Below are 141,898 nucleotides of genomic sequence, written 5' to 3' on the forward strand. Positions count from 1 at the left end.
GTTTGTGGCGCTGAGGAGTTGACAAGCTCTTCAGATCTCTGTAGAATCCGCCAACAGACCGTGCTTTCCTTTACAACTGCCTTACTGAAAATAATATGAGGCACAGAGAAATGTTGGCAGGCAATTAAAGACATTTACATTGTGGATTACTATTGTTGTGCATGTTAATAAATATATAAGATGCTGAATATGATTATGTTTTAATAATGCTATTATGCGGTGATCTGTGCACACTGAACTATGTATTATATGTATTTTTATTGTCAGATTGTACTTCACTAATCCCAACAGTGTCCTTGGAGTAATGTCTCTTCTCTTGCAAAATGTCAATTTCTTTTTTTTTTCCCCCCAAGATATACCACAGACAGTTCATATTTGATCATTGTATGTGTTCTGTGTTTTACTGTATGAAGACAATAAAATTTCATTTTCACTAAATCAACACTCTAATTGCTCTGCTTTCACAAGAAACCTGAAAGATTACGTTCCTCGTATGTTCATATAGATGAAGATGACGACGATGAGGATGATGATGATGATTGGGCTTTTGCCTGCGTGTCAAGGATAAAAAGTACCGCACACACTCGTTTGGCTGAATATCTTTCCCCTTGTGATGAATTAATTCAAAATTTGTATGGTGACACAAGGAAACTGTCTCTTGTTCTCAGTAGCTTGTTGACAGAGTGTACAAGGATTATGATCGTGCGAGCGTGCACAGAAAACTGGAACAAATGTGTGGATGATTACTCAGCTGTATATACAATTGTGATTTTTATATACACACATTATAAATGCATTCAGTTTGAGAACGCCTGAACATGAAAAATCTGATGAATAGGAATTTGTATATTTTTACATAGTTTTGTGTATATATTGTATATATTTTGTGTGCTGTGTGAAACATACATTATCTCAAGGCACTTATTAATATTTTCACTATTAATATTCATGTAAATTATTTATATTTATCATTCTTATTCTCTATATTTTTGCTGTATATATTGTGTATATATTGTATATATTTTGTGTTACTACTGCTTCTGCTTTTACAACGGAATTTCCCAGCTTGGGATAAATAATGTAACTATTTATCTATCTATCTATCTATCTATTACATTATCCCAAGGAACTCAAAGGTTTCCCACAATGAGCTGGCGCTCGCAGCTTTTTAACAGGAAAACATCTCTATCAGTTGTGGGCTGCCGTCCTCTGCCTCGACCGGTTGGGCCGAGAGGAGAGGTGAGACAATAATACTGACACTTATAGATGAAATTATGTTAATGATAGCAACTTATAGCAAATTAATAATACTGAGGAATGTCACTGCACTTGTTGGTCGCGTGCTTCCCTCACAATATCAAAATATGGAATATACTTATGTGCGCGCGCATTATAAAAAGCCTTTCGGTTCACGTGCGCAGGCTGCGGAGGGGTGGGGAGGAAGAAGTGACTTGTGGGATGCGAAGTAGCCGGCGGCAGGAGAGGCAGAGGGAGAGAGAGTGAGGGAGAGGGAGAGAGAGTGAGGGAGAGAGAGACAGACAGACAGAGAGAGAGAGAGAGAGAGAGAGAGAGAGAGAGAGAGAGAGGAACAGAAAGGCTAAAGGAGGGGGGGTCATCAAATAACCAGTGTTTTGCGGTGAATTCAGCGGCCCGACATCCAGGTTTTTGCGGAGATCCGGCGGAAGCTGAAAGTTCAGATCCCGCGAGCCAGCGCGTGGGAGTAGGGGGAGCAGCCGGATCGTGACCGACTGAGGCGAGCTCCACTGTCCGTCTTGTCTGTCTCGTCATGGCAGGTAATTCATTGCACACACACGGACACTTCCGAATAATACAACCAGGCCCGGCGTCTCTCTCGGCTCGGCGCCGGCAGCCTCCCCGCACTGGCGGGCCGGGGGCTGCAGTGTTTTCAGCTAACACAGCCGTGTCAAGTGTTGCTACCTATGCTAACAAAGCTAAGCTAATGCTAACGTTAGCTTTAAAAAAACGGCAGTTAACGGTAGCCGGCTAGCACAACTAAGCTAGTGCTAATGTTAGCTTGAAAAAGTGGTAGTTAACGGTAGTCGGCTAACAAAACTAAGCTAGTGCTAACTTTAGCCAGCGAACTGCAGTGTCGGTGCCCACCTGCGGCATCTTTTTGGAGACGACTAAAGCTAGCTAGCTAGCTTAGCTTAGCCAGTCGGCTGCTGCTAGCTAGCTAGCGAACGGTATCTGTTTACCACGGCCGACCGGCCCGGGGCCAGTCTCGCAAGCTAACTGTGCCCACCGCGTTAGCCAAACACACGGGCGACCCGTGACACTCCCGCTTGCTAACTTCTTCGTAGCCGTACCGGCTGATGTTCGGACGTGTGCACGGATCTTTTAAACTCTGCAAATCCAACGCGTCCGGTCTGCTGTTAGGATTGATCAAATGAAAGGGTCCATAGAGGCGAGGCTAACGTTAGCTCAAACTTTGACATTGCCCCACATGCACTAGCTAGCACTGCGGGCCTGCTGCAGGCTGCTCCCAGCTGCATGTAAATATTATGTCATTTCTTTTTTGCTTAGTGGACCGAGAAGTCAGAGAGCGAGTGTTAGGGACGTAAATATTCTCCCCTCCACCCCTTCTCAGATTACACCCGAGTACCCATCAGGGATGGTGTGTAGCCCAATGTAGCATTTCACATTTCATTCATCAGCTGATGGGCGAGATGCGGACGTAGAAGATTATTGTTCATTAGGAAATCATCTGCGACTTGTGTCTCTTGTAGTAGACTTGGAATGATGGCTGTGTAACATAACAAATACAAATGGGGTCACTAGTATTATATTTAGTCCACGCCTTGTGTCCATTTGGGCGGGGGGACATGTCACTGATCTTCAGGCTCTTGCAGAAACTGAATTGTGACATGAATTATACGTAAAAATACAACAACACCTGTTTTGCTTTGTGCATTTTGTCTTCTTGCGGAGGGGACGACGGTAATCAATGAGAGTGCCACAGTCCGTCCTTCTGAGCAGCATCAACCAACCCACCAACCCTGTCCTTCCACTTTCAAATAAATCATGATTCATTTCATCTTGTGTGGTGACTCATAAATGTCCTTGATTATTCAGCAGACCTGCCCCACCAGTGTGTGTGTGTGTGCGCGCGTGTGTGTGCAGACATTGGTATCAACAAATCGCACCACTTTTGCAATTGTGTAATAACAGAAATGAAATGTGTGGAATTCCGCTCGGTTGTGCAACGAGAGATGTCGATGCAGAGAAACCTGTTGGGGCGAGTGATGGAGTTCGTTGTCGTGACGTCGACATACCGTAATATTTGAGGAGGATTAAAAGAATGATGCGTCAAGCCTGGATTTACCTTTTGTCGCTATGATCTGGTGATAAATCTGAATTTATATACGCTGTCTGCAATCAACTTCTTATGTCAAACTACAGTATTGATTAGGTGGATGCATTTAGACAGTTGACAGTCGATTGGTAAATATTTTGGAATCCACATTGACTGCGTGTTGTTGGTTGCTTAATGTACCTGCGCTTTAAGTGAGGTTGCAGGTGTCGTGGCTGGAACAATTCAGGTCATGTCTAAAGCTTGAATTTAGTTTAAATGGGGGGATTTGTGTATGACAACAACAAAAAATTCTCAACCAGTCTGCAATCTATATCTGTAGTTCCAACCTTTCATTCATCCCTCGAGGGGCTTCTCTTCAAATTACTTGTGTGTACATGCAGGGGAAGTCCAAACACACCCTCAAGTGTGTAATGTTTTGGATGCACCACTTCAATATTTGCAGAGGCACGTGAATTTTAAATGTCGCCATCTTCATTAATGAGAATCATGCTCACCCGCAAAAGAGTCTCAAGCTAAGAAACATTGGAAGGCTTCAAGTTGGAGGTTCAATTTTAATTTTAATGTTGTTTTTTTCCTTTTTTGTCCTCTGCAGGACCTGGAGGTGACATGCAGTGGTGCTTCTCTCAGGTGAAAGGAGCCATCGATGACGACGTAGCTGAGGGTATGTCACAAAAAATGTAGGATTTAAAAAATCCGGGTGGGAGAGTGGGGAAAACGTTGCATGTAATTACAAATCAGCTTGCAGAGAGTGAGCAGGTAGCGGCTGAGCGTCTCTCTCATTTGTCCATTTTCACTGCTTTCACTAGATTATTTATCTGTGGTGGGGTGTACTGCAAACTCTCCGCAGTTGGTCAATAATATAATGGGTCTCGACCCAAACTGTCAATCTCTCTACCCTTAAACCAGACCCCCGTCATTGCACTACACGTGTGGGCGTCATGCAGTTGAACAGAGATAGAGCTCTATTTTTAAACAGGGTCACTATGTGAATCTTTCATCAATTTTGCAGCGCCTGTGTGATATACAAGTCTCCCTGGCTTCCACTCCTTTTATTCTGCTCTTATTTTTTATGGGACAGCAATTGTTTCCTGAAGCCTGGGCTGCGTTGGAGGTGTAACTCCTGTGTTGAAGGAATGCTAATACAAACCAAACACTTCCTGCTGCTGCTGCTGATTCATATTTAGAAAGATTTCCCTTGCAAAGCTTTTGTTCTTGCAAAAAGAGTTTAGCGACTGTCCTTGCAAAATACAATATGGACTTGAGAGGAACAGCAGCCGCCACGTCGAGCTGGTTGGTTGAAGAGCTGCAGAGAACAGTCACTGCATGTGCTGTATCCACATCATGGAGTCTGATCTCGGCTGCTCGTGGTGCAGTGCAGGTTTCCCAACTACGGGGACATTTGGCAGTAGAGTCTCAAGAAGTAGCTTGAGACGGAGAATGTTATCTGCAGTGGTTTCCCCCCTCTGCCCTAATTATTGCACGATGAACGGTAGAATTAGCAGAATGCTTTAAGGCTCATGACACAAGGCGTTTTACCTTGAATATGCGACTTGTACGCGCTTGACAGGCCGGTGTGCAGTGTATCAACGGTTGAATTAATTCTGTCTGGTACACCCCCCCCCCCCCGTGTCCCAGGGCAGTTGACTCATTGAAGTGGATGAGGAAGTGTGTCTGCGTTTGTGTGTGCTCGCTTCGGGCACAGTGCTATTTTGGGTCTTTTTCGTCAAATTGTGGTCGGATTGCTGTACCGCAGACATTCATTTAGCCTGAATCCAAATATTCTATTATTTAGCCCTTTTTTTGGTACTATCATTTTGTCTTGAAACAATAATGTGAAAGTCCTGGAAATCCAAAAGCAAAACCGCTCCGTTCCCTGCAGCCTCCGCTCTCCCTGCTATCCAGCTGTTCACCCACATCCTCATCATGTTCACCGTCTCCGCTAAAATGCAGGAAATCGGGAGCTTTCACTGTCTGTGAGTCAGACACTGTGACGTCAACCAGCAACGAATACACCCGGCCTCGGTGCCACAGGAGTAGACGACCAGAAGTGCATTCACGTATTGATTCATTGACAGCACAGTGAGCCACCGCCATCACTGACTTGGGCCTTCTCTGATTGGTTAGAAAGGCGAGGGTTGATCAGAAACTTCAGAAGGAAAAAACGGCACTGCTGTCGGTCTGGTGTCACAGAAGACACATTAACGTCTGAGCATAAATCAAATAAAAATACCAGAGAAAAAAAAAACAGTTTTCTTTCCTCAAATAATTGAGATAAACTCCTGTTGATCACGTCTGTTGTGAACATGCTAAATAAAGCCGCTGGAGTCTGAAGAATGAAAACACATCTATTACTGTAAGACAGTGATGTTGATCATGATGTTGTGCAGCAGTCTGGTATGTCTCAGCTCTGAACACAGTCCTACATCCTAGTGATGTAACAGAAAAATTGTTCATCATCCCCGCCCCTCTGTTCCTATTCTCCCTGTTTTGAATGCTGATACTGACGCCACTACCTTAGACCGTATGTAAAAATGGACGTAGTCACTGTGTCTGGAAAATTAACTTAATTTATATTATTATAACCTGTTTCCCACAGAATTAGATTAACGAGCTTTTTAATTGTGCAGCGAGCTCACACGCAACAGATCCTGAATGACAGGTCCCCCCCCCATATGGGAAACGTGCAAAACAACTGAAAGTGTTAGTGTTCAGACGAGGTCTGAATGCCTGCAGGAAGGGTGACTGAGTTTATGGATGTTTTGTTTTGTCCACACACCAAAGATATTCAGTTCACTCTCACAGAGGAGCAAAGAAGCCAGAAAACACATTCACATTTAAGAAGCTGAAATCTGAGAATTTTGACAATTTTTCTCTCGCAAAAAAACTACTCAAAACGTTTTGATTAATTTAGCAGTCGATTGCTAATCGATCCATTAACTGCTGCAGCTCTAAATGCAGCATGCCGAAGCCAAACAAATTCTTCCATACACCCTGCTGATAAAGGGAAAATATGAAGTGCACGGTCCCCTCGCTTGTTGACGCTGCTGCTTTGTAATCGGGAGGCTCAGAGTTCAATCCCTGCTGTGGGACGTCGGCACGTAGCAGAGGTCACGGGTCTCGGAACCCACTGGCAGTTTCTTGAGCTTTATCTTGTTGTTTTTGGTCTGTTTAAAGGGTAAACTGTTGTGCTAATGGAACAATTTGATGAAGTCTTATGATGGTAGAATAGTATATATTTACTAGGTCACGTCGTGTTAGCCGCAGGGAGCACCGTGCTCACAGCGACCTCCTGCTCCAACCTAACTCCTGCAGCATTGTCTTTCTGCTCCACTGGGCAACAAAGAGTTAAGAGTGTATGTGAGGGAGGACAACATACTGCTGCTGGGGAGATGTACAGTTGCAGTATAATGGTTTCTGGGTGATGGGGGGAAAAGAAGAGAAAAGAGAAACTAGGTTACTGATCATTTTCCATCTGCATCTCCGGCCGAATCGCTCGTCCGTCTAACTTTTGACTGACCTACATCCTGGACAGTCGAATAACGGGGCTAGTTAGGATTGTGTTTTGTTCTATTCCTGGTCATCCAATTTAAACACGACATTTCTACGAATGTAATCTTCTTACATGTTTTGTTTTTTCCTTTCATTTTGCAGCGGACATCATATCCACCGTTGAGTTCAACCACACAGGGGAGCTGCTGGCCACAGGAGACAAGGGAGGGCGCGTCGTCATCTTCCAGCAGGAAATCGAGGTACAGCTCCGCGGGGAGTTATTACCATACAATCTCAAATTTAAAAAGAAGTCAATTATTAAGAAACCCTCAAACAAAGCCTGATGTTATTCTGGAAACTATTGTAAAAACCATACCAGGTTTATTGCTTAGTAAAAGTAGCTGTTTGCGTTTGTCAAAATATCAAATCTTTGAAATTAAACTCATCGAACTGCCCTGTTCTCGTTTTTACGTCTCCCTGCAGAATAAGAATCTGCCTCAGTTCCGGAGCGAGTACAACGTTTACAGCACTTTCCAGAGCCACGAGCCCGAGTTTGACTACTTGAAGAGTTTGGAAATAGAAGAGAAGATCAACAAGATCCGCTGGCTCCCTCAGAAGAATGCTGCCCAGTTCCTGTTATCCACCAACGGTGAGTTTGTTATTTTCACATCTGCACATTAACTAGACATTTGACAACAAATGAGAAAAAAGAAAATATGATCTGAACAATTTCCTCTTCTTTATCTCGGGGCAGATAAAACAATTAAGTTATGGAAAATCAGTGAACGAGACAAGAGACCAGAGGGTTATAATCTCAAAGAGGAGGATGGACGCTATAAAGACCCAAACACTATCACGGCGCTGCGGGTAAGTTCCACCCAACAAGCTCTGCAAAAACTGTTCCACATCTAGTGTCATGTTGTGTCTGCTGCAGACGAGTGTATTGATTTAAAAAGGCAAATCGGTTTGTCCGACTCGCATGAGGCTGAAAGTGGCCGACATGAATCCTGTATAGATGGAGCGCTGGTGCTTCCTGTTTCAACAAGCTCATTGGATACCGAGAGTATTGTGTCTGGCTCCACGCTCTGATGTGTAAAGTGAACGGACATTCTGTGACACAAAACAGCCTGGAGAGTTTGAGAATTTCATTCCTGCGTTTCAGATTGTAATATCTTGTTTGCTCTCCTTTCAGGTACCGGTATTAATACCCATGGACCTCATGGTGGAGGCCAGTCCGCGGAGGGTGTTTGCCAACGCCCACACCTACCACATCAACTCCATCTCGGTCAACAGTGACAACGAGACGTACCTGTCGGCGGACGACCTCCGCGTCAACCTCTGGAACCTGGAGATCACCGACCGCAGCTTCAGTATCCTTACATACGTGTGGTACATCCACGAAACTCTTACCTGGACAGGAGATTATCTAATTCCAGACAATATTGTCAGGTGTGAGCAAAAATGTTAGAATTGGTAATAATTAATGCATAGGTGCCATAATACTGTCACATAAGACAAAGAGTTCTCTCTAGTCTTGCTAACAAACTGTCATCCCGGATTCTTTTCTCTCCAGACGCCATTAATCTTCTAGACTGGGTCATTATAGTTTCATATTTTTTATGCTTTTGTTTCCTGTGGATTTCTGTAATTCTGCACGCTTATACCAGACAAGTCGTGGTCCTAATTCTTCCAAGTGTGTATTCGTCTTGACCCTGGTGCCCTTCAGACATTGTCGACATTAAGCCGGCCAACATGGAGGAGCTGACGGAGGTGATCACAGCCGCTGAGTTCCACCCTCATCAGTGCAACACCTTTGTCTACAGCAGCAGCAAAGGAACCATCCGCCTCTGTGACATGAGGGCGTCGGCACTATGTGACAAGCACTCCAAACGTGAGTAGTCAGGCGGATTAAACACGACAGTAGATGCGCACTACACCTTCCCTCACACCACACCTCTTTGGTTTGTGCCGCAGTGTTCGAGGAGCCGGAGGATCCCAGCAATCGTTCCTTCTTCTCTGAGATCATATCGTCCATCTCGGACGTGAAGTTCAGCCACAACGGACGCTACATGATGACCAGAGACTACCTGTCCGTGAAGATCTGGGACCTGAACATGGAGAACAGGCCGGTGGAAACCTATCAGGTGAGAGAAGGCCTTCTCAAATCGTAAACTCTGAACTAACGGCATGTTGTCACAGACGTCAGAAAGTGTAGAGCTGCAGATGGACGTTCCCCGTCTGTATTTTAAGTCTTTCGGCCACACCTTTTTTTCTCCCCCTTAGCTATTCCTTGTAACTTTACATAATGTCCACCAGGGGGAACCCTGAACTATGAATGTTAGCTGTGCACTGGACAGCAGTTTGTTCTGTTGTGATAGATGTGACACACACGGTGAATCTGATGAATCTACAGGATCAGGTCAGATCTTGATGCGAGTCTTTGTCCTCTGATGGTTTCAGGTTCACGAGTACTTGAGGAGCAAGCTGTGCTCGCTCTACGAGAACGACTGCATCTTTGACAAGTTCGAATGCTGCTGGAATGGCAACGACAGGTGAAGATGTGCAGACGAAATAACACATTCAGGAGTTTGTTGCTGGAGTTTATATGTTTGAACCCATGCCTGTATATAACATTTTGTGTTTTATGTTTGTTATAATATGTAGAGTTATGAGATTTATGTTCTGGTTGCAACTGTTTCATTGCTTTGAAATTCTACTTTTGGGTTTCAGTCGAATGTTGAGGGGATAAGTCTTTTTTTCATCATTAAGTTATTTGAAAAACCCTTCAATATTACCAATAAATCAATCAAACTTTATTGATATAGCACCTTTCAATCAAATCAGATGCAAATCAAAGTCCTTTACAGGTGATTGACTAAACTCAGGATGTTAAAAAGGAATTAAAGACTAATCCACCAAAACTATCAATAATTCAAAAATGTAATTTAGTCAACATTTTCAGCTGCTCTGTTTCCTCACAGAATGTTTTCATTCTGTCAGTGTAACAGCTAAAAGAGGAGAACCAGAGGATCTGAGTGGCCATAAGCATGTCTATTGCCTTATATACTTATAACATCATTTTTAAATCAATATGAAAAGTAACAGGTGACAGTGTAGTTGTGATGGTTTATTCAGTTTAAGCCTCTCACCCTGTTTTTTTACCTGAAAATACAGATGTTCCTCACCTGTAGACAACTTGTGTAAATGCTCACACACCTTTCCCATATACCTCCCTCCATCAGTGTGGTGATGACCGGCTCATACAACAACTTCTTCCGGATGTTCGACCGCGGCCATCGGCGGGACGTGACCCTGGAGGCGTCCCGGGAGAACAGCAAGCCCATGCAGGTGCTGAAGCCGCGCAAGGTGTGCGCGGGCGGCAAGCGCAAGAAGGACGAGATCAGCGTGGACAGTTTGGACTTCAACAAGAAGATCCTGCACACGGCCTGGCACCCCCAGGACAACATCATCGCCGTGGCCACGACCAACAACCTCTACATATTCCAGGACAAAGTGAACTAACCACAGGGGCTGAGCTCGGCGGTTGCGATCCGGCGGGCGGGTGACGTCACGTTCGTTGTACCACCCCGCAAAGCCTCGCGGTCCTCGTCCTCCAGAGGGACCTGTGTGGGTGTAACGCCGGTGACCTGCACCCCTGTCCGTCGCCACTGGGTCGACCAGACTGCCACTTTGTTCTAGATGTGGACAGAGGAAGCCTCTCGCTCTCGCCCATCATCCGCCTCTTTGCGGGCAGACCTGCCTTGTTGTTTAAGTGATGTTGTGCCAATTTTTTTTAATTTTTTTTTTTTTGCCAGCCTACCCGCCCCCTTTCTTCTTCCCCCGGTGGGTTTCATGGGTAAACCAGTTTAATTTACTTAAAGTTCTGAACACAGACACACTTATTTTTATAACTTTCTTCCCCCTCCCCCCCAAATGGTTCTGTGATAGAAAGTCAGAAACACTTATTTAGTATGTTCCCCCTTTATTGTCCTGTGCCATTGTAAGTGTTTATTTTTCTAAAGAGAAATTTTGCCAGTCTTTTCTTTCTTTATTTTTTTGTGTCAATACACCTTTTTATTCTTTCATCTGTTATACTGTCATAGTATTTTTTCTTTCTTTCAGTCTCTTCTCAACAGTCACAAAAACGCTTGCTCACACTTTTCTTCCCACACTGGACACAGCAGCGTCACCTCAGCAGTTTTCTTCCTCCAGGAGTTTTGAGAGAAGACCAGTGTGTTCTCGCAGATTCGAAGCCCCCTGGTGCAGCGAGGCGTCATCCCACTCACGGTCACTGTGCTTCAGGCTCTGGCTGGCCAGAGACAGGTCTAGTCTCTGGTAGAGAGGAGGGTCTTCCTTTTTTTTTTTTTTTCTTTTTGATTGACTCTGTGTCTTGACATCTTTGTGCATCGGTTCCTCTTCCTCCTTTTTTTGTTTTGTCTTCAACAGTAGTCGGGTATAAGAGATTAAAAAAACAAAAAACTATTCAAAGATAAATATTATGACTGTCATATTTATATTTAAAAAAAGGAAGTCAAAACTGTCACTAGATTTGTTCCGTCCTATTTTGTGAAATGAAGCCGGACCTCACGTCTATTTTTTTTTTTTTTGTATTTCTTTTTTATTTTATTTTTTTTGAGTGATCTTAAAAAAAAAGTCTTGTCCTTCCACGACGTACACCACAGCTCTGAAACTATTCTTCACCACAGGGACAGAAAACCTTTTTTGATTTTTGACACTGGACTTTAATCACTGCACCAACTAAAGTACTTGTCTCGTGTTGTCAGACTTGCAGTCTAAAGGAAAAAAAAACATTATTTTGAGGCATTGCGTCACTTAAAAAGTGTTTAAAAACTACTGCAGGCATTATTTACTGCTACTGTACTGTATTGTGATGGTACAATAAGTTGCACAAAGGATTTCGCAGCAGTTGATGTCTCCACACCGGTATTTAAAAAAAGAAAAGGAAAAAAAAGAAAGTGGAACCGTTCAGACTATATCGATGCCTCTGGTAATGTATAACTATGATTTTAATCAATGACGGTTGAAGATAATAAACTACTTTTTGCATTCTTGTGATCGCCTCCATCGGTTGCTGGGGATTTTTTAAATCAGTTTTTATGTTTTGTCACATCCCATGTTGATGCTTCTCGTAGCCGTGACAACCCTGTGATCCTCAAGGCGAGTCACTTATGAGATAGGACATGATGTGACACAACAAAAAAACCAGCTTATTTTCACAAGATTGCGACACTTTCAGATGCAGGAGTGTTTCAATGGCAGAGATTCCATGATTCAAATACCAGCTTGGTTTAAAACATTTTTTTTATATATATATAAATATCAAGTCCACCTGGGATTCCAGGTGTGAATCCAGCTGTGTGATGCACATTAATTGAAATCAGCTGACGTGTGAAGTGACACATCTTCCTCACGTCTGGACTGACGTGGTGCTTGTGTACGTGTGCCCACGCACGCACGCACGTCTCCTCCCTCTGCATGAGCCAACGCTCGTCTATCTCCAATATATGTTTCCGTTCTGTCAGTCGATGATCGATCCCGTCGGCACGTGCACGCGGCGTCGCCTGCGCACGCCTCGTTGTTTCGTGTTGTTCTTTTAAAGCTCATTACGTAATTCGGCTCGCTTTCCCTCCTTTGTTATCAAAGGGGCGGCGTGACGTCATCAGCCAGCTCCGCGCAGGAAGGAGGTCCGAGGGGGCTCGCGCCAGCTGCCGCTGCACAACCGCGCTAACGGACGCAAGGAAAACAAACAGAAACAAACCGCGTCGGCGGCGGCGCGATTAGCTTCTGTAGCTGTTAGCTTGTTTTCTCTTTCCTTTTTTTTTTGCCGCTCGGCGAAGAAGAAGAAGAAACGCGGCGAGAGAAGAGAGAGCGACCGACGGACAGAGAAAGTGCGACGCGGCGGTTCTGCCCGAGCTGAATGTGTGCAGGTCAGACGGTGCTGCGCAGTTTCTCCCCACCGACTCGAGCCGCTCACCAGGCGCAACCATGTCCGACGCCGCTAACGCTGCTTCCGCAGACAACAACGGAGACCTCGGGCTAAACGGTAAGCTAACGCGTTTACACCCCACCAGCGTGTCAGTGTCTCACATCTCTAGCTAAGTCGCTTTTATGTTCACCGTGAGTTAATCTGAGGGATTTTAAAATGATGTAAAGGCAGTTGGTTTGGGGGGTTTTTTTGGCCGAGAATGTTACATTGAAGCGGGGGAGAGGCGAGGACGCTATGATCCGTGTTTATTGACAGCGGGCGCACCAATCGCGTTCCCGACACGCCTGACTGACAGATGTGTGGGCCAATCAGCGACTTACGCGGAGGGGGTGGGGGTTGGAGGGAGGGTGTAAGGATCGTCAACAAGGCGAGATGGGAAAGAAGTCAGAAGTGGAAAAAGAAATGGGGACAAAAATAAAAAAAAATGATAATTTCATTTTTAGTTAGCAGTTGCAGTCCTTTACAGATGATGAGATCTTTGTAAACAACGTAGACATTTAGAGTTTAAACAACCATTCAGGCTTTTATTATATATTTCAGATTTCATTCTTAAATAATATATATAAAAGGGTTCATTGTAAAAAAATGATTGTCCATTTTTAAATAGATGACGAATCAAATTGGCATTTGGCAAATAGCATTTTACAAAATATACTTTCACAAGCCCCACCTAGTGTGTGGAAATATGTGATCATGTTATATAGAGGAGACAGGCAACAACACCTGAGAGACCTGGGCTGACACACGGGCCATAGAGACGAAAACAAAGGCATGTTTATCACCGTGCTGCCCAGTGCCCTGGCTCGGGTTCTGCTCGGGGCGCTGGGTGGTTTAACTTTACCACACTATGGGGGCGACCATGACTAGGCGTGCTATTTATGGCCCCCGGTATCAAGGGGACAGACGTTTAGGACGTGCTGAGGGTATCTGAGGGCAGGAAGCGAACACTTGTCCAGACACTTGTAGGTATGTAAGAGACCCAGTTTTCCTTTTATCCATAATGTTGAATACATGTTGGGCCGTATCTTCCATCTGCTGTGTGTGTTGCTTTCATGACACGCACAGTTTTGTCATTGTGCCTAAGTCTAGTTGTCCTGTTGTGTGACTTAGAACAGTATAATCTTTAATATAAATACTAGATCTTGAAAAACCTGAGGTAACTTGAGATTTAACTCTATATGTCAGCACTTTTTTTTACGTCATCTCCATGGTAACATATTCTGCACATCTTCAGAAGATCAAAACCCGCCAGTAGCCCCGCCACGGACCAATCAGATCACTCGAACATCAAAGTAATAATAGTAATAAAAAGTGACAAATATCAGTAATATTAGGGCAACAAATATATTTTATATAGGTCAGTTCAATCGATTTGCTGGTGCAGACTTTCCATGTGTCATCTCTCGTCTTAAAACAGAGCTTCTAACAAATAACAAATAATACAAAATAAAAACACGAACATTGTTAGATATTTTGATGATGATAAAATTATAAACATTTAAATCAGATTGACCTCATCAGATGTTAACCAACTCTCTTCTCTCAGCATTGGCTGCAGAAACAGTCTGACATGAATCAAACTTTAAAAAAATATACATATTTTTTTTTATCTGCATCAAAAAAATGTCCAAAAAAGTTTGTTCGACATCAGAAAAAAAGTTTTTCCGTCATCATATTTAGTATATTATTCTTGTTTAAGACGACGTGACTACACTCTGACAGATGGAAGAACAGTAACTTGCGTCATGACGCTGGTTGAGCTCAGTGAAGCCAGATAAACAATAGTTATCCCGAGCTTCCGGTTGGGGATGACAGTTTGTAAACACTGCAGAAGGGTTGGCCTGTAAAACTTGTCAGGGACCCGATAAAACCTTGTTACCATGTAAATCCAACAGCCTTTTACTTGAACTTAACTTTTGCTGATAAACTACTGGTGGTATTACACCGGAATGAGCCAGAATAATTTATAAACTATGCAAATCACAGCAGAGTAGGTTATTGACATCGCTGCACCAGAAGCAGATAAAGCACTGCAGCAGTTCTTGCTGAGGGGACAATAGGAGCTTGTCCTTATCTGATGGAGAGTCACTGTACAGAGTATAGATGCACTGTACTCTTGTTATCTGTGACCCGTGTTATTTTTGGCGTTTCCCCGAGCCCTCGGCCATGTCGTAAATATTTTTTTAATCTTAATACCTGGGATCTTAGGGCGGGAGGCGGCTGGAGCCTCGGCATCAGCGGGATCAGAGAGGGTCACGCCCTAAAACCCACCCAGCCAGCTGATACCGGCTCTGTGGCCAGAATGTTCACAAGCGTCGGCTCCATGGCAACGCAGTTTTTTATTCTTTTTTTTATTATAAAAGTCCACGGAGCGGAGACAATGGGCTCGTCGACAGCGGCTTGGCTCGCAGTCCGACTGTGTAATCCGCAGGATGAGTGTAAGTGCTGAGTCGAGGCCTGTTTATGGGGAGGAGAGGGGGGAAGGGAGGGTATAGACGACCCGGGGCTTGTGAAATACAGTCCTGGTGAAAGCTGTTTACTTACAGTTATGGGTTCACTTGACCTGCTCAGAAGGTCCTTCCTCGTTTTTTTCCATTGAGGGCGAAGACAGAATGAGAAAGTGTTGCATGATGACTGAACTTTCCCCGTCACTCATTCTCCAAATTCTTGCCCCGGGCTAATCAGCCCCCTCCTTTATATTTATATATATGTATATGTGTTTAACCCGACGCTGACCCGCGGCTCCTCCTCCTCTGCCAGAGCTCATGTACGAACAGGGAGACGGAGCGTCACATATCACAGTCGGGGCCAAAGCACGTACTGTACACGGGCAGGCATGTGTACCTTTCATCTTCTTTGACCGACAGTCCATCCTGTATGTTCCCTCCCAGCTCAGGATCAGAAAATTATTTTGACATGGCGTCTTTCTTTTCAAATCCCCATTTTAGTTTTTCCTTTGGCCCTTTGGCTGCAGTTGCTGCTCCTCCCGTGACTCAAAAGACAAGACACGCTTTGACATGTCATGGCTTGAAAGGTTCACATTCAATGCTGTAAATTCGTCGAGGCGAGTCAGTTCCCACGCCCCTGTTGCCTCACCAGGACGCTACCAATGTAATGTCAAAGAGCCAATATTAATCTTACACCTATACTTGTCCTGCTATGACAAATCAACCACCTGCTGTGAAACAGATAATCTTTATTAACCCCACGCCGGGGAAATTAACGTTGTTACGGCAGCAGCAAGAGTCAAGGCAAGTGGCTCGGACACGTTTGAACTGAGACACTCAAAAGTTCTGGGATGTCTAACCTTTATGTTGTAACATTACTCGCACAGTCCAGCTGTTTTTACATGAGTCTATAATAAGAATTAAGGCGACTGTCGTGCTATAAATCTTATATTTGTATGAATCAAGCGGATAAAAACAATCGTATAAAATCTAGATGGATTTAAAAATTATATCACTTGGATTGGAAAGTATATTTTAGTTGTTTTTTCCTTTTAACATTTTTTTTTATTCTATAGAGGAATGCTGTTGCATAGTTTTAAGCTCATTTTTTTCTTGGAGCAGGAAAAAATTGTTTAAATTAAACTTTTTGTTTGGAAATGTGATTATAATATAATAACAAGGAAGCTGTTTGTGTTCTTCTGTCTCGCCCCGACACCAGGGTCCTGGGTGGAGTTGGAGATGAACAGAGGTGCAGCCAGCTCCTCCAGCCAGTCGTCCTCCGTGGTCGGCACGGCCTCGGTCCTGCTGCCGCTGCCCCAGGTGGAGGAAGACGAAGCCATGGTGGGGGGGCTGGAGCACGTCCCGTCCTCGTCCTCCATCCACAACGGGGACATGGAGAAGATCCTGCTGGACGCCCAGCACGAGTCGAGCCGCAGCAACTCCTCCTGCGACAGGTAACTGTTGTGGAGCGGTGGCCCCCAGGCCTCCACATCAATCTACTGGAAAATTGGTTTGACGTCTATATGTCTGAACTTCATCATAACATCAACCTTTTCCTTCATACTTTTCACATAAATCAGAGCTTATTATAATTTGTTTTAAACAAAACAGATCCAGTTAAAGGAAAAACACTGTTCTAATGCAAACCGTTTTTTTAGAAACCTTTTCTGTATCATGAGCTCAGTTACTTTGTCTTCTCGTTGTTCTACTACAAACTGTTTTTTCTTGTAGCAGGAACCACAACATCAGTGTTTGTTTTTGTGAGACTCAGTATAATCCAGAAACACTAATCCTTCAAAATGCAGAGAAAAACCGGAATGTTGTGTCTCTAAGCCCAGACGCTCATCTGCTAATAATCCATCAACAGGAGCTCAGGAAACCTTTCTTTAGACGAGGTGTTTCGTGTTGGGCTTTTCAAAATCCTAAACTTTCCTCTGTAATGCGGTGGAAAAATGAAATCACCTCATGAACCATAATTACTCCCTCAACATGTCGAGTCAGCTCCCGAAAATAGGATGACGTCTTTTGTCGACGCACGGCTCCCGTCTCACTGAGCACAGTAGAAAAAACTCCCGTCACATCATGTGCTCGTGTGTGTGTGTGTGTGTGTGTGTGTGTGTGTGTGTGTGTGTGTGTGTGTGTGTGTGTGTGTGTGTGTGTGTGTGTGTGTGTGTGTGTGTGTGTGTGTGTGTGTGTGTGTGTGTGTGTGTGTGTGTGTGTGTGTGTGTGTGTGTGTGTGTGTGTGTGTGTGTGTGTAAAAGGCCACGGATGCGATAAAGTGTGGCGCTTATCAGAGAGCAGTGGTCAGCTGTCAGTGAGTCACCAGGATGTTTTCAAGCCTTTTGCTCCATAAAACACTGAATCAACGAGCAGGAGCACAAACACCGACTCGGATCTGAGTTTCGACACAAGGTGTCAGGTGGCAGTTAGGACTAAATAAGGCAAATGTTTTTTTTACTTATCACTGTACGACATACACGCACACACACACCTCAGTACACATTTCATCAGAGAGGTCAGAGTACACAAGCATCAGGACTTTACTTCCTGTTTTTGTTTGAACAACCACTAAAAACCATAAACATTTATGATATAGAAACATCTAACAACTAACGGGAAAGTTTATATGTTTGTTTTTTGTTCTCTGATATTTTTAAATACATTACTAACGTAAAATGTCCGAAGTTAATACTGTAGTCAGGAATATAAAGTAAAGATTTTATTGTCTAATTTTAAGGTTACATGTTTTCGGTTCCTTTTTATAATATCATGCTGTAAAACGAGTTTTTTTGTTTTTTCCCCCCTGTGGTGTCTCGGATTCAGTTTGTTTATGCATAAGTAAATCAAATGAAAATTCAAACAAAATAAGGTGCATATGAACATATCAGACCCATATCAAAGGGTCTGAATATTTACAGTACGTCAATGTGATTATTTCAGTTTTCCCCTTCGAATGAATCTGCAGAAATTTCTATAATTCAGTTCTCACCTTGTCTTTTTGGGGTCTGAGTAACTGTTTTTTTTAGTTCTCAATTAAATTGACGCGCCCCATCCAGGATCCTGTACCAAAGTCACTATGCTGTGGATACCAGTTATTAAATATCCCCTTGTGTACTGATTTGGAGTAATTTTTTAAGAACCCTGGGTCTGAACTAACGTACGTTTCAGATGTGACATCTATCGGCAACAAATATTTTCCGTGGTGTGAAGCCTCCTTAACTCACTCATGAGAATTTTTTCATCAGCAAAGTTTGGAGCCATGACATTTTTTATATTTTGACCTTCGCCCCGCAGCCCTCCGCGACCTCACAGTCCCCAGGACGACGGACAGATCATCTTCGACGTGGACGTGACCGGCAGGAGAGACAGCCAAGTAAGAGCCTGTGTGTTTCCTCTCGGGGTCCTCCCATCAGTCTGTTGCCAGGGCAACCTTGACTACTGGCGCTGAAGTGATGTGCAATTTGTGTTTATACACCTTGAATGGCAGCTGCTGCCGGCCTTTTAGTTTCTATGGCAATGGCGGTAACTCTTCTTCACTTTCTTTTTTTCTTCTCCTCTCTGTAGGTATATTTTACTGTGGTCGAAACATAAACATAAAAATACGTGTCTCATCTTTCCTAAAAATAATATTTTTCTTGTGTGTGTGTTTGTGTCTTCAGTCAGAAGACGAAGTCTTGGACAAAGAGCGGGACATGGACATCCTGATGAAGGACTCAGACTGGGTCGCTGATTGGTCCAGTCGACCGGAAAACATTCCCCCCAAGTGAGTCTGAGCTCGGTAAACATCGGCGTTGTCTCCAGGGCAACCGAACACACACACACACACACACACACACACACACACACACACACACACACACACACACACACACACACACACACACACACACACACACACAGCTGCTTGTTTGTTTAGAGAAAAGCGGTCGGTCATTACGGTAATAAAGTTAGTCTGATGCATGAAGGAAAAAACATGTCTATGAGACTGATGCTGATGTGACGAGTTGAAGGTTTAAATGACTCACAAAAATCTGGAAGGATAATATCCATATTTAATCTTGTATAGAGATAAGAGCCCCCCTTCAATAAGTGACTTTACCGGCAAGATGTCGGCCGACAGGTGTGTGTGTGGTCATCAGTAAGCTTGTGTCTGTGATGTGTGCAGGGAGTTCCACTTCCGTCACCCCCGACGCTCAGTCACGCTCAGCATGAGGAAGACCGGGGCCATGAAGAAAGGAGGCATCTTCTCTGCCGAGTTCCTCAAAGTCTTCATCCCCTCGCTGCTACTATCACACATCCTCGCCCTGGGCCTGGGGTAAGACACACAACACGCCCGCCGCAGATTCAAATCTTTCCATCAGTTTGTTTTTTCAACATGACAATATATCGCATATATTCTTTCTCACAAAGTGTAAAGCATCTTGTATCGTATCTAACATCCAGTGACCAAAACACAAACATGAGGGAAATATTGACATACTTCCCCAGTAGTTGATTAAACCCAGCAGGGGGAGCCGTAGAGCTGCAGACACAATGTTTAACCATGTCCTCGTCTGTCTGAGCAGCTGCTTGTCTGAACGGCCGCACACCACCTGCTGTCTCGCAGCGAGCCCCCGACGCTCCCAGCAGCTCCCTCCCTCCCGCTAGACACATTTTTACAATAATCCTGGCTCCTCAAGTCAGATACTGTCGCGGCGGTGACACCCCAGGCGACGACCGGTCTTTTCCCGGACGTGGTGCAGCGTCTTTAACAGACCTGTCAAAACATCCCTGTCTCGGGTTCACATGGTTACACAGCTAGTGATGGTTTAGTTGTCACAGAACTGTTAGTGAAAAATATTTTAACCTCTAATGTATTTTACTTTTTCTTACTAATGGTGTTTTGCGTCTCTATATTGAGGGACACTGGCCCTTGTTTCTGCTGATATCAGCTATCAATAGTTATATCGATAATTATCCAATATGAGTTGACACCATCTATGTAAGTCTCCTCATACTAATGATAGAAACACACTAATGAAACTATCCTTGATATATGATAAAAAATGTGTGATGTCATGAACATGATGTGTGATGAGGAGGAAAAAAAAGCACTTTTAGACGTCTGAGAAATTCGGATCTGAACAAAGAAAATCACTATTGTGTGATACAAAAGACATATCTTCTGTATTCATGTATGCTTGTCAAACTGCTTTATGTAAGACACAAAAAATATACTTTTTCAGACATGAACTCAGAGGTTGCTGTTCACATATGAAGTATTAGATTGTACGGCAGGAAAAATTTCCACATATCCTCACGCACAGCCCCTCCAGAAAATATCATGAAAAAGGTCCAGACCTCATTGCATGTCTGACCCCATCTCCTGATATTTACAGTCGTGGAGGGAAGTGCCGACTTCTGCTGCCTGTCGATGTTTGAGTACGACAAGTCAAAATTACCGCAGTATGAAAAAAATTTCCCCCTGCGTAGCAGTTTGAAAACCACCAGGCCCGATCCAGTTATTTTTCCTGGAATCTATTGAAAGTTGACGACAGAATAATGTGATGTAACAGGAAATTCCTCACATGCCTCGGTGACAAACCGCCACAGACTCTTTTTCTCCACAGCAGATTCTTTTTCATATTTCACATGCTGAGTTCTGACTGCTCCTCTCTGTCGACCTTCCCTCTCAGAGTCTTCATCGGGAAGAGGCTGACCACGCCACCGACCAGCTCCTTCTGAAGCTGCAAACTGGAGACAAAGTGCCTGAGAAGTGGCCACAAGGTTTTTTTTTGGGGGGAGAAAAGCTTTGCTGTCGTGACAAGAACGAACGCCCGTCTCTCTCCTTCCTCTGTCCCGCCTGCTTCCCCCTTCCACGTCCCTGAGATATGACTTGTTCTCAGGAGAAATAAATCTGTCTCTTCTTCTTCTCTCCTCTCCTTCTTCTTCTTTTATATCCTTTAACCATTTGTATAAGCTTTTCAGATAAGGAATAAGGTCATATTTCCCCTTTCCTCAGCGATTGTTTATAGCGGGTGGGTTTTCCAAGCGAGGGTCGCAGCATTAAACCAAATGTTTCTTCTTCTTTTACGACACAGTATCCTGTTGCCCTTTGACCTTCTGACAACCAGGGAGAACTGTCCCGTTGTAGAAGTGACCACAGATTGTGCCACGAAGTATCCCAACGAAATTCAGAGTCTGCTACGCAAAACTGAAAATAATGTGATCATGCCTTCTTTCTTTTTTTTTTAAAGTAGCATTGCCTAATTTTTTTTTTATTTATTTCACAACAGTGGTGGTTTTATTGAGAGTTACTATAGTGGCCATCACAAACCACGAGCACTCATGAATTGCACCGGAAGGGGGCAAGGATCTGTGGAGAGATTGATGTGCCGCTTTTCTTTTGTGTGACAGATATTGAAATGGATTCAATTCTGCAGCCAACGTGACAATAACTGGAAGCCGGCAGGCGGCGCGTCCTGCTCAGTTTTGCACACTAACAGTATTTCGTGTTTGGGTTCTTGAGTAACGGAGAAAGATTCGGTCGCCTCGTCTCAAACTGTCCCGTGTCCTCGTCCCTCTTCAGGGGAGTCCTCTCTGCTCGGTCCGCAACACACAGGAGAGCTGGTTTGAGCCCGACGGGTCGGTTCTGTTTTACCTTGACTCCACGTTGTGGCTGGATATTATTACTGTGCGGATTGTTTCCTTTTCCTGCAAATTTTTAAGGGAGACATTTTGCTTTTCTTTCAGTTTTTCCACTTTCCTCTAGTGTGTTATAGGTTTGTTGTGTATGTGAAAGGTCTGAAAGTAAAAAAAGCTCCTGAACTTCCTACACGCGCTGGAAGCGGTTGACCAATCACAACAGAGTGGAGCCAGCAGGCCAATCAGAGCAGACTGGGCTTCATCGAGAGGGAGGGGCCTTAAAGAGACAGGAGCTAAAAACCAAGTGTGTCAGACGGGCTGAAAAGAGGAGCTGCAGGAATGTGACAGTCTGAGGAAACTGATGTGTTTCATTAGAGCATGTGAACCTTCTCAAGTATTAACCCAAATCAAAATGATCAACCTGAGCAGGATATGTCTCTTTAAGTTACCAGAATGGATGCGGTACAGAAAAGCTTGGTTCGGATTTGTTTTTGACGAGGTTTGCATGATTAACTAGAAAAACTAGAAGTTGAACATCGAACTTGAAAGAATTGACTATTGTACTTTCAACATTTGTCCAATTGTCCATTAATATCCAGCCCAGCATCCTCACACTCCCGTCACGTTTGCCAAAATTGCAAAACAGGCATGAAATACTTCATCAGTCTGTCTGAACCGACTCCGCGGTCGGTCTGAGTTTTGGACAGACGGACTGGTCGTCCTCGAGCGGGAGGGAGGGAGGGAGGGTTGTCTGAGCGCATAGGTACTCGGCTATCGAATGAGCAGTAAGGTCGCAGCATGATTGAAAAGCTTTGATATCAGACGTCGTCGACTTCACTGCAGTATCTCTGAGGTTGGACTGCTGTTGCTTTTGTACCGGTGGGCCTTGCGTAGACGTGGTTCCGATATTATTTGATTTCCACCAGCACCCTATGAAATGCACAAATGAGGAGTTTTGACATAAGAGTCGTCGAAGATAAACAAAATGGACTTTTTGCCTTGTTACCTTTTCAAAAAAAAAAAAACGAGAAAACATTTCAGTGTTGTTTCATTGATTCAAGTAAAAAAAGAAAATCTCAGTGAAACAAACACCTCAGACTTTTGGACTTTGTGCTAAAAGAGAAATTAAGAGCGTCGTAAGAACGTCGTCTGGAAGCTGAAGATCGTCGACAGCTGCCTGACGTGTCACAGTAAACACTTTGTTGACCGGAGGCCTCCTGCCTTCTCTTTTTTTAAACTTCTTATTACAGACTCATTATCTACCAGCAGTGAATGTGTTGCGGTGGTTGACTTTGCTCTCACTGTTCCCGTTTCAGCCACAGAGATACTGCACTTTTTATTTTGCGACATCCATGTGTACGTCTGTCTTGTGTGTTTTGTACGTGCAGCATTTGTAGCGGTGGATTGTTTTTTAGTTTTTTTGTTGTTGGAGGAACGATGCTGAACGCACTGAGCGGGAGTCGAGTGGAGACACATTTGAAAGAAATCGATGGCAATCGATGTGAATAGGAAAGACAGTAGTTATTTGAAATGATGCATTTGCTTTAATTTTCTTTTTTTCCCTACGACAATGAGAAAAAAATAATTGATAAACATTTTGTCATTAAATATAACCTGAAGCTATTCTGAGTTGTGTTGTTTTTCCCCGTCCACTCTTTCACACACACGCACGCACGCACGCACACACACACTCTGTCGCCCTCAGCAGCTGGCACAGTCCACAGCCTGTTGTTTTGGATCTGACTCCAGCTTTACATGCCTGGTCAGTTTGCACACGCATTTGATTGAGCAACAACTGGGTTTGAGATTATCATTTGTCCTGCTCTAACAAACAAGCAACAACCTGTGTGTGTGTATATTTATATATATAAATATAGAGTTTCCAGAAGTTGTTCTTCGTAGAACCGTCATCCATCAATCACTGACTGAGTGACCTGGATGTTCTAGAAGCTTGAAACCAGAGCAGAAAGATCCCATGTCACGACTTATTTCAACCATTTGAACCTGCTTCTTTCTTTGTCTTTCAGGTATTCTGGGGAAATACTGCCCCCCAGTGGCAGAAAGTCATCAGTGCTGAATTGTGGTTATTTTTTCAATTTAAGGCCCCATATTGTACCAAGTAAGATTTGACATGTTGCTCTTTTGATTATAAAGCTGCTATGTAAAAACTGCGATGGTATACAAATGCTCAACCTACGGAGAATCGTAAACAACCTACGGTCAGAATCTGTGCTTTGAAACGAGCAGTCAGAGCTTCCATAACTTTGTGATGTCACAACTATACAGTCCCCGCCCTCTGCCACGCCCCCTAGCATGGCCGACGTTTTTTGTTGTTGTTGTTCTAATGAGGCCACATGTATGTCTTTGCTACACAGCCAACGTTAAGATTAACAACTTGTTTTGCTTCTTTTTCTAGCGCTGCTTTGTTCGTACTGACGTTAGCATGCTAACCAGCTCATTCCAGCCCTGCAGGCCTGTCTCTGTAGCATCTAGCCTAGCCTGAAGAATTAGCGCTGCCCAGAAGATGTGTCTTCTCTTGTCCTGTCAACCAAACTATGGCTGAGCATGTTGGCAAAGCTACAAGACAGAAAAACATCATGCTACATGCGGCGTCATGCTAAAAGCCTCCGTGAGGGGGATTTGAAGATGAAGTGAGATGGTCTTCGGTAGATGAAACGCGTATATCTTCTCATGTTTGCTCACGGACAGTTAGGGTCCTTTTTAAATGTTCATTCAATTCATATACAAGTTTTTTCTCTTCAACACTGGGACCAAGACTATATTTTTTTTCAAAACTGTCGCTGCAGCTTTTTTGTTTTGAATTGTGTTTTTGTGAGCCATGTTTTGTAAAACGCCCTTAAAGATATTCAGATGTTTCCAATTATTTTTCTCTCTCGCTAAAAGAAATGTTTTTTTTAAAAATCTTTTTCAGATTGTGGATCAGTAGTTCTCATGAATCATATCTACATGGTTTGTCTATAGCTCAGTTATCATGCAGGGATTCTACATGGATCTGCAGGTTTTTCCTGATCATACCGGTTGAACGTTAATCAAATCACTTGCATAACATCGCTGTGCTGTTGTTGCAGTCTCTGCTGTCGGCTCTAAAATAAAAGCATTATTTGGATTTAATTTGCCCTACTCCAAAGTCAAACATACTCCTGCTGCTGCACATTTTAGACCAATGTTATACGACACAACATTTCTTCCATTTCCATGACTCTTGTTGCTTCACGCAACAATTGCATGGAAAACATACACTGAATGGATGAACTGTTCATGTGAGGTACCCTCATTAATATGAAGTAGTCCATCCTGTGACACACAGCGAGCGACGTCCAATCCCGCGTCCTCCTCGACGATGGCCCCTCCCGTCCTCCCCCTACGTGGAACCTCAGAACACCTGTTCCCGGCCAATCCGGACACAGTGAGGAACGGCGGCTCCTCCCACTGCAGCTGATGGCGTTTCCATGGGTTACTAGGGTGTTGGCCGGCTCCTGCTCCATCCCTCTGGTGAGGAGACGTTCTTCTTCTTCCTCGTCATCTCCTTGGTATTCGGCAGCAGCGCTGTGCCACACTGCAGCAGCTTCCACATATTGACATATTTACATATTGACACATTGACAGAAACGGTAATAATTCATGGTACTTCGATTGGTCAGGGGCCAATTCACTTTTTTAGTGTCTGCAAATCAACAAAAACAACAAATGACCAAACAACTTGAATTTCTGATGTGAAATAAATACATTCTAGACATAGTTATATAGCAATAAAATACAGAGGAAGCAGCTTGTAGGTATTTGACAAAAATATCTACTCACCTGAGTAGATTGATGAGTTGATATCCAACTCAAATTATTTCACGGTTTCAGTCAAACATCAGTGTCAAAGTCATTATTTGACATTTGACATTGATGCTATATTAATGTCAAATGTCAAATCACAGCTGTAAGAGGTCAGCCATGTACATGTTTGATTGACAGCCGAGCAAGCGGGCACACCAGGAAGTGATGTAAACGAACCCGCCTGCTGGTAATCGTAGTTTACGAGTGAAGTTAAAGTGTACGTTTTGTTTTACTGTGAAGACGCAACAACTTTTGGTTTTGCTATTCTATCAGATATTTACTTTTCCTGGTTTGGGCTTCCTGGTTGATTTTAGTTTCTCACATTTTGGATCTATTTTTTTTCTGAAAAGTCCATAAAAAAAAGGATTTGACTGGTGTTATATAATCAGATCGGCCCCTGACAGGCCGCTTTGTAAAGTGTCCTGCACATAAATGTGATGAATATAATCCCATTGACGGTTGCAGTATGTTTTTTCAAGAGGAGCGGCCCGATTAGAGAATCCACTGCTGATCTCACTCCTTGTCCTACATCTGTTCCTGGATGCCAGGGCCGTGCCCTCTTCCTGTCCAGAGACACGCACGCACGCACGCACACACGCACGCACGCACACACACACACACACACCCTCCGCCTCTTCCAACTGTTTATCGGGCACCCGGCCAACTTTCCCCTCTAATTATCCAACACTCCTCGTCTCTGCTCCCAGCGGGAGGTGTTTGTTTTGTTTTTCTGTCTAACGACAGTTCAGCAAGAAGCCGAGGTGTGTGTGTGTGTGTGTGTGTGTGTGTGTGTGTGTGTGTGTGTGTGTGTGTGTGTGTGTGTGTGTGTGTGTGTGTGTGTGTGTGTGTGTGTGTGTGTGTGTGTGTGTGTGTGTGTGTGTGTGTGTGTGTGTGTGTGTGTGTGTGTGTGTGTGTGTGTGTGTGGGGGGGGGGGGGGGGGGGCCTTTGGGCGTGGCTGCACCTTTGACATTTTCACATTTCAGAGTCCACCACCTTTGACATTCAGACAACTCACTTTGTCGGCCTCTCCTGCAGACATGACCACCCACCCACACACACACACACACACACACACACACACACACACACACACACACACACTCAGCAGACCCTCTGGGAGAGGAACTAGTAGCAGCGAAGCCATTTGCTGCCCACCACGTTGTTATGGAAACTGGACCGACGTGCCCTCAGTGTTCGAGTGTGTTCCACGGCCACTCTGTGCAACAGAGGCTTTTGTCTGTAACAGTGTGCGTCAGGAAATGAATAATGTGTGTGAGACTCTTACTGATGGCCGTGCAGGCACTGATTTATTTATTTATACCTCACGGGCATCTGATTCTAAATCAGAATGGAATGTCCAGTACAGAATGTAGATGATGATCCATAACTTTATGGTGAGTTTTACTGATCTGCCGCCTGTGACTTTACACTGTGAGGTGATTTATTATTATTCTACGATAAAATTCCTCGTATGATCATGTTAGGTCATGGTCTATAATATGACCTTTGTGTAGGAGGATTTTTGATCCTGGCTCTTGTGTATATTGTGCTATTTTTATGTCGCCCTCTTGGCCAGGAAACCATTTTATTTTTTAGTTGATAAAAAAGTTAAATGAAAAGATGCATTACAGCTCATTAGATTTCTATAATCTAATATCATAGAGCCAATTTCCAATGATGAATGAGGATGTTTAATCAGCTAATAAATACAGTAACACAAGTTTCACATCAGATTCATGAAGCTTGTCGATGATATTTGATATTTTCTGATTTGAAAACTATATACACTAAATATACTGAATATATATTTTAGTATGCGTGTGGTAGAAGAGTGGGGCTGCAGACGTGCACACGTACATTATTTGGTTTTTCGACCATAATTGTGCAAAATGCCTCAAATAAATTATAATCTTGTGGGTGAAAAGACAATCTGCAGCTGTAATAGTGTCAAGTTTGCAAAGCCGCTGGTCTAAACAGACGTTTGCAGTGCAGGATTTTTTATTTTTTTCCAGAGGAAGCAAATCAATAGTAGGTTAAAAGTGGCTGCAGTGTTTAATTGATTAATTTAGACTCCATGTTTTCTGTTTTTCCAGTTCCACAATCTCACATATATTTGATAAACTTTCTGCTCTTTACCATTTTACACACACTTTCCTGTCCATTACGCTCATGTAATATTGCCCAGAGATCATTTATATATATATATATATATACATTTGTTTATGATTCCACATTTTTTTTATATCCGTCCTCTGTTTGTGAATATGATTGCCGGGACGTTAAAAGTTTCCCAGTAGGGAGTGATTATGGAATCATCTCATATACTGAACAGTAAACTGCACATATCAACTTACTGTGTACATTCTGAGTCTCAGCACTTAGCAGAAGGTCCTTTAAAATTAAAATAACAACACTGTTACAACTTAAAAAGAGTTTATTAGTTTTAACTAGTGGTTTTATTATCATTAATTTTTATGTCTTGTAACTATAAAAACAAGTTATGAGTTGCTTTATATTCTCCTCCTGCATAACAGATCATAATTTGGTTAATTTTTTTTCATGAGATATTTTCTTCTTTTCTTATTTAAACCCCTGTGCTCTCATACCTCAAGTGGGCGGGGCTGCGTTGGAAAAAACGTGATGTCACACAGCGGATGGATGAAACCACGCCCACACAGCCCTGATCAAGATGAGTGGACTTCTTAAACTCTCCCTGAATATGTTTTCTCCATGAACTTTGACCATGTCTCATTTAAACATGGATGTTGAGTGTTATTGCTCCATAATTAAATGTTGAAGACAAGTTATAAAGACTTAACTAAATCCCTGCAGTCACAGTGGCTTTGATTCTAAAAAGTGGTTGAAATATAGCAAAAATTAAAAAAGAATAAATAAACAAATTTTCCACACGAACAATTCAGTGTAAGACCTGAGAGCAGAAACATGTCCCCTTGTCATAACTCATTGAACCCTGGGATGTCGCCTCCTGGTATAGTTATGAAGCCATACAGCTGCAACTGGACATACAACTCTGTGTATTGTCAGTGTCTCCATGTCTAAAACTTGAATAAGGTGTGGTGCTGAAGGGGACAGCTCCCCTCCTCATTGTCGGGGCTTGGGTGTGACTTTTTTTAATTTGGAGGGAGGGGGGGGCTCTCCGTGGTGCTGATCGCCTCTTGACCCCGAACTCGTGCCAGAGACGCCCCGCGGAGACTCTCAGCCTCCAGGTCCAAGTGATTAGGTCTGACACACACACACACACACACACACACACACACACACCAACACACACACACACACACACACACACACACACACCAACACACACACACACACACACACGCTGCTCCTGCTTTTTTAAAGTCGCAGGCAGGGGAGCGGGTCTTCACTTTGGGCACACACACACACACACACACACACACACACACACACACACACACGAGTAAAAGGGAAAAAGGGGACCGATCGTTTCCTGACCGTCAGATCACGATGCACCGCCTGTGACCGGGTTCACGCAGGCTCCAGGTAATCCCTCATCGGGGAACATCCTCCTCCCAAAGCGCATTGGATCTCTCTCTTTTTGCTGCACAAAGCTGCTCCTCTTGACTTGTGACTGGCACAGGGGCATTTTGGCTGGGGGCTAATTTACACTCATGAGTAAGCAAATCCATATCTGCTGCTCGTAGACGACAGGAGAGGATCTTCTTCTCGCACACATTTCTCGCGCGTCCTTACAGTGGGAGTGTTTTCATGCAGCGTTAGCCTCTGAGGGTTTTTTTTTTTCTTCCTTTCTCTCCTCCGCTCTTTGTCACTGTGCGACCACCTGCGCTTGGAAAACCCGGCAACGAGGCGGTGGCTGTCCAGGAGTGCGGAGCTGAAGAAGAAGAAGAAGAAATACAAAATACAAGAAGCTGCAGACAGCGGCGCATCCGTGCAGCTCCGCACTACCCCGAGAAAAGCGCACTGCCTCTCCTCTCCCCCCCCAACCTGCCATAGGCTACAGGCATGTCGACCACCGGGGATGTGCCAGCCTTCTTCAGGAGCATGGGCTCCGACAGCCCCGCCAGGCCCAGGCAGCAGTTCTGCGGCATGTTCTGCCCCGTGGAGGGCTCCGCCACGGACGGCAAGACGCTGGACTTTGGCGCGCTGTCGGCGTGCGCCAGGGGCCGCGGCGAGCGGCCGGTCATCGACCGGCAGACCGACATCTCGCAGCCGAGGAAGGTGGAGATCAGGCAGAGCACCGGGAAGGAAGCCCTGCAGAACCTGGATGATAAACGGGTAATTCATTTTTTTTTTTTTAATTTTTTGGGTTGTATCTTGCATCTTTTTCTGTCTTTCTCTCCATCTCTCATTTCTCACATCTGTGCGTAAAACCCCCTCGCCATTTTCATCCAAGACCAAAAATGCTTCACTTTGAGTTTGTCAAAGCTCGCGCAGCCTGCGTGCATGACAGACAACTTGCCCTGACTACATTTCCCAGAAAGCACTGCGTTGTAAAAAAAAAAAAGAAAGAAAGAAAAAGTCGATGATGGAGGGCCCACCACCACCATGCAGAGCTTCCAGAGGGAGTGGCTCCTGTTGGTTCGATCTTATTAATGTTGATTTTCTCTCTGCTCTGCTGCACAAGCACAGTGTGGTACTGTACTGTGCATGTACATGTACGTGCTGCAGGTTTGTCCATGAATCTGCTGAAGTGTCCTTGAGCAACACACTAAACACCTGCTGACTCAGCGTTCACAGGTCTGAATGTGTCATCCTCTCCTGCTATGGTGCCACGCGTGGCTGCGGCGTTACTGTCCTGGGCCTTCATGGTTTTTTTCCCCCAACAGCAGGACTGAGGGTCACGTGGAGCTAATGGACAAGAGATGACTTGCAGGAAGAAAAAAAAATCCTTCCAACTTTCCAGGTTTTACACAGTTTGGGATTGTGAATCGTGACAGTGGCCCGTATCAGTGCTTCCTTCACTTAATATTCAAGCACTCGTGATGCTTTCCAAGAGTTGGGGCGTTGGCGTTGAGCCGTTGGTATATCGTGTTACGTATTGATCCGGAAGCATTAGCAACACAATCCACTCCTCACTCTCTTACCTCATATACCTCTGTACGTGTATTGTAGTTGCCGCTTCTATAGCTGAAACAAGTATGTACACGTGGCATTTGCTGGTTGGTTCCACACATGTCAATAATAAAAGAGACATTATGAAATGTTATTTGATATCTTAGGACCATGCTAGATTAAAAAAGAAACAATAGACTGCAACGGTGGAAAGTAACTGAGTACATTTACTCAATTACTGTACTTGAGTATAATTTTGAGGTATTTTTTTTCCGAGTACGTCCATTTTCTGCTACTTTGTATTTCTGCTTAGAGGAAAATATCGGTGGCTGTACCTCTTCTGCCACTTCTTTAATTCCACAACTTTACTTTGCAGGTTCTCAGGAAAAAAATCAATGTCCGACACTGACAGGAGCAGCAACCCAGACAAACATTTCAATGTTAAAGACCCCCTCCAGTCACGTTTTAAAGTATATAAATATAATCTGCTATGTCTAATATTTTGTTTCACATTGTTTACCCCCAAAAAAGTAAAAAAAAAAAAACAATTCTGAAATGGGGCTGGCCACCATCCACTCCCTCTCCCTCTGGGATTCTGAGACTATGAATATTCATGATATATACATAGTCCTGCTGTAAATGAAAAAAAAAAGAAAACACGACAGATCGTAAACAGTCAGATTTCGTTTCAGATTTCGTTCAGATTTAATCCTGTCTCTTCTCAGGAGAGCGTTACCGTTACTCGAAAACAAACCAAATATCACACCGGCCTCTGACATCAAAAGTATTTTTCAGTTTTATTTGATATTCATATCTTCAAACAGCAGAAAAAGTCTCCTTATATTTTCCTCCCTGATCCCATCAACACGTGTCACTCGTCTTAAACGACCTCTGCAGTTTTGATCCACTGGAGACAAGTTGACCAGAGATGGGAGACAAATTAAAATCCTCTCACTCTCTTTAATAATAATAATAATAATAATAATAATAATAATAATAATAATAATAATAATAATAATTATGTCTGGGTTTTTTGTGTGTGTGTGACTTTGCTCTGGTGCAAAGTGAAGTGACCAGAGTTAAGATGGCTGCCTCCTGCACACTAATCCCAAAGAGAGCAACTGATGGCATTAGTGGCTCCTCTCCCTCCCTGTCGATGGGAGCATGGGCGAGGCTCTGCGCATGCTCCGTGGGGCTCTTTTTTTTTTCCTTTTTTTTATGCACGGGGAAAGAGGCTCGCGACCAGTGGACCCTCCCCTCCTCCCTCCCTCCCTCCCTCCCTCTCTTGTCTGACTCCGTCTGGGTGGGAAAGGTTTGGTGCATCGGCGGAGACCGGGAGGCTGCCAAGAGGACGCGACCGGGAGTTGTCGAGAGAGTTCCGATCCCCTTCACAGTTCTTGTGGCCCTGCGACCCAACACGTCTCCGGCCCCCCTGTCCTTCATCCTCGCCGGCATCCTCCTCACCCTGTTCGTTTCAACCGGCAGTAATCCGCACATCCCGTGCGCATTGATTAGCGGTCCTACGGCGCGGCGTGTGCAAAGAAACAAAAACAACAACCGGCGAAGATGTCTGGCTACCAGGGCAAGAAGAACATCCCCCGCATCACAGTGAGTGTCACCGGGGGGGGGGGGGGGGGGGGGGGGGGGGGGGGGGGGTTATGTTGGAAGGGTGGAATCCCTCCGGTCCGGCCCGGTGTCCCGTGTCAGTCGGGTGGTGTGGGCCGGGCCTGCGGGTGTGGGTGCGGGATGTGCCCGGCGCGCTCCGTGCGCCGCTGCGCTGCGCGACGCGTCGGACCTCGCGAGCTTCCTTCTTCCTTTTGTAAATGCATCTTTTGCAGATGCATCTCGGTTCATCTTCTTTTTTTTTATTGTTTAATCTGTTTCTCGCGGACACCGGTCGGGATCGATAAATCACCGAGGCCCTGATTTATGTGCTATATTTTTTTTTATTTTTGTTGCAGCATCTTTGCGACAAGTGCCCATTTTCCAAACGAGCTGCCGCTGTTTAACCCCCCCCCCCCCCCCCCGCAACATGCATATTTATCGTTCATGCATGTGTTCACGCTCGGCCCCCCCGTCGACATTTCACGCCGGTGGGTCTTTTGTTAGGCGGTGTGGTGTCTGCTGGAGCCGGGGTATCACCGCGCACACACCAGCTGGTGGGGCAAATGCTTCCCGTCGGCCCCTCTGACGCTCAGCTCCTCCCGGGTTGTTCTCTCTCTCTCCCCCCTCCTCTCCTCTCCCCTCCCCTCTCTTCAATCTCCCCTTTCACTTCAATATTAGTCCTATTTTTTTCTCCAGAGGTGCAGTAGGACACCTGAACTGTGTCACCCACGGAACTGTTTCCCCCCGGAGCTCGTACTGTGGCTGAGCTGCAGGGAGGAGGAGGAGGAGGAGGAGGAGGATGGTGGCTCAGTGGAAAGTGGAGGAACAGGGAGGGGAAGGGAGGGGAGGGGACAGCGGTTCCCTTTTCCTTTTTCTCTCTCTCTCTCTCTCTCTCAGATGTGTAATGATGAAGGAGTGGAAGAGGCACATGCAGGCAGGAGGATTTCACTGTGCATGAGGAATAAGGTGGACATGTTTGGGCCTTGACATCAGATGTTGTTGTTGTCGTTGTTGTCATTTCCATCTTCCAATGGGCCATTAGTGAATGATTTGTGCAGATTACAAAGATGCATGGATAAATCAACCGTTGGATTATGTTTGTTGTGTAACAGGCCAACAGGTCCCAGGGGGCCAGAGGGGTCGACCAGGGCCTCATGTGTGCTCACTCATTATTACCTCTTGATTAGCTGCCGGTGGTTATTGGACGAGGGGCCCTTCCGGGCATCTGTACCCAGCGGGGACGGGGGGGGGGTGTAGGCCTCCATTAGCAGAGGCCTACACCTCCATCCATCCATCCATCCATCCTGCTGCTTGTGGTTCAAAGTGAAGGCCACAGCTGCGGTGACCTTACAGGTCGACCAGCAACTTCTCCCAGATCAGACAGGACACACCTCCTCTGGAAGGATCGGCCGGTTAATCGATCGATCGATTACAAACGGAAATCTCAACGATTTAAAGCGTCTCAAACGGGACCATTTGCTGCTTCTCTCTGTTTTATACCTTTGCAAGTGATTTATCCATAGGTTTTTGACACAACAAGTCATTTGCAGTCGTCAGAATTGGGCTCTGGGAACTTGTAATGAGCATTTTTTTTTTACACTTCACGGACCAAACAACTCATCAATTATTCAGAGGATGTAATGAACAAGTGAATCCATGGTGGGGGGGAAAAGTCACCACTTGCAGCCACGTTGTGGACACAGAGAGGAAAAGTGATGCTGAAACACGAAGTGAGATCGATTCCCAGCGATGATGCAAACGGAAAAATACTAATCATAATGCTTTATATAAGACAATGTGGTGTCGCTGGTGAAAACATGTTCCTACCCCCCCTTGACTCTCTCTCTGCTGGAGATGCAGCAGCCAGTTGGTGGACAGATCAGAGGATTAGTCAGAGTTGTAGTCCCAACAGTGATTAAGTCAGACCTAAATGGATTCGACCGCCTATTCTTGAACAGTGCGTGGAAAGAAAAGCAGGTCAGAGCAAATTGTCTCCGTAAAAACAGATGTTTCTTCTTTAAGAGAAGTTCCGATCTACACGCTGTGTGTGTGTGCGTGTGTGTGCGTGTGCGTGTGTGTGTGTGCGTGTGTGTGTGTGCGTGTGTGTTCGTGTGTGTGTGTGTGTGTGTGTGTGTGTGTGTGCGTGTGTGTGTGCGTGTGTGTGTGTGTGTGCGTGTGTGTGTGTGTGCATGTGTGTGCGTGTGTGTGTGTGTGTGTGCGTGCGTCAACTCGCTGCCGCATCACGGAGGAGTAATGTAATGTGTCTTTTAGGTTCCCCCTCCGTGGGGTTTAATGTGTCCAGAGTGTCAGGTGATAAACCCTCCGCGGAGACAGTGAGTCAGTTCAGGATGTGTTTGTTATAAACCAAACAGAAGCTGCCGAGGAAATGAATCGGCTCGAATCGAATCACAACCCAATAACAGGGAAAAGCTTCAGCACCGACTAACCGACAACTCAAGTCGTGAGTTGAGGGGAATCGACGGCGGCGTCCACGCGACGTGAGGGGGCCTGACCGCGGGGTCCCGTCTTGGGCCAGATGGAGTCGGGTCGGGGGACAGCAGCTCTCATCAAATATGAATGAAACCCAGCGAACTCACCACCTGGCGTCAGAGCTTCTCTGTGACTCAGGGAGTTTCTGATTCATTCAGTGAAAAACCAGAGCAGAGTTTCAAAGAGGTGAGCGAGCAGGCCCGCTGCAAATATTGATTTTGTTTTTATTAATCGTTCATTCTTTAAAATATCCCAAAAGGAGAACTCAATCTATCCAGAACTGTTTTGTTCAAGGTGTTCAAGTTAAAAAAAAAAAAAAATATTCAAAATATTCCTTTTGCAACTGCAGTGCTGGAACGATAACTGAAATAATTGTTTAGGTGATTTACAATTTGATCACTAGTTAGTCAGTTAAGCCATTTATTAAATCATAAAGAGCCAAAAACATGATGACAATGTGCATATTTGCTATTTTTGCTTGTTTGTTTTTTTTATCAAGAGAAATAATAAGTAAATTATGAATGAACTATCGTTAGTTTGACAAAATAAGCAAATTGAAGACATCACGTTGGACGCTAAATAATGAATGAGTAAGAAATTATAACTGCGGCAGTAAATTGTGTAAAAACCGAAAAAAACATATGAGAAGCTGGAACCGCTCGTGCTCTATTGTATTGTCGATATTGTAAAATCAATTTCTCTCCATCAGGGAAACGGCGGGTTACGTTTTATTTCTCGGCGACAAGATTAAAGTTGAATGTTTTGGCGAAACACAAGCGAGATAATGGGAAGGTAAAAAATAGACGGAGGCTATAATTGGACTGTCCTGGATTAAAGTCTCTGTGACCGCGGTCCTCCGAGGATGAGAGATCGTTAGGCAGTCGGCTGCTGGACCTGGAGTACAGTCGTTGTCCCCGGGGGCAGCTCTGTGTGTGTGTGTGTGTGTGTGTGTGTGTGTGTGTGTGTGTGTGTGTGTGTGTGTGTGTGTGTGTGTGTGTGTGTGTGTGTGTGTGTGTGTGTGTGTGTGTGTGTGTGTGTGTGTGTGTGTGTGTGTGTGTGTGTGTGTGTGTGTGTGTGTGTGTGTGTGAGAAGGTCACTTCAGCGGACCATGCTGTTATCTCACATCAGCCTGAGGCGCTGTCCGTTCACACAGCGAGCTGGTGTCCCAGACCGGTCAACCCTCCCGCCGCTTCGGTCTCGTCCAGGCGCCACATCGATCGCATATCCTGAATTCACCCCAAATTCAGGGCGGCGGAAGTCAGAGGGAATGTGCCGAGTGTGCACGCGTGTGTGTTTGTGCAGAAAGTGAGCCTGTTTTTCACGAATCAGCACCTGGACACGGGAGAAAAGGTGTTGAGTTCAAAATCTGTAACGGGATGGCGGAGCCTCCGGCTGCACCGTGTCCTTGACAGGCGGCAGGGAGAGGTCACGGAGTCTGGACAGGATTTAAATCAGTGTTAAAGAGTGAGGGAGAGAATTCAAGTGATGTTTCTTTTATCCTCAAAGTCAGAGAAGTTTTTTTTTAAAGTCAAAGACAGAATTTAAAGTAAAATAGTCAAATCTACACGGAATTTAACTGAATTTTAACACTCAAACACCAAATTTAGTTTGAAATTATCAAATACACATCTGATTTAAGAGAGATGAAGACAATTTTAAGTTGCCATATTCAAAAATGCGTAAAGATTATTGAATTTTCAAAGTCAAAGACAGAATCTAAGGGAATTTTTTGAGTAAAAGTCAGAATATAAGGGGATTTTCCGTCAGCCACAGCATTTAAGTTAATGTTGTCAAAGAGAGAAATATCAATGATTGGAAAAAACAGTTAACAGTTAAGATGATTTTCCTGACAGTATTTATATAACTTCACAGGCAGAAATCAGAAAACACAAGGGGATTTTTCAATGACCAAAAGATCTTTTGGATTTTTCCTCAGTATTTGAGTCAAAGGGAGATTGTAAGGTAAATGTTTTCATTGCTGAATTATCGATCGAGGTGAATAATCCATAGTCAACGAAATATAAAGTTGATTTAGTAAAATCCAGACTCAACAGGGAATCAATTGCCAGAAAGTCATATCCATCCAAATCTCCCACTACTTCTTTAATAAACATACACAAAAACATACAAACTCTGTTCAGATATATATTTTGTAACGTATTTTTCCGACCAGGGTGTTACAGTTGGATCTCTTCTCTTCAGTTCTGTTTCGTCAGGGAACACGTGTGCCTCAACATGTTTTTGAATAATCCAGAACACCACATAAATCACAGCGCTGAAGGTCCGACCTGGCAGCGTTCTCCACCTGACTTCATAAATGTTCCCCAGGATATTTTCCATTTGGACGACGGCAACACACCTCGTTGCCGGGGTTACGTCTAACACTTGCAGACGTTTTCATAGCGTTGTTTCTTTTTTCCTGATTTCACTATAAACCTCAGTCACCAGGCGACGTCTCTTTTCTTTTATTGGCTGCTTGAGTTTCCACCTGTGCTTCTGTAGCTTTGTCCATACATGCTTTTAATGACAGACCTAAGTTTAATGGCAGCTTGCAGGAGTCATGTGATGCCACGGATGGATCTGATTGGCTGTGATCGAGTATTCTGTGGTTGTAGCCTTCAGCATCTGCACTAGTATGTTTGTTGAAAGCTGCTGGTTTTATACTCACAATGGTTGAACCTTAATCTGCATAGACTGTAAATAAAGATGGATGACACGTCTCCACCATCTTGTGCCGGTGGCGTTTTGATAGCATCAATTAAACTGATTCAAACGAAACTCAACAGGGGAACATGATCATTTGAACGTCAGTGTGATAAGAGCTTCCCTGAAGTGACAGAATCCATCTTTTACCAAATTTACTCGACGTGTTCTTGTCTTCCGTTTGGTCCACGTCCCCCACCCACTGGCACGGGAGGAGGCGGGGTTTGTGAGCTATACTGCCGCCAGCCACCAGGAGGCGACGGAGATGTCCGTAGATCTTTGGGCCATTTTAGCGTTTTTGAGCGCGCTGTTTTGACTCGTATTCTTTTGGTTTGTACAGCCCACAGCTTCTCCCGTCTTGCGGACCGCCGCTGCACAACGTACGCAGCCGGGAAACTTTTAAGACGCTGTCAAAATGGAAGTTAACCAGAGTTGGCTTGCTGACCTCGCTAGAATCTGAGCATGTCTAGCACTTCCTCTACACCCCCTCCCCATGTTGGGCTTCCCCCTCCAGTTCCAGAGCGACCAGGATGTTTTTCTTTCAGGAGACTGAGATAATGGAGGCTGAGCTCGAGGGGGTTAAGGACAATTATTTTTTTTCAACGGAATAATCAGTGAAGGGGTCCGTGGCGCTAATTGTTTGAAAGCTGTGGCTTCTTCTTACTCACCAGACTGCTGCGTTCTGCTGCCACGGCATATACATTGGTGGTGGGGGGGGGGGGGGGGGGGGGGGGGGGGGGGGGGGGGGGGGGTTGTGTTGTTGGAGTCTGGAAGAAAACAAAGCTCACATAGCAACAGTGAGCCCATTGAGCTTTGTCCACATCCTGTTTTTGCGAGGCTTGGCGAGATGGTTCCCATGATGAAAAAGGTCACTGTCATGTTTGGCAGAGATCCAGTACAGTCAGACACACGTTCCAACCCCCAGTGAGCTCCGGCACGATTAGATAAGACTGGTTTCACTGCAGATTAAACTAGGAAACTGAAGCTTTTTAAGACAAACACAACTTTTCCGTGGGATTTTTTCACCCCCCTAGAAAATGACCTGCCTCTCTTTAGGGATCAACAATGACTAATTGTTTTTTTATTTGCCTTCAGTCTTGGCCCGCATGACTTTTGAGTTTATGCGACCGTTGACTCCGAGAGCCGCTGGCAAACTCCAGCGGCATACGTAATGTGATAATGACAGTCATGACGAGGCGCATGATGTAACGCCGTCGTTCCGGAGCAGTTGCAGCGGTGGGATGAACGCGGGCCAGCAGCAGTGGCCTGGAGCGAGGCCAGCCGCTCCACCGCCGCAGTCTCGCTCCGCATAGATTGAAGATTACCACATGATCTATGTGCATTAGTTCCACGAGCGCTGACGGAGCATCGCCGCACCTTTCAGATGACAGCTGCACTGCATTTTCCAGGCCGGCCCGCCCGCCCGCCTGCCTGCCTGCAGTCAGCTGAGCTGCTCAAGTGTGCATCTACTGGAGGATTGTCTCACATGCACACTGAAGAGGTTTCCAAAATATATCTAGTGTACATTTTTGTGGAACGATTTGACCTTTTCATGTTCCGTAGTGTGAGGCTTTAAATTGCAATTCCTCAAAGCCTCAGGGTGTAATTTTCTGGCGGCACCTGGTGGTAAAGTTGCAAACCGCAACCACCTGAGCACCCGACAGGGGACACTTTATGTCGGCGCACCGCTGATTCCATTTTCGGTTTTCCGGCTGAAAATTCCATGCTAACGCAACGTAGTCTGGTACGTTTTGTGGAACAACTGTATTGAACACGACGTAGCAAACATGGAGACTCACACGGAGGTGGGGTCCACCTCATGTAAATATATATAAAACATTTAAAGTTGATGAAAAAACATCGTGATTATACATTTATGAACACATAGTTATGGACAACATATTCAATAACTGTGAATCAGTTCATCTAAATATTACACACCATTTTCCGTGAAGAAGGACCAAGACGGACGTCGCGGGGAGCTGCACAAAGTCGGATAATCTGCCTCAAGTGATGTCACTCGAGTCACCGTTGGTCGGGTCTGAGGACTACAAGTTGGAAAGTGTGGTTTTGTGTTGTGCTGTTAGAGAGAAGTGAGCTCACCAGACCTCTGCGGGCTGCTCCTCACCGCTGGTTGAAGCTAGCTGCGTGTTAGCCACTGCTGGCATAACGCACCTGAGTCGCCGACTGGACTGCAGGTGGTTGAGTTGGATTGTGGGTAATGTAGGCGCCAGATTTTGAGCAGGAAGAAGAATAGAAGTGACATTATCTCAACATTTTTCACCGATGCATCCATTATGGGTTGTTGCAGAAACGTTCCGCTCGGTCCGGTGGAGTTCAGCAACTCGAGGTTGTTCTACTTTATTGGAATCGCAATCAGCTCCTCGTTTGTTCAGCAATGAAATGTTGAAGCGGGGAGTGTTGGAAAAGGAAATGTCACGGAGCTGAGTCCTGCAGTGCAGAGTTGTTGTATATGTGCTGGATCAGATGCGGGGCGGGGCCCCCCGACCGGGAGACTTCTGCGAGGGCGGCAGTTGTGCCCGGGGGCCGTGCAGAGCTGCTGGCCAGGCAGCAGCAGCAGCAGCAGCAGCAGCAGCAGCAGCGAGCGGCAGAAACAGTGCGGCCTTTGTTAGCCGGGGGATGCTGGAGTCCCTGTGACCAGAGCCGCCTCTCCCCTCTTTGGAACCGAGGGCCCGAGCTGCCGGGGTGACTCGAGGGGAGGGCCGGGGGCTGAGGGGATCAGGGCGGGGGGGCCCATTCTCTCCCTCATTCTCTCTGTCAGCGATGATTGATCACGATGAGATCCTCTCTCACTTTTTACGATCATCATAATTGTCTTTGTTTTGTTGATTGTGTTTTGGTTTTCCTAAAGAGTAATCCCTCTCATTCTCTATTTCCCTCCTGACATTAAAAACAAGAGTCTTTGTTTATCACATCCACACAAAAACCAGGAACTGATCCAAACGTCACGTGCCAAGAGTGTGTGTGTGTGTGTGTGTGTGTGTGTGTGTGTGTGTGTGTGTGTGTGTGTGTGTGTGTGTGTGTGTGTGTGTGTGTGTGTGTGTGTGTGTGTGTGTGTGTGTGTGTGTGTGTGTGTGTGTGTGTGTGTGTGTGTGTGTGTGTGTGTGCCTGCGTGTGTGGAAGAAAGTCAGTTGAAAGATATTGCACAGCCGTGTGTTTCCTTATCTGAGTGCATCCTAAAAAGGCCACGCAGGGAGTGTGTGTTGGTCTGGAGTATTAATGTTTTGCCGGGAACGCCACTCCACTCCTTTTTATGTGACATTTCCCCAAAATGTCTTCCATCAAATGCACTTAATCCAACAACCGGATCGAGCCAAACCGGATACTCGCCCTGGCGAGCGTTATATTTTTTTTATAGGCATCTATAAAAATCCCAGCGCGGTCCGCTCTGTACAGTGTGTGTTCAGCGTCTGGTTTCCAACTGCGTGTTCCAAAGTGGTTATACGCGCGGCGACCAATCATCTTTGTTGTCTTCCAGAGTGACCGTCTCCTGATCAAAGGGGCGAAGATCGTGAACGATGACCAGTCCTTCTGCGCTGACATCTACATGGAGGATGGAGTCATCAAGTGAGTTTACTCCAAGCTGCTGACGACTGCATAGAAAAAAAAACAGAGTCATGATGTGTCCACGTCATGTGTCTTGTGTACACCGATATAACCTGCAAACCGAAAAGAATGTATAAGTCTGCACCTTCAAGACACTGCATTGCAGCCCCGTGACCTCCTCTAGGTCTATTGAGTAGCTCTCCTGGCGCTTTTAGTCAAATCACACAGTGTCTTCCTCGGCAGAATAGGTTTGTCCACTCAAATGGGTGAATTTGCGTTTTCTGGGCACATCTCGCTCACAAAATACACTTCAAAATGAGATTATTGTTAGAGATGGGCGAGTCTGTGCATCTTTTCATCAGTGTGCATCTGAATCAGGAGCTTCCGAGTTCAAACTTGCAAGTCATAAAAATAGGGACACTTGATTTGCAGCCTTTAATGACTAAACACTACTGTCCAAATCAAAATGGACATAAACATACAGCAATACGCACCAATTGGTTGAACAGGATTTCCGATTTTTTGGGATAACGGACTCAAGATTGGGAGTTGTCTGACTCCAGTGCCGCCCCGCATGCACTGTCATCACAACAGAAACAGAACAACACAGATTTGTCATTCATAACTAAAACGAGAAAAAACAAGGACACCTCCTTATGGGACATTGACTCAAAACACATCTATATTCATGCTAATATTCCAACTAAATAATCGATAAAACATTCTTTTTCTCAGACAAATCGGGGAAAACCTCATCGTGCCCGGCGGCGTGAAAACCATCGACGCCCACGGCCGCATGTTGATGCCGGGCGGCATCGACGTGCACACGCGCTTCCAGATGCCCGACCGAGGCATGACGTCCGCGGACGACTTCTACCAGGGGACCAAGGCGGCGCTGGCCGGAGGCACCACCATGATCAGTAAGTCTCCAGCTACTGTCATGCGATTCACATCAAAAGTCCCGCACTGATCCCTTCGCTCGCTGATCGGCTTTGAACATATCTCGACCAGGGCAGGGACGGATGCCAGGCATGTTCACGTCCGAGCCAAAATATCGGATCTCCCATCTGCTCTGTGGACTCGGAGCCGCCAGATGCTGACCGCCGCTCAGGACTTGAGCCAGGAAGCGAATTACTTTTCCCCTTCGGACGCACGCTTACTGCAGATTGGTGTCTGGGTGTTGATCGTATATTTGAAGCGTCTTATTATTATAGCGTAATGTTTAATACACTTCTACTTTGGACTGTGAACGTGCAAGGCCCTGGTCGTCCGGTTCCAACCGTCTTGCTGTGAGGGGACGTCCTTCAATGTCGGGACGCAGTTGCCGCTGAGTTCCGATGCGAAACGATAACAAAGATAACAAAGACAATTTTCCATGTGATTTTCACACTGGCGCTCCCTCTGACTCAGCAGCTACGCCCTCCCCTCCCTCGCAGCAGAACAAACACCCCCGAGACTGCAGCGTCCGCCCTGTCACCTCGGGCCGACTGCCGCCCGCCCGCCCGCCCGCTGCTAGACGCGTGTCAGCAAGTACACGTCACAAGAGGGCAGCTGTGATTGCACCAGAAATGGAAAGTGACAAACACGGGGGACAGCTCGCAATGTGATGTGAGAAGCCGGAGCTCTGATTTCAAACCACAGTCCACTGATCCAGACTCGATGAACTGCATCTGACGAGACACTTGCGACCGGACGTACAGAAGTACGACCAGAAATAGCTCCGGAATTATAAGTTGATTTGCCAATCAATAAAAAATAAATACATACATAAAATCAAATCTATTATCTGTCATTTTACAGACTTAAATGACAGTTTATGCGGCGACTGGCTCCTCTGCTTTTGTCGATATTGAGCCATTATGTTCAGTCATCGCAGTGTCTGAAAACATCTGCAACGTCTTGAGCTCGTATAAATTTGTCTTGGGTGGTGGAAAAACCATAAGCAGATGATGTTTGTGCTCGGAGTGCCGGCTCTGGTTTGAACGGAGACCAGGAGTCATGTTTCTGGTTACTCTCGAGTAGATGAAACACGTTTCACAAGTGACTGGAGACGCACGCTGGGCTTCCAGATGTAAACCGAATCAGTCCAGCAACTGGTCCACAGTCTCAACATCGGTGGATCTGGATAACGGTCGGAGTCACTGTGCCTGTGTTTGACAGTCCATGTCGTGAGCCTGTGTTTGTGTGTTCTCCCCCCAGTTGACCATGTCGTACCTGAGCCGGGCATCAGCCTCATCGCAGCCTTCGAGCAGTGGCGCGAGTGGGCCGACAGCAAGTCCTGCTGCGACTACTCGCTGCACGTCGACATCACCGAGTGGCACCGGGGCATCCAGGAGGAGATGGAGGCTCTGGTGAAGGATCACGGTGAAGGCCGCACCCACTGCACAGCCACATCACAGTTTCTCAGATTGATACGTTTAATATGTTTGATTGATTATGATTTTTTTTTTTTTAATATAACTTTAATATATGTATGAGCCATGTAACCTGTTTGCACCTGGCAGACTTATGTTTAGGATCCTGTTTTGATATTAAATAAATTCAGCAGACAAATCAAGATAAAAAAAAACCTCACTAGTGGCCTCTTGAGGCCGCAATGTTCACTACACCCACAAAACAAAGATCAGCAAGCAGCAAATGTTTTACCAAGTAATTTGTTGCACCAAAAGAAAAGTGGCACATTTACAGTATTTTACTCGGTGGAGATTGGAATCTTCCAAACCTGGAGATTTGTGGTTTGTAGCTTTAAAAAAAACATTTGCAGCACATTTTGAGATCATCATATAACCACGCCTCACAACAAAATTGATGCAATATATATATATATTATAATATTGTCCCCTAAAAAAATCACCTCCTGCTTTTGACTGACCTTTTCCCTGTAAATGTAACATTGACTTCTAGGTGTCAACTCTTTCCTGGTCTACTTGGCTTATAAAGATGTTTTCCAGCTCACCGACGCTCAGGTGAGTTCGTCCCCTCGTTTCGTGGACATTTTATTCTGTCGCGCAATTTCTTATTGACAAACAACTGGAATGAAGCTCAATTGCATCAAATAATAACAGTAATGATAATTATGTTTTTTTACCAGATATAAAGGAGGACTTGAAGACAAACAATAGGAACCAAGACCGCACGGCATTAGACAACAATAGAGCAGAAATATGAGTAAAATAGAATAAAATAAAAAAAACATTCTAAAATGAGTCAAAGTCGAGACGAGTGGTTTTGCTGATGATTTTCAGTCGGTGTCCGACATTGTGTTGCGATCAAAGAAGACTTTGGATTACCGACAAAGGAAGACATAGTCAACATGTCCAGTATTGTAATGAGAAATCTGCATTTGCGCATCTGAAATCACACCGTCGTCTCTCTGCTGCAGGTGTACGAGGTGTTCAGTGTGATCCGTGATCTGGGAGCCGTCGCTCAGGTGCACGCGGAGAATGGAGACATAGTAGCTGAGGTACGACTCTTTAACCCGCAATGAGCCACGGTCGACGTTTCTGCTCCATGTCGGAACATAGAGCCCCCGGGCCCTCAGGGGTCGAGGCGGCGCTCAACACCCAGCACATAAAGGCCGACGTCGGCCTGCTCTGTGCTTTTATAAAAAAAACAACAGTTCCAGCCGTCACACATCTTCTCTCCGCAGTCATGATGACATGTTCAATGCTGAGCTCTTAATAGCCAACAGATGAGGATCAATATTCATGGAGGCGATGGCCATGCTGCCTGTTCTTTTCACTGCCAAGGCTAGTTATGAAGAACATGCGCGCACCTGCACATGACTCGACAACCCCGCATTTGGGTCGTGTGTGTACATTCCTGTGTGTGTGTGTGTGTGTGTGTGTGTGTGTGTGTGTGTGTGTGTGTGTGTGTGTGTGTGTGTGTGTGTGTGTGTGTGTGTGTGTGTGTGTGTGTGTGTGTGCGTGTGCGTGTGTGTTCTGTAGGAGCAGCGCAGGATCCTGGAGCAGGGCATCACCGGGCCTGAAGGACACGTGCTGAGCCACCCTGAGGAGGTGAGCCAGAGTTTCAGCTCTGTGGAGGCTAACTGACCTGACTGCACTTAAATTTGAGATATGACACATTGCATCTGTGTGTTTTTTTCCCCCTAAGATTTTCCTTCTTCTTCTTACAATTATCTTCATTGTAGTCTAATGTAAGGCAAACTGAATGACTTCTCACGACGGAACCCTGAAATGACAGAATCTCCTGTCCTTCTCTGCTGTTGTTGTCAGCACACACAACTTCTTCACACGGACACATGATATCTAACAATCAGGATTATTGCCAGAGGGCCGATGGATGAGGACAGTGCAGTGTGTAACTGCCGTGTGTTTCCGTCGCTTCCCTCTGCTTCAGGTGGAGGCGGAGGCCGTCAACCGCTCGGTGACCGTGGCCAATCAGACCAACTGCCCCCTGTACGTCACCAAGGTGATGAGCAAAAGCGCTGCCGATGTCATCGCTCAGGCCAGGAAGAAGGGTGAGACTCTCTCCTGTTGGCATTATCATTATTAGATCAGCCTTTTAACCCAAACCTCAATGGACATAAAATGTGTGGATTGAATTTGGAATTGGACTAGAAAACGCCCGCTTGGTTTAAACTACATTTGCTGCTCATTTCCAGCCAAGTGTATTCGCACAGTAGATTTAACAGACCACAGACATAAACAGTAGCTGGAGCCTGCATGTATAGAGATGTGTGTGTGTGTGTGTGTGTGTGTGTGTGTGTGTGTGTGTGTGTGTGTGTGTGTGTGTGTGTGTGTGTGTGTGTGTGTGTGTGTGTGTGTGTGTGTGTGTGTGTGTGTGTGTGTGTGTGTGTGTGTGTGTGTGTGTGTGTGTGTGTGTGTGTGTGTGTGTGTGTCCAGCACTGGAACCATTCAACAGTCCACATGACATGCATGCAACAATGTAAAAGAGCGTAGCGTCTGGACTTATAGTGGGACTGCTCTTCCAGGCACCGTGGTGTACGGCGAGCCAATCACAGCGAGCCTGGGGACGGACGGCTCGCACTATTGGAGCAAGAACTGGGCCAAGGCGGCCGCCTACGTCACCTCCCCTCCGCTGAGCCCCGACCCGACCACGCCGGACTATCTCAACTCTCTGCTCTCCTGGTAAGACGGACGCGCCAGACACTTCACAAACTGGAGCTACGGTTGAAAGTGTCACGGTGGCAGCGCGTCAACTTTACATTTTTCCCTCCCGTTTCTATTAAAAAACCGCATTCCTTCTCTGTTCTCTTTCTGCTCCTTGACCTGTCTGCGTAGCGGCGACCTGCAGGTGACAGGAAGTGCCCACTGTCCCTTCAACACCGCGCAGCGCGCCGTGGGCAAAGACGACTTCAGCCTGATTCCCGAGGGCGTCAACGGCACCGAGGAGAGGATGTCCATCATCTGGGACAAGTGTGTGGTGCGTATCTTTTCGACAAATGAGTCACACTGTGAGCTGGGGTGCGCGTGACATCTACTGTACATGATGTGTTGTACCAGAAGTCCACTCTGTGCAAGGGCGACTCGAGTAATCACGGCCTGTACCACTCTCACCCTCAGCTCTCGATTCATTCTTAGGTGACAGGTAAGATGGACGAGAACCAGTTTGTGGCCGTGACCAGCACCAACGCCGCCAAGATCTTCAACCTGTACCCCCGCAAGGGCCGCATCGCCGTGGGCTCGGACGCCGACCTGGTGCTGTGGGACCCGGACGTCACGAAGATCATCTCCGCCAAGAGCCACAACTCGGTACGACGCGGCCGCCACTCGTGAACACGCGGCCGAAAGTAACGTCAAACACCTCGACACGCGAGCGGCCTCTTGTCTTCAAATGTTAGAGCTACTATTTTATTTTTGTGGGGGTAGTGATTCTACTTAAAAATAGACCCTAGATTAAAGGTAACGGGTCCGTCAATGTAATGCAGGGCAGCATGAGCAGCTGGTTTATTAGTCCACCTATTTTTTTCTTTTCTTGTAAGGGACGACTCTGCCTGCTGAAGGGTGTGGGCCTCACACGGCGTCAAGGGAGTGAGGTCATCCCTAAAAATTTGCCAGAGAACTGGAACACATCATTTCTGATTGTTAGCAGGCAGATCGCATTGCGTATCCCTGTGCGTGTGTGTGCGTGCGTGTATGTGTGTGTGTGCGTGTGTGTGTGTGTGTGTGTGTGTGTGTGTGCGTGTGTGTGCGTGCGCGTGTGCGTGTGCGTGCGCTCTGTATGTCCTCCTTATCCCGTTATGTTCTTTGGTTTCTTTTTATTCCGCTTGGTCAGAAAATAATGACTAATGGTCATGGGAGTGTGTGTGTGTGTGTGTGTGTGTGTGTGTGTGTGTGTGTGTGTGTGTGTGTGTGTGTGTGTGTGTGTGTGTGTGTGTGTGTGTGTGTGTGTGTGTGTGTGTGTGTGTGTGTGTGTGTGTGTGTGTGTGTGTGTGTGTGTGGCCTTCTGGTGATTTAATTTCAGACTCCCATATTGCCATGACTTCAGCTTTAGCGCCAGTAGCTTTTTGTAGAGAGCGCTGCTCATACAGTTCCAGCTTCCAAATTGGTCACACACCAACCGCCCCAACTTCCCGGTCAACGCACACACAGACACACACACACACACCCAAACACCCAGACCACTAAAACGAACCCACTTCATCTTCTTCTTCTTCTGTCTCTGGCCTGACAACTGAAGCCTCTGTGCCACTCAGTGTGCAAGTGAAATCAGTTAAGCTCCTTTTCACAAGTGCACTTTAATCCATGATTAAGATGGTGGCAATTTTTCACGGTGGCATCGTGTGTGAACACAAGCCGCAGTCCATCAACCGCTTCTCTGGCAACATTTCTCAGATGCAAAGACTGAGTGAGACGCTCATAAATCTGTTGGACTGAGGCGGCAGCATTCCCAGGTACTGCGCTGGGCTGCGGGGCGGTTACGTCATCCCTCTGGTAGGGGGGAGAAAGAAAATTCATCTGGAGACGGTGAATCATCGTATCGCTGCTATGAAGTTATTCCTGTGATGAATTAAAGTACTGATTAATCAATAAAGCATGGGCCATCACAGGAACACAGCTGTCGCAAAACCCAAAAGAGAGAAAGAGGCTGCTTTTTGAATTGTTAGTTGTTTTTTTTAGACTTCAAAATATTCCTCCTTTTGTTTTGTCCTAAATTTCCACCTCGCTGCCGGCGCCCCGGCGCTGTTGCCACCCTTTTCTGTAGTGTGAACTCAGACCTACGACCTGACACGTGGGTCGACCTCTCCAGTGATGAATGGGCGCCAAGAGGGTCTTGAGTCGGCCTCCTCATCATCACATAGCTCAAATATCATGTGACCTGAGCATGTGTGACCTCAGAGAGTGAAGAATAAACTCAGGAAAACTGAATGTTCCCACTTTTTCCCGATGCACTATAAAAAAAAAAAACCTCGTAAAATGTACTGAAAAAAGAGAAAAGATGGATTGATTAATCCGATCATATGGGGGGGGGGGGGTTTTCTTGGCGTATACTGTATTCATGTTTTTGTGACGTGTATTTGTGGTCGTTTCACCCGCAGGCTGTGGAGTACAACATCTTCGAGGGCACAGAGGTGCGCGGCGGGCCGCTGGTGGTGATCAGCCAGGGCAAGATCGTCTTGGAGGAGGGCAACCTCCACACCACCGAGGGCTCGGGACGCTTTGTGGCCCGCAAACCCTTCCCGGACTACGTCTACAAGAGGATAAAGGCCCGCAGCAGGGTACGGTGCTCTTTTCGCCCTTCTAGAATCTGTGTTGGGGCTTTCTTTCAATGATATACTGATATTGCCACTAGTGAACTTGGAGCGAATCCTGTCTCGTGAGGATGTGGTTGTTAGGAGGACATTGTGTCCACGTTTTCTAAGCGCCGTTAAAGATCAGATTTTCCAATTGTTTGGGGGCCATGTTGACATCAGTGTTGTTCCGTGCAACCAGACCTTTTTTACGACTGTTCTGTGGCACGCCGGAGGGGATGATGCAGCTCGTTTTTTGGGGTTCGGCCGTAAAATGTGCTCTGCACCCTTCTCGGAATGGATGATGGAATATTTCCTCGTTGGGGTTTTCACTGCCATGACTGTTGTGTCTCGTGTGTGTTCCCCCCCCCCCCACCAACGTGCAGCTGGCGGAGCTGAGGGGTGTTCCCCGAGGACTGTACGACGGTCCGGTGTGCGAGGTGTCGGTCACCCCCAAAGCCATGACCCCCGCCTCCTCTGCCAAGACCTCACCTGCCAAGCAGGCCAGCCAGCCCGTCCGTAACCTGCACCAGTCCGGATTCAGTCTATCTGGTCAGTGACACGTTGAACGACAAGTTCATTTTTTTGGGACCTGTTATTTTGTTCTGCATGCGGTTTGAAAGTCGGCTAGCTTTATTATTGATATTTGATTAATTCCATGAAGCTTATGGGATCAAGTAGAAGTTCCACTCAAAGATAGAACAATACCCCTTTACATATCTGTAGATAAATTGATGATAAATTAAATGAAAAGGTTTTAATGTATGGATTTATAAAGTCGTAGTCAGTAATTGTGTGTGGTGTATTTCCCTATTTTCAAGTGGTGCTTCTACTTGATGCCATACATATTGGTAATATGAGCTAAGTTATGCTAAGGATACCAATGAGCATAAAGTCCAAGGGCCTAGTGATTCTTTCATGGACATGAAATCCACGCACAGTGTTGATCGCAGAGAGCTTGTCACCACGGATCGCATAGCAACCTTTCTCGATTTGATCCCACAGGTGCCCAGTTCGACGACAACATTCCTCGCCGCAACACCCAGCGCATCGTGGCGCCGCCGGGCGGCAGGGCCAACATCACCAGCCTGGGTTAGAGCTCCGACCCGGGGGGCCGCCGAGGAGGAAATGGAAGAATCGGGGGAGAGAGAGAGAGCGGCCGACGGGAGCTGCAGGGCCGAGAACACCACGTCACGATACCGGCGGGGCGGGGCGGGGCAGGGGGGGGGGGGGGGGGGGCCTCGCCCCTTTGCTGCACCTGACCGGGCCCCTCCGTCGGCCTCCATCTTTGACTTCCTCCTCTGCCGCTTGTTCACTCGCCTCCTCTTGCCCCAGCACCCGATCCTAGAGGACACTGCTAGAAACAAATAAAAAAGCAAAAAACGGACAAAAAAAATCTGCCTCATAATGAAAAAAAAGAAGAGAAAACACTCCTTGTTTGAGCACTTTTGACAGCATTATTTAGTTGTTGTTGTTTGTTTTTTTGTTTTTTTATACTGTACTTTCTCCCTGCAATGTACCCTTTGGATGTTTGTTTCATTGTTGTTTTTAATAGAGGGGTCGAGACTAAACTGAATTAACATAGGTAAGAAAAGAGGAATCATTCTCATCCGAGATCGTGCGTAATATTTCCCTCCTTTATTTTCCGTGTGGAAGTAGTTGAAATGGAGCTACGGGTCCAAAAAAACCCCCAACAATGTTGCTATTTACTTCATTTCTGGTTTTTCAAATAGGGCCAAACGGTAAAGTTGCTTGAAATGGAATAGTCTTACAGTTTGTCCGGCTGACGAGGATCTCGTACTTCCTTCGAGCTGTTCGACTGATCTGCGATTTTGGTGTCATGTCGCATTTCAATCTCTTCGCTTTCCCAGGGCATAGCCACCTGTCACCGAGTGCCCGTGTCTTGTCCTCCCGCCCCGTGGCTTCTGGCACAGGTACGTAAGCGGAAGAGAATTCTTCCATATCTGGCAGCTGCGTTAAGAGCTCGCGAGTCGGCGGGGAGGATGAAAAAGTCCTGCCTTTGGCAGGTAGGAAAAACAGAGCTGTCGTGCCTCGTCGCCGCGCGTCAGGGGGCGAAGGGAGGATGTGAGGCAGGGGAAGGGAGTCAGACAACATTTCCTTGGCCTTATTTGCTTCTCAACCTCGCGGGGGAAAGTTGCCGTCCACCGCGCAGCTGCACGTGTTTCCCAGTTTTGTGAATCTTAAAAAGGGTACAAAAGAATTTCAAATCCACAGCTGCTGACGCATCCTAAAAGGCCGTCCATCACCAACCAGTGCATTTACACACAGAATGTCATTCCCGCCTCCAGATGTGACGAGACAGACCGTTTCTTTTTCCTTTTTTACTCATCGGAATCCCTCTGTCCTCTCCACTCTTTACGTGCCTGAACCCACACAAGTTGTACTGATAGTTTGATTCTTTCTTTGTTTTTGGGGGGGGGTGGTTAGTTCTTCTTGTTTTGGTTATTCTTATTGAGGTCAGTGAAGGATGTAAGATATAAGAAAAAAAGAAAAAAAAAAAGGAGATGTAAAATAGCCGGGATTAACCGATTCAAAGGTGCCAGATTTTTGCGCTTTCTTCCGTCGGGCCTGTGTCCCGCCGATAGCGCCCCGTGCAAAGACGACCAACGCTCGATATGTTGAATTGTTCGAATGTTTTAAGAGTTTTTAACTTGTTGTCAAACTGCTCTTTAGCGCCATCCTGTATCCAGCCGCCCGACGGGGCCGAGCACCATTGATTTACGCTTGAAAGTAGACCTGAGCTAATGTACTTTCTGACTAGTGTTGGATGTGTGAGGGACGGGACACGCGCCGCGGCCTCCTGTACAGTGCAGTCCTCTTTGCTGTTGTGGAATATACAGTCTGTGACGAGCGCTCGTATGTTCCCCATCATTTTTTTTTCTCTCTCTCCCTTTTTTTTGTTGTTGCATGATCTGGTTTTCATTAAGCCGAGCAACTGGTTTCCTGTGTTCCCTCTTATGTCAACACGGGTCTTGGCCACCGGTCACCAACGTTCTGCAGCCTCTTTTCTTCTTCTTCTTCTTCTTCTTCTTCTTCTTCTTCTTCTTCTCCTCTTTCTCCGCATGAGTCAACACGGAGCAAGGAGCTCCGCCTGACACGGACGCAAACCGGGGGCCCAGTTACATAAATGTCGGTTAAGACTCGTCCAAAGCTTTTGCGCGGCGCTTAGCAATCCTCAGTTAAGGTGTGGTGTGGTGTGACCATCTTAATTGATGGGTTTGGTCTTTAAACATTACATTATCAGAACCTTTAGGGAACTTTTAAGAAAAGGACGTGTCCACAACACACTGTGGACTGTGCAAGTCTGACTCCCAAACGAGATTCAAAGCTGTCTTTATGCAACTGGCCCCCGACTCACACTCATACCTGCATTTACTCAAACTTACACCATCTCTTCCCCGTGTGTGTGTGTGTGTGTGTGTGTGTGTGTGTGTGTGTGCGTGTGTGCGCGTGCGTGCGTGTGTGTGTGTGTTATCCAAGCGTCCCCCCCCCCCCCCCCCCCCCCCCCCCCCCCCCCATCTGAATGGACGCCTATAGAAGGCAAAGTCCGTCAAAATTACGAATGGTATATGCATGTGAAGAATCCAAAAGCGCGGGGGAGTGGGTGACGAATGCTTGTGTCTCTGAGGTATTTTAAAGATGAGACGAGATAGGAACAGGAAAAGGGAAAACTCAAATCACACAGCAAGGTGAGTCAGGATGAGGGAATTTCCCTCGCTCTGGCTTGACTTTTCCTTCCATTCACTGTGGTCCACACTTCCCCCCTCTGCAGATGCTACTGTATATCACTACTACTGCTTCACTTGCTACTCGAGGCCGAAGTGTGAAAGTCCTCAAACACCAACTTTGGCGGCAAACACCGCTCGGCCGACAGAGAGAGAGTCTTGTATTTATGTATTTTCCATGTCACTCCTTCCCCTCAGTTCGTCTTTCTCTTCCTTTCATACTCCCTCGCCCTCCCTCCCTCCCTCCCTCTCTCTCTCTTGGCTCGTTCGTTGTTTCTGGCTGTTGCCGTGGCGACAGACCCCTCCACACATGGGGTTCTGCTTTTTTTTTTGTTTGTCATGGCAACGCTTGTCGGGATTTGGAGGTTGCCATTAGCAACCCTTTCTGACCTGGTGCTATTAGTGCAGCTTTGTGCACACACAAACACACCCCCACACACACACACACACACACACATTTTTATAATTAGTCAACGCTGCACCAGTTCTACATAATCCTGTGCTGAGTTGAGTGGAATCCAGAATCCTCTTCTGCTTGAAAAGAATCTATTAGTGTTGAAAGCACACTGCAGACTGTGGTGGACACACACACACACACACACACACGAACATTAACCCCTCACACTTTGTACTCCTATAATGCTCTTGTCCGCTTGGATGCTTCTTCTACGCCATATTATGCTAATGATATATGAGTGATATGTATGTACACTACGTGACTGAGAGGAGCCTCCGGCCACTCCGAGGTTGTTGGTGCTGTTGATCACCTTCTCTTGCCCTCACCCCTGAACGCATCCCCCCCCCCCTCCTCTTCCCCCCTTCGTGAAAGTGAAACCGTGTGATGGTATTTCGTCTTGGTGGCCGTGGGATTTCTCGGGGACGCTTGCTCATTGTGGGGGACAGTGTCAAAATCCCACGGATTGGTGATGTCATAAAAACTCAAAATAAACAAAACAAAAAAAAAAAAGAAGGACTTCAAAGATTAAAAGAAATAAGAAAAAAAACACACGAATCCAATCTGTCGTTTCTTTTCTTTCTGACTTATATAGAAATGTAGAGCACATGCGAGACAGCAGGGCCTCAGATACCTGGTTTGGACCACTTCCTTCTCGCAGGTATTGCAACATCATTTAGGGGTGTTGTAGTACACACACTGTACATGTTATACCTGTTAGTATCACGAACCACATCAGTGGCTTTCTGCACTTTCTGCCCACTCACCGGCGACCGTCAAAGATCATCACCTGCTCGGGTCAGCTCGCCGAGGGGCCGCGAGGGCCATGGAAACAGGAGCGCTGCTTTTACCTCTGCGGCGGCTAAAGCGGCGTGTTCTGGACTGTTAAACCTCACAAACAGTTCTGCTCCCACTGGCTTGTGGGCTTTCGTGGGCCGGCATCTGAACACGTTTGAAAGTGGCTTCTGGTTAATGGACCCAATGTGTTCCTGGTTATTATTAATTATTCAGCATTTCAAAACACATTGGTTTATTATTAATATTAATATTATTATTATTATTATTATTTGTATTATCTGCCTGGTCCGGGACGGGTGAGAAGGTCCTGCCCGCAGACTGAGACCTGTCTGTGCGCCTCGTGTTTGAGTTGCGTCGCCCTCCACGGCCTGAAACATGCAAGTTGGGTGAAAGGCTGAGTGGCACGCAGGTGTGGATGTGTTTGCCTTTCTTGTCTGTTAGGCCTGTGTGAAAAGAGGTCTTACCATGTACCCCCCTCTACCCCTGGGGTAGTCCCTTTCTGGCCGCCATGCAAAACAGAAAACAGAAATCAGAACACTTTCTTCATCTACCTTAAAGGACAGGGTGGTAATGTCTTTGCAACGTCATTAAATCCACAAAGTTGCATTATATGTTTTGACACTAGGTGGCAGTGCTGCCTTCCTTTTTTGTTCACCCCTTCCTGTGTCACTGTCTTGTGTCATGAGTGAAACACTGAGAAAATCTGCCTGGCGATAAATGATCTTTATTTATTTTTTTATACAATATTGAGATTCCCCTCAGGTTCTCACTGCAGATATGAACTTATCCACCACACGTAAGATGATGAATATTCCATATCTGTAACCATCTTGACTTGTGTGGTTGCTACTTCTGAATCATGACTGCAATTGGTCGACCACTGAAGAACAGATTTCTGTCGTGGAGATCGTCTGTGGCCCTTTTTGATTGGTGCAAAATTAGCCGGGATTCAAAATGTGCAATAATACGCATTAAGCCACAATCAACTTGCTGAGGCTTTTCCCAGAGAGCATTTAAGTGAAAATCCACCAAATTGATCTTTTTTTTTTCCTGCATTGCAATGAGTTCTTTGACTTCAGAGGCTCTTTCATGTGCCATCCTCAGAGACACATGAAACTAAAATTTTGAGAAGAGTTGACACACAAAATAAATAAATATATATATACAGGATGAATAAGCCTTTTGAGATTTAACTGAAAAGCATCATTATTTTTTTTTCTTCCTCATTCAATGTGGATTTTCTCTTCAGGTTTAATCCACGCAGGCATTTTTTAAAGGAACATGTTAAAGGCAAAACTCAAGATGGACCTGGATTTTCATTAGGATGGATCATCTTTATTGCTCTTACGTGACATGGTTAAATGTACAGTCACAATATGATGATATTGACTCACCTCCGTGTGTGCTATGCTATATGGAGATGACGGTCCTTCTTGTGTGAAACACATTGCCCCCTAGTGGCTGCTTCGAGTCACGTCAGGAGCTCCATGACTGGGTTGGCAAGTCTGCAAATCAAAGCTATTTTTCATCTGACCATCAGAGTAATGGCTTCCATATATTCTGTCAATCGTTCACGCTGACATTCAAAACTGTGCAAATGAAAATCCTCCATTTCATCTGATCCTCACAGACTGAGAGCAGATCCATGTCCCCCGCGAGGACCCCCTGGCCAATCATACATCTCCCATGAACTAGATGAGAAATTCTACGCAGAAGACATTTATGAGGAAAGGTATGAGAGCTAATGTTACTGGGTGAAGGTCATGGGCAGATCGTGGACGTGTTTAAAATGATAATAACGATTATTACAAGTATCAGTGGTGGGTGGAGGATGTGCTCAGATCCTATACTAGAGTAAAAGTATGTATAAGTACTCAGATCCTGCCTTCAGAATAACCCAGCTTAAGTAAAAGCACATAGGTTACAAAGTACGTTCTGTAAATATGTATTTGTCCCACGCCTGTCAGATGGAACGACTTTTTTTTTGTTGCATTTCAGGAGTCATTGTCGTACATGTTTTGCCATATTTCAGTTATCGCTATCGAGCTGCTGTACAAGTTGGTAGATTCAAATATGCTAATGAGCAGTGGAACCGTACAACAATGTTGTCCAGTAATCCTCTGACGCCAGGAGCTGCAGTTCGCAAAGTGGGTTGCTCCGTTTGAACAGATTTGCTCCAACGTCAGAACAAGACATTCTGCAGCATTGTGACGTTATACACGGGAAAAGCATTTGGTAAACAAACTGTGAGGAACCGGAGGATAATTTTTTCCCCCCCATTGCAAATAATGAGGCCTCTCTCCCTCCGACTTCCCGATGCAGTTGGCTTGTCGTCCGCTTAACTCGCTGCTCGACATCCTTATTAGTCACGACTGCCACGTGCAACGGAACGTCACTTTGCTGGAAGTCAACTGATTAGGTCAAACAGTACACGCTTGTTGTTTTTCCCCCCGGGAACGGGGAGCCTGGATCCATTCATCACGACAGCGTCTGCGCTAATGTGACAGCTGCTGCGACAATGTTGGAATGCCGGTGCTGCTTTGTTGGGTGGCAAAAATGACAGGCAGCGCGTCAAACAACAAATACAGGTGTACACACACACACACACACACACACACACACGGAAATCAAGCAGTGCTCTGTTGACTCTGCCTTGACTCGGCTGACATTGTGTTGTGATTTATTAGCTTTAAAGATTTTCCTTTTCTTTATTATTATTATTATTCTCTATTATATTCATATATATATATATATTTGCATTCAGTCAGGCCCCCTTAATGAAGCATCTCCTTCTTGCTGTTGCCTAATGCAGCATGACATTGAGACCTTGGCTGCGCGTAATCTCCAAATATGAATGCTGCATGTTCATCCGTTACCCCGAGACAAGAAGTGTAGTCGCCACGCAGTCGTGAACCGCGGGAGCTTACAGGGGTTCAAACGGAGACGTCGTCCTCGTAGCAGTCGCTGTGCAAAGTGGCACTTTTTGAAAAGTGCAAATTCCAACTTCTCATTGTGCCCCTTAAAACCTTGGGTGACTGGAAAAATCCTTTTGTCTCCGGAGAAAAAGCCATGGACATCCTGCGTTCCCCTGATAAGCGTTCTCAGGTATTCATCACAGGTCTGTTGTCTGCAGGCTAGAACAATAAAGTCTTCAATCCAAAACCCGGCAAAGGAAAAACAACTCTGTTCGTGACGGAGGGGGAGCGGAGGATTAAGAGCGAAGGAGAAGGAACGTGTGTGTGACAACTTTTTTGGAAGGACGCGTGAATCGTCATTTTTAATGTTATTAATCAGGGTTCATGACATGTTTTTTAATGAATCACATTATTTCAATGTATTTTTTTGGATAGATTATGTGCAACAAGCATTGTTTTGCTAATTTCAATAAAGACAAGAGTGGCTTGACACAACATAGACATCCATAGGATGTGACATCACACAATACAATATAATACAACCTGCATTAAAACCCTCTGTAAATCTTTTATGATTGGCTTGTCGGAGAGATTTTGATTCATCGTCTCTCCCGGCCGTTATTCGTGAGGGTCAACGCTAACTCTCTGTCGGGCATATGCTATGATAATCGTTCGCCCTTTTTCAAAGGTTGCAAGTCATATATTTTTATAGCTTCCTTCGCCGTCTTTTAGTTTCTTGGAAATTAATATTCCTTTTACGTAATGTCACCTATTTATATACCGGTCGCGCTGTGATTTCGTGAGCTGAATTCCAAACCTTGGAGTCATCCTGCCCCCTAGTGGCCAACAATCAGCAAACGCAGCCGTAAAAGACAGAATACAGTACAGACGCATGATACAGAAAAACGAGAGACATCGGAAAGTTGCTGATTGAATTGTCCATGCATCAGTTTCAACCAACCAGACAATGACGACATTTTGTTCCGGACCGAGCTGCCGACGCAGACGGTCCATCGCAGACAATAGCGGTGCGATCACACCCAACGCGAATTTTTCCAGCCATGGGATCACATGCAAAGACACAAATAGCGCCACGACACGAAATTGGTTGCTTCAACTCGAGGTGAACTATTCATGCGACGTGTTGTCAATCAGCACTCGTCGGACGTCGTATCGGCGTCGTAGCAGAAATGCAGGACGAAACTGTTGTGGCTGAGCTTTTTTGACACGAGTTGCAATTTGTAACGTGAGCGGGCGAAGGAGGAGAAGGGCTCGGCAAGAAAGTGAGCGAGGAAGTTGGACACCTCGTGCTCCGTGCGAACACAGCAACACCTTTTCGCGGTTGACGCCACGTCACAAGCGGTGAACAACTACAAGCTGAACTGTACTACGCCGCAGAGTCATCGCTCTCCGGGGACACTGTAAAGACAAACACTCGGGCGCCACTTTCACAGTCGGCGAACGATGATGCATTAGTCTCACGCGCGAGCATCTCGCCCTACGGGGATTTTAGCCGAGCTGCAAAACCAATCCGCCAATATCCAAAGAAAGAAAATGTCTCTGGGGTTCTTTCACAATGTCATTTCAGTAAGATTGATTCACCTCTTTTGGTCCTCGCCAAACACAGATGGTTGTATCTCCACTGACCTTGCCAAGAAATTGGTTGACGTCATCAACAAGTCTCTTGAGCGCGTTCGTACTTCACAGTCGTCTACTTGATTAGTTCGTCCTGATCATTTCGACTCTTAGGGGCCCCGTTGTGAGCAGCTTAGTCGCGGCTGTTGACCGTATTAAAACAAATATTATTCAGTCACCTTCCAAAGTCATGTAGTGTCTGTCACGCCGGGCGTTTAAGCTGGCACGCCGCTCGAAGTTCAACAGAGCTGCCGTCTGCTTTCTCCGTGGGAACATCTCTCTTTTGGCCCGGCCCCGCGCTCCCGACGCGAGGAACTAAAGCAGCAGATGGCTCGGCAGCTCCTCCGCGTGACAGTCACACGGCTTCTCCTTTGGTCCCGAGGGAAAGACACAAGACCTTCGTCGATCGGCGGGAGGAGGAGGAGGAGGAGGACGGGGAGGAGGCGCTCCGTGGGACTGGCGTCCGGCTCGCGGAGAACCACCACGCCTTCAGCAGACTCCTCCTCTGGATTTGCGCGCTCTGAGCCGGACCGCCGGCGGCGGGCGGCGAGGCGGTTGGCGGGGCCCCGCAGCGGCGGCGGCAGCAGCAGCAGCAGCAGCACCGAGCGGAAGCGGTGGCGCCGCCGCTTCGGGCCGAGGGATCGGAGGCTTTGGTCGCGAGGCCTGAGCTGGAGGCCTGGGTGACGGCGGGGTGTCCCGGGGGCTTGGCGCTTCTCAGGCAGCGGCCGCGCAGCACGTTGACGAAGGCCTTCTTGAACTCCTGGCTGAAGCAGGGGTAGATAACAGGGTTAATGCAGCTGTTGAGGTAACCCAGCCAGAAGGTTATTTTAAAGATGGCTTCTGAGGGCTTACAGGCGGGGAAGATGGACCCTGGGGGGAACACACACATGGACATAACACAAATCAAAACAGGAATCAAGAGAGACACTAATACAGCACTAATACTTTATGTCCCACTAGATGTACAGCACTCCAATAAATTAGCAGTAATAAAACATGTTTAATGGAGAATGTCTTTAGATGAAATGTACAAAATGCCCCAAACTATATAGACTTCCCTGTCTGAATACTTGTATGTACTTTTGGTCTGTGTCTTGTATTTCCTGGTTTGGGCTTATTAGTTCCAAAATGGAGGGGAGCTCTTTAGATATTCTAGACGACAGTGTGCTTCCAACAGTTTGGGGAAAGCCTCTTTTCTCTTTTTTTATTGCGACAGTGCTCCCATGCACAAAGCCAGATCCTTGAAGAAATGTTTTATCCCAGTTTGGTACGGAGGTACTTGACTGGCACTGACCTCAACCCCATCCAACACCTTTAGGATGAACTGGAAGGTTTAATATTTGCAAAACCGTTCCACTAGATAAAGGCTCCAAGTCGATACCGAAACACAAAAGAATAAGGTTCCTGTAAAAAGTGTTTTGAAAATGAATCAATGGCAGAAAATCAATTCGAAACAAGTCTCATGGTTCAGGATTCCAGGAGTTAATGACTGCTGTCACAAAGCTGCGAAAACCTAGAAATATCCTTTTTGACAACCTTAATAATTTCGCACAAAATAATCTACATCAAATCGTGTTTTCAGATACTGTGCGGGTTTATACTACGATATTATGCAAGCACATAGCACTAGATCAAAACCACCTGCCGCCTAAGTGGAGGGAATAAAGGCTGTTATGTTTCAGACACAGGTCTGATTTACATATGCCTTCGTAGCAGCGTTATATATATTGCATGGTCCTGCTGATGAGCCGCGGCCACCTCGTTTAGTGTGTGTGTGTGTGTGTGTGTGTGTGTGTGAGACGCCAGCAGATGCAGTTAAAGGTGGCGCAAGTCGCTCCGTGCCTCGGCACAAATCAAGCCTTTTCATCTGAAGGAGCTGAGGGAAAAAAATACATTTCGAGGAGAAGAAAAGAAATATTCAGAGGTTATTCAAACCCTCAGGCTGGGAATCTCAGACACTCATTGCCTGGGAGGTTGAAAGAGCACGGCGCCATGAGCCGTGAAGGCCCGTCTCCATCGAAATGCATAATTGCGCCCCCGACGACCGGCCGCCTTGGGAGGCTACGGGGGTGACGGAGGACGCCTCGGAGCATTACAGCCCATTAAGGCCTCATGCTTCTTATCTATAACGGCTTTCGTAGGAGGGCGCGATGCTGCCGGCTCAGTCAATTTCATCTCACAGTGGAAGCCCCATTCTGCACCGGTGTGGTGTTTTATTTGGTGGCTGGTAATTGAATTCCTTCATGTCCCCCGCAGAGCGGCGCGAGAGGGGGCAGAGTCGAGGCCCAGTAGGGGGAGGAGGAGGAGGAGGAGGAGGAGGAGGTGGAAGGTCCTGCCTGGCGCCTGATGCAGAGCATTCCGTGTGAGACATCATCAGGCCGCATTGTGCAAATGATTCGGGCTTTTGTTAGTGACAGTAGTGTTGCTCTTACATCTACTTTCTCAATAACGCCGTGATATTTTGGTACAAGTATCAATGGTTCCCCAGTGGGTTGAATCATATCTACTTTGGTGATCCCCCTGACCTTTCCTGTCACGCCACCAGGAGGTCAAGGTTTCCATTTAGTGAGCGGAATATTCTCGGTATCCACTGGATGGACTGGTACAGAATTTTGAAAACATTCATGGCGCCTAGACGCACCTGAACCCTGATGACCCCTGTCCCCCGACTGTTCTGAGTGAAGTAACCTGACAACTGCTAAATGGGCTGCCATAGCATTTGGCATGAAATTCCCTACTCAACGTCCATTTGCTGGATCTCTTTAAAAGCTATAATGATGTCGGATGAAATCATAACTTCTGTTAATCCATTACCACGTCAACAAATCCCGCTCCCTGACAACAGAGCAAGCTGCATCAGCTGATTACGACTGTGTGACATACAGAGGCACGACTGAGGCCGACGCCGCGATAAGAATGAGGTCGTTCATTGGTTCGCCGCTTGCTAATGCGTATTGTCACGTTTCTCCTTGAATTCTACAGATGGAGGACAATCGCCGTAACATGCCGTGCATTTTATATGATTTTAACGCTGATGTCAGCATCAGTCGGGTCAGGGTTGGTTGTCTATGCCTATCAAAATGAAGAATATACTGCTTTCCAAAACAAATCATCACTAAATCTTTATCACGTCAACGTAGCTACCTCTTAGGCTTTTCCGCCACATCTTAATATCCGCCACTGCCAAAGGAAACGGAAGTATACGAATCTACTGTACAACCAATCACGTTGCGATCTCTTCGTTTACATTGAGCTTGTATCGTTTTGTCAAACCACAGTCCATTCATTTAGATTTGCTTATTGCGTCGTGTTAATCCCTGCATCAAAAGCCCCGTTAATCCGTGTGTTACCACAGACCTTTTGTGTGGATTCGGATTACACATCGGGGGCTTCTGATACGGCCGCTTCCTCCTCCGTCTTGTGTGATATACTGTATATAGCCCCCCCGTTCCTTCGGCGGGATTAAGAATTTGTAACCGAATCCACGTCTCAGCAGTAATCTCACCATCTGTGACCTGGGAGGTCGCCGCTGACAGACTATTACCCTTGATTACACACCGGCCACTTATCTCGGTCAACGCCGCGAGAGTTCGCCTCAGAAGCAATTAAGATTTCAGATCGGCCCGCTGTTCTCGCTTACATCTGCGATAACATCCCTCTCATCACTCTTCAATGTTGGTATAATTTATTGAAAGGTGAAGTTTTGCCCGTTTGCTTTTCTGCGGAGCTCCTGATGTTGTTCATATCTACAGTGACATTTTTTACTGCGACAGCAGAATCAACCTTAATCAGCCATCATCTTTATTCAGTTTTGCATTTGATAAATATTTAATTAAAGTTAATTAAAATTTCTTTTTTTTCAGAGCAAAGTCGGCCTCTTTAAAATATGGATTACGGTAATGATTAAAGCTCTCGCCATGACATTAATTAATTTCTTTAATCATTTAAATCCTCATTGTATATATAGAGATTCTGGTATTTCTTCAGAAATTTCAACAGCCACCGAATCATTTTAAAGCGTTATCTTAAAGATAAATCCTTCACGAACCCACATTGTTTTACAATCAAACAATCCACTCCGCTGTCTCCTTGCTCAATATGTCCGATCAGGAAATTTAATAATTTGTTATTATGAACATGTATACTGTATTCACCAAGTCTGCAGTGTTTCACCGTACTGCAACAAGGTTAAATCAACTGGTTGATCTTCAGTTATTTTCCATAATTTTATATTTTCATACACAAAAATGCATTTGTAGTTTTCTTTTTATTTGTGTAAGACAACATAAAATGGTGGAAAGCAACAGTTAAACCAAACATTTAAATTTTTCATAAAATGTTTTCTTTTTATTAATTCAAAATTTTATATATTTGGTTGCATTATTTATTCACAGTAATTTATGATAAGGTTTATGGTTCAACTGTAAAATGTCACGCCTCATAACATCTCTTTGTCATAGAGGTTTGATGAAAAACATCCTGGTATTCATGTCAGGAAACATATCGGTATCGGAAACTCCCGAACAACGGTATCGGCATTGGAAAAATCCATATCTGTGGGGATCGATTTAAAACAGCATCAATTGTTGTTTGACAAACTTTCAAGGCTTTAGAAAGATTGCGAGGGAATTATCTTTCAGAAACACAGACACTTTGCTCGAGGCTTGAATGTAAAACAGAAAACATGAGAGGTGCAAGCCGAGGCTGAGTCAGGGTCGGAGCGGAGGAGGTCGGGTTGGTACTTTACCGATGGGTAAAACCAGGAAAAAGGGAAGCCAGCACAGAATGAAGCACCCGACCACGATGCCGAGCGTCTTGGCCGCCTTCTCTTCCCTCGTGAACTTCAGCAGCCTCGGCAGGGGGAAGGTGGAGCGCTTATGCCTCTTGAGCCCCTCGTCGTCCTCCTGTTTCCCCGTCTGAGCGGCGTGCCCTCTGTGTATCCTCAGCACCACCCCCTCCGTCTCGACCCCTTCTCCCTCGCTGCCCTTCCTGATGGTGTTCGTCTCTCTCTTCACCACGGTGTACACGCGGCAGTACATGGCCAGGATGATGACCAGAGGTACGTAGAAAGACCCCAATGCCGAGAACAGGGCGTAGCCGGGCTCCTCCGTAATTCGGCACACCGTCTCGTCCTCCGGGTCGGGCTCCTTCCAGCCGAACAGCGGGCCCACGGATATGGCTGCGGAGAGTCCCCAGAGGGCGGCCACCGCAGTCAGGCCCCGCCGCCCCGTAGCTATGGCAGGGTAGCGGAGCGGGTAGCTGACGGCCAGGTAGCGGTCGATGGAGATCACGCACAGGCTCAGGATGGAGGCGGTGCAGCAGAGCACGTCCAGGGCGGCCCAGACGCCGCAGAAGGTCCGGCCGAACACCCATCGGCCCAGGGCCTCCGAGGTGGCGGAGAAGGGCAGGACGGCGGAGCTGAGCAGCAGGTCGGCCGCCGCCAGGTTGGCGATGAAGTAGTGCGTCACCGAGCGCCAGTGGTGGTGGAACAGCACGGACAGGATGACCAGGATGTTGCCGAGCACCCCGAACACGGCGAACACCACCAGCACCACGCCCAGCACCACCACCTTGGTCACATCCACCTCGGGGCCGGCGGGGGAGCTGCAGTTGGGACAGCGCTCCGCGGCGGAGAGAACACTCGCGTTCTCAGCAGGAACCATTGGAAATCTGTTGGGTGTGTTCTGGGTTTGTTAAGGGTCCGGCAGGCTGACAACACTCATGTCTCATCGCTTCCCCCGACCAGCGGAACTCTCGGCCGTTTCCCGCTGCTCCCAGAGCAGGAGATCAATGCTCCTCCAGTTCATTGGTAGATGAGGTGGTTTTTCTTGCCAGCGCTCAACTGATCACGTTGCCTGGGCAAGGGGCTCCCTGGCAGAATGTCATATTCCCGAGGAAACGCTGCCACAGTTTGTCATATTTAGTCCAGAAGCAGCTGAGCAGAGATGGCAAAATGGTCATGTTTTCAGTGGCACTGATGGATTAGGGATTTCATGCTGGGATTCCGTGTTCGCCGTTGCTGAAAAGCGTTAGTGCGGGACACCTGTCAAAACAAGAGTAGAGGGAAAAAGTATAAAACACGTTCATAATCCAAGGTTTTTACAAATACACAAAACAGGCTCGTAAACCTCTAAAGTGCCTTTTGTTTCCTTGGTACAAACGTAGGAACAAATCAAAATGTCACAAATAAAACTAGAAACCTCCGCCAAGGCCCAACAGTCCCTTTATGAAGCCACATTTAAATCTGGGGATTGTTGGATTGGACCTGCACCAAGTTGCACATACACTCACAGATATCAGAGCGCTCAACGTGCCCGATCAAGATCCATGGAGCGACAAACGGGCAGGGGTGAAAAACATGACCACCTCGGCGGCGGTTACCAGACACACGCACACACACCCCAAGGGGAATAAAACATTAACGGGCCCCCGGGTATGATTCAAGGATAGAACTTATTCTCCCTTCATTTCATCTGTGGTAGAAAAAGATGGGTTTTTGCGCGAGCGAATTAAGTCGCGATCACAATTTCCTTTTCATCGGAAAACAGCCTTTTCCCCTGCTCGTCTTTTTTTTGCATCTGCACGAAAAACAACTGCCGACCACATAACAACCCGTCATTAATAATAATTGTTACTTAAGCTTTACCGAACCAGACAGATCAATTTAAAGGGGGGAAAACACGTCAGGTTGCCTTGGGGGGAAGTGAGCATCGCTCTGGAAAAGATTGGAACTTGTTCTCATCAAAAACAAAGTTGGTAGAGACAAGGACGTAGCAGAGGCACTGATGATCCTTCAGGGCAAAAAAAGAAAATCATCCGTGGCGTTCTGAAAAAAACAAAACAAGCTGACAGCCAGCCACGCAGGAAGTGCAGCGATAAACAAAACATCAAGCACTTTGAAAAGAGCAGTTCTTCAGCGGGAGCCCGTGATGATGACCTGTCCCTCTGAAGGCCTCGCGTCTGCAAACTGGGCCCTGACTCAGCCGCTGCATGGCAGGCCGGGAGCCGGGCCCCCGGAGGAGGGCGGCACTACGTCACCGCGGCAGAGGCTCAGTTGGGCTGCCGACAGACGCGCTCAGTGCCACGCTCGGTGTCGGAGATCCGAGGCGGTCGGCGCCGTCGGGCGAGATGACGCCGGGCGAGAGCCTTCGGCGGGCGCGGTCAGGGCTCGTCGTGCGCTGTGCACGTGCCGCCGCGAGGCCCGAAACGAAATCTCTACAGCCTACAGCACGAGTTGGTGTGAGTCATGGGACCTGCAAATATAGAGTAAGAGTTTGAAAATTGTATGAAGAATTAAGAGAGAAATCGCACCGATACATAGATCTGTTTCCTGTAAGGGTGTCAGGAGCATTCGTCATCAAACTTAATGGAAAACAATAACGTGTGATAAGAACTGCGTAAAATGGCGGAAACCATCTTTGGGTAAAAAGTGTATTTGACGTGTACTTTTACTTTTGAGTTTGTCCCATGTGCCCACCAGGGGGCGATCACAATGTTTTGGCCTCACTTTTGGGGACGTTGTCAAGTCGTCCATCTTTCTGTACAGCCAATATGGTTTGGGGGTATTGGTCAGACAAAACAAGTTGAACATGTCAACTTGTGATGGATTTAACTATTTTAAAAACTAAAAGAAATATAACCTCTATGCATTATGCAGCCACCAGGGCATTTTTTCTTTCAGCCGACCCAGCGGTGAGTCAACGTACATCCCTCATTCTCTGAGGACATTTGATTAAAAGCTTTCAGTAAACATCATTACACCCCCATATGCATCCGAGAACCAAAGGTGCACCGCCGCGCTTATTGCATTAGCGGAATCTCGCGGAAACTCTCGTCCCCGTTTTTTTAGTCTGAAGCCATTAGAAGCGTATTAAACGGCCTAATGTAGCCTGACCATTGGGGATATTCAATTAGAACGAGCAGTTCAGAGACATAGCATTGCATTATTATTACCACTACAAGGGTTTAACATTCACAATATTAACACCAGGAGGGCGCTCGGAGGGCAAATCCATCCGCCAAGGCTGATGCCCTGTCTCGCAATTTTGAAGGGAAGTGAAAATGGAAGTTCCTGGATCTGCTCCAAAACATAGCAGGATCTTCCTCGGGTCGTGACCCACCGCTTCACTAAAATCGGTTCGGTGGTATTGGAGAAATCCTGCCATGAAAACACAACCTCCTTGGTGTGAGGTTGTTTTTATTTCTTCCCGTCCGTGCGGCGCGTTCCTGTTCCTCCTCAGGCATGTGCTTGCTATCGCTCTGCAATATATATGGACGCGTCTCTGGCGTTGGATCAAACAGATTCCCATGTACGTTCATCATCTTCTGTGACACATTCATTATCGAGGTGGCAGAAGAAGAAGAGAGAGATACGAGCTGGAGCGTCTCGTCAACAGGCTCGAGGTGGAGCGGTGTTTTTATTCTCTCTTTATCTACCACTGACTTGTGAAATGTATTGATTCATCATTTGATTAATGGGGAGGAAAAGACATCTCACCAGAGCCCATGGAGACATATTTTAGTTCTAACACTGGTATTAGACATTTTTAAGTATTCGGTATGGGACATAAATCCCCTCAAACCCCTTCAAGAGTTATGCCGGTTTCAAATACCAAGCATATCCCGGGGTCCATTTTCTGTTATTATTATTATGGTGGGTATTTAATAACCCGTCTGTCGGGTTATTTTTGAGACACTGGAAGGCAACAAAGGCTCCAGAAGAGAAATATATGACTTATGAATGTGCGCTCAGCAGAATAAGTGAGCGGGAGGAAGGATTTTTTAAATTTATTTTACGTCTGTCTAACCCCAGAATATAAAAAAATGTGCCTTGTGTTCCTCTTCTCTGAAAACAAATGATGTAAGCCTATCAAAAACCAGATTAAATTCCAAAAAATGATGTCAAAACATACGGAAAAGCAGCAAGTCCTCACATTGTTGAAGCTAAACCAGTGGCACAATGAAACATTTGCTGAAAATACTCAAAAAATACTCAAAACACCCGCCAAGGTCGATTTTTCTGGATTTCAGGTATCGACCGGATCAAGTTGACATCACTTCAGGTCACAAAGATCTGACCCTTCGCCTTCTTCAAGTGCACACATTAATCTCCACAACATTTCGCACTGCGTGCACGCCGCCGCTCAGTTCAGGCCACTGGCGGAGGAGTTCATCCATCATGTGTTTCTACCAAACACTGTAATATAACAGTTTGTGGCAGGTCCTCCGGAGCACTGCACTATGCCGTGATGAAGTGGGAGTCCATTAAAAAAAAAGAAAAGAAAGAAAATGCTGCTGCACACTCTCTCGGAAGGAGCTGGCCGTTGTGCCCGAGGTTCGTAATTCAAAGGGCTTTGACGGCATTAATCATTATGTGTTATCAACCCTGAAGAACACGCTGCCCTTCAGACGGGAGGACAGGAAGTCGTGTCTTGTTCCATCCATGTGGAAGAGGTTGTGGTGTTTGTTCCCAAATGGCAGATATATTGCTACAGGACGACATTTTATTTTCCTATACGCCTTAAAAAAACAACACACATCCGAAACTACGGTATCACCAGCGAATCTTCTTCTTCACATCTATGAAACAGCCTGTTTAGATTTTTCTGGATTAACACGTCAAGCTACCTGTTGAGATGGAGACATTCAGAACATGAATGCAAATGAAGCGGAGAAGGACGACAGCCTGTTGATTATAAATATGGAACACTGCTCTTTACTTTTATCGAGTTTGAAGGCTTAAAAATATTCAACAAACAGAAAGAGACAATGAACATTAAGGTGCATGAATATATGATTAGAAACAGATGGTGAAAGAAAAGCAATTTCCAGTGGTCTATTGTGGGGGGAAAAAAAAGGAGAAGAAAAAAACCCAAACAATCATTGTGATTATGATCCATGAAGGAAATTAGAAATCACAGCCTGTGAAATGAGCTGCAGCAGGAGGATGAGGAGAAGGAAGAGGAGTCTTACCTTCTGCAGAGAGCTCATGTTTCCCACTGCACCGCATTTCAAAATAAAAGGGGTGTGTACAGGGGCAGTCAGCTCATTTTTTTCCACAGAGTAGTGAAGTGATGCGTTATCGGTCACACACACACACACCCACACACACACACACACACACACACACTGAGGGAGAGGTGAGACACGCTCCCTCCCTCCTCCTGCCTCCTTCTCTCTGGCGAGGATTGAAAGTCGCATTGGAAAACCCCACCTGATCCACAGGCCACGCCCCCTCCACACACACACAGACACACACACACACACACACACACACACACAGACACACACACACACACACACACACACACACACACACACACACACACACACACACACACACAGACAGACACAGACAGATACACACACACACACACACACACACACACACACACAGAGTTTACTCTGTACTGTGCGTGTGACCCTGTAACCTCAGAGCCATCTGCTCTTATACTGGTCCTGCATGAATAAACAAGCCAGATTTACATATTTCTACGCGTTTATTACAAATCATGTGGAAGGGTAGTGATTTTACATAAAAGCATAGGACATTAGAGAGAAGCCTGATAAAACACATGAGTCGAACTTGCGAGTTACTGGGATTAAAATATACACACAGCTTCACATCCCATGATCATCAGACAGGTCTGCTAAATGCTGACGTATCTCAAGCTGCATTTCTACTGAAGTAATAATAATAATAATAATAATAATAATAATAATGATGATGATGATGATAATAATAATGACAATGTTTAATCACATGAAACTAAAGAAATGCCACATTTCCATCATATCAATCATATATCTTTCTTGGTACATTAATTTGCTAAATTTTCTATTAAAACATGTTACCTTTATTGGATCATGACCCCCCAAAATTCATCATTTATTCTGGAGAACACGTCGGCCAAGAGGACATGAAAAACCTATGATGGCTGAACTTCCATGAATTTTGGATCGTATTGTCATAGTCCCCAGAGGACTCGTCCGGACATTGTCCTGAACTTCTCCAGAATGCCTTCTTGCATGTGAAAACGCAAATGTCCGCAGGTGTTTCTCTTGCCAGCCCCCTGGTATACTGTAATCTCTGGACAATGTCCGAGTGAGCCCGTGCGTGAGAACGCAGCAGGAGAATCTCGGTGTAAGAGTCACAGCGAGCGAGTTACATTAAAATATTTGCTGACTCTTTTGTCCAAAGCAATGTTCAATTGTCATCACATGTCAGGGGTCGGCAGGTAGCATTGAGGGCCCCCATATAGACCCCACACTGGATTTTTGTTTTTAGTCATGCCCTGAATGGGAATCAAACCATGACCCTTCTGACCTATACCAGCTGAGATGGCATGTGGACGCCAACACGCTGACATGTTTTCCACAGAGGGAATTAACGGCGCCTCCTGCATGCTCCGCCCAGACGCCACAGGTCTGATCCGGAGATCATATCCTGCTGGTGTGAACGCGTCCGACTCGGGTGTCCCCCCCCGCGTTCGTCACATGTGAACGGCAAATTCCGGAGAAAGTCCGGAAGCAGTCCAGTGTGTTCACGTCTGAAAACAGCTACGATGTTCCTGGTGACCCCTGACCTCTTCGGTATGGTGCAGACGTATCCAAAAACTAACTGGCAGGAATGCAGGCAACCAAACTGCTTGTCTACATGCATGGCTTTAAAATGTAATGGGCTGATTGTAACGAAAGAGCACATTCATCCTTCCACAGCGACAATACACAGTCCCTGGAATTTTGATGCACTCATGACTATACCTCTTGTGCAGCTCTGCAGATTCGACTTACGGCTCAAACACGCGCACACGCGCGCTCGCGCACACACACACGCGCACACACGCGCGCTACGCTGTCGCTGATGAAGCTGTTTGGGATGGTTAAGTTTTCTAGGTGTTCTGGAGGACACTTTGTACGACTGGGACCTTAAATCAGATAGAGTGGGATGTATAGGGGCTGAAGGCGGCCAGCCGCCATCCTCAGTCCCGGCGGTGGCTGTCTTTTTTAATTGAGGGATGCCAGTATACTGCGGCAGAACCCGCAACAGGGATGGGAGGGGTCCAGGACATCAATAAAAGCTGAAGGATGACAAATAGGCTTTTCTTCCCCCCCCCCCAGGTTATTGTTTCACGTTGTGTTTATTTATGGCTGCCGAGACGGCTCACTGACCCGACCACAGCTGTCACTGAGCAGCTCTTCTCTCTCGAATGCCCGGCTGATGTGTTCATATTTAAATGACCGACTTGTCTCATAAGTCTGCCGCTGCCTCTGCTGCTGCTGCTGGGCGTATCGATCGAGCGTATGGATCTTTCTCGTCCGCAACTTTCGGTGTTCGTTTTGGGGCCATCCTTCAATTAGACGGGGCCTCCCGTCAATTCTCGTCCCCGTCTCCGTGACAAAGAGGTGAAGAATAAATACAAATTCCAAATGAACGGCCGAGACTTTGGCGGGACTGTCCAGAAGTTTTCTCGAGCACTTAAAACTTTGAAAACTCAGAGGCTGCGTTGTGGCGACGCAGTCCACGACTAGGCCTGCGACTAACGATTATTTTCATTAGCGATTAATCCGTCGATCATTTTATCCATTGATCGATTAGTCGGTTGGTCCGTGAAATCGTCACAGAATGGTGAAAAATGTCAACCCTGAGGCCAGGTTTTGTTTTTGTCTGTCACACCAAAGATATTGCGTCTACGGTCGTAGAGGAGCAAAGGAACCAGAAAAATATGCAATTAAATATCCACAAGTAGCTGAAATCATAGAAATGTGACATTTCTCATCGATTAACTGTTGCAGCTCTGTGCACAACCATAACTTCACATTTATTATGGCAGCAAAGGTCCACTAACATTGATCAAAAAGTGGTTATTTAAAATCAAATCACAATCTTTTCCTATGTTCAAGTTGTTTTTGTGCCGTTGGGCAGTTCCACAAGCATAGCCATATGATTTATTACTGTTACCGTGACAACAGGGGAACTATATTTCAGGAGACGCTCCAGAGGGGGTATAGGAACAAATGAACAGTATATGGTCACTGAGGTTAAATGACTTGTTTCCACATTTTCCATTCAGCCACTCCACACAGGACTGACGGAACAGATTCCTGCTCTTTATGTCTTTTTTGTCGTTTTGATGATTTTGTTATGAATAAATGATTTCGTTACTTAGTCAATCACGAGTCTGCCAAATTATGTTGTCGTCCACGACCCCGGTCGGAAGTTTAACAGCATCATCACGCATCAACAACTCCTTAATGAACACTGAACTTTATTTTCATTAAGGGAGGATTTATTAAAAGGGCAATTATATATTAGACTGTATTCATTTTAGATGATGGCAATGAAATTCAGCCCGGCATGTTTTATATTTATTATTATATTTGAATTATCTTCCCTTGTTTAAAAGTCACACAACAGGCAGATTAGCTGAAAATGTCCAGACATTAAATCGAGGCATATTGGGGAGGAGGGGTACATTTGACTTCCCACTCTTGCTTTAATAATTAAATAGCCGTAATTGAAGCCTTTGAACGGCAAAAAACAAAATGTCACAAAGTCGTCAATATTTGCCTGAATTTTCGTGCCTCTAAGCATAAAAAAGAAAAACTGTCCCAGGACACATAATGTATCTTCACCGTCTGTGTCAAGTTGCTCTGAGTCAAGATCTAAGAGGTGTAAACACTTTTTTAAATCCATCCTCCTGAACGCGGCTCCTCATTTGCATAGGTCACGAACTCGTATTAGCTGCAGACTGTGTGATGAGTTGAAAAAAATCCCCCCCGGCGCTCCTGCACCGAAACGACAGCTTGACAGCTTTTTTTTTTTTTTCTTTCTCCCCTCCCAACAAAGTTCAGTGAAGGACTCAGGTCCTCAAACTGCACTTTAGACTTCAAAAAAAAGAAAAGTGTCTCTTTTTCCTCCTCTTGAGTTTTCGGCCTCTCCCTCTTCTTCCCCTCGATGTGAGGGAGGCGAGCCAACCTGTCATTTGCGAAAAGGAAACTCACTCTTGGGCTCTTCAGCTGCTGTGTGCAATTTTGTCATCTATATATATATATATATATATATATATATATATATATATATATATATATATATATATACAGTATATATAGTCTGTCTTCCAAGTTCCCTTTGCTGGGCAGGCAGCCATCTTTAAGAGAGCCATTACTGCACCGCATCGCTCACGCCCCCCCCGCCCCCCCCCTCCCATAACTGATGTTGTCTCACATTCTCCGACTGCAGACATTAAACTGATTACCGTCTTTGGGAAAAACCCACTCTCTCCTCTCACTGCCGGGGGATGAAAAGCAAACGCGGCCGCTTGCCTCTGTTTTGGCAGAGAGGGGGAAAATACATTTCGTTGTTATCGGCTCCAGTCTGTTTATAAATTGCTTAAATTATTCACGGGGAGGTAAAGGCTTGGCCCCCTCCCCGCCGAGAGATCAGTTGATCCTAATTGTTCATCCTGTTTCGCCGCTCGAATGCAGAGGAGCGCGGCTGGCTGGACGACCGGCATCCGGGGGATGATTTCTCTTTGTGGGACAAAGGAGACTTGACATTCCGAGTCTATTTACAGAGCTCCTTTAAACTTTTTTTTTTTTTTTTCTTACGTACACTGAGCAGTAATTGCCACTTCCAACTCCGCAGCTCGGTGAAGTAAGAAGGGAAGTTACGGACGTCTAGTTTGGGAGAAGGCCGTTGGTGTTCACCTTAATCTGTTCGCATTCAATTGGCGTCCAGGAAAACTTTATTGTAAATCTGGTTTTCAGTGCACAGCCCACAGGACACATGAAAAGATTTCACAGCTCTTTAAATCTAATAAAGTCTTCCTGCATATTCAATCAGTGTTTGATGCGACGTTCAAAAACCATAACATCTAAATCACTTTACGCCTTTTATTCAGTTGCGTTGTGCTGCATATTGGACTGTTCTCAAGCTCCAGCAGAAACGGATTGTTTCTGTTTTTCTCCTCTATTCAGTCTGCGAATTTGTCTGCAGCCTCTTTCAACCCACTAAGTCAGCAACTTGCTCGTGAGGAAAGAGGAACATTTAGCAGTTGAAGAGACAGTTATTGTTCTCAGGAGTTGATGGAAACCTAAGGAGAAATAAAACAAGGTGATAATATTTCAAGATAGTGTGTCTAGTCAGCTCATTTTGAAGTTCTTCTGCCCCCTAGTGGCCAAAACTCGACCCAAGCAGCTTTAATATATCCTTCAAACACCAAACACCTGTTGTCTCTCAGAGGCATCTACCTTTTCCCAGCATGCTCTGCTGCATGTGTGACAACAGGCCCGTGACACTCAGCAGTAATTGTTTTTCTCTGATACCTGAGCAGAGGAATCCAGCCTCCTTTTTACATCACAGTTAATCTTTGAAGCGAGCCACTTCATCCATCAAACGCACGACACACTGTTTTCCTTCCCTGCACATCAAGGTAGGCGTTTCAAAAAGAAAAAGCGATGTCAATGTTAATTTAATTTCCTGCGACCGTGTACATAGGGCTCTGCGGACGTTGCCGGGAGGAGGCCCGTGATACCAGGGGGCTTGTTCGGGGATGAAAGACGCGGCGGCTCGACTTAATCAGGGAGTGCACTCAAGAGAGAGAGAGACGGGAATTGTGGAATTTGAAATGAGCACTTTTGATTCATTAGCTTATAAAGGGCCTCTGGGGGGTCGACAGAAAACCGGCATGGCTCACATCACATCAAGTCGAGAAGAGGAAGAAGAAGAAAGAAAAAAGAAAAACACCAATAGAAATGAAAAAGAAAGTTAATGACTGAGGAAACTGAGGAATGTCGTATTGATTGTTGCAAATTCTGGGGGTTTCGCTGCGTTTATCTGAATGAGCAAACAGGTACAGTCACTGCTTGTTGCAGTTTGTACACGTCGACTTTGGACCATCAAATACAACTTTTTGCCGAGAGTAAATATAAATTTACTTTGTGACTTCCTAAGCGACATCATGATGACGGTATCCCTAACAAATAAATTATATATTTATTTTTTTTATCTATATATGCTTCAGGTCGTGTCTTTAGACATGTAGGAGGCAGAGATACCTGGAAAAATATAGTTGAACGTTTGAACCATGCATGACGTCGATTTCTAACTTCTTTCGTGACATCACTCACTATATCATATCAAATGGTGGGGAATATTTTTATGATCGATATAAGCTGAAGATTGTACCTCTAGCTCTATCATTTGTGTTTTTCCGATCATATTTTTGTTGACCTTTGACCTTTTTGTCAACCATCTGGAAAAACACTCCCAAGTAATATTCTCGCCTTGTTTGGTGAGAAGCCCTCCAAGCATTGTTGAATCATTTTGCACGCACACACACACACACACACACACACACACACGCACACACACACGCACATGCACACGCACAAACACCCTGCAACAGTTGATCCATTACGGCCCTGTCAAGGTGAACAGGATGTCCTGCCAGCTCTGCCACAACAGGTGAAGCACCGTATTCATCTCAGGAGTTGTTGTTTTTTTCTCTTCTTCTTTCTTTATGACTCGCTGGAGTAGCACCAGCAGGAGCGGAGCGGCGCTAACACCTATAGTGAAGATAAAGAATAGGATGCTGCGGGCCGTGAAACACTCTCCATTTTAGTGGGAGCATCTTGGCATCCGTTCCGGTATTTTCGGCCTCAACTTTTCAGCACTTTCTGACGACCGGGGGACCGAGAAGAGGGTTTTTTGTGTTATTAAAGTGCCACGAGGTTCTTTGATAGATGGCTCGCCGCATGTGGATTTTTTTTTGTTCATCTGATCACATCTGTTTTATTAAGTGCATCAGTCTGGCCCCTAAATAACGGAGAGAGGTTTGGGGGGGGGGGCTGTCCGATATTTATCCTAAGTACTGGCAGAAGCAGTTTGACCACAGGAGTTTTCAAAACTCTGGATGACCTATGAGTTCTAGTAAGTTTTTGTTGCACTTTAATACCGTTCATACATTTCCATGTTGTCAAGTGTTTGATTTAATATAGACAGAAAGGTGAGTTGCTGATATGTCATCCGGAGTGTGCACTGTATTCTGCTCCATTGCTAATGAAGCTTTTTCCAGCAGTTTTCCTACATCACTTGACAAGTTCTATCTGAATTTATAATATTTCAAGTAGAGCAGTAAATGTGTTGGGTTATTCAGTGTGCAGAGATATATATCATATTAGAACACAGCCGAGGTCTCCTGCCGCCAGTAAAAACATTTGCTTCCATTTCAGTTGTAATTTTTTTTTAGAACTTAATACGACCAGAGGCTTCCCCAAATGCCGTGACTGGGGTTATTAAAGAGTCTTGTTGTTATGATTAAAATGTATTTTCCTAAGCACCATCAACATAAGCACACAACAGATGAGGCTGCCCCCGCAGCTCTTCGTCTCGAGCTGCAGCTTTTTGATTTTGCCTGTAGGATGAATTTTTAATGAAATGTATCAGACATTCCTGAACTGTGTGAACTGTGTGAACTCTGTTTCCGTCTCCCTCCGGTAGAGGAAAACCTGCCCGGAGGAGGGTAAATACTGAAAGTCTGCACGAGCCGTTGTGACTATTTTAGCAGTGAATCATCATTAGTGACATTTGTCTGTTAATTGGAAAACACACCACATTTTTCTACAAAACCATTTGAGAAGTGCGTGCAGCACTTTCCATGTTAATGTCTGAGTCTAAGAAAGCTGATTGACTCTTTATTAATATACAGAAATGACACGTCAGAAAACAGCCAATTCAAATGGAGATTATTGCTTAATGGAAATTTCACACATACATTAGTGACACACTGATGAACTACAGGGAGAGGAAGTAGTTTACATAAGATGATTTTAAACTTTTGATTTAAGGCTGCTTTCTATGTTCAGTGACAAACAAAACTCAATGACAACAAATCAATCTCATATAAACCATTACTTTTTCCCAATAGTTCATCACCCGTTGGTTCAGGGAACATTGGTTGTTGTGGGGGAACATTACAAATCCAAAATCCTCACAAGCAATAACAATGCTAAAGTAAGTTGGATTGGACTTACATTATTAATGCATCCACGCTTATGGCATTGCACATTTTCTCCCAATTATCACGGTTAAACTCAGGAATCTAACATAATCAAACACAAAACAATGTTCAACATTCAAACAAGATTTTAAAGGTGAAAAATCCAAACTCACGTCCGACGATTCCTTTGTTCTGAACGAATTTGGAGGTAAAAAAAATAATAAAATAGGGGCCGGCATTTGTAGACCTAGGGGTGTGGTCAAATTAGGAGTGACTGGCTGCAGGTAGGGTGGAGACTTAGGATTCTACCAGGTGCAATGTGCAATGCAATAATTCACAATCATCCTAACATTATGATAGTGAATTCAGTATTCAACCTTTCTTGTGTCCTCATGCCGAGTATTCTTATTATGTTATTGCTTATCTTATTTTGTTAATACACATTTTATTCTCTTACTGTCTATTTAATCTTCTTCTTCTTTTTTAATATGTGCCATAAAAAAAGTTGCGTTAAAAGTGAAAAGTCTTCTTCTTCTTCTTCTTCTCCTTGTGTCTTTATTACTTAAGTCCTTTATCATTTACTTTATTGAATAAGGCATCTCAGCATGTGTCTTTTTGTACATGTTGAAAACTTTTTTCCCCTTCACACTTTGAATGCAGGTCACTTTTATTATGCACTGCTTGTTCCTCCACCTCCGAACATCAGCTAAACCGGACGCGACCGGACAACACGGACGTGAATCAGCAGGACACTGGACCGGAAGCAGGACGCCGTGGACCGGAACCAGGACGCCGTGTTTTTTTCCCCAATGCATGAAAACAACACAGTGGATGCGCAGAGCAGCTTCCTGCTCCGGATAACGACACGCTGCTGTTTCCACTTCACCCCACGCTCAGGTAAGAAACGAGACGAGAAGGAGAAACGAGTTATTTTCAAACGAGCTGTGTTATTACTTGACGCGAGCGAGCGTCTGTTAGCGCAGCAACTTCTGGGAAGCTAACGCTGCAGCTAATTAGCTTAGCGTATGAGTTCACGTGAGACGTTCACTGTCTCTAAAATAAACCAGTTATAAACACGAAGAGGCGACTTATTTATATGTTGCCAATAATTAGCCACAGCCCATGTCGTGACTTTATAAAAAATGTACAAAAACATTTCTGAGGATTTCTAAGTGTTTTTTCTTGTACTGTCTTTCCCAAAGGTTATTGTTTCGACAGTGTACAACTGTATTCATACTCAGTAAGATATATTACAGTTATCGTACAGCACTTTAAATACCTGGAATTGGATCAGAATTATATGCTTACACATTAAATATGTCATTCAGACAATCTATAGCGGCGAATTAAGACCTTTAAACAACTGTCCTAAAACTAGCAAAACTAGCTCATACAGTGTATTTTTTAAGGGAACAAAGTAGCCATGGTTTTAATAATACTCCACCTTATTTTCTAATCTCTCACTGTTTATTTGTTTTTTATTAATTGTGTCTTGCTCCATTATGCACTAAAATGCTGTTTTTCAAATCTGCCCCAACACTTCCAGCATATGAATCTGGTGTAGAAATAATATCTATTTTTTATGTCAATTTCTGAACAATTATTTTTGTGTGCATTTTTATTTGAAGTTGTCAAAACCCTCTGAGAAACTATATATAAAGGGATGGCCAGTGTCCTCAAGGTTAGGTGGACGGTAACCTGAATAATAATAATAATAATAGTAATAAAGCGATAATAATTACAAAGCATGTACGTCCACAAATTTCCAACAGGTGGCAAATTAAAGGCAATAAAAACTAAAGTAAAAAAATAGTTACGGAAAATAATGCTAGAAACAGAAGTAAAACGAAAAGGATTGTACAAAATTTATATAATCAAAACAATATTATGGAAAAGCCTTTGCACAAAATAATCTAAAATAACCAATCCACATGAATTATAATCTAATGGATACTCCCACGTGTAGTGCATGTTTGCTCTCTTGCATAACTTTTCTCTCACATCACTGTTTCAGATAATACAAGGACAATCCTAAACAATTGTCTCCTGAACACGTTTCCACCTATTTCCTTTTTTATTTCTTATCTTTGTTAAATCCACAGTATTCCCCTGGAGCGGTCGGAGCTGCTACTGCACGTCAACTGAAAACCCGGAGCTCTCGTCATCACAGACGCCCGGTGGTGAGTTGATGTGACAGCTGCCAGCAAAATAACACAGTGTTTCTGAAATCTCCCCCGTACTTTGTCTCGAGCGGGAACAACAGTTTGTATTTCATGGATTTAGTCGGGGGCTTAAGTGCAAGGATGCACACGGCCCAAACCTGCCAATGTAAACAAAATCTGAGTCCTCGCGTCCCTCTGGGGCAGATCAGCTGTTTGTTTGTGTGTGTGTGTGTGTGTGTGTGTGTGTGTGTGTGTGTGTGTGTGTGTGTGTGTGTGTGTGTGTGTGTGTGTGTGTATTTCTCTTTTTATTTATTTATTTATTTAGTTTCCCTTTTCTCTGTTTGTGTGTGGATGCTGAATGCAAAGGAGGCCTATGGCAATCTGTCCTGTTTGTGATAAAAATTGTCTAGAATAACGCTGCGCGGCTCGCGTGGAACGAACACAAGGAACGTGGTTTGTATAATGAGAAGCATCATGGCTGCAAAAAAGGAAGAAAAGCATTAGTACCAATTTTCTCTCTTCAGATGATATTCCTGTAATGTGTGAAAAGGATATTTTAAGGATTTTTTGGATACCTACATACAGTTTCTGCTCTCGCCAGAACAAAACAAAAACAGAAAGATCAAAAGTTCCCCAAACATCTCATTTCACTGCTACAATACTTCTTAACGGAGGCAGTCGGTGACCTCGCCTTTGTCTCAACTGGGGAAGTGAAAGTTGAATCAGACTGTGACTATAAAAAATATATGATTTCATTATAATAATAATAATAATAATAATAATAACAATATTCATGTAGCACCTTTCAAAACAAAGTCCTTCACCAAGAAAAATTAAAAGAAAGAAAAAATAAGGAAACAAAACATCAAAGACATTTTTAAACAACACAAATGTGGTTTAAAATCAAAAGCAACAAAAATATTTATTTTAAAACAAGGACAGCAAGTGATTTACCACATAAAACAGTTAAAAATAATGGTGAGAGAAAATGTCAGAAGTATTTAGAAAGTGAGATTTAAGAGATGATTTGAAAATTATTCCAGAGGTTGGTGTTTACGTACTCAAACAGTCCTGACATAGTAGAATGAATGAAAAAAGAAGGGCCACCAACTTCACGGTCTCTCTAAAATTTAAACCTGGGTGCTATAGATTTTTAAATTTTTTAAATCAATGTTGTAAAAGAAATATTCTTTTCACGGAAAAGCTCACCCAAGGGTTTGATCGATATGAGAATGATGTGAATCATCTGCTGTGGCCTTCGCAGTCCCAAGACACAGATAGATCAATAAAAACAAGATAAACACCGTGGTCATTATAAAAAAGTGTCTCTGTAAAAGAGTAATTTAAAAGATTTGTGTGTGTGTGTGTGTGTGTGTGTGTGTGTGTGTGTGTGTGTGTGTGTGTGTGTGTGTGTGTGTGTGTGTGTGTGTGTGTGTGTGTGTGTGTGTGTGTGTGTGTGTGTGTGTGTGTGTGTGTGTGTGTGTGTGTGTGTGTGTGTGTGTGTTGGGAAATATGTTATAAATCCGTGAGCAGCATTGTTAGAGTTAAGTTAATGTACAATAGAGACAGAAATCCTGAATGACTGGTGTGATCATGGGTGATTAATGTCTCTGCATCTCTCTTTCCAACAGCTCCGATGACACGATGAAGGCAGCGAGAAACAACATGTTGGGCGCTGGAATAACCAACGCCAAGGTCAAGTATTCACGTCTGGCTGCCGACGAGGACGGTTACATCGACCTACAGGTGAGAGACGTGACATCACCGGCTCTGATGTTGTGTCGCGCTGCTCTGTGGTTTGTTGTACAGTGATTGTTGTAATTGTTAGATCGCTCAGCCGCCTGGTAATTCCCTAAACAATTCACTGCCACGAGCAATGGATTTTTCAAATGAATGACTTCCTGATAATGTGTCAAATATCAGACGACATTTGACTCAACAGCTCAGATTAAAAGTTTGTTTCTGTTATAACACGGGCTCATTTTAATATCTATAATAAAAGTGATGTGTGATATTTGCCTTTCCACGCAGTTATGAACCGTAGTAAAAAAAACAAAACTCCTGAAAAAAATTGTCCTATGTTTTGTCCCCAAACAAATTATTTAAATCCCAGTTCAAGAAGAGTCCGCCGAAGGTCCCGTACAAGGCGATCGCACTGGCGATATTCCTGTTTCTGATCGGCTCCTTGCTGATCGTCTTCGGGGCCCTTCTTCTGTCGGGAACCATCAAGGTCGAGGTGAGTTTGGTCCCAAAAAAAATCTGTTCAAGTGACAAACTTACTGATGTTTGATATCGAAGGACTGTAGTTTGAAATGTGTCTCCAGCATAATAATAGACAATTTCTTGTTGCCAAAAACTCCCACAATGTCTGGATTCCTGAAAACTGATCGTTGTTAAGGAAACAAGTCTCCTGAAAATCCTTTTGTGATTAAAATACTGCCGTTTGGAAGATATTTATATTTATGTTCCTCCTCCAATAATATTAATAATAATAAAAATATTCACATTTAAGAAACTGAAATCAGAGAATTTTGACTTTCATAAAAACTACTTGAACCGATTAAACAATTATCAAAATAGACGGCGATTAATTTAGCAGTCGATTACTGTTGCAGCTCTGCGTATAAGGGTTCATTTTACGGTAACGAAAACAACGATTCTTCGTTTCGTAGATGATTAGACACTAATTAAAACATCATTACGAATATTATTCCTCATTTCCTCCAGTGGATCCGCACTGGACCTTTAAAATCAGGAACCATTTGATCAAAGAAAAGTAAAAACACGTGTGAATCTGACCACGCGTTTGATGTCAGCTTCTGCTATTTGACAATTTTCATACTCATTTTCTTCTGTTCCAAATATCACAGTAGTCTGATATTCCAGACTCGGGGAAGCAAACACAACTCGCCTACATTTCAGCTCGAGCATTAATTAAGACGCCCGCACTGCAGTTAATCATGTTTTTCAAATTGCCGTAATTAAGTCGTAATGCTAGTCGTCCTGACATTTCGTAGCCTCGCTCGCACTTTTTAATGGTTTGTGTGCGTTTGATTGTAATGACTTTGATTTTTTTTACACCTCGGAGAGTCAACTCTCTGCGGATCCCACGAACGTTTTTTTTTTTGACCCCCTCAGTCTGCGACAATTGTGTTTGCAGAAAATTTGATTTGACATGAAGGCAGCAGCAGCAGCAGCAGCAGCAGCAGCAGCAGCGTCGAGGAAGTTGCCAGTCAGCCCACATGGGTTTGAAGACGCATATCTAATACCTCAGATTACACAAGCTCCTCCGAGCAGTGGATGATGAAGAAATCGGAGACATGCGGGTTCTATTACAAAAACGAATCCTCATGATGAAACAACCGATGCCCTTCATGACTTCATTAACAAAGCTAATAGCAATTTTGGATATTAGATAATCGGATTTTAGAATTGGGACAGTTTTCCCCAAATCGTAAAAAGACATTCATAGATCTTCTTTACTGATGAAGACCATGTGCATTGCTCCTTTAAGTAGCACCTCTTGTACGAAAGAAATACAGAAACACCTCCTTTTTTTCCAGGCACTGAAGCGTAATGTCTGCAATTTTCTGAAATGAAAGCAAACAACAACAACATATTGATAACAAAGACTTTTTTTTTAAAAAACAAACAGAAATCATGGTATCTTAGAGAGTAAGACACATACAGCAGGTGAACACAGTTCTTTCTACGACGGAAATCAAATGTTGTCTGCAAAGTTTCGTCTCTGCGCTGCAGCCGAAGTTCCCACGAACGTCCAGTTCTTCCCAAACCAGCTCGTCTCTTTGTCTCTTTTCTTTTCTTCTAATATTTAGACTCGGCATCTTGCGGTAGGATGAATCCCTGATCCCCTCACTTTGTTACTTGAAATACACCGTCCTACTTCCCTGCAGTACGGTGTTGTCCTCATACTGCGTCAGATGGTTTTGTGAAACAGACAGAAAGTTTGTAAGTCATCAACAAATGTCAGGCCTGTGCGAATATTTTGGGAATAACTTTTAAGGTTTAATTCACAGTCCAACGTGTACATGGCACAAGAAAAACATTGAAACGACTAATGCAGCATCTTTGAAGAAAAAAGATTGAGAGAGAGAGAGAAAGTAACTCAGTGCACAAGACTGCCATCTGCTGGTGAAATCAAACACATGCCTTTGCGTTCTGGTGGGTCGCTTTTGTGTGTGTGTGTGTGTGTGTGTGTGTGTGTGTGTGTGTGTGTGTGTGTGTGTGTGTGTGTGTGTGTGTGTGTGTGTGTGTGTGTGTGTGTGTGTGTGTGTGTGTGTGTGTGTGTGTGTGTGTGTGTGTGTGTGTGTGTGTGTGTGTGTCTGTGTGTGTGAGTCTGTGTGTGTGTGAGTCTGTGTGAGTGAGAGAAATGAAATGACTCAATGATTTACATGAAACCAGACCTCAGACAGATGAAGTCATCGTGTCCGAGGGAGTCTTGCGAACCCTTTTCATGCAAAGGATTTATTATACGTCGCGCTAGCGGGCGATGTGGAGATAAGTATGTTTAAACGTCTGCTGAGTACATCGAGACACCGCCTCCGGCATCTCATTACCATGTCACACTGCTCCAGTGTGGGATGCTTTTTTTATTCATTTACACATGGTGAAGAAGTGTAGTAGTGAGTTAACAAGGAGCACATGACAGAAATGTCTAATCCCCTCTGTTCTTCCTCCGTCTTCAGCATCCGGACCGCACCATTCCCGTCATCATCATCGGGATGCTCGTCTTCCTCCCTGGATTCTACCACTTAAGAATCGCCTACTACGCCGCCAAGGGTTACCGGGGTTACTCCTACGACGACATCCCAGATTTCGGCGACTGAATGTAAAAAAAAATTATCAAAAATGACTGATTGGTGGAGAGTTCCCCCTTCGTCTGCCACACTGTATTTCCTGAGACGGTCGCCTGCTGTTTACTTTGATTTTTCTGAATGTCTGTAGCAAAAAAAAAAATGATTATAGCTGTTTTGTAGATTTTCTATAACCGTCTCATTCATTGTCGTACAGGCGTTGAGAGTTCCCGCGTCACTGACGCGTGGTGAGTGGAGGACGCCGCGACGGCTCGGCTGCATTTCGCTGCTATCAAAAACCTGCCACTTCATCCGGGACATGATAGAAAACCTGGGATGAGTGACGAGACCGTCCACACAGGTGCCTTTAGCTTTACTACTGCTAGACTGAGAATCATATTGCACAGTTGCACAGTGTATCTTTAAAACAAAATATTTATTTATTTTATGAATTTATTCTGTATTTAAATCATATGAAGCTCGGGGGAGGGCTGTATTATTTCCCCCGATAGATTGTATATTTGCTGTTCTATATCCAAAGAAGGTCGCGTTGTTTAAAAAATGTCAGAACGTGTTTATTTTTGTTTTTGTTTTTTACATCCATTTGCTTTCATTAGAAAAATAAAGAAAAAAATGAAATCTGAACTTGGGTCTGATTTGTTACAGTGTCATTTTTGAAGATTGATGAACGTGGACATAAAGTGTGACACAAAAAAATTTCTTCACAAAAAGACAAATCAATAATCAATGGGTGTACATTCCTCCACTTTGATTGGGAGCCTCCTTGTAATATTCTCTTGTCAGGGATGAAAAAGTATCACGAGATGAAAAATGAGAGTGAGAAGAGCAAAAATATACAAATATATAATTTCTTTATATTGTTAATACAAACAGAAAGTTATGTTTTACTTTTGGTGGAATTTCTTCAGGAATGAACAAAGTAAAGAAAAATAAAAAATACAGACAAATGGAAAAAAAAAGGCATAATTTGACAAAAAAGTTAGAGATACAAAGCAGCATAAAATAACAAAAATATACTTGTGCAGGTGAGTTTAGAAAACATCTATGGGCGTATGAAAGCGATCTCACCTAGATATGGATTACAAGAAAATACAAAAGTCATATCCTCCCCTTTTGTTAGTGAGGATATGCGTACATGAATACATTATTTGGAGTGAACATGAATACATTATTTGGAGTGAACATGAATACATTATTTGGAGTGAACAACCCCTGCGTGACCTTTCCTCCCTGCCCGGTCGAACATCAGGTGTAGGACACCCTCTTGTGGTTACCACTGAGCCGGGTCAGGGGGATTAAAGGCTAAAAAACAACCCATCATTTTCATCCTCTGCCTGCATAAACAAAGCTGTTTTTTGTTTTTTTTATTAAATCTGCATTTGGTCTAAAAACATTAAAGGAACTCACGGGCAACTCGAAGCTTTTTGAAGCAACAAGGAAACAGGAGCAGGGAGGGGAGGGGAGGGAGGGAGTGGAGGGAGGATCCTCAGGAGCTGCGCCGTCGACGCACCACTGTCACCTGGACGTGAAATGAACACCTGTTGCCTGCGGGTTCTCTCCTCCTCCTCCTCCTCCTTCTTCTTCTTCTTCTTCTAGAGAGGAACCCTCTCGTGTGTCAGGCGGGGGGAAGGGGAACAAGGCCCCGCTGCTGCAGCCGTTGCTGTAGTTTTCGCCAAACGTGGTGACCTGGTCCAAACTTTACGCACGGGATGGATGAAGGGAGGACCGTGCGCAGGACGGGTCCGTAACAAAAAAAAAAAAAGGGGGCAATTCACAGAAACTGCGCTACAGGTAGGAAAAGGGTATTTTTGTATTATATTTGTTCATAGTTAAAGTCAGGAGTTAATGATTCTGCACGTTTCCGACTTCCAGCAGCTTCTGGACGGATGAGAAACGAATGTGCTGAGCTCACACACTGCGCATTATTATCTCCTTCCTCTTCCTCCCAATCCTCTGAACTGTGTCATGCATTTAAACGCCGGTAATGAAGTCGTGTACGCGGAGCCTCGTCGTTACAATGAGGAAAAATGGGAACCTAACCATTGAAAAGCCTCCACATGTTAATTCTAGGCCCGTGTTCACGTTTTACATGTCTGCATGTTGTTGTTTTATTGCCCCCCCCCCCCCCCCCCCCCCCTGGCATTTATCGTTTTAATTGGTTTTATTGTGCTTTTATTTGAGCTATTTGAACTAAAACTGTTGTTATATATAATAATCTGCCACCTCAACTACAATAGAGCAGGAACAGTTAAGCCATTAATCCATTAATAATAATCGAGTGCTAAATTAATCGCCGACTGTTCTGATAATCGATTAATCGGTTCAAGGTGTTTTTATGAAGTCAAACTTCTCAGATTTCAGCTTCTTAAATGTGAATATATTATCATCCTCATCTCGTGCTTTTGGGAAACACATGGAGGGTTTTCACCCTTTTACGACACGTTATGGACAAAACAATCTAATCAAGTTTAGTCGAGAAAGTAATCTGCAGATTAACCGCTAATGGAAATAATCTTCAGATGCAGCTGTTAACCACAATCGGGGCTTTTGGAAATCCAGGGTTATAAACAGATTCATTGTATTTGATATTGTCTTTTCCTTTTTCACTCGTCAAAACAACATCTTCGGTCAGACGAATGTTCCTCCTTCAACGGTTTGCAGGTTCAAAGGGGAGCGAGAGGAGTCTGAGGAGCCGATGAAGCCTCTTTCATTCCTCGTCCCCGTCAGCACGTTTGAGAAGCAGACGGATATTATTTATCATATGAATTCATGGATGACTTTTTCCCTTACAACAGTGCAGTGTGTAGAGCCAGAGCCAGACTGTACATGAGAGTCTTCTTTTGTGCTGTTCTGTCTGTACTTCACCGATTTATGGCAGAAATATTCTCCTCCAACTTCCCCCTGACGAGGCTCATTCACCGATTTTAAATTCCGGGCAGATGGGCGTACGCTTCCTGTTATATAATATTTTCCATAAAGTTTACATCACCACAGGCCAGGGAGAGCTGAGCGGGGAGTTAATTTAGTGTCCTTCTTTTTTGGTGAAGGACAAGGATTTGCCCGACAGCACCTGAATTACAAAGATGCACTTCCCATCTGAGAGCCGACTCGACGCAGACGGAACCAGATGCAAGTAATTTACCTGCAAACATCCATTAAGCGCGCACCAGTGATTCGGCCGCTTCATCCCAGCTCACTGCTCATTACTCTTCAAAAAAAACAAACCAAACAAACGTGTTTAGATCAGGAACATAGTTTGTGAGAAGAGATTCATTTGGAAATTCTACGATGAATCATCGCTTCATCGCATACTCATCTCTTGCGATTAATCATCCGCGTCCGGAAAAGTCTCTCCATGACACGACAGGCAATAGTGCAAAAAAAACGTAATTTGCAGCGATGTCAAACAAAAGCGGTGTTGTCCGCTTCAAACATTGTACATTGTAAAAAGTGTTTCTCTGTAGCACTGACAGTCATGACCAAGCAACGAAACATTCAAAAACTCAATAATCCAACTGTCATCCGATTCAACTGTTGCCCAGTTCTGATTGGTGCACTGGATAGTGTGACATCACCCCTTTCGAAAGTGTAGCCCCGCCCACTGCAAACTGCGAGGAGGGTGCAGAAAACCCCTGAAATAAACCAGAAACATTTGAACTTTGGAACTTACTAATGAGGGAAAATAGTTTTTATCAAGGTAAATAATTAAATGACGTTCTACTTAACATGAATACTTCAAGCGGCATCAGACATTTTCTTATTAGGGAGAAGTTCCACTCGGTTCCCCACGCTGTTTCGTTCATGGGGTAAAAAAACAAATTCTGCCAATTTTCTTTTATGTTTTCGAGACAATGGAGTCGAACCAATAGATACACTTGTTCCATTAGATCAGATTCACACCTTTCCCATCGTAGTGAAATACGTTTCTCTAAGTATTTGTGACGTCGCGCACCGCGCGACGCTCTGCGGCGTTCGGCCATTTTGAGCCGGGTTTTGTTTGTGAGCATGGAATATGGTTATTATAGTTAGTACATTGGCCTGATGTGCAGTAACGTCGAGGAAGGGTGTGCCCTTCAATCCTTACCGTGCCAATCGCCATGCGTTAGCAGAATCATAGTGTGATATGGGCAAAAACATTTCAATTCTGATATGTAATCAATACTGTATTTGCCAAAATTGAGATTAAAAATCTCAGCCCTTTGGTCTATAAGCGGATTAATAAGGTATTCTTGTGAGATACGCCCTCCGAATATCGAGTCCCAGCTGGTTTCACGTAACCGAGATCGTCGAGTCGAGTCCGATGACTGATTCATAATTGCTCGGACTTTTGAATTGAAAACAACTTAATATCCTCCCGAGCCTCCCGAGTGGCAAAATTAAAAAGCCATCTTGCGATCACCGCCGGCAACAGACATGCGCCATGCAGCGATTCGACAGCTGAAACATTTTGGGGAACGATGGCGTTTGGCAGCGCGGAGCAGCAGACGGGCAGCAGATGATATCCTGCGTTACCCGATACATTGCAATTTTCTTTTTTCTTTTTTAATCAACCAACAGTTGAAAAGCGTTTGTACAGGATTCAAACACAATTTTTTTCAGGAATACGGCATCAACCAACAAGAGGAGTGTGGCCTTCATCTCTCACACTCAGAAAAGATAGCAGATGTTTGCGCTCCGAGCGATGAACTACAGCACCGAGTTGAAACCGTCTCTTTTCTCTCTCTTTTGCTCGCTCTGCTTTCAGTGCGCCCCTTTTTTTCTCTTAAGTGCACATCAAACTGCGGCCGGGTTCCCTATTGTGATGGAAAGCCTTTTGTCAAACTCTCACAGGGACCAGATGAAAACCGAGCGCATGATTGGACTGTGTGTGAGAAGTCGTGCTGCAATTTTGTTGCTGGTGTTGTGGCAAAATTGAAAACAAAGTGGCCACTGAGGTGGACTCTATGCACCTGGCGATAAAATACATATATGTACATATGTCCGACTGGCATCCGATTGCTCTGTCGCGCAGATCCAAAGATTCTCGTTGTGCCGCGGACAGCGACGCGCCAGAGCGCTTCAGGGAGCGCCGGGCCGCTGCGGCCATCTTGTTTGAAAAGGACGGACGGAGAGCGGCGTGTCGTATACGTCTACTGCAGTTGATGGCCCGTCTATTCGACGGTGGACACTCGGTGATCGGGTCATCGCAAATGCACTTGAATGACACACGCAGATTGGGGCACTCCATTGTCTGGGAAGCGAGAAGGCGTAACAATGTTTTTTTTTTAATGTAGAGCCTTTGGAGCGTTTTTTTTTTTGTTGCCATTTATGATTTTTTGCTAGTTCAAAGTTAAAAACAAACGAATTTGTCTTTTGCCCTCCACCGTGGTCAGAGGTTAATGTCCAATTTGGCTCGCTGGCAGATACGAAGGACGCTGACCAAGGACGCGGCCCCGAGCGTAGACACAAACAAACGTGCACCGTGGCAATACCCGGGGGGGGAAAGGAAATGGAATTTGAGCAGAGGACTGATATGTGGGAGCTCCTTTATCTGTTTTGTCTTCGTTCTAAGTGTGGTCGGGTTGTATGGGAGGGAGCGCGGCGGCTGATAAATCTGCTGCCGTGTCCTCGGTTTGCAATTAATCAGCCGGTCCCCACTTCTCTCCTCCTCCTGCCGAACTACGACCGGCAACGGGGCGGAATTGCCGCGGCGCGCGCGCCTGTCGCCGGCATTTCTGTTTCCGTCGGCTGATGAATCTGGCGTGAGGCCGCCGCTTCTTTCTTTCTTTGCGGGGCCGAGATACCGGCTCATTTGATTGCCCCCCCCCCCCCCCCCCCGGAGTGGGCCGCCGTCGACCGTGCTCATGTTTATATGCACGTCCTCAATGTCAGAGGACGGGAATAAAGAGCCTGAGCGGCGGTGACGTCTAGAGACCATCTGCGTTGCCATGGCTGAGCGTTGCTGTTTACTTTTTTCACCTGGGCAGGTTTGCTGTGTTTGGCAGCTCTCGCTGCTTTGGTCCGGATTTAATGACAGAAAATGTCCCGCGGCTTAACAAGATTTTGTCGCCTCTCATCTTTCTTCTCTCTCTCGCTCTCACAACTGTTTTCCGTCCACTTTTCGTACCGGTTTATCGCCTCGCTGTTCCAGCAGACGAATAAGTCTTTTCTTGACGGAGCACTAAAAAACCACCAACAACGTTTTTTTTTCATTCCTCCATTGCTCCGGCTCCATTTCTTTCATCATCATCATCATCATCATCATCGTCATCGTCATCATCTCCATCATCTCCGCGTTGTGGCATTTCTTTCATCGGTGACATCAATGTCCTTGCAGGGTGTTCAGTCCTCGTCGTGGCCTCTTCTCACTAGTTACAAGAGGCGGTCGAACAATGAGGAGATGATGGTGAACATCGGTTCCTTATGTGCCGAAGAGAGAGATGAATGTGTGTGCGTTGTGTGTTGTGTGTTGTGTATGTGTGCGTTGTGTGTTGTGTGTGTTGTGTGTGTGTTGTGTGTTGTATGTTGTGTGTGTGTTGTGTGTTGTATGTTGTGTGTGTGTTGTGTGTTGTGTGTTGTATGTTGTGTGTGTGTTGTATGTTGTGTGTGTGTTGTGTGTTGTATGTTGTGTGTGTTGTGTGTTGTATGTTGTGTGTGTGTTGTATATTGTTTGTGTGTTGTGTGTTGTATGTTGTGTGTGTTGTGTGTTGTGTGTTGTATATTGTGTTGTATGTTGTGTGTGTGTTGTGTGTTGTATGTTGTGTGTGTGTTGTGTGTTGTATATTGTGTTTGGAAAGAACAATCGCAATTCAGACGTGGATCATGATTGCGTGTTCAAAACTTGTGATGTGACTTTGGGGGGGGGGGATGGCCCCACACTACTAAAGCTATGCTGTTTGCATAAGCATGACAGTGTGTTGGAACAAGCGCCGCCGCTGTTGACAGGCTGTGTAATTGTTTTTCACCGGTTCAGACTCTGCCCCAGCCACGAAATGAAAAAGGCCCATAAAGGCCTCGTGGTGAGACACAGCAGATATGACCTGTGCTGCTGCTGCTGCTGCGGGACAAGGGTGTGTCCACCGTTCATACGCCGGAAGTGTCGAGATCACCGACAATGACAAGGACATCATTAATCCCGACCATCCGCATTCATTAAAGTCAACCTTGTAATATATAATGGGTCTTTTTCTTTTAATCTATTATTGAGACGTTTTGAAATAAAGAAAGAAGAATCTGCACACGACACTCTGCAAAGTCATCAGTCATTTTTACGAACCTTTCCAAAATCCAAACCAAAACACTATAAGGAATACAGTACCGTGAGCGTTAAGTATGAAGCGCTGTTTAGTATTTGATGTCATAAATGTTGTTTGTGATGTTTTATTAGGGCCTTTACGGTGCGTGTTGTCATTGCCTGTGATATTGCATTAGTCACAGTGTTTTATACTGCTGGGGTGTAGTAAAAAAATCTGATTATTGTTGATATTGCATTGTTGAAGTAAGTGTTTGGAAACTGCCAGAAATGGTAGAAGCTGTGAAATTTGAAAACTTCCAGTACGTCCTTTTAAAAATAATTTAATAAATCAATTTTTTTATGAGCTGTCATTCGAGCGGCCTCACCTCCGCCAAACCATTGTTCCACCGCTGTCCCGCTGTGAGCAGCAGCTCCTTTATTTCCTTCAGTGAGGATCAACATCACCGCAACAATTAATTCTTACACAACGGGCAGTTTTACATATTTAGTCGGAATATTCGGCCACTTTCCACTGTTGCTACGCGGCGGGGAGTGGCGGCAGTTTTTTGTTTCTATTTCAGAAAACAATAGAATAGCATAGAAATCTTTATTCATCCCACTCGGGGATATTCACTCGTCACAGCAGCACAGGTTCACACAGGGTAGAAAAAATACAGTTAAAAATACAGGAACAAACTGTTTTCAAAAAGCTATGTACATAAATACAGAGTGCAAAAGTAATGTGAAGTGGGTTGAAAATAATAAATATTATTATTATTATTAAATATGCATACATATATGTATTACACAAAAATATACTATAATAAAGAGTATTACATTAAATACGCTCATTCATTGCTATTCATGCTACATTACACTTCCACGGGGGCATGTTTTCATTTCTACTTTATATTTAGCTTAAGTTGCTATAGCTCAAGTTGTTTGCAGATAAAATTACGAATAAAACGTATGATAATAGCTTATCAAAATATGTAAAAATGTGAATTAAGAGTAAAACACTGCTGCTACAGCCATATTAAACGCCTATGTTGGCTAATGCTAGTTTACGTTAGCAAACTGAACCCAATGGGGATCAGACACTCTATTTGTGCTACTGTAACAGTAGCTTAGCATTCAAGCTAAATGCTCAACCAATTGTCTCGCCCAATAATTGGCATTTGAAGCCACAGTTGCTATAGCTCAAGTTGTTTGCAGATAAAGTTACGTATAAAACGTATGATTATAGCTTATCAGAATATAGAAAATGTGAATTAAGAGTAAAACACACTGCTGCTACAGCCATACTTAGGGGCTAACGGTGGCTAATGCTAGTTTACGTTAGCAAACTTAACTCAATGGGGATCTTTATGACTTTGTTTGAATTTGTGCTACTGTTACAGTAGCTTAGCATTCAAGCTAAATGCTCAACCAATTGTGTCGCCCAATAATTGGCGTTTGTAGCCACAATTGCTGCAGTCCAGCAAAGGTCAGCCCACGTGCGGCTTTAAATGAAAACCTCTCTGGCCTCTTATCTGACACACTTTTTCAATGTTTGTCTTGTGTGGGCGTGGAGCCGTGTTTCACGCGTGCCTGTAGAGTTTCACTCTGTGCTAACAAAGAAGTGACCTTTGCTCTTTGGGTGCAGTGAAGGCTACAGGAATTAGCACACTATCACACTGTCACGATAACTTCTTTTTGTTGCACAATACATTGTCCCCGAAATAATTGCGATAAAGGGCTACAGTCTTTATTATAGGCCCCGCGCTGGAATTAAAGTCTAAAGTCATATTATCGTCCTTTTTTAAGACCATTTGTTTTGATGCTGAATCATCCGAGCGTGGTCGTTGCGTGTGCAAGTTCTACACTATTTGTGTGTCGCCGCTGAGAGAAATGTTATGCAACATTTTGGAAAAAATACTAAGAAATTCATATTTTCTCACACTTCATAGACAAAACCAGTTAATTGATGAATCACACGACGAGAACAGACGAGAGGAGAGAGGCAGCAAGACTTGCTGGACTTTTGTCGACGTTCATTCTTATGTCAACACACACACACACACACACACACACACACACACACACACAGACACAATGGCTGTTATTGAGCTCAATAAAAAATCTTGATTTCATATTCATGTATCATACGATAAGTCCATAATGTAATTATCGTGACGGGCCTAATGCTACCGCAGATAGCCTGATATGAGGACTAATGTGTGAAAAGAGCAGAATATTGTCGCATGTGAGGATTAGAAAGGTGACTTTAAAACTGACAGATGCCCTAAAATATGACCTATCGTGTCGATTTCCTCACATCATTCGATAAAAAATGGAAGCCAGGAGATCGTCACGACTGGATCAAATTCGTCGGCCGCGTCCCGACTTTGTGAGTTGCGCTCCGTGATGCATGGCTGCGGCCTAACTCGCCCCCCCAAACCCCCCCCCCCCCCCCCCCGGCTCGGCCTTATCTCGCATCCTCGAGTCTCCTGGCTCGCTCCGGCCAAAAGGTCTCCGTTGATGTGCTCCGAATAAAACACTTTGATGTCACTCCACATGTGACTCCGGGAAGATTAATGTGACATTTATGACGTTCACTGTCAGAGAAAAAGGGACATGGGGGCCAAGGAGTTTTCCTGGCAGCGGAGGCGGCTCTGCCCATTTGTGTAATGATATGGGATGAATTCCAGTTATTGGAAAGCTGTATAAAATCCGAACGCTCCTCTTCCCGCCCCCGCACCCCCAATATCTGTAAAATTATGACATAAGCGGCGGCTCTGCTGTTGCCTTTTTAGTTTGGAAATCTGTCACACATAGCTGTCTTCTTGATCACAGCCAAGGAAGTAATGTGATTTTGACAATTGGGTCTCCTTTGCCAACAGACGGAACATGCCGCAGGTTGCCTGAGTGAACGATATGGAGCCGGCCAGATCCTATTTGCAGACTCTTACTGTGGCGGCGGCGGCTTTTTGCCTCTTTTGTAAGTATCCGCATTGTTTTTGATAGAAAGATACCTTGCATCCAACTCCTGCACACAGTTCTCCATATTGTTTTTTATTGGGTCTCAAGGGGAAGTGATTGAAAGTAATCTTGTCATTTTGCCTCCGACGAACTCCAGCGGCGAGCGCCGGAGGCGCGAGGCCGGAGGCGCGAGGGAAGGTCGGCGGCGAGGTGGAGCTGGGCTGCAGTTTCCCTCCGTCGTTCCCGAGCGCCGTGTCCCCGGCGTCACTGCATGTGGTGGAGTGGGTTCGACAGGGACTCGACGTCCCCGTCCTGATCAAATTTGGCTCCTACGTGCCCCGGGTCCATCCGCAATACGAGGGTGAGCAATCCATACAGTTCTCCCACTGAAAACTGATCCCTACACACATCCTGACCGTCCCGACTACCTGAGGCAGCGTGTTGTACTTTAATCGTGGTGGATTTTAACTGGACTTTGCTTTTATGTGGCGTGATAACATTTACGTTCAAACTTTTATAGTATTTTATGGATTGCCCGTGCTCTCTTACTCGTTTACTGCAGTCATTACGGAAAAGACGGTGAAGGAGAAAGACTTTGACTCGCCGGACGAACCTGACCGAAACTTCAGCACGACCAGTATTACAAAGCGAATTTTTAGCTCATCGCACTGTTGACATATTCTGTTTTGGCTGGTACGCAACAGATTCACGATTACAAGTTTATCTCTCGCTATTGGTCGACTCACAAATGTTCGCATGTTTGTAAAAATTACATTTATGTTTATGGATTCATCATTGACTTCAAGATGCACGGTGAAAGTGCAGGAGCAGGACTCTGTGGATAGTTATGGATAGGAGTGTCAATCCAGCAATTTCAAGACTGAAATAGCTCATAAACAGTTTCACGAGCTGGGATGAAATCATGCTGAAGACAATCATGGTCTCCTGAGGATGAATTCTACTGATCTGGGTGATCCCAGGCCTCTTTGACATTGAGGGTGACAATGGTGGTTTTGAGGACCGTGTCCCAACGACTATTTGCCACAATCGCTCGTCATCACAACAGAATTTAAGGCCCTGCTTGGAAATTAATAAGCACGAGGGCTGTTATGCTCCGGAGTTTCATCCACTGAAGGAATGTGACGGGTGTCTGGGGCTCGGGAGCGTATTCAGCACCGCACCTTGCTCGGCCTTTCAAAAACCGGTTTCCTTTTCTCTTTTGGAAAGGAGCTCACATTGCATCACCGTCCATTGTGCATATTCTGCCCACAGCAACGGGAACAAAGAGAGTCGGTGGGGGGAACGGGATCCTCAATGGACCACGGACGCCTTCAAGGCAGCGTCTGTTCTCCTTTAAAGTCACAAACAATGGGACTAGATGTGAACTAAAGGAGAAGCTGGTCCGAGCGGCTCCGATCCTTCTCCATCAAAGTCGTCTTCTTTTTCCTCAGTGCTGCCGGGAGAGAGCGGTTCAGCCTATTTGAATTTTTTGCAGGCGCACACCATGGCATTGGAAAGACGCTGCATCTCAACAGCGTGAAATAGCCTTTCTGACCGCTTCGGTATTCGGGTGGGAGCGCGGAGCCACCGAGCAACTACGCAGTCGGTCGCGCCATTTATTTTCGGCGACGCGCTGGCGGATAGAAGACGTCAGCAATCAACATGTCAGATATTAAATTGAGGTCTAACCTCTGCAAGCCCGTCTTACGCACTGTTGCGTCAGTCTCGGCGGACTCATGCTGCGCCGCCAGCCATTGTTTCCGAAACCCACATGAACTGGTTTTAAAATTCTGCCGAAGCTCCTGAAGTTTCTGCAGGTATCAAATGTGTCAGGTGGATTTTTATTTTATTTTTTTTTTGCGGTGAGGAGGGAAGGTGTATAAAATGATGAACAAGACATCTAGAACATTTTTCACCGGATGGAGTTTTTAACCAACTTTGAAGCTGCATGAGAGGAAATGAAAGAGGAAATTTAGATACAGATTCATAAAAAAACCACGAGCATAATGTGACCAATGGAACGATGAAGGTTTTCTTGTTATTTTCAGTGCTCTGTTGTAAAAGTAGGGATTTGACTGACGCGCGGTAAACAACTGACACCTTGACAACGTGGGGTCTCCGCAGAGGTGGGTGTCGACAGTTTGATAAAAAGAACAACACACTTTGCGGAATCAGAACTCAACACAGTTTAGCCGTCGCCCTGGAGACCAGCAGCTAGTTTATCCGCCTCTCCTGGGCTCGCAGCTCTGAGGAATTATTTTCAGCTGATGATGAGGTTTGAATTCTTTAACGCCTGGCGGTGGAAAGAGCGACGGAGGATGGACGGATCAATCGAAAAGGAGAATTTGTGTCAGTTGCAACCCTAATAATGATAATATTTTTCTTGTATAGAAGGAAAATATGCTTCCTTAATGATAAGGTGTTATTATTATTTGAAAACACCAAAACAAAAAACTGCATGCCATAGTCTGTGACTGTTCTCTCCCGCTGTGCTTCCCTTTGCTGACTGATGAAAAATCTAGTTCTAATTCCCCTACTTCATTTTTCACAGCAAACTTTACTCTTACATTTTTCCGTGGACAGTTTTTCAGCTGCGGATTAATGGACACTGAGTATTATCAACACCCACGTGGTATAATCGGGATTGACTCAACATACACTTGACTTCAACAGCGTGGCTCGATGATGTATGGAGCTCACTGGCACAGGAGAAGTACAGTATCAGGCTTTTGCGAAAAAGAAAGATCAATATTTGTTTATAGGAGCAATTAAAAGTTAGTTTTGGTCTTTTCGTTCAATTTGTTGATTAAAAAGGAAAACCGCAGGAGGTTACTAGCCTCGTCACCGCATTAGTAAATATCTTGAGAAATAATAAAACGTTCAGTGGTGACGGGTTCATTGGGCGCGCCGAGCGACGTACAGTAACGGGCTGCGGTCAGTGCATCGAGGCGCGTGTTCGTCCAAGGATCCCAACGCTGCTTTCAGCCGAGCCGAGGCCTTTTCTTCTCATTGGGGTCGGAGTCGCCGCTCCCTTCACCAGCCCCCCCCCCGGCCCCCGAGCAGCGAAATACGACACAGACATTTACATAGCAATAAAGTCAGGGTGAACCCTGGCCGATGAATTATCGTCAGCGCGCGGGGGGGGGGGGCAGACTTTAATTCCAGCGCAGGACCCATAAAAAAGACTGTAGCCCTTCTTTTCCTTTGACATACAATGATGTCACGCCCCATTTCATTGGATGTTACTTTGAGGGGATGCTGGGAAATTTATACTTTCTATACCCTAAAATTACCTACCCCCCCCCCCCCATGTGCCGTGAATTGAAGCCTCCTTAATAAGAACTGGTTTTGTGCTAATCGCATGCCTCTCCGGTGACAAACAGGAAGCCGCTGTTCTCCGTTGGATACAAAAGGTTTTTCTTAACAAAAAAAAAGGGGGGGGTGCTTTGTCCAACCCGGCGCTGATTGGACCAGGGAGCGGCTGGCGTGGGGGCGTGACAGGTGCAGCATGGGAGAGTAACGGTCGGGAGACGGATCGGCCGGTGTTGAGTTCACCTCCCTCGGGCCACGGGTGTTCTCGGGTGTCTCAACGGTTCATTGGCTTTCACAAGTGTGAATCTTGTCCTTGGTTAATCCCCCCCCCCCCCCCCCCCCGCCCCGCCACACCCGCCCAACACCACCTCCATCCCTCCCTCTTTTCCACCTCCAATGGACGAAATGCATTTTAAAGAATTTGATCTTTGTCTGACTGCCGGCAGCCTCCTCCCATCCATAATCTTTATGTTTGATGGTGTGAGTGCGAGATCACATTATATTTTCCTCCCGATCGCTCCCCCGAGGGTTGTCGAGCAGCTAAAAGGGTTTGAATGTGTTTGCTTGTAATGGAGCGGTAAGAGATCAGAGGATTAAGCGTCCGCTGCTCTCTGCGCACGGGATAGAAAAACGAAAATCCCTCCGCTCCCCCGTGCAGCTGCCGGCCGCATCCCCCCGAAAAAGAAAAGTAAACACAGCTGTAGGAAATGAAATGTTTCCGTGTAAATCCCGTCGCAATCAGCCGGAGCAGACTCACGACGAACACGGCTAATAATCCTCCTCCCCACACGCACACGCACACACACACACACACACACGGGCAAACATGAGACTTTGCACCCTGGGAGTCCTCGCGTTCGTACGCGGCCCCGGCGTCTGATAACAGCCGCAGAGCTGTTCAATTCAAATTTCAAACGCCGCCACGGTCGGAGCGACAGGCGAGCGAGGAGTGAAACCCCCGACCCCGCTGCGTCCTCCGAACCGAAACCCCCGAGTAATGCCTCCCCGCCGCCGCGCGGCCTGCCAAGAGCTGACGACATCGCCGAGGTGAATGTGGGCTCCCTGCCCGTGAAACATCACATTTGCCGGGGGTGGGGGGGGGACATAAACGGCCAGGTCGCGCAAAATGGTATTGGATTTAAATAATTTTTCCTACGCGGGCCCTGTCAAACCAAACAGGACACTCTCCAGATAATTCCCCCTCAAGACTTATTTTTTTCTAACCCTTCTTCTTATAATTTCAAAAAAACCCCGTCATTCCCGAAATGCTACAGATCCATTTCAAGAGGAGAGGAAATCGATATCTCCGGTGCAATCCTTCGCTCTGCATGAAACTGAAAGAGGGAACAAAAAAGAAACACAGTGCATATGAGGCCTCAGCACCATCCTTTTGTCAGTGACGGTGTCGCGGCCCACACCAACCCACCGGGGGCCGGAATGTACCTGCCTAGTCCAGATTACAACCCCCTTGTGTTTTTCATACACAAGGTAACTCAGGGGAATAATATGCTGGATGTAGTTTTAAGTAATAGATGCAATGCAATTACAACTGTAGAAATTGGAGAAACAGCGGGAAATAGCGATCACAACGTCGTCAGATTTGAGGGGTTAGAGGTCAAATGTGAGGGATCCTACATTGAGCGCCTGCTTCCTGTACCGAGCTTCATAAAAGTCAGTCGACTCGGTTCGAAATGTGTGATTTGTAACTTAACCGTCTTTTGCAGTTGAAAGTAAAGTCCGCGGTTGTGACTCACAGCCCTAACAACAACAACAGGACACGGGAACTGGAGGAGCCAAAGTGTCGTGTGGAATATGAAAGCTACGAAAAAGAACAGACTGATTGGAAACGATAGTTTGAAGAAGTGTGTTACTGCACGAGATGGGATTTGACGTTCACACACGAGGGGTTTTAATTAGCAGTTGAGTGTGAATAAAGATTATTTCAACATTTCGTTCCGTCGGGAAAAAAAAGCAATTATGTCAAGAAAGATAATTGCCGCCCATATGCAATAATCTATCCTGTCGTTTTCAGACGTTTTCTAAGGCGAGTCAGAGTTCTCATTCCGCACACAGGAACCTTTTCATGTGTGAAGAGCTGTTTTTCCTGCTTCGGCCACTGAATGGTTTCGCGTTTCTCCGTCACCTGAGAGCGTATTCAGGGACGAGGCCTTTGGGGGGGGGTCGCTTCGGTTGGGAACGGTTTGGCCAATAAATGCATTATGCAAGTGTGTGTGTGTGTGTGTGTGTGTGTGTGTGTCTCTGATGGAAGATATTGTTTTCGAGAAGCTGCTCCCCGGCTGATTTAATGCGGTAATGGAGGCGAGTGCTGTTGGTGGGGGGCGGAGCCTCCACCTGTTGTCAGTACCATTTCCACTCCCCCGTTGTCACACTCTTATTTTGCTAAGTGCATTGTGATCTATGGAATCGCGTTGGTCTCCGCTTTTCCCGCAGAGCTTTTTCCAGTTATTTAGCTTCATTTTCATCATTTTAATGCACCGTCTAATGACTCAATGACGGGCGAAAGTAAAAAGCACAGGAAAGTTTTTTTTGTCTCGGTAAATAACAAATTAACGTATCCATTCTCGCCGGGCCCCCCGGGAAAAAAACACGAATACACGATCGGCCAAAAGTCTGTGGACGTGATCGTGATCAATTTAGCATCTCACTCCCAAAACTTTGGACAACAACAGTGTGACTTCGGGGATTCGCCTCCGCAAGGACGCCCGTCAGCGTCGTGCCCTGATGCCGGCTCACATCATCCGAGTTCTTCCTCGCCATTTCTCCGCGGAGACCTGACTCCCCATCTGAATATAACAGATGTAGTCGTGTTTTGCCGAAGGCGGGATTGACCTCGGAGCGAAGCACGAAAAAGGGAAATCTTGTGATTATATTTACGTGGACCGCGCGAAAAAAAGCTAAATTTGCCTAAGTCCACCGCACTCTTCATTTGTTTGTGCGCCGAGAATTGACTGAAGCTCTTGTTACACGCGCGCCGGCGCCTTTTGTGTTTTTCTACACTCGGACGCGCACGAGCACATCGCGGTCGAGACACGTACCGCGTGTGTGTGTGCGTGTGTGTGTGTGTGTGTGTGTGTGTGTGTGTGTGTGTGCCGAATGACACGTACAGGTATTCATTTCCCTCGTTTCCGTGTTTCCGACTCTCGTCCGTGGAGCCTCACACTCAATTTACCTCGCATTCAAATCTCTTTGCAATCGTGCATTTTTCACGGGGGTTGGCAGTCGTGGCATTAGGTCACGCTCTCACTCCTCCTCCTCCTCCTCCTCCTCCGCCCTTTTCCTCTCCTCTCACAACATCCCTGCCTCTCCGCTCTACCTTTTCCTCTGAGGTGCTGTAGTGACCTATATCACTCGGCGCCAGTCAACATTGGAGAGGAAAAAACCCTGCCGGTGGGTCAAAGGGTGGGATTTTGAAATGCACTAATCCCCCAGAGTGCATGCCGATGTGTATTTTGCTCGACTTTAACCCCTCCTCCTCCCCTCCTTTTTCCCCTGGCGATTTTTTTTCGTCCCCTTGGAAAAGCAAATAGAGGGTGTGTGTGTGTGTGTGTGTGTGTGTGTGTGTGTTATCGCTGCCGCCAGCATGCCTGACTCCGACTTCCTGGTTCTGTTTGACTGTCAGGAGGACTGCCCCCCGCCCCCCACCCCCTCCCCTGCCAAACAGTCACCGGGAAAATCAGAGGCCGTTAATAATTCACTCTGCAGTGTGTGTTTGCTGTTTACGTGCCTTTTTATTTCTGTGGTGCAGAGAGAAAGACGGCGTGTGTGTGTGTGTGTGTGTGTGTGTGTGTTTGTCCTGACAGTTCATGATGCTTTCATTGGCAGTTTCCCCATCAGCCGCGCTGACCCCCCCTCTACACACACACACACACACACACACACACACACACACACACATGTGATGTCAGGTTACTGGACGATTGTCCATCTGATTCCCTGATAAAGTGTGAAAACCAGATGGACACAGAGAGTCACGGAGGCTGCAGACTGGAAAAGATAAAAGGTTGCGGGTTGTTTTTGCGGGCTGCGAGCTGAGCTCCGGCTCGAGGGAGCCGTCACCTGGCAACCAGGAGCTCACAAGTGTGTGTGTGTGTGTGTGTGTTTGTGTGTTGGTGCATGTGCTGGTCAATCCAGGCATGGTTTGAGGACAATGTTCTTTCTTTCGACACAACAAAAGCATCACACTTCGGTAGCAGTTGCACGACCGCTCCGACTTGCGAGATCACATGTGAAGCGTCGGCCTCACCTGCCGGCGGCCTCTCTCTCTCCCCCCCCACTGTGTCTCTGCAGGGCGGGTGTCTCTGGTACGGGTCACTGCCATGAGGCTGGAGGGCCTGCGACTGGAGGATCAGGGCCTGTACGAGTGTCGAATCCTCTTACTGGATAAACCCGCAGATGAGCTGCACAACGGCACCTGGACCCTGCTCTCTGTGACTGGTGAGGCTGGTGGATTATTATTCCTATTTTTTCATTTGCTTACTTTTTTGGAAGGGGATTACATTTAATTTAGCACCACAAACTCAGAGATTCAAACATGAAATAACATTTTGCCCGTTTTGTCAATCGAAACACAGGAAATCATAATCACCTTTTAGCCTTCAGTGCTTATTCCACTATATACTCCCAAAGAAACTGCTAGTAGAACAGGATTTGCAGTTATTTCTACTTAATACTTGATTAGATTGTTCCTGATTAAAATCATATTGTCACCAATTTTTTTATCATGTAATTTGCACAATGTAATATCACTTCTTTCATTGTTTTGTATCTTAAAACAAAGCACTTAAATTGCCCCTTGTGGAAAAAAAAACCTTTTCACTTAAATATACTTGTAATTCATAGGGTTCAAAAAATATTACTATATGATATTAGGCCCCTAAAGACGAAGTGAACTTTAGATTCTCCTCTCTTTTTTCTCGGAGGAAGTATAAATGATAACGAAGCTGCAGCGATTGTGAATAATTTATCACTTAGGGATACGCTTTTTTTTTAATCTATACACTTTGGAAAATGGCGTCTAATCTTTATGCCTCAGGGTTCGGTGTTTCCCATGGCAGCCGCTGACATTTAAGTGGCTGCGTGGCGTCGCACGATGGCCTGTAGCCACAATGAGCGTTAACACGACTCGTGTATTATTCAAAGAGCTCACATATACGCATTGTCTTGTCTCTCAACGTTTAGCATTAGGAAGAAGAAGAAGAACTCTTCTGGTTAAGTTTGCAGTCCACGTGCGCGAGAGGAAGCTATAAAAGCTACGCTAATTAGCTTGCTAACATTAGCGCAGATTCCCACTTTTCGTTAGCCGCGATGTGGATACCGCGTCAGTCACTGTCGTTCTGTTTTTCAGATTCAACATTTTAGTAGTCTAGTTGAACGTGCACTTATCTTCCACACATTTTGTCTTTATTTATTCTACGTATAAAACATTGATTTTAGCATTTCTTGACAGGAGATAACTTTATAACTCTTCTTAAAAATGGAGCTAGAAAGCTACGCTAATTAGCTCGCTAGCATTAGCGCAGATTCCCACTTTTCGGTAGCTAGGATGTGGATATTGCTGCATCAGTCAATCACAGTTCTGACATTGTCACAGACATTGTCGTCCCAAAATTGTCAGTTTATCCTCAGCAGCAGGCAGCAATGGTTATGATTTTAAAAGAAATATTTTATGGCTGCAGGTAATTTGAATTTGAGTTTCTGTCGATCATTCACAGGATCTGTGCCCACACGGATGTGCTGTTTTTCGGCTTCAACATTTCAGTCTGATTGAACGTGTACTTTTCTCCCGCTCATTTTCTCTTTATTTATCCCATAAAACATTGATTTTATTATAAATTCTTCCATAAGTTTACCCTCTACTTCATAACTCTACTTAAAAAATGTTTTTCAAAACTTTTTTTAACGACAAAAAAATGTCGGATTAGCTAGTTCGGATGACTTTTGGACTTCCTCCTACCTATTGACAGGCCTAAATAATACATCTATTAAATAATAAATCAAAATATAAAACATGCATCATTATTTTTGTTCTTTGAAGTTAAAAACTTTATATATGTGGGGGCGGGAAAAAACAACCCTTTCGCTGCGACTCGACGCACAAACACGCGGAGCAAAAAAGGTACGGGTGCGCGGCGCAGATCAAAGCCAGGTTAGACAGGTTCACAAAGCTGCTCTGAGCGTGCGTCCGGATGGGGATGAGAATTTTAATGGATTATGACTTTTGTACTGGAGGCCTCGCATATAACTTCACCGGCATGCCCTGCAGGTATACGCTCTTCACATCCCGTTGTTTGCACCCAGCCACAAACTGCAAGAATGTCAGTGGCTCGAAAATGCAGAGCCAAAACAAGAATTGTAGTTTCATAAAAAACACACACCCTCCGTTTGTGTACAACCAAATCTATTAAACATGCAGAAGATTTTGTTGTTTTTTCTCCCGAACCCACGGGTAAGAATTTAACAGCTTTTTGTAATTTCGGATCCCCCCTGTGCGTGTGCACAGGGGGGATCCGAACACGATCCCTCCAACACAAACATCTCAACCTGTAGTTTCAGAGTCAACAAAATAACTTCTCTCTTGTAATAAAGAGAAAAAAATGGAGCCATTTTCAAACGCCTAGTAAAAAACTTGTATATTTATTTTACAAAGATGCGATGAGGACACGACGCCCCGAGAAATTGTAATTAAATGTCGACGCGCACGTTAGCCCTTTCTTTGTTTGCCGACTCTAAAAGGCTCCCTAATGAGATCTGGGCCTCAAAAACTGGCGGCGGCATGTTTGTGTTAGCAGAAGTAAAAGACGACGTTTGGAACATGACATTTTCGCTTTGCGATGTGAAATAATAATGTAACGTGATGGCGGTGAACTGCACACGAGCTGCTGCTGCCGCCGCCGAAACAAACGAGGCTGAGCTGCTGTCACGCCATATATAAATTCATGAGGAAGAAGAAAAAAAAAACAAGGGCAGAGAGATTTATTATCTAATTTTTAGCTGTTGCTGGATGTTTTTATATTTTTCTTTGGTCGAGTTTTAATGATGTTCTCCTAAAAAAAATGGGGCAAATCATTCAGTTAAAATATTAATCTCAATGTTTTGTTCCCAGCTCCGCCCGCCTTTACTGAAGCCCCGCCCCCAGAGGTGGAGGCTCTGGTCGGGGGCCGCCTCTCTCTTCCCTGTGTTGCCACGGGCAACCCCGCTCCCACCATCACCTGGCTGAAAGACGGCAGCGTGATTCAAAGAACAGACGATCGGGTACGTGTACTAGCATGTGATGCATTTATCTGTGCTAAAAAAAAACATAAATACAATATATATAATTAGATATTATAATAAGAAGTTATTTAAATATAAATGTCTAGTGTAATCAGTAAAATTTGACCAAAAACCACGATTACAAATTGCTTTTTTAAAAGAATCAGAAGTAACAAGCCAAGAAAGTTTGGGAAACAGTGACCTTACACTAAAGGTCTTGAAATTTTTGTTTGCTTATGGCTTTTTTGAATCCGGTTCTCACTATGAGTGTCAGGATCCGACCTGAGCACGTGAACTTCCAGCTGTAATATTTATTTCACAGTGGAGATTTCTCTCCTTTCTCTGGTTTGAAGTGGTCGGAAAACACTTAAGGCCAGATTAGCTGTGTTTCTTGAGTGCCAAAATTACAATAGATATTGCCTAAAATACTTTTCAAACGTATCACACAAAGATTTTAATATTTAAAACGTTATGTTATAGGTTTTATAGATTTGAAGCCACGTTTCCCGGGGCCGTAACATAAAAACCTAGTACATATGTGTATCTGTCTGCGTCAGAACGTCTGTGCAAATGGTAGTCTGGATATTATACAACATATGTACTGTATGTATATGACACGTATATATGTCAAAGTATTCCTCGCACTCATCCACCTCTCACTTTGATCTGTCATGCGTTCACCAGGAGGGAGCCTTATCTCTGCGAGCGGTGAGCATGCAGTCGGCGGGACGGTACACCTGCCACGCCTCCAACTCGGAGGGGAACATGACTCGCGTGACGAAAGTGAAGATCAAAGGTCAGTTGTTGCCTGTCTGTCTGTCTGTCTGTCTGTCTGTAAGTATGTCCGTCCGTCCGTCTGTCTATCTGTCTGTCCTTCCGTCCGTCCGTCCGTCTGTCTGTCTGTTTGTCCGTCTGTCTGTCTGTTTGTCCGTCTGTCTGTCTGTCTGTCTGTCCGTCCGTCTGTACGTCTGTCCGTCTGTCTGTCTGTCTGTCTGTCTGTCTGTCTGTCCGTCCGTCCGTCTGTCCGCCTGTCCGTCCGTCTGTCTGTCTGTTTGTCCGTCTGTCCGCCTGTCTGTCTGTCTGTCTGTCTGTCCGTCCGTCCGTCCGTCCGTCCGTCCGTCCGTCCGTCCGTCCGTCCGTCCGTCCGTCCGTCTGTCTGTCTGTTTGTCCGTCTGTCCGCCTGTCTGTCTGTCTGTCTGTCTGTCTGTTTGTCCGTCTGTCCGCCTGTCCGCCTGTCTGTCTGTCTGTCTGTCTGTCCGTCCGTCCGTCTGTACGTCTGTCCGTCTGTCTGTCTGTCTGTCTGTCTGTCCGTCCGTCTGTACGTCTGTCCGTCTGTCTGTCTGTCTGTCTGACTGTCGGGCTGCCATCTCCCCTCCGTCTTCTCTGTGATGTCTGCGCAGCTCCACTTGCTGCGAGCCACAGTTTTCTCCCGCTTGCATCATATGACAGAGGGGTAGCAGCAAAAACTCAAACTGAATTAAACCCATCGCTCCCGTCCCTGTGAAGATAACACTGATATCACGACATGAGACAAGAGATCACGCGGGGGGGGGGGGGTTTCCACCCGGGGCTGTCGCTTTATCCTGACGTTTTTCCTTGTAAAAAGGCTTCACATCACAGACTGACACTTTTCTGGGCTTGTTAGTCCAAGAATGCTCCTTTTGAATGGAAATTGCATGTGTCCTGTGTCAGCTGATGAAATAGAACCCTTTAAAGATTCACAGAAGTTTGCAGAGTTTACAGATGAACGCACGTGTTGCTGTGTATCCCTGGACCACACCTACACCCCTCTGCACTATTAATATTCCTGACTTTTTTCCTGTAACTCAGTCAAGAGCAGTCACATTTTTAATAAAAAATTAAAATCGCGAGTACACGCCGCCCTAATGCCTTTTTCGGTCTAAGTCACATTATCTGAGCTTTGGCAGCGGTTCTTTTTTTCTGTTGCCACATGGACGGATTACTGTAGACTAATGACTGATCTGGATGGGGTCCGCCTTGAGTAACCCCCTCAACCGTCACTCATGCATATATACGTGAAGCGTTATCGGTAATGACCGCTGCAGAGATCGCGTGATTATTCATACGTGACACGTGTGATGATGGGCCTCCTTTATTAGGAGGAGCGCACGTGTCGCCGGCACTGGAAAAGAGGAGAAGTGATGAATGTGACATCGCAGCAGTGCGATTAGTTTCCGTGAAAGTGACACTGGTATATTTGACGGCACAGAATCGCAGGGATATTGTCATAATACTTTTTCTGTTCGTGACAGCTTTTCTCATTTGCTTTGTCAAAATAGTACAAAGGGGAAAGTAAAATAAAAAAGAATCCAGATTGCCTGTGCACCCTGTGTGCAATTTCTCAGCTCTCACCAGCACACAATGCATGTTCCATCGCTTGATGCACTTATGAATCGATTTTGCCTTAATTGGATTACACCGATTTTTTAAGGGTTTTTGTAACTCTCGTTGTGTTGATCCTCACTGGACACGTACTTTCAACAAACATATTTCAGTAATCTAGCGTTGGGGTAAATGTTATTTTGTGTATTTCTGTTCTCATGACATTTAACAAACAATACAAAGTTATTATTACAATATTAATCCACAAAATCCTGATCCTTACGCATAGTCTGTGTAGCCTTCATGTAAGCCTGGCCATTTGTCCTGGTCTTTTTTGTGAATTCATTCAACGTTTCCTGACCTGCCCCCTCCCCAGGTCCGCCCGTCATCGTCATCCCCCCCCAAAGCACCTCGCTCAACATGTCCCAGAATGCACTGCTCCGGTGCCAGGCGGTGGCCGACCCCCCCAACATGACCTACGTGTGGCAGAGAGGCGGAGAGAACGTCCATCACATAGAGTGAGTGCAGACGTCGCCCCTTCTTTGTTCCCGTCATTACCCACTTTGATGTTCCTTGTGCGGCGCGTTTGGGCAGGTGGAGTGAAATGTGAAATGTTACCTTTTGTGTGTGTGTGTGTGTGTGTGTGTGTGTGTGTGTGTGTGTGTGTATTGTTACGTCTCGTTCAACTGTGCACTTTTTTTGTGGAAGGTTGCGAAACATAATTGCACCAAAGGACAAAAGAAACCAGTAAAAAGAGAAGTAACACAATAGTGGAAATGCCAAATTAACAAAGGGCGATGACTCATAATAACTAAAATTTAGAGTCTCCAATGAACCTGACCCCATTCTGCACGTCTCTGGACTGTGGGAGGAAGCCGGAGAACCCGGAGAGAACCCACGCACACACGGGGGAGAACATGCAAACTCCACACAGAAAGGCCCTGGTTGGTTTACATTTTATACATACATATATTTTATATGTCAATAATTCATCGCGCTCTTAAAAAAAACAACCCTTTGCCCATTAGATATGTAAAAGTCAGTTCTCCCTTTTTGAAACTCTTCACAGTGCCGCTGTCGAATTCTTCTCCGGTCGGGTGTCGCTCCTTTGCATGACATTCTCTCGGCTCGTGGGTTTGCCAAACTCATTTCGAGTTTGAAGAACTAAAATAGCAACACTTAGCCGGCGACAGAAAAACTCCGCGGCGGCGATGCCAAGTTCCCCTCCGGGAAATTCACAACCGCTCCATGTTTTTTTTTTGTGTTATTCACGAGCAGAGGAAGAGCGGCGTGTGTGCGCGTGTGTGTGTGTGTGTGTGTGTGTGTGTGTGTGCGTGTGCGCCTGCACCCCGGGGAGCGTCCGCGGCGCATTTTCCTGCTTTGGTTGCCACGGCTTGTTAGGTACAAGTAGAACAGTTTAAGGGACAGAGCCATATTAATCAAAGAGAAGGATGATTAATTGACGAGATGAGCGTTTTGTTCGTAACTTTGGCTGCACACGATGTTTTACGAGGCTATGTCAGGACGCCTTCACGCGTAGCAGTACCTCGTTCGGTCTGGATCTTGGGACTCTTCAGTTTTGGCAGGACCAGGATAACGGGTGTGACAGATGCCTCGGACCAACGCACCGAAATGTGTGTCCGACCGATAGAGCTGGTCTCTGTCTGGATCAAACTTCACCATGGTTTGGTTCATTTGCATTCGGAAAACTTTTTTTCGTGGGGATAGTTCGGACCAATTGCAGGAAGTGGCAGTATTAAATGAGAAGAAGATTTGATTGATTCTTAAAACATATTTTAATTTACACTACTCTCTACAGCCGGTACAACTGCATTGACACAAATTCACTCGAGGACATTTGGAAGAAAGAGGTTCCTCTTGATCAGACACACAACAAATTAAACTTTCCTGACTCAGCCAGGTTCCTTGTGAGCACAAGACGATGAAGAAGAAGAAGAAGATGAAGAGGAAGAAGAGATGCAAAATTGAGCCTTGGTTCCACATGGGGGGAAGAGGAGATGAAATGTTTTATTGCAATTTTTCGCAGGATCGCTCTTCGCCTCCGACCATACGATGCTTTAACGGCGAGGACGTTCATTTGGTACGACGGGATGTGGCCGTTCATTCACTTTCGGAAAGACTACTAACGGGGACATTGACAAACACGCAGACACCAGACCAGCGACCGTCATTGTCAAGAACAGGTAGACGCAGGTGATGACGACAGGACGTACGTGTGTCATACAAAGACGTGAGCCTCAGTCCGGACTTGCAGTCGCGACGATGCTCGTAGAGAACTTCCAAGAGCGAAAGGTTTTCTGTTGCGGTCCCTAACAAAAAGAGCGTTGCAGCAGTCAATCAAGCCAGCGCGCGTCAGTTGTCCCCTCCTGCTGCTCCGTCCGACAACGACATGCAGGAGCGGTTTACTGCGGCGACTCTAAACGGCCCGATAGGTGTGGATGCGGGCGCGACAGGTGGTTTGTCTCCGTTACTGTACGTCAGCCCTGCGACAGTGGGGTGAACCCCGCCTCTCTCGCCCCGATGTCAGCTGGGATTGGCTCCAGCGCCCCCTGCGACCCCCCCCCCCCCCCCCCCCCCCCCCCCTCCAAAAGGATAAGTGGTACAGCTCTAATGGATAATGGAAGTAATCAAGCAGGCGAGCGATGAGAGAAAGCCTCACTCCTCCAGCGTCGGGCCCGGAGAGCGAGAGCTGTACATCAGCACTATTCCTGAGATCATAGAAGGTGGGGTTTTTTTTTTCCCCTCCCCCCCCCTCGCCGCCTCTGATGTGAAATTCAATCAGCACAATTTTTTTTTTTTTTTAAATAAGACACACCGAGGTTCCTAGCTTTGAGGCTCTTTGACATTTTGTCAAGAGAGCAGAGCTTCTCTCCTTTTTGGATGATTGCGGCGGCGTTTCACACCTCGGCGCTTTTTTGCATTGTTCAGCCGCAGAAATATGAGAACCTGCGTGAGATGGTGTGAACACTGACGTGCTCATTGTCACGGTGGAAACAACGGAGGCTGACTGACAGAGGCCAGAGTAGAAGCTTGGTGTGTCCTTGCTGTCATTTTCTATTATGATATAAGCACATTTCAACATCAATATCAAATCATTTTCAACTCCGCTGCAAAAAGAACCCAACGACACCAGATTAACACCTTGGTTTTTTTCCCCTGACCTCCAGTGGAAGTAGACTTACCTCCTCGCTGCGGCCCAGTGGGTGCGTTCCACTCTGCTAATTGTGCTTCCTCTCCTTACTCCCCCCACCGGTTCACAACTCTGAAATTGATCGCGGCCCCCGTCACCGTGGAGGGTTGTTCCATTCCCTTAAATGTGTGTGAGACGGGGCACAGGTGTATCCCATGTGGAAGTTTGTGGGGGGGCGGGGGTTGTTTAATTTGGTCGGAGCCTGTTAAAGTGATTGGTGAGATGATCTGATGGGACAGTAAGTTATGATATTCAGAAGAAGAAGTCAGTTTATTACTTCTCACTTGATTTTTAACGCCGGTAAACATTCTCCCGAGGAGTTTAACGTCTCAAGCGCTGGTTTTTCAAGTCTTCTTTAAAGCAGCACAAGGTTCCTTTTTTTCGTAAATTAGACGGTCAAGTACAGCGCGCATTGCGGCGTGGATACGGCGTGATTGACAGCTGGTGCCGTCCAACCGGTGCGTGGTCACAGGTTGTCGCCGGGGGCGTCCGACAGGAGCGCGTGTCGTGCATCAATCACAAACGCCAAACAGTCTCTGTCTGCTCCAACGGAAGGATGTCCTGACTTTTTAAATTGTTTTAATCTTTTAAATATCCCCGTGAATTAAATACATGTTTGGCTCTTCAGACGTGGGCCGCTTCGCGCGTGGGCTTAATCGGAAATCCCGCATTAGGGCGCGTTGCATAACTTTCCCTTTTAGTTCTCCCACCCGAACTGCGCGGCAAACGTGCCATGAAATCTCTCCACTGAGCTCGAGCGGTTCTCCGTGCAGAGTTGCGGAGTCGCTGAGAATTCTTTTCGCCCAGTTCGTCTCTGCGCGAGCGGCCCGCGCTCACATTAGTCATTGTTAAGATAAGATACGATAAGATAATCCTTTATTCGTCCCACAATGGGGAAATTTGGTTGTTACAGCAGCACAGTGGACAGAATATGGGAGAAATAGCAGAATATAAAGAAATTTACAGGTTTTTCTTTTTTCTTTTTTTAAAACAGTATGTATGTACAAAATATAACAAAAAAGTTAAAAAATATAAATAGTGTGTACAGAGCAGTAGCAATAGTTGCGCATGGGGAATGGATATAGATGTTGCACAGTAGGTTATGGCACCGTTAGTCATTTCCCAGTTATTCAAAAGGAGGAAGCTGTCGGTAAATGGAGCCGAAGTAACGGCGGCGGAATCGCGCGGGGGTACGGTTGACGTTGCGGCAAAGAGAGGAGAGGAGCGAGTGGCGACGAGACATACCTCCGCTTGTTTACAGTTCATGAGTCATCCGGCTCCACGCGGTAATCGAGCCCGAGTGTGTGGGACTGTGAGTCTTCCCCACAAGGATGAGTTGTGCTCGGGTTCTCTCTCTCTCTCTCTCTCTGCTCTGTAAAATGTAAGAACGTATAAAGAACGAGTGGGCACTCGTCTGCCCACTCCAACTGAATCGAAATGAAATTTTCCTAACCCTCCATCGGCACTCTGGTGGATAACTCACGGCAGTAAAAAGGCGAAAAGACCAACGCCTCCCACGCCGTCGATTCTCCGAGAAACCCGTTTTGACTCCACTCACATGAGCAGAGCGGCAGTGGCCTCTCGCTGCCGCTCTGAAGTCGCTTCTGGTTTTGTTTCTCTCCCCCGTGTGATTTTCCGAAGGTCTCTGAAGACGCGAGTGAAGATCATGGTCGACGGAACTCTGCTCATCTCCAGCCTCGTCCCCGAGGACTCCGGGAACTACACCTGCGCGCCCACCAACGGCCTGCTGACCCCGCCCACGGCCTCCGCCAACCTCACAGTGATGCGTACGTGTCTGTGTCAGTAGTCAACAGTGTACAGTACCTGTAACAGTACAGTACGCAAGGCCAGATCCCATTCTTTCTTTTCTGCTTTCTTTTATATATATATATATAATCATTTTAATAAATATATAATCGTGTTTAGATCCACTTCTCCGTACTGTAAATAGATATGGTTCTAGATTATGTCAGAATTTAAACACGTTTTATTTAAAAATCTCTGAAATTTTGATTGCTTTATCATTTAAGTTTATCAGAGATAAGTTCAGTGAGTTTTCAGTTTTCAGAATCACAGTTATGCTCATATATTTTCACTGAAGACCCATTTGTGATATATATTTTTTTGAGGTTTAACTAATCCTAATAAAAAATATAAGCCCGTTTACCCGTTGTGTACAGAAACTAAACCCAGTAAGAGTTCGGCAATGAGGAATTTTTCCCTGAATATTTTACCGTTGCGCGTTGAATCTGTGAAAAACCATCGAGACAGACGCGCAGAGGAGAAATCAGTTTCTCGAAAATGCATGTAGAAGCAATGCAGTCATCACAAAGGTCACTGACTTCCCCCCCCTTCCCCTCCACTCAGACCCTGCCCGGGCCCTTCCAATGCCCCGGGAGACCTACCTGCCCACGGGGATGCGGGGCGTGGTCACCTGCCCGGCGGCCGCTCAGCCTCCGCTGCTCCGCGTGGATTGGACAAAGGACGGCGAACCGCTGGACCTGCTCTTGGTAATGAAGATAATAATCTCACACACTCTCAGCACTTTACTCGGTCCCGGCAAACTTCGCAGGGAAACCCGCCGCCTCCATTCATTTTCTTTTGGCAGGGACGTGTCCGACCCCGCCCGCGCCGACTACGGGCGACCGCCATTAGCCGCCCGTCATGGAGACGTTTCTCCAACAATCAACCCGGGAAATATTTTTTTCAGCTTTTTCAATTTTAAAGCCAGTCGACCACGTGAATACATGTGTATATATATTCATTAACGGACAGGGATAATGTGTTCATCCTTAAAGCTTTTGAAGCAATCCCCGAGGGGACGCCTTCGCCGCCCCCCTTCATTCTCATTTTCTTCCCCTCCACCTCTTTCATTCCAACCCGCCGCTCACCTGGTCTGAAGAGTGGGCGGAGACGAGGAGCAGGGAGGGCCGCGTCCTGCTGGAGGTGGTTTTTCATCCGCCCATGTCCTCCTCGTCTTTTCAGATTAGGAAAATGCGTAGAGCTCTGAGTCCACGGTGTGTGCTTTTAAAAACACTTTCCTTTTGTGTTTAGTGCCAAACCCCCAGTCCACCCACCACTTGCTCCTCCGTCCTCCTCCCCCTTTCACATGCTGCGTTGACACCCCCCCCCCCAACACTTTGGTCTGAGCGATGGACACGATGGCGGATGAGAAGCGCCACAGGAAATGTGCCAGATTCCCGTAGAGCGGGACACGGGCGCCGGAGTCGGGCTGTTATTCTGCCAATTATTGCAATTCCGCCCCGAGTGTCACAAGCCCTGGTACCCACGGTCATGCTTTTCTCTTTTGTCCTTCTCTCCCGGCCTCAATTTGGGAGGATAATACCAGTTTTGACTTCATTAAACCGAGTGGGAGTCTGTTTGATCGAGCCGTCGCGCGACACAAGCCGCCGCTGCTGCTTTAATGGGGAAAAAAAAGAAAGAAAAAAGACTTGGAAAATGCACCTGCTTTAACCGCGGACGCTTCAGAGATGTGTAATCAAAAAGAAACAGGACAGAAGCCGACTTTTGTCTCTCTGCGTGTGTTTCCGATACCATCTTTGCAAAAGCTCTGACAACATTAACAAATAATACACTTTTTTTCTTTCTTTTTTTTTTTAAAGAAGTTTGGAAATAATCTGCCCAGTGGGGGAATCAAGTTCTTAACCACCGCAGGACTGTGGCAGGCGGATATCTTAAAACATTATTTCTGTAAATCCCTCAAACGTAGCCGTGGCTTTTGGAGCGGTTACAGCTTCCCTGCCTTTTAGCTCCTTAAGCTTTCTGCATACTTCTAACTTTAGTCCTTTTTAAAGCTACGCACCATTTAAGGCCGCGCCAGTTGCATCCTGCTCCCGACTGCCAGGAGTTGTGCGAGCATTCTGCTTTCTTTTTTTCCTCATCCAGTATCCCGGATGGACCTTGACGCCGGAGGGCTCGTTGTTCATGGCCACGGTCAACGACGACGCGGCGGGCGCGTACACCTGCACGCCGCACAACAGCTACGGCAGCGCGGGGGCGTCCGGGCCGACCGCTGTCATTCTGCAGGTCAGTGAGCGCGCCGGGTCGCCGCCCGGGGTCACTCCCCGCACAGCGACATTGCATGAAGTCATTCGAAATATATATATATATATATTTATAAAGGAAGGCCGCATTTTCCTGAATTGTAAACGGCAAACTGTTGGGTCAGTCCAAAGGCCCGGAAGCTCGGGACCCCCCGCTGAACCTTGTGGTTGCTCCAAACTGTCGGTCCACACCGCTGTGCATTTTTTTAATTAGCCACAACGGCATCCGTCACAGCGAATTAAAAACCTCACAGCGACGACATTTTATTGACCTTTTCCCTCCTGACGCGTGAGCCCCCCACCCCCCCCTGGCATTAATGGAAGTCAACTGGCACTCACGACAATGGCAGCACCATTTGGGAGTTAATTGTGCGACTAATCCTTTTGTTATTAAGATAATCTTGGCCAAAGCGGCGGTAATCCAGTCTCAAAAATCCATTTCTTGGCATTGCACTGCAATCTCTGTGATTCTGCTTAATTGTTTGGGGGTTTTTTTTGGGGGCAAATCGCAGGACCCCCCATCCTTCAGCGTCCCTCCGGAGGAGCAGTACAGGCAGGAGGCTGGCAGGACCCTGCTAATCCCCTGTGAAGGAAACGAGGACCCAACAACTAAAGTGACCTGGAGCAAGGTAAGTAGTCCACTGCAGGTTGTTTAATCACATCTCTTTCAGCTGGCGCTTTTGTCCAAAGCAACTTTCAGTCATTGAGGCAGGTAGCACACTGGGATGACAACCCGGAATCGAACCCCGACCTTCTGTACTAAAGTCAGCGGTGTAACCCACTAAGCTTTCCGTGGAACCTAATTAGAATTAGAAGATAGATAGATAGATAGATAGATAGATAGACAGACAGACAGACAGACAGATAGATAGATTTCATTGGTCGTTGGTGCTATATGCTCAGATTATATTAACAATTTGAAAACTGTCACGCACGCTGTAGATTTCGACGGATCTGTGGATGTTTTGTCATTTTCGTAGGTCGACCTGGCTCGTCGCATCTCCTACTCCGTCGAACCCAACGGCTCTCTCCTGCTGCAGCCGCTCACCAAGGACCACCAGGGGGCGTGGGAGTGCAGCGCCGCCAACCGCGTAGCCTCGGTGAAGGCCAGCACACTAGTCTTTGTCCTGGGTGAGTGCATAACCGGAGGATTCCGATCCGAGACTGCCGCAACGCACGAGTCACTATTGGTCTGTTACGTGAGCTGTCCGCATCTTTTTTTGCTTTTCTCGCCCGCCTCTGCCTCCACTCTGCCTCCGACGGATAAATGTGGACGCATCCAAGCACTGGCCTCTGAACTGCAGTGGTATCGTGCGGTTTGAAGTGCTGGCCCATTTTCCACCAACTCCTCTCCCATTTCGCTCCCTTCCAGGCACCAGTCCCCATCCGGCTGCCTCCCTGTCCGTGTCTCCGGGGGTGAGGCAGGCCAACGTGTCCTGGGAGGCCGGCTTTGATGGAGGATCGGCGCAGACGTTCTCAGTGTGGTGGGTGTGAAGCCTCCTCCCACTTTGTTCTCGTGCCGTAACCATGGCAGCCAAATCGACAAACGCTGGTATTATACTATTGATCTCCGGGATGAGGAATTCATTTATCTGTTATCACTCCTTGGCAGCTACAGTTGAAGAAAAAAGCAGAAAAAAAGAAATGCTTGTTGCAGAGCGTAGCTTCATAATGCAGCGGCCATGCGAGCTGCAACAAGGATGTTACTGATCCTACTGCGTTTCCTTTTTTTAAATATACATTGGCTTTGAAAACACAAAGGCTGTGTTTTACATTATGCATCTGGTGAAGTTAAAGAGTGATGGATTAAAAAGAGCAAAACAAGTTATAATGCACGGGCATGATATATTAAAGTGTTTTTAAAAAAAAATTAGGAAATGAGGGGGGGTCCGTAATCTAATAGAAAATCATATTTTCATTATTATGTTTTATTTTAGGATTGTAAGTGATGTGGTGTACAGACAACTTCTCCCAATGCTCGTCTTAATCACATTGTAACCTGGGAGCGCGACATCAGACGAATGTGAGATGAGCTGCTGTCTTAATCCCCGAGCGGCGGAACTGGGTCACCGCAAGGAGCAGCGTAGAGATAAATATGAATTACATTCAAAGTATCAAAAAGAAATGCATCAGCCAATCAGTATAATCAACCTTCTCTAAAGCCTCAGCTGCTCCTCCACTCCGACAGACAGACGTGTCGATTATGAAGGGACTGTTTTTTCTTTTATTAGAAGTAATTGTTTCCTTTTTTATATATATATATATATATATATATTATATAAGAACTTTAACAGGAAACTGAATGTTTTTCCCACGGACACGTGCTTTCTAACAACGACAGCAGACAGCTTTTTCACACAAGCGGAAGCTCTACGGGGCAAAAGTTCTCACCACATACCCGGAAAAATCATTTGCTGGGGGACAGAATAGAAAAACACCCGCAGATCTGGTTTTGCTCGGAGAAAGTGAACTCACTCAGCCGTCTTTGTATATGAAAAAATAAGGTGGGGAAAAAAGACAAAAGCCTCACAATTAACTGCGCCACGTTAATATGAGTCATATTCTGTTCTTTTGCTATTTTCTCTTCATAAAAAAAAAGAACAGACCACTTCTGGCCGCTGCCTTTAGTCAGACTAAGGAATTTGACGTTAACACATAATGTAATGTTCTGTATAATATATAGACTCGTAGGACGTCAGCTGCGGTGAGAACAAGAAGATATATAATATACATGTATGTATAGATAGACGGCTCCGCGGAAATAATTGGGAGTTTCAAGCAACAGAGACACATCAGTGCTGTCTTTGGCACAAAATCTGCAGTCGATGATGAGTATGAATCATTAATGGAACCTACTTTTCTGTCATGTTTCATAAAACCAGACTGCCAGAAATTCCCCGCTGCTCTTTTGTCCTCACTCCTCTCATTCTCCGTCTCTCTCTCTCTCTCTCTCTCTTCCTCGGCAGGGTGAAGAAGATTTCTGCGAGCGATAACGAGGAAGGGAAGCAGGCGTGGTTCTCCGTGCCCGTGCCCTCGTCCTCCGGCGCCCGGCTGCAGGTGACGGGCCTGTCCGCCGCCACCGACTACCAGTTCAGCGTCCTGTCCCACAACAGAATGGGCACGGGACCCTTCAGCGAGTTCGCCACCGCGCGGACCTTGGGTCAGTACCAACCCCCCCCCCCAAGAATCTCCACCTAACCCGCCTCCAAACTACTCCGATTCACTGGGAACCAAAGCAAGAGAAAGGGAAAGACAAAAATCTCATACCAAATATTGTATTTGTCCTCGGGCTCTTTTTTAATTAACGCTGTACAAAACATTCAGCTAACAGGCTTTTCATTTCTTAAGTCGTACCCGTCTTCAGTTCAATGACAAAAGTTGCCAGAAGCAGATCATATCAGCTGTGGCTAATGCAATTTATTTCCATGAGTAACTTGCCCAAAGGCTAAATTGAAACTTTTGCTGTTAAATATGCCCGCTACCATCCCGTTGTTGAACTCAACCCCAGGATTAAAGAACTGTCTTTGACACCTCTATCTATCTACATATATATATATATAAATATATGGGTTTTTTTCAACTTCGTCACTTCGCTCCACCACACATGATCCCCCCGTGGCTGTCGGGACGACGGCTCTGGCCTGTCAGTCGTTTTCGTTTCCACCACTTTGGTTTTGAAAATGACATTTCTTTTTCGACACCTACCAGACGTGAAAAAAACCAAAACAATTTTGGCTCCGGCATTTCTTTGTGTCGCCGCTCAGGAGAGTAATGCCGCCACTTTCATGATCCATCAAGCGCCATCTGCTCAAAGGTCAGCGTGTTAACATTGTCAGAGCATGTTAGCGTTCACCTCCAACCACCTTCTGTGCCCGTAAGTGCGGCCTCGCGGCGCTGCTGTAGCTGCGGCGACACCCGGCTTCTCAATGTGTTCCCGTAGACAGATTGTATCCAGACCCGATTGCATTTACACCAGGTGTTGATGTGTTGTCTCCAGTGTGTCCACATCGAGGAATGATCACTCTGTCGGGCTCAGGTCCCATCCTCCTGAGCGTCTGTGCCGGTCTAAGACACAATAGTTGCAAACCCCGGCGTGACGTCACCCGTTGGCGGACGGACCGGCCGTCGGCAATCGCGCCGTTTCCACGCGGCGGTGCTTCATCGTCCATTTGACTCTGAATGAGACCACAAGTTACAAAATGGACGTAATGCCGTATTGAAGAAGAAGACTTGAAAAAGTAGTGATTGAAACCTTAAACTTTCTCATACACGTCTATAGAAACTTGACGTTTTGGCCAACCAGTGGAGTCGCCCTCTGCTGGCGATTCCAGAAAATACATGCTTCAGGCACTTTACGCATCGGCCCACATTTTCCGGACCCGGTGACTATACGTCCATTCTTATCTGCGTTCTATGGTTTGTTAAAAGGCACGTGCGATCGTCAATTCCACCCAATTGGTTGTCGCATGCGGATGTAACAATGCGTCCCTGACCTGGTTTGACCGAAAGCCGTCCCCAATGCATCGTGGGAGCACTTACAGATTTACACCCGCACTCAGGCGCCGTCCGATGGCGGGTCACCTGAACCGCTTATTAATGCCAGTCGTCATCATTATCATCCTCATGTCAAATTCCGTAGACGGTAATTCCCAATCAAACTTTTACGCAACGCGACTTAGTGTGTGGGTAAGTGTCATTTAGTGCGGCAGGAAGGAAGGGTCACATTTATCTACTGTGATTGTAACTATTACAGCTTTTTTTGATTGCAGGGTTTGTTGGGGCCTCTTAGCAACGACCCCCGGGTCCCTCCCCCGCAAACTCTCTAAGGCCGAACATCAGCGACAGTAGCAATTTCCTCCGCCGTAGTTCCATTTTTTTTCTTTTCTTTCGCCAGACGGTATATCTGGCTGATCCGCTGAAAGGTCTGTCTCTCGTCCCCCTCTGCATCAGATCCTCCGCTGGGGCGCAGTAAACCGAGGCCCCCCGCGTCGCTGTCGGCCAATCAGGGCCCAGCAGGCGTCCTCCTGCGGTGGTCCCTCCCCGACGCGCAGCGCCCCGCCATCGACGGCTTTGTCCTCCAGTCGCGCACCCGGCCAGGCGAGTGGTTCAATTTGGTCGAGGACGTCGGCGCCAACAGCAGCGAGATAGTCGTCCCGGGTCTGCACAAGGTAACGCGCCGCTCGCACACTGCCCCCCCTGAGACCAATCAGTCCACGGTGCCTGTTGAACGCCTCTGGAGATTTGTAATCTTGGCTTCACTGTAGACTCTCGGCTATGCACACGACATGGCAGTTATCACTTTTCTGTTGTCTTTTCGATCTACGTGTTGCCGCTGCCCCCCGCCCCCCCCCCCCCCCCCCCCCGTCTCTCTGCCCTTTTCATCCTCCGCCTCCTCTCCTGTGTAGGCCTACTCAGATTCAAATGAACTTCATTAGCATTGCAGGCACCGTCCCGTGTTGACAAAGTGTGGTTTCATCCTCTGTCCTCCCCACTGTGTGTGTGTGCGCGCGTGTGTGCGCGCGTGTGTGCGCGCGTGTGTGTGCGCGTGTGTGCGCGTGTGTGTGTGTGTGTGTGTGTGTGTGTGTGTGTGTGTGTGGATGCCGGCCTCAGGATTGTGTGTACGAGCTGCGGCTGCTATCTCGTCGCGGGGAGTTGCTGAGCGAGCCCAGTCCATCAGTCAATGTCTCAACCACGGGTAGGTGTTCGGGAGCAACCTTGCCCCCTCCCCCCCCCCCCCCCCCCCCCCCCCCTTTGTTTCAACCCGTCCTCCTCTCTCAGGCTCCTTCTCTTAACTCGTCTTCTTTATCCCCCCCGTCCCCGCCGTTCCCAGTGTCGGACCGAAATTAGAGCAGGGCCCCGGGGAACGCCGTCCATTAGACGACCCCCGATTGACAGAAATAGCTCCGCTAATAACTTCTCAGAAGACTTGGCCGATAGAATTGATACGTGTCTTTTCTGATTCTGAAGAGGAAAACGTGACGCGAATGTGAACGAGATGCGGCACAGAGTCGCCAAACAGAGAGATCGCAGAGATGGCATGAAATATGCATGTAGCGGCGGTCTGACTGTATGATCAGATGATTGTATGGGAAAGGAAATGAAATGTTCAAAATGAAATATTACGAATGTTCTATGAATACAATAATCTAGTTATACGATGAAATATAAATGGCCAAAGTGTTTTTAACAGACAGCGAAATGTACTTTTCTTGTTCAAAAAAGCAACTGAAGATTGATTTTGAAATTTAGATCAAAATACCAAATATTGTATGATGAAATAAAAACGGAAGAATTATATTAGGTTTTTTTTTCCATCTTGTTGTTATTGTTCTAAAGTGTGAAAAGAAACTTTTTCTTTCATTCAATTATTTGTATATATATATACATATATATATATATATATATATATATATATATATATTTTACATTTTTTATGGTAATCACTGACTTTACAGTCTCACTTACCTCACCCCCTTGTTTTTCCCAAATACATCATCGGTGAAACGATGTCACAGGGATGGAGATCTACCCCGGCACATCCCCACTGCTGGAGTTCGTCCCGGAGCCATTACTGACCGGCGTGCTGGGCGGGGTCGGCTTCATGTGCCTGGCACTGGTCCTGCTGCTGGGGGCCGCCTGTGTCGTCAGCCACAAGAGGAACCACAGAAAGAGGAGGAAGAAGAAGACGGCGGCGGACGGTAAAGTGGCCCGCCCGCTCCCCGAGACTCAGCAGACACTCACTTTGATGAACTGCATCATGAATATCATCATTTATTCAATAAAATATTGAAGGCACTTTCAATCCATTATATAAATCATAAGCCCCGCTGCATGGATTTGGCGGCTCCTCCTGTCCCCCCCCGCCCCCCCCCCCCCCCCCCCCCCCCCCCCACCCCCCCCCTCCTCCCGCTCGTCCGTGCTGTTGTAAAAGTTATTGATGTCATTTACATTACTCGCTAATTAGGGTAATTCCTCATTAGTGGCTGATAAATGTAAGTGTGATTAACTTTTTGGACAAGCCCGGGTGCCTCGGGCCCTTTAATGGGCTCTTATTGAGGTTGATTATGTTTTTACTTCTTGGTCAGTGTGGTTGTATCCTAATGAGTCAGATACCATCTTGCCCCCCCCCTCTCCCTTTCAGAGCCCCCTCCAGCCATCTATAAATACTCCCCATCAATGTAAGTACCCCCTTTGTCATTTCACTATAACACCTCCCGTTGACCCTTTCCCTCTGCTTCCCATACTAAACTAAAAATACCAGCACGTCAGTTGTTTCTGATTTCAATTCTTCTTTCTCTTCCTCATCTTCATGTTTTGCTGCTGCCGCCGTTTGGGTCTCACTCTGTCTACACGTCTCCCGCCTCCTCCTTCTCAATCACTCAATCGGATTTTTTCTCGCTCTCTGTTTCTCTTCCTCTCACACCTCCCATTTTTCTTCCAATTTTCCTTCGTCTCTCCCTCCCACAGAAAGACCTCAGGCACCGGTAGTCCAGACAGTGTGTTGAAGAAAAGCCTCCTTCCTGCCAGCAACCTCTATCCCACCACTTCCTCGACGACCACCACCTCCTCCTCGTCCTCCTCCTTCTCGCAGACGGGCCGCTTCTCCCCCAGCGACGAGAGCCGTCATCGGCAGACACACCTCCCGTCGGACTCCGCCAGGGGCCGTCTCACCAGGACAACTTCGTCTCCAATTTCTCCTCCGATTGAGTTGATCTCTCGGGGTGCGGATGGGCGCTTCGCACTTCCACCGTACGACGCCGACACGCTGAGCGTTCACAGCGGGAAAAGTGCAAGGTACCTCCAGGCCGGCAGAGTCCGAAGGTCCGTGTCACTGCACGCCGGCGGGGAAGACAGGAAGGAGCGACCTTTCGTGCTTTCCGTTGATCTCCCGCCTCGCGAACCAGCGGACGCCACTTCCCCGAGCCGAGTCTTGCACCTGCCGCATCCCAATGCGTATGTCTTGGACCCGCAGGCAAGCTGCGATGGTTTCCCCGACCTTCGCAGCTTGAACTCATACAGCAGTTTGGCCACCATCCCTCATCGGGAAAGAACTCCCGCGTTTCCGGTGCTGCCGCACATCCGATCCGGCCTGGCTCAGCGGGCCACGACGGCCAGCGCCCTGGTGCTGCAGATGGAGCACGAGCGGGAGCGAGGGAACCTGAGTCGCTGCCTGACGCTGGCGCAGGAGAGGGAGGAGCTGGAGAGGGAGCTCCAGAAGTACATGCTAGAGAGAGGCTCTGCGAGGGAAATCAAGAGGGAGCAGGCCGACTCGGAGCTCAGGGAAGATGGCGATGATGTGTTTGTCTGGGAGTATAAGAGCACGACGTTGCCACACAGACACCCCCAGGGCAACAAGACGAGCCTTGCTCTGTCCTCGAGCCCTTCATCTTCATCCTCCGTCCATTGGGACGCCCGTCCGCTCGTCTCCCCTCGCCTCGGCGCGTCTTGTTTTAAGTCTGGTTACCAGCACTTTGCTCCGTCGCTCACCAAACAGGCCCCCCTGCGGTCTGAGGGGGCTGGCGGTTTTTCCAAAGACAGATTAACTCTGCCACATCTCCCCGCAAAGCACCAGAGACATGAAAGAGTGGAGGCGGCGCCGGAGGGATATAATAATTCGCCACAATCCACAGTCTTAGAAATGCAAAGGAGTGATTCACGCTGCGAGGCACGCAGACAGAGCAGCCTCAGCCATGGCAGCCTTTCGACGCCGTCGCTCCATTGCCATGAATACACCGAAAGCTCCAATTCGGCTCTCGGTGCAGCTTCACACTCCGCAAACGCGGAGGCATCGTCCCGCGGGCCCGCTGACGAAGGCGCGTGCGCCGAGATGAGCGTGGATGAGCCAGAGTTGGAGGTGCGTGTGACGCGCCCTCCGAGGCCGATGCTGCACCAGAGAATCGCCTCCCACGTGCAACAGGGGCGCCCGCTGACCCCCAGGGGCCACTTCGAGGACACGGGGCGGAGCGCGGGCTTCAACTGCCGCACTCCCGCTTCTGTGGGCCGCGTGGTCCGCGTCCCGGCCCCTCCACAAGCTCCAGGACCAGAACCCCGGAGAGCCGCGGCCAAAGGCTCTCAACTGTGGGACTCGAAGCAGCGAAGTCGGAGCCTCGACTCGAGGAGACGGAATGAGAGCGGTTTCCCGCCCCCTGATGACTGGATAGAGTCACTGAGCCAAGAGAACTGTTCCGCTGCGTCTTCCCGTCACGCGGACACTCTGTTCTGGGAACCCCAGAGCTCTCCTACCACGAAGATCTCCAAGTCTCCCGCTCGTTCTCCTTCTGCTGCCCAAGCTGCCTCCCCTTCACCCCCCGCTGTGGACACTTCGTCCGCAACTCGCGGCCCAGAGAGGCCCGTTCCAAATCCTGCCGTGCCCTGCCAGCACGAGCCCAGAGGAGAGATCCTTCCGTACGCTGCCAAGTGGCCAATCTCCTACCGCCAGGAGGCCACGAAAGACGCAGAAGGCTACTCGGAGGCCGCGAAGGAGGCCTCCAGGTGTGCACCCCCCGACGACGGTCACCACGGGGTCCTGGACGTGGAGGCCGCGGAGGGCGAGCTGGAGTCGGGGAGCAGCTACAACAGCTACGCCAGCAGCGGCCGAGGCAGCATGGAGCCCGCTAATGGACGCCTGTCGATGTGCCACCTCTCCCCGACCCTCGCCAGCTCACCTGAGAGCGTAGAGGGGAGCCAGGGGGGTGCGGACGACAAGCAGAGTCACCGAATGGACCCAAGCCAAAGGTATTGGGGACGTAATGCACGAGGGGAAATTAGGTTTTTTTAGAAGGAAATGTGGGGGCCTTGCATTTGCAGTTGCGAGATCAATGACCCTTGTGTGGTCGATTTAAGGCTTTCAAGGTGAGCCAGTGGCCAACATGATGTCATAGAAAGTGACGTTTCTTAGATTCAGATTGTCTTTCACATGCCTTAAGTTACATTTGAAAGATTTCTAAGACAAAAAGACTTTCATTTTGGGGTTTATACTGTTCTGCAGTCCATATTTGTCAATTCTGTTTGAGCAATGTCAAATACCAAAACTAAAAGCAATTTATTTATTTGAAACCACTCAACGAATGACCTCGAATTGCATAAGACATGTACTGTAAGCAAACATCCCCCCAAACAGTCTGTACATCTCTACTGGACTTTTTTCGGCAAGTGTTTTTCCATTTGCAGACATTAATGAGCGTGCATATGTTTTGCATTAAACACCCGGTCTGAGTTTATATATGGCATTAAAAGTGATGTTTTCCGTGGCCTCTCCAGGAGAAAGGCCTCCGTTGATGAGAATTACGAGTGGGATGCGGACGATGACTACCCGCAGGCTGGAGACCGCGATGGTGAGCGTTGTTATTTTCTTTTTTTATTAATATATGTATATGTTTCATATTGCTTTCTGGTACAAACAGAGGTGGAAAGGAAAAATGGATAAACGTGGCCGGTTAGAATCATAAACCGAGGTAAAAAAAAAAGTACGCAGAGTCGAGGCAGAATGATTTGTAGTTTAAAAAGACTTTCAACTGTTCATCCACACTTGGTCTCTCCGGTCCATCTCTAGTGGATTAGGACGTGAGTCACTTTCTTACAAGAAATGTCCATCTCCTGTTCCAATAGGGGGGGGGTCTTTAGCTTCCTGTCTCCCCCTCCCCTCAGCTTATATCCACACGAATACGTTTTCTTTCAGTCTCGAAAACTTAAACAGCCTCTGTGCAGACGGGCGCTTTAGCTCCGCGTCAGTAAGTGATAATAAGACACACATTGGAAACAGAAGGGACCTTTCGTGCACACTGGGCGCACGCGCGTGCCGGTGTCAACAGAAAGGAGATTGTTGAAAAAACATGTTCTTATTCTTCGACAATCGACAACCTGGTGAAATTCAAGTAAAATGACAAAAGCGGTCCCCGACTGAAATGCAGGCAAATGTTCCTGATTTCCCATAATAGTTCCTCTGCCGTTTTGCAAACGTGAGCTCATGTATCGCACCAGAATTTCATTTTAGATTGCAATTTTCATACCAGACCTGTACACTCAGCTGCTTGCAGTGGCGGAGAGCAACGTTTAAAAAGGGCCATTACTGGCACTGCTGTATTTTCAGTGATGAATTAAGAGAGACGTCACGTTTTCCTTCCCCTGAATTGAGTCACGAGCTATAACCTGCGCCCAGAAGCAAATATTTGACATCCGACCCTCGACCTGTGAGCGAGAGAACCGGCGGTGCACGGAACGTTCGATGAAATGACAACCGGAGAGAAAAACCCCTGGATAATTTCACAGGTTTCTCTTTGTGCCCACAGGCCTGCTTCTTCCATTGGACCCGCTGAAGCCTCCTCCTCCTCCTCATCCTCCTCTTCCTCGGTGCCGTGGCCTTCCCAGCGTGCCCCGCTCCGCCGAGGAACGCACTCGGCTCTCGTGGCACCCAGGGCATCGGAGCAGCTTCTCCGCCGAGCCAGAACCAGACACGGTGCTGTTCTGACAGCGGCGGCCCTCGGCTCCGTCTCGCCGGTGTGTCCCTCCCCCCGCCGGCCGCCTCGCGGCAAAGACCGCATGTGGCAGAAAGCGAGCTTTTGTCTGATCGACTGAATTATCGCCTTCGAACCGAAGGGGGAGAGAAAAAGAGAAATGTTTTGTTCAGCTTCACTGGGAATGGCGCTTTTTTCCCTTTTTTTTTTTTTCTTGAAACACGTACAGATCTGGATTATCTTAAAAGGAGAAAAGGCCTTCTCACCAGGAGACAATCAAACGCCAGCCGGCCCGTTCTCCGGAGCCGTCTGATGTGCATCCATCATCCGGGCGATGGATCAGTGGAAGCGCGAGGGACAACGCGACTCAGTCATCGCCATTAATCACCTGTGGCTTCTATTTTTGTGTGCAAAAGACGTGTTTATCAAACGCCAATGAATGAGGAAGATGGAACACAATGTGTGAAAGATGATTCCGCAACACTGTCGTGCTTCAGCACCAACTGTAGTTTCCCCACTTTTTCTGCACATTTCGTCCTTAAACGCAATACTCTGAAAATCCGAAACACCTTCCCGTTCCTTGTGCCGTGACGCGAGACCACCAATTACGTCCGCTAATTGAAGGGGGGGGTCAATTTAAATGCTCGCGTTCGCCCTTGCTTTAATTCCACGGATTACGAAGGGAAATTAGTGTCTATTTCGTATTGTGACTTTCATTTACCAAGGGTGAGTTCACCCAATGATGAGTGCAGCTCTCTCCCAGGCAGAGATAGGTAGATATACTCTATTGACCCCAAACTGGGAAATTCTGGTGTTTAGAACACAAAAAAAAAAATATATAAAATATATAAGTAATACAAATGTAAAAAAAATAAATATATATATATATATATATATATATATATATATAAGAACCGCAAAAACGATACAAGTATAAGGACAATAAATATAAAGGCTGTACATAATATTAGTTTGTGCAATCAGTTACCGGTGATGTGCTTCAGGCGGTAACAGGAAATACACATGATTTGAATGCTGTCGGATTTCGAGAGCTCGCTTGCGTCAGTATTCAAACTCTGTTGGTGACGGAGTCGGTCTGGGTGGAGGGAGTTCGCGCGGCGCTCTCAGCTGGATTCATGTTAAATCGGGGGGGTTAAATCATTTCGACGAAAGCCCCGACATGTCCCAGTGTAGATCAACATCGTTCCCGTGAGTTCTGGGGGAAACTAAAGCTGCAGAGAAAGAAAAAAAAAACCCCAACCTGCTCCAACCTTTTTCTTTCACGAACACTGGAGGGAAAAGAAAGGAGCTTCTTGTTTTTTTTTCTTTTTTGCTCTGTGCTCTCGCTCAAGGCCTTCGCATTAGTCAAGCAAATAATTAACTCAGGACTCCACAATGTACCGGAGCATTGTGGGGTATCCGTCCTATAATTGAAAATTCTGTCGCTGAGGCCACATTCACCGCAGATCAATGTTCTTCCTCTTCTGTTGGAACATTTGCTTTTTCCCGGCGCGCGCGTGCGCCACTGTAGCTCCAGTCCACGAAAATGATCAAACCGCCGCCGCCGCCGCTCTGGGGATGTGTAGTCTACAGGATACGGTCCTTTTGAAGGAATTTCCAAACCCCCTCATGTAAGAGAATCCCCTTGGGGGGGGGGGCGGCGTCGACAAGGCTCTGGAGGATTCAATCGTGAAATGTCCTCGCGCGAGGTGAAGAACACACATTTGCGTGTGGACAAACAGGACCACAACACCGCGAAGGAAGAGAGCTGGTCACAAAGAGACGCGGACGGCGGCGAGGGGCCTCGCGAAGCCGACTGGTGGACACACCGCTCCCTTTTTCCCGTATTGCGCGCGTACTTGTCACCGTCCAAATGTCAGCCCATGTTTGTGTTATTATTGCTGTTTTCAATTCAAAAAGTTTCAAATTAATTTACCAGAAAACCTTGTGGGTTTTTTTTCATGACTGTAAAAGTATGATCGGGGTCGGGGTCCGATCGGGGTCGGGGTCCGATCGGGGTCGGGGCCCGTCGTCTTTCGTCGACTGAAGTTGGAAATAAGCGACCGCTTTTTAATTACCTGTCAAAAAAAATGTAGAATATATTGGTTTCAAAAACAAATCCTCACCTGATCCTTGCCATGTCAACGCAGGCGCAGGTAACTCTCTCTCTCTCCTTCTGCCTTCCCCGCCATTTTTAACATCTGCCACCGGCGGAGGCAACAGAAATCTGCCGTGCGACCAATCGCGTCGCGGCCTCTCGTGCCGACCGGAGCCAAATGACACATCAGTGACTGATTGAAATACTCTACGTCTGACATCTGAACCGGCTCCCAGTTATACTGATGGCTGCTCGCACCGTCACAGTCACCCGCTCTCTGGTCCTCTGCATTAATTGCACATCCTGTGGCTTTTTCACAATAAAAATCCGGGGTTGCGGTTAACATCTTGAAGCTTTTAACGTGCAGTAGGAAATGCTGCACTACCGTCTACATGCTGCGTGGTGTCCAGAGTCCAATATGGGAGACTCTGCCACCAACAATAAAGCTGCACTGTATTGACGGGGGTACTAAAAGAATTTAAAAGACACAATAACCACGTGAAGGCGACATAAAGAAAGGAGACGATCCCGCTGTGATTCATCACCTGGATATCTGCGGCTCCCTCCCCTACCACTCCCCGCGGAGCTTCACGGAGAGCGTCGGCCCGTCCGTCCGTCCGTCCGTCCGTGCCGCCATTGTTTTTTTTTCTTCAGCTGCAGCTGTTTTCGGAGAAGAGGAGAAGCCGAAACGCCGCCGCCTGCTCCCCTGCACACTCCCACAGCTGGAGACCGACTGCTGAATGGTATTTAGCAGCTGGAAGAGCCGGAGATTACGAGTGTCCTCCGAGTCAGAAGTCTCCGAGGTTTTTAAGTTGTTCCAGTAGTCCACATCACTCACTCACGGCCGACCCGGAGGAGCGGTTGACTGACGGGGGGAACTGAGAGCGTTCATCAGTCGCTCGTCCGCCCTTCTCTCAGCTCGAGGCTCAAGCTTAATGAAGAGCTGACAATCTGTGCTTCTCTCCCCGGCGGTGTTGAAAAAAAGAAAAGAAAAGCCAGTCGGATGGGTTTTTTTTCTTCTTCTGTTGTAGTTAAACGTGTCGCCCCCCCCCCCCCCCCCCCGAAATCCGCTCTCTGATCACAACCGCGACTCTCCTCGCCTCGACTGGCGCTGACACGACGGAAACGTTTGGTCGGTCAGTTGAACCGAGGAACTGAGTTCAAGCAGACGTGCTGAAATTCAGCTGTAGTTGGATAAAACAAGCTGCTCAATGTGCTGTACAGGACTTTTCCCCACTATATTTCATAACAGTATTTCCCAGACGTAACAATTATTGAGTAGATAGATGATTCCATTGGGAAATTATGAGTTTCAGCCGCGAGTGTAATTTCTGCTATAGTTGAAATAGAGAAGAAAAAAAATGCATTACCCTGAAATCACCGTTCTCCTTATGTGACAGTCAGGCCAGCTAGTGCTGAAATGACCAAAAAAGGAATTCATAATGGTAATTCAGTGAAGTTATTTAACAAGCAGAGAAGCCAAATATTAACCAGCTAGTCTTTACAGATGTTTTTTTTTAACTATGCTGATTTTTCCTAACTTTCATATTACTTAAATTCAGTTTTACTTTGATAAAACCAGGTTGTGAAGGACATTTTCCCTTAACCATATTTTCCAGACATAACTTTTACTGAAAAAAAGTCGATAATGCATTTATGAGTTTCTCACCCAGCTGTAATTTCTGCGAAAGTTAAAACTGCGAATTTTGAGAAAAATCGTGAATACATAAATTTGAATTGTCAAATTATTTTAAAAAGCCAAACATTAACCACTTTGACCATAACAGATGTTAAAAGATTTTTAGTTTTCCCATATTTATATGAAATTCAATTCAGTTTTGGGATAAAACAAGCAATTCAATATCATGTAAAGGACGTTTCCATGGTTTTAATTTGACAGATATAACCTTATTCTGTAGCAAAAGAGCAAAAGATAAAAAAAAGATTGCTCATTGTGACATCAATGAAATCTTTACACACGGGACTAAACCACCTGAGGGGTTGAAATTATACATTCACCGTAAACACAACAGCTTTTCCAGCCGCAGCACAGTGACATTTTCATAATGCGTTCCGCTGCGCTGCAGTCGTCTTTGTTCCATTTAACCTCGCAGCAGCCCATAATTATTTTTTAGTTTTTCTCATCTTCAAGTATACAGCCAGTAATTTGTTTGTTTTTTTCATGACAGAGAGAAGACACGAGGATGGGAGTCGTGGTGCTTCTGGCCGGAGCGTGAGCCGCGACCGTATTGTCTCTCCCGCCAAATGTGAAATTAGAGCGATTATCGGCGTTATTACCGCGGGAGTGTGGTCGGACGTGGACAATTTAAAGATCGAAAGCCCTAAACGGGCGCTTTTCAATCGGCACGCCCGGGATTGAGCGCGAGCGGCGAGGATTCGCAACATGTCCGCGGAGTTAATTACCTCGACCGAGGCCTCGGCGCCGAGGGAGAGAATGATTTTTGTGTTTCTTCTCCGTCTTCTGTTGTCTTGTTTTTCTTTCGTACGGCAGAATCTTTCTCGACCCCCATTCCACTTTAATCGGGCGCTGACCTGGCAGCGAGTGTTTCTTATTCTCTCGTTGAGTACCAACACGTGATCGCCTACAGTTGATGACCTTTTCGGGGGGGGGGGGGGGGCACACCTTGACAATCCACTCGCACAAAAAGTAGATTTTGTTTCACAGCGCCCCGTCGACCTTTACAAGCGCTTCTCAGGGTTTTTGACAAATATATTTGACCGATTCAAAGGAGCTCTCTTTCCTCAAAGAACTTGTTGCTCCAACCTTTCGAGGAGGTTTTGGTTTCCCTTCAGAAGTTGTGGTATAAGAAGAATATATGCATTTTATATTATTAAAAAAAACAAACTATACGCACTCATATTATTAGAATAATGCAATGTGCTATTTGGTTTACAACAGTGACAGTGGAATGAAACAAAAGATGTTATGAAAGATGGAAAATATGTCATTAAATATTTGGATTATTCAAGTTTTTCTTTGGCTTTATCAGCTTGTATACTGTGTCGTTTATGCACGGACGAAAAATATTGGTTTCTAAATATTTATATGGTTTAAAAGTCATACTTTGTGTCAGATGTGTATGATGTACTAACATTTTGTTTTGGAGGTTTTTTGTTTTTTTTAAAGTTTTGTGTACTTGTCATGTAAAACGATAACTTTGAGACGGTTGTTGAATGATCCTTCACTGCCTCTTCAAAACTGTGCATCTGCTCTCATTTTAATTTTAGAGCCTGACAGAGCAACACTGTACATTTTTTTTTCTCCTGCATATTTTAATAAATAAACCTGAACGCAGCCTTTTTGATTTTCCTCTCCGGTAATTTTACAGGGCCTTTTTTTTTTCATCACAGTGTTTTGTTTACCCGATACAGGATGAAAGGTGCTCACGGACATTGATCGGACGCGCTGACACCAAGTAAACAACGTGAGTACTTGATCTGAACTGATTGGTATTCCCCTTTGCACGTTTTGAATGTTTCGCACACACAAAATCAATGGACTGAACTTTCTGTCGGGTCCCAAACTCTCTGAAAACAGAGCGGTGTGGGGGAGGACGCAGGTGATCACTGGAATGGAAAGTGATCATCAAAGGTGATTTTTGCAAACCACGAAACAAACAGAGGTACAATGATGAGAAACCGCAGCCTTCTGTCTGATCGTTTTCCAAAGACGGAGACCGATGGTTGCGGCTGATATTGGTTGCTTTTCCTTTTGACACGTGCAGCTCGTTTTTAAAATCGCCGTTTTCGTCTTCTCATTTGCAATCGTGATGGGTGTAATAACCATGGATCACCACTGGAGATGGGTCTGAAGTCACATCAGTTTAACTGATGTCAGCAGGTAATAAACCCCCCCACATGCCCAATTCTTATTCTAACGAGACGCGCGAAGCATAGAGCAGCAATAAGCAGCAATAAACACACACACACACACACACACACACACACACACACACACACACTCGTTTCAAACACGTTTCATTCAAATAGTACTGTTGTTCCAAGTGACAAGTGATATTTTCTATTAACGCTGAGAGTAAATATTATACGCCAACACTGTGGCACCACCAACTAAAAAGCCCTTTTGAAGAAGAATGAAATGTGACCATAATTATACTACTTCTGGCACAATTACAGACTTTTTTCCTTCATTACAGCGATGAGTAACACGCTTCTCCGGGCTGCACTCAACACTTAGTGTGTTTCCATGTGACAAAACCCTCTTTGACGTTCGGCAAAATCGACGCGGAGCTCGCGCGTCCGTCAACATTCGCACAACATGAAAGTCATTATATAGACTATGATTTTTACATCACGAATTTCAAATTACAAGTTCCTTTGGGGGGCTCCAACACACAAACACTGACACAATGAAATAGAATTTTTTAAAAAGTCAACAAAGAACAAATTGAATTGCTCTGTTTATGACACTGAACTCGTAATGACCAAACTCGCGTTCGGCGAATTACTGTGACAGAATTTATATTTGTAAGATGTGTTGCATTTCCTGTGTAGCTACAAAAGTTGGGCTCATAACAAGTAACAATAGAGATGAATCACTATCTGGCTTGACTCAACTTTATTGTTAGAAAGTGTTTTAAAACCACAGTGGACATGTACGTGAAAGGTCTGGAGCAGCAACACAAATCCACGATTCATCTCCAAACATCTGCTGCTCTTCATCATTTGCCAATTAATCCTAAACTCTTTTGTCCCAGTCAGGGTCCGGTAGAATGATGACTCTGGTTTTTCCCAGCGATCTGATTGGTCAGTAGTCGGGCGGTTGACAGATTTTTGATCTCTTATCTCAGACACAATCCTGCTCCGGAGCGGGTTAGCCGTTCCGCACTGGTTACCGTGGTGATTTACCAAGAGAACCAGCTTCACATGACGGACGATACCCCGCAAAAATTCGCAGTACAGGCCTGAGGTCCAGTCCAGACTGTGCCCAGTTGGCGCTGACCTTCAGGAGATAAAAATCTCAAACCTTTTGATCCAATCTCTCATTAAGCTCATTCGGGAAAAAAAAGCATTTGAGTTGCACAACTAGAACTGAGGCCAATGTCACCACAGATAGGATCATTAATAATGTTTAAAGGAACCTGTCATGCGCCGTCTCAGTGCGGCCCGCAAGTTCACCTTGCTCTTTCAAACGGAAGTCACCTTCACATCTGTGCATTCGACTCTTTGTGCTGGCGTGGTAATGTTATCTACTCACCCCCTGTGTCCTGAAGCATTACTTTCACGTATTGTACAACGGGCTTGCATTGGCGCCATATTACAAACTGTTGATTCACCTTCTAGACGCATGCAAAAGTTTCTCTGGTGGCGGTCGAGGAAGCACGCGTGAAGGGGCCGTCCTTGACACGTAGTCAAGGACACGCCGCGTAATGAAATTGAATTCGTTGGCTGCTGGCGGCATCGCACAATGGCGCACTTACACCTTTCAGAAGAATGCTCCGAAGATCTGAGTGGTATACGTTTTGTTGACAGAAAGGGAAGGTGTCAGTGCTGTTCGGTGTGCGCTGTCTTACTGACACTGAACACAAGACAGCAAAACAAGGGGAGAGTACACAAACACAGCTGGCTTGTCGTCGTTTACTTCATAATTGCCAGTTTGCGGAGGAAAATGCATCATAACCTAATGTTTACTCGGATTTCTGAGGCGTTTCTAATGCAAAGCCCAAGGCCTTATGGGAAGAAATATGACAATTGCGATGTCAATTGTCTGTTTTCACCTCCAAACACAGCCATCAGTAGGATATATTACGGAATGGATGTTCACTTCAGGACAAATAGATTATTCCATTAGTCAAATTAGGCGGGGTTGACTGAGTTGGCCAAAAAAAACCAACCATATTCAGATGGAAACTGGATGGAATCAGTCTTGTGCGCTGAAGGCTATCGAGTTTTATTCTTGTCAGCGTAGCAATGAGTTCTGCTTTCTCATTTCATACCATATATAACTGTTTTTTTTCTTCTCCCTCTGCCTTCACACATTTCTTTGCTTTAGCACTTTGTCTACTTGGTCGCCGACCAGTGTTACCTTATGTTTAAAAGATGAGGAATTTTGGAGATAGATAGATCACAGCCAAACAAATACAACCCAGTCCCTTCAGCACTCCGTCAGAGCGACTGGACTGACCAAAGGAGAGAACATGGCCGAGTCCTGAGCGCCTGCTGAGGGGTTTGTTGGCGTCGATATGGGACAGTAGGCCAGACAATAAATAGGTATCTAGAAAAACCGTGGAGTAACTGAGCCCATGAATTGGAACTGTTACTGCAACTTTGTTTATTTCAAATTCAAGGACAGAAAATAACCGTCATTGAGATTTTTTCCACAAAAGGGCACATGGTTTTGACGAGAAACAGAACACGGGCGAAGACGTGTCATTTACATAATGTGAGGTCTGCCGTAGCGAGAAAAATGGCAGAAGCAGGAGGGAAGAGGTCGGAGTGCCAGTGTGGATGAACATGAACGCCCCCCTGTTGCCGATATACTGGAAATGTTTTCAGCGCACACACCGAGAGGTCAGCAATCGGATTAGCATCGTCGAATACACTTTTCAATCAAGTCTGGCATCTGTCGTCATTTACATTAACTGATGTGACATCCAACCGTCCACCTTTCATTTTCCTTTTAATCCATCTCTTTTTGGGAGTTTGAGTTCGCCTTTTTCTCTCCGTCTTTCAACGCCTCGGCCTTTTTGAGACTAACAAACGCTATTAAATCAGATCACAGCACCACTCCCCGAGGACCAAAAGGAGTGGAACATCGAAGAGGGAACTCTTGGGTGGAGGCCGCATGTAACAGGTTGTATAATCTCCACCAGTCAAAGTTGTCCATGGCTGTCCTTATCTGCACTTATAGCTGGCACTGCGCTCCGCCGGCTGAAACGGGAACAAAAGCCATTTGGCACCACTGACAGATAATTCATATGGCGCAGTGCTACAGAATTAAACCAGGGACCACTAATGAAATTGAGCACAAGACTTCAAAAACGTCCTTGAGCAATCACAGTCACAATTATGACGTAATGGAGAAGGAGTCTGGGTGCATAAATCCTTTTATCATAGTGCCCCCCTCCCCGATCCTTGGTCCGTCCCATACACGAACCATTACTGTGGTTATTGATATTGAACAAGGTAATGGAAAGGAAAGTAAACCTGGCATGAACGCGGCATAAGACTAAACAGCACCAAGCATGGTGGTCCAGAGGTGGGATCCAGAAGCCGATGCAGGGACATGCAAAATGTCAGCTGGGAACCCCGACTCAGGAACGGATGATATATCGCGTGGGAACCCTGACCAGGGAAAAGGTGAGATTTCAGCTTTGACTGCCGACTCGGGAGCAGGCTCATGGGACGGACGAGACTTGGGCTGGAACCCCCCGACTCAGAAACAGACGGGACATTAGCCCGGACACCCAGCAACAGATTGCAACATTGGCTGGGAACCCTGATGCCGCAGCAGCAGACCGGACGTCTGCCTGGAGTCCCGACACAGGAACAGAGGAAAGCAACGGGGCTCTTCCATCTCCGGGTCAAGCCGGAGGCCTGACGGGGCCGGCGCTTCCAGGTGTTGGGCAGTGGAATACTCGGCTGTGAATATTCTGCGTCATTTCAGGTCGCAGACAAAGTCAGAACGCGAGGAGTAATTGCTTTTTATAGTCTCTCAGGTGTGAACAGTAGCAAGATATGAAATATGGCCAGGGTATGTGACTTGTTTGAGATATTTTAAGCGATAGGAGTTTCACAAAGTAATAAATTAAAGAGACACCTTGTTACACGAACACCCACGGTACAAAGTGAGTCAACGCTTGCAAAGCGGCACACACGGGGTTGTTCAGACAACTTCCCCATGGCAGCGGACGAGTTCTATTAAAAAATCACCTGATATCATATCATATTACTTATCACCTAATGATGGACATAAGGACGTTTCTATGAACTGCATGGAGGACACTTTATAGTTTGTCAAATTGAAATAGAGGCTTTTTAAGTATAGAATATTTTAGTGTGTAATGGTGAGTACATGCATTTCAGGATGCTCTGTATTGCTATATATAAAATAAACAGCACTGTTTCAAGGTATGACTTGCCTAAACCCAAGTGGTCTCCAGGCTCTACACTTGCCCCAGATGGTGGTTAAATTATATTTCTCCGTACATGACAACATATTAAATATTACTGCAACTCATCTTAATGAGCAGTGTCTTGGAGAACCAAGACTCTGGTACAGTAGGCCACAAGAGGGAGAGTACAAAAACACATTCACTTCAAACAACAACAACAACAACAACAACATTATAAGAAAAAGCTGATTTGACCAATATTGTGGCAAACCCCTATTTTTTTGCAAGCTTATCTGGATACAATGATTATATGCATCTTGTGAGCCAGCAAACGGAGAACCCCCTTCTCCACCAACGCAGTTCAAGGGCTGGCTCGGAGCCAATCTCCTAATCTCGAACCGGTTCTTTGCCAAGGAACTGGTTCCTTTATTCAATCTAGAGAATAGGATCGAATTATGGAGCCCCCCCCCGTGGGTCTTCATAGGGCTTTTCTGAGAACAGAGCATGAGCATGGGAGGCCGAGGCCGAGGGCCTGGTGCTCTACTGTGGGCTAAAGTGGTTATGCCGCAGGAAGGTCATGGACACACAGTTGGGTCTCGGGGAGGAATTGGGAGGGACCTCCCAGTGGACAGGGATTTATTTGACCTTCTCCGTGACAGTCTGCGGCTGACCGGACTAATTTGCTTCATACAGATCCCCGAGACCTCCGTGAACTAAACACAGGCCTCAACGGGGAAAGAAATCAAGGGTTTGAGAGCTGGAGGATGACACCCGCTTGCATGTCTGAGGCCTGACTTGCCTTCTGATTCTTCCTCTTCTCTGTCAGCTTAACCCCAAGTGCCATCCGCTCCATAGTGAGACAGAGGACATGCGTAACTGACCATCTTGTTAGAGTTCAAGAGAAGTTTGATTGCTCCTTTCAGCAACACTCGGCGGGGGGGGGGAACTGAATGAGCGAGGAACCGGCTTCAAGCGGCAGCACCGCACTGATGTCCTTATTCTCACGCAGATGGGGCTTTAAGTGATACTTCAATCCAACAACCAGATCTGACGTTCCCTGCTGCTGAGGCCTTTTACACCCGTGCTAAGCTGTAGTGGGCGGGTGTATTGTTATCAGTGGCATCTGTCTGTCTTTCTGTCACAGCATCCTCCCTTCCCTCTTCGCAGTTTTATTCAAATTTGGATCAAACTTGGCAAGTTAATTGGGGGTAAGGTCAGGACCCGCGCTATTGATTTCTTTTTTTTCCAAATCCATCAAACGTCAAGGTCACAGCGTGGGATTACATTTTTTTTTTTTTGCCTAATGCAAATGATAAAACGAATAGATGAATTTGGATTGCGACCAAACTTGGTAAGCAGCCTTTGGGATCTGAAAACATGGCAGCCATCAACCAAAATATCTTCAGGGTTTAGTAGTTCTCGCCTGCAACTCTTTGTCCAATCATCATAAATCTTGGTCTTCAAAACCCAAGGTGGTAAAAATGTAACAAAATTAGTATTAAGTAAAAGTATTAACCAAAATCAAGTTGGCAGTCAGGCATTGGTTCGTGAACTGGCGTTTCGAAGCTTTGAGTTTGGCATTTTGACAACTAGTGGAGTCGCCCTCTGCTGGTGATCCCAGAGAACACAGGCTTCAGGCACTTCCGCTTAATGTTCATGACCCGGCGACCGTGTCCATTTTTAAATATATATGTCTATTTTCACATCTGAAGAAAGGGACAAGTGATGTAGAATGAACGTGGTGATGGAACGATGAACGAAATCCCACAAAGATGACCATGGAGAAATAAGTGTGCGATTGCTCTCACAGGGTCTTTAAAAAGACTTTAACCACCCTGAAGTGGCTTTGTTCAGTTTTTTCTCAGGCCCGACACGCGCCTCGTCGCAGCTCGCCGATTTATTTCACCCAGATTGAGCTGCTTCCCTCCGTTGAGCACAAAGAAGTTACAACCTGCGCTTTTTGCCGCTCGCAGCTATAATTACAAAACGTTCATCTAGAGCACCGATATTAATAGCGACACCACACGAACGCCCACAAAAAAAGAAACATATTCTGGCTCACCAGGCCTCTACAATCTCATTTCACAATGGCATTTTCTTGCTGGATGGCATCTCCCTCATAACCGTCAAGTTAAAATACTTTCATAATTTATCAATCCACAACGCTCACCTGTTAAAACCTTTGATACTCGAACATTTCAGCGATATAGCTCACGTGTCTCACGTGTCGCTTAAAACAAAAAACAGCCTACGTTCCGGAAAGGAAGGTCAACTTCCTCGTCGAGAGGAATGAGACTCTGCGTATGACAACAGCTGTATAAGGTCTTCATTGGATTCTGCCTTTTGCATATTAAAACGGCCTAGTAACACAGAATAACTTTTTTAACAGTGGCAATTTCGTCATTTATTTGAAAGTATCATCGGGATGAGTTAATGAATCAATCGCTGGATACAGCAGTGTTTCCTTTTAATTGGAAAGAGACTTTTGATTTGCACACAGACCCAACAAACGGCGGCGGCGGCAGCAGCACAACACTTTATCCAAAGCAAACAAAGACAAGGTCTCTGGAGAGTTCAAATTTAATCTGTAATATTAACTTGTGACATTTGTGCATTTACTCATAATTAATTCTCACAGCTCAAGTAGCTTTTGGCTAAATTTGTAGGGCATCATTCGTAAAACAGTAAAAATCAGCTCTTCATCAAAAAGATAGATTTGTAATTCTGTCCAGGCTTTTCGATCGCATTCAAAATTAAAGTATAAGTGAGGATAATGAAGTCAGTGCAGCAGAATGAGAGAAATGAATTTGCACCCAAATGAGTGGTTGAGCTACAGTCGGAGCAGCGATTCAATCCCTTGTTGCCCTTGAGTGTGTAGTTGCTGATTTATGTCGTGATTGTTGCGGGAGTTTTCCTCCCCACAAATTCATTTGCCATGAGGATTGAAATACGTAGGATATGAAAATATAATTGGAAGATATCTGAATCTGTGTCCCCCCCCCCTAATATTGCTTGACTTGCGAAACTTTCAGTCAGTTTGAGTCACATCCATTTCTCCGCTCTTCCGTCCACTCTTTACTTTTAGTTTGTGTTTCCACGAAAAAAATGTCAGAAAAGCCACAAAGAGCACAGATTGGTCGGCGCGCTTTCAAAAGTCGCAAACAAAATGCATTCCTGATTTTCATGGAACTTTTTTATATGGTGTTTTGAAAGTCCCCCTGCGCAGTTTTTAATTTCTACCGTTGGTTTGATTATGGATAATTATGTCTAATTATAATCATTAAAAAACCTTGTGCAGACACAGAGAGGTCTAAGGAATTGAATGGAAACATCTTCCAATCAGACGAAGTATCGTGTGCAATTAGACGACGAATCAGTGACAGTTCTTCCTCTTCCTTGTCTGCCTTTGCTTTTCTTTTTCCTTCTCTCTGGCACACACACGCACACACACACACACACACACACACACTCCCACTCCCTCGCCGGGTCTCCTGCCACCCTGGAGAGTTCACTTCCCTCGCTGTTTTAACCTCCGACCTCGGTTGTCAATGGCGCGTACGCTGCGTGTCACTCACTGGACAGTTTGTTTGCCACTCGTCGCTCACCGCCCTGCCCCTGTTCGCCGCCCGGCTCCCCGCAGGCCACACACTGCTGGAGTGATTTCACATCGCGAAGCCCCCCCCCCCCCCCCCCCGTCTACAGGAGCCGGCGTCCCCCCTCGCAGCAGCTGGTAATTCTCTCCAGACAAGGCATCTCTGCTCCCATCAGTGAGATAATGCTTTATTCATCCCCTTTTCCCAGCCCCTGCCTCCCTTCTTCTTCTTCTTCTTCTTCCGTCTCTCTCTGTGTTTTTCCTCTTCGCCACGTGCTCGGCGGGCAGCGTGACTCACCACGCAAGGTGTTGTCGGTGATAATGCTGCAGCAAATAAAGCCACATATTACTCTTCCTGCGAGGAGAGCTATTTACACAGGCAGCTTGTAATAAAAAATCTGCCCGTCCGCTTTGACTTGTCTACGTCACCCAGCCTGCTCCCCCCCCCCCCACCACCACCACTATGAAATCTATACGGCTCCATCCATCCATCCATCCATCCATCCATCTGTAAACAGAAAGAGTGCAGAGGGAAAGGCCACGAGGACCGGCATCTCCGTTTGGTGTCGTCCCATTGCAACAGATGCGCGGGGGGGGGGGGGACACTGCCTGTGGACAGACGTGCCGTCACCCTGTGGACACGTGCTAAAAGACTTGTGCCGCGTTCAGCTGCTACATGTCACTCGTTCGTCTGCAACTCCGTCACTGCCGTAACTGTGACCAAGCGATGAAGAGTAGCCAATCAGAGGCAGAGTAGAGGGAGGAGTCCTCACTCGGCGGGTGGTGACTGTCACTTGCCACCGGTGTCTGTTGTTGGTTGCAGCTCGCGACACATTTGTTGTTCGAAATTTTAAGAAAAATAAAACTGGGGTCACATTTGTGACCTTGAACGCAACGCATGCTGGGGCCGCTGTGTCCCGGCCGAGTCGTAGCCTCTCCTCTGGTCCCTGAAGTACACGTCAGGGCAAATGTGTCTTGAGATCAACGTCTTCTTGACTGGTATTTTGGCTTTTTATATTTGAATTCAAATTTGAATTTCATGAATTTATCAACCTATTGAAAATATATTTAAGCTACTAGTTCTTCAAAACTTTTAAGTTTTTAAAGAGCGTTTCAAAAAGTTCATTCTGACTCGAGTCATGCCTGAACCAGACATTTCATACCAGTTTTTAATAATCTCTACCACCATCACCTGCTGTTTGGAAGCTAATCAGAAGAAAATGCACAAACGTTAAAAAAACCCACTCAAATTCAGCCACAAATCGCCCCCCCGCACTCCATGCTGCCGTACAACTAATTGTTGGTCCGCTCTCGAGACTTCCTGAAGTCCAGGCTGTGACATTTAAATGCCACTGACGTCTCTCCTCGAGAGTTGCGCGGATCCCCGTCTGGCGCGCGACTCACTCGTCACCACGGCCGCGTGCAGAGAACAAAAAAAAAATAGGCACTCGCGACGACGAGTCGGTGATGACCGACGCTCCAGCCTCGGACGAGGGGCGAAAACCCGCGTAGGTGAAACAAGGGAGACGACTCATTTCACATGTCCCGGGCGCCAGGAATGTTGCGACAGAGGCCTTTGGAGGCAGCTAAAGTACGCACGTGTCTTTATTGTTCAAGGAGGAGCCGCCCGATCTATACTAATGGCTCCGCCCGCTGGTCACATGCGCGCAGGTCGCCGCCAGTTCCAATATTGGATTACCGAGGCTCTGGCTTTGTGTTGTGCTAATGTGCATCGTCGATGCAAATCCAATCCGCCGTAATCCACCCGCCGCTCCAGCGCCGCAGCATCTCATCAGTGCAACACCATCTGTGGTCGTTCCCGCCGTTACGGACCTGTGTTCAAATAGTCTCAGGTTCTGATTGAGCTCGTTTTTCCGTGTGAACAGTTTCCCATTGCTCTCGGCGACACACTCGCGGCGTCCGACGGCAAGTGACGATGCTGTGGATTCAACGCAACGATGACCCCGCGGTTGAAAACAACGTCAGGGAGTTGTCAGCCGATGTTTGTTCCTTACACTCTCGCGGAAAGTTTGTTCTAATTTTTTTTCACTTGAACACGCGTCTTGAATTTCCAACGCATTCGATCTTAATTAAAATCTAAATTAAAAATGACAAATTCAGCCGGTTTATTATTTATACTAAGAATAATTATGTTCCCAATTTTTTTTTTTTTTTTTTTGGAAAAGAGTGCACAGACTACAGTAATTAACTCATATATTCATTCATTTAATGCCTGGTTTTTTTTTTCTATAGCGGGAGGGGGAAAAAACTGATTAACATTTCCATTTTCTCCGCAGAAATGTGAGACGATAGGGTAAAAAAAAAAAAAAAAGCAACATGCAAATGTTGTTGTTGTTGTTGTTGAAATCAGGATGATTTGTTTTGTTTCCCGAAGCCATTAGACAATAGATGTTTTAATGAAGTGAAACAAAGATAGTGAGGATGTGGTCTTGCTTTCCGAAAATAGAAGGCGCACAATCATACGCTTGTCATGTGTAGATGCAGGGGAATCGGCGTCAATGAGAAAAAAAATGGTATAAACAATAAGACACAATCACAACCGAACACGGTCGCTCCATTACACCGTCCGTCCGCCCGTTTATCTTTACCTTTCCATCAAGTTCAAGGGTGCGTTACAGTGAACACAAACTCCTCATCCCACCCACGTCGAGCGGAACAGAAATATACACCGGGTCGGGTCCCTGATGAGCAGAGCGAGGCGATAACATGCAGTCATGCTTTCATATTCACCCTTTCCATTTTATTGTTTTTTTTTTGTTGTTTTTTTGCAAATAGCGTTTTGAGAGAGTGGCCCAACTCTTATTATTCGTGACCGAAATTTGCACAGACACTTA

At 45.9% G+C, this 141,898-nt stretch overlaps 6 protein-coding genes and 1 long non-coding RNA gene across 14 annotated transcripts; 6 read left to right on the forward strand and 1 right to left on the reverse strand.

Moving 5' to 3' along the window:
• The first annotated feature begins 1,506 nt into the window (after window positions 1-1,506).
• ppp2r2ab (protein phosphatase 2, regulatory subunit B, alpha b) lies at window positions 1,507-11,896 on the forward strand. The gene is made up of 10 exons (XM_035608061.2): window positions 1,507-1,793; window positions 3,927-3,995; window positions 6,986-7,083; window positions 7,307-7,472; window positions 7,578-7,690; window positions 8,016-8,193; window positions 8,550-8,714; window positions 8,798-8,967; window positions 9,284-9,375; window positions 10,066-11,896. The coding sequence occupies exons 1-10, from the start codon at window positions 1,787-1,789 to the stop codon at window positions 10,343-10,345; spliced, it is 1,338 nt and encodes a 445-aa protein (XP_035463954.1). The 5' UTR covers window positions 1,507-1,786; the 3' UTR covers window positions 10,346-11,896.
• Window positions 11,897-12,364: 468 nt separating this feature from the next.
• bnip3lb (BCL2 interacting protein 3 like b) lies at window positions 12,365-23,524 on the forward strand. 2 transcript variants are annotated; one of them, XM_035608067.2, is made up of 6 exons: window positions 12,365-12,887; window positions 16,497-16,731; window positions 18,572-18,650; window positions 18,937-19,040; window positions 19,443-19,592; window positions 20,953-23,524. In XM_035608067.2, exons 1-6 carry the CDS (start codon window positions 12,830-12,832, stop codon window positions 20,999-21,001), a joined length of 675 nt encoding a protein of 224 aa, XP_035463960.2. In that variant the 5' UTR covers window positions 12,365-12,829; the 3' UTR covers window positions 21,002-23,524. The 2 variants fall into 2 exon arrangements, with proteins under 2 accessions (XP_035463960.2, XP_035463961.2); XM_035608068.2 differs by lacking the exon at window positions 12,365-12,887 and adding an exon at window positions 13,774-13,796.
• Window positions 23,525-29,198: 5,674 nt separating this feature from the next.
• Window positions 29,199-50,457, forward strand: dpysl2b (dihydropyrimidinase like 2b). 2 transcript variants are annotated; one of them, XM_035608056.2, is made up of 14 exons: window positions 29,199-30,025; window positions 41,100-41,188; window positions 41,903-42,087; window positions 43,367-43,531; window positions 44,072-44,133; window positions 44,550-44,630; window positions 45,115-45,183; window positions 45,527-45,647; window positions 46,122-46,278; window positions 46,432-46,573; window positions 46,732-46,902; window positions 48,690-48,869; window positions 49,268-49,433; window positions 49,887-50,457. In XM_035608056.2, the coding sequence occupies exons 1-14, from the start codon at window positions 29,753-29,755 to the stop codon at window positions 49,976-49,978; spliced, it is 1,953 nt and encodes a 650-aa protein (XP_035463949.1). In that variant the 5' UTR covers window positions 29,199-29,752; the 3' UTR covers window positions 49,979-50,457. The 2 variants fall into 2 exon arrangements, with proteins under 2 accessions (XP_035463949.1, XP_035463950.1); XM_035608057.2 differs by lacking the exon at window positions 29,199-30,025 and adding an exon at window positions 32,063-32,410.
• A 4,668-nt stretch (window positions 50,458-55,125) lies between these two features.
• Window positions 55,126-68,573, reverse strand: adra1ab (adrenoceptor alpha 1Ab). 3 transcript variants are annotated; one of them, XM_035609210.2, is made up of 4 exons: window positions 68,402-68,573; window positions 63,177-64,472; window positions 59,282-59,299; window positions 59,010-59,193 (listed from the first exon to the last, which is right to left on the reverse strand). In XM_035609210.2, the coding sequence occupies exons 2-4, from the start codon at window positions 64,090-64,092 to the stop codon at window positions 59,144-59,146; spliced, it is 984 nt and encodes a 327-aa protein (XP_035465103.1). In that variant the 5' UTR covers window positions 64,093-64,472; window positions 68,402-68,573; the 3' UTR covers window positions 59,010-59,143. The 3 variants fall into 3 exon arrangements, with proteins under 3 accessions (XP_035465102.2, XP_035465103.1, XP_035465104.1); XM_035609209.2 differs by having other exon boundaries at window positions 55,126-59,299; XM_035609211.2 differs by lacking the exon at window positions 59,282-59,299.
• An 8,598-nt stretch (window positions 68,574-77,171) lies between these two features.
• LOC118285389 (transmembrane protein 230) lies at window positions 77,172-84,052 on the forward strand. 2 transcript variants are annotated; one of them, XM_035609016.2, is made up of 6 exons: window positions 77,172-77,328; window positions 78,534-78,611; window positions 80,225-80,339; window positions 80,707-80,829; window positions 83,300-83,442; window positions 83,625-84,052. In XM_035609016.2, the coding sequence occupies exons 3-5, from the start codon at window positions 80,238-80,240 to the stop codon at window positions 83,438-83,440; spliced, it is 366 nt and encodes a 121-aa protein (XP_035464909.2). In that variant the 5' UTR covers window positions 77,172-77,328; window positions 78,534-78,611; window positions 80,225-80,237; the 3' UTR covers window positions 83,441-83,442; window positions 83,625-84,052. The 2 variants fall into 2 exon arrangements, with proteins under 2 accessions (XP_035464909.2, XP_035464908.2); XM_035609015.2 differs by having other exon boundaries at window positions 83,300-84,052.
• Window positions 84,053-84,930: 878 nt separating this feature from the next.
• On the forward strand, window positions 84,931-127,041 carry igsf9a (immunoglobulin superfamily, member 9a). Of its 3 annotated transcripts, XM_047329515.1 has the most exons (21): window positions 84,931-85,219; window positions 93,524-93,621; window positions 93,760-93,963; window positions 101,223-101,369; window positions 104,038-104,186; window positions 104,871-104,982; window positions 106,906-107,047; window positions 111,382-111,527; window positions 112,108-112,250; window positions 113,647-113,787; window positions 114,317-114,433; window positions 114,785-114,935; window positions 115,177-115,288; window positions 116,771-116,964; window positions 118,755-118,972; window positions 119,415-119,499; window positions 120,320-120,502; window positions 120,946-120,982; window positions 121,272-123,539; window positions 124,065-124,138; window positions 125,093-127,041. In XM_047329515.1, exons 2-21 carry the CDS (start codon window positions 93,558-93,560, stop codon window positions 125,269-125,271), a joined length of 4,866 nt encoding a protein of 1,621 aa, XP_047185471.1. In that variant the 5' UTR covers window positions 84,931-85,219; window positions 93,524-93,557; the 3' UTR covers window positions 125,272-127,041. The 3 variants fall into 3 exon arrangements, with proteins under 3 accessions (XP_047185471.1, XP_047185472.1, XP_047185473.1); XM_047329516.1 differs by lacking the exon at window positions 84,931-85,219 and having other exon boundaries at window positions 93,444-93,621; XM_047329517.1 differs by lacking the exons at window positions 84,931-85,219; window positions 93,524-93,621; window positions 93,760-93,963; window positions 101,223-101,369 and adding an exon at window positions 103,123-103,197.
• Window positions 127,042-127,499: 458 nt separating this feature from the next.
• On the forward strand, window positions 127,500-130,672 carry LOC124849738. Its single transcript, XR_007030222.1, has 2 exons — window positions 127,500-128,098; window positions 129,545-130,672. It is a non-coding gene; the product is annotated as an uncharacterized LOC124849738 (long non-coding RNA).
• Window positions 130,673-141,898: the final 11,226 nt, after the last annotated feature.

The sequence above is a fragment of the Scophthalmus maximus genome, chromosome 20 (genome assembly GCF_022379125.1).
Source record: "Scophthalmus maximus strain ysfricsl-2021 chromosome 20, ASM2237912v1, whole genome shotgun sequence".
NCBI classification, from domain to species: domain Eukaryota; kingdom Metazoa; phylum Chordata; class Actinopteri; order Pleuronectiformes; family Scophthalmidae; genus Scophthalmus; species Scophthalmus maximus.

Excerpts from the sequence above, each read along its gene's own strand:
- adra1ab (XM_035609209.2), bottom strand. The coding sequence starts at position 64,092 with ATGGTTCCTGCTGAGAACGCGAGTGTTCTCTCCGCCGCGGAGCGCTGT. Across the intron at positions 59,300-63,176 it reads TTTCCTGGTTTTACCCATCG|GGTCCATCTTCCCCGCCTGT; the intron begins GTAAAGTACCAA and ends TGTTCCCCCCAG.
- ppp2r2ab (XM_035608061.2), top strand. Across the intron at positions 7,691-8,015 it reads ACACTATCACGGCGCTGCGG|GTACCGGTATTAATACCCAT; the intron begins GTAAGTTCCACC and ends CTCTCCTTTCAG. Across the intron at positions 9,376-10,065 it reads TGCTGGAATGGCAACGACAG|TGTGGTGATGACCGGCTCAT; the intron begins GTGAAGATGTGC and ends TCCCTCCATCAG.
- bnip3lb (XM_035608067.2), top strand. The coding sequence starts at position 12,830 with ATGTCCGACGCCGCTAACGCTGCTTCCGCAGACAACAACGGAGACCTC. Across the intron at positions 16,732-18,571 it reads AGCAACTCCTCCTGCGACAG|CCCTCCGCGACCTCACAGTC; the intron begins GTAACTGTTGTG and ends TTCGCCCCGCAG. Across the intron at positions 18,651-18,936 it reads CCGGCAGGAGAGACAGCCAA|TCAGAAGACGAAGTCTTGGA; the intron begins GTAAGAGCCTGT and ends TTGTGTCTTCAG.
- igsf9a (XM_047329515.1), top strand. The coding sequence starts at position 93,558 with ATGGAGCCGGCCAGATCCTATTTGCAGACTCTTACTGTGGCGGCGGCG. Across the intron at positions 111,528-112,107 it reads CGCCAACCTCACAGTGATGC|ACCCTGCCCGGGCCCTTCCA; the intron begins GTACGTGTCTGT and ends CCCTCCACTCAG. Across the intron at positions 114,936-115,176 it reads CACACTAGTCTTTGTCCTGG|GCACCAGTCCCCATCCGGCT; the intron begins GTGAGTGCATAA and ends GCTCCCTTCCAG.
- dpysl2b (XM_035608056.2), top strand. The coding sequence starts at position 29,753 with ATGTCGACCACCGGGGATGTGCCAGCCTTCTTCAGGAGCATGGGCTCC. Across the intron at positions 44,134-44,549 it reads TCCAGCTCACCGACGCTCAG|GTGTACGAGGTGTTCAGTGT; the intron begins GTGAGTTCGTCC and ends TCTCTGCTGCAG. Across the intron at positions 46,574-46,731 it reads TCATCTGGGACAAGTGTGTG|GTGACAGGTAAGATGGACGA; the intron begins GTGCGTATCTTT and ends ATTCATTCTTAG.
- LOC118285389 (XM_035609015.2), top strand. The coding sequence starts at position 80,238 with ATGAAGGCAGCGAGAAACAACATGTTGGGCGCTGGAATAACCAACGCC. Across the intron at positions 80,340-80,706 it reads ACGGTTACATCGACCTACAG|TTCAAGAAGAGTCCGCCGAA; the intron begins GTGAGAGACGTG and ends TTTAAATCCCAG. Across the intron at positions 80,830-83,299 it reads CGGGAACCATCAAGGTCGAG|CATCCGGACCGCACCATTCC; the intron begins GTGAGTTTGGTC and ends CTCCGTCTTCAG.